The sequence below is a fragment of the Lutra lutra genome, chromosome 6 (genome assembly GCF_902655055.1).
Source record: "Lutra lutra chromosome 6, mLutLut1.2, whole genome shotgun sequence".
In the NCBI taxonomy this organism is placed as follows: Eukaryota; Metazoa; Chordata; class Mammalia; order Carnivora; family Mustelidae; genus Lutra; species Lutra lutra.
In genome coordinates, this window is record NC_062283.1 from 58,997,282 (window position 1) to 59,110,099 (window position 112,818).

The 112,818-nt window shown below is 44.7% G+C and overlaps 1 protein-coding gene across 6 annotated transcripts; it reads left to right on the top strand.

Moving 5' to 3' along the window:
* Nucleotides 1–11,178: 11,178 nt before the first annotated feature.
* ADGRF5 (adhesion G protein-coupled receptor F5) lies at nt 11,179–107,718 on the top strand. 6 transcript variants are annotated; one of them, XM_047732800.1, is made up of 23 exons: nt 39,796–40,150; nt 55,692–55,817; nt 62,359–62,413; nt 72,627–72,797; nt 74,790–74,966; nt 75,131–75,240; nt 76,513–76,571; nt 77,457–77,599; nt 80,811–81,032; nt 82,472–82,675; nt 84,759–84,929; nt 86,700–86,819; nt 86,973–87,182; nt 89,719–89,931; nt 91,839–91,994; nt 93,852–94,060; nt 96,291–96,470; nt 98,273–99,667; nt 100,749–100,790; nt 100,880–100,939; nt 101,535–101,619; nt 103,373–103,439; nt 104,094–107,718. In XM_047732800.1, the coding sequence occupies exons 2-22, from the start codon at nt 55,716–55,718 to the stop codon at nt 103,435–103,437; spliced, it is 4,149 nt and encodes a 1,382-aa protein (XP_047588756.1). In that variant the 5' UTR covers nt 39,796–40,150; nt 55,692–55,715; the 3' UTR covers nt 103,438–103,439; nt 104,094–107,718. The 6 variants fall into 6 exon arrangements, with proteins under 6 accessions (XP_047588754.1, XP_047588756.1, XP_047588752.1 ...); XM_047732798.1 differs by lacking the exons at nt 39,796–40,150; nt 103,373–103,439 and adding an exon at nt 11,179–11,384; XM_047732796.1 differs by lacking the exon at nt 103,373–103,439 and having other exon boundaries at nt 39,798–40,150.
* Nucleotides 107,719–112,818: the final 5,100 nt, after the last annotated feature.

Consider the following 112,818-nt stretch of genomic DNA (forward strand, 5'->3'; position numbering starts at 1 on the left):
ATTTGACAGAGAGAGATCACAAGTAGACAGAAAGGCAGGCAGAGAGAGAGAGAGGGAAGCAGGCTCCCTGCCGAGCAGAGAGCCCGATGCGGGACTCAATCCCAGGACCCTGAGATCATGACCTGAGCCGAAGGCAGTGGCTTAACCCACTGAGCCACCCAGGCGCCCGAAAATCTACATATTTTAAGCTCCTCTCTGACCTCCATCCCATCTAGCTTTCCCCAGGACGTGGGTGAGCCCAGCAGCCAATGCTCCAGAGCTAAGGTTCCTCAGAGGTGAGTGATGAGTGGGCAGCAGATCATCTCGAAAGTTAATTCCATTGCTCACTTGTAAACTAGGTTATGAACAGTTAGGCTCTTCCTGTTCATTCATTACTTTTCAGCTTCTAATACTATTTTGCTTTCCTCTCTACAAATTCTTTTGCAAAGACACTTGAAGAATTGGTCCTTCTCCTTCTTTTGACATCAACAGCCTCAAGCTGAGGACCCTCAGATCACTTGCACTGGAACTGCGAGAGACAAGTAAAGGCTGTTAAAAGCTCCAAGGCCAATCTTTCCCAGGTGTGCAGGACTCGGTGGCTGGGGCTGCAAGCCTGTTCATTGTCTTGCCCACATGCTCTCTTAGTTCAGGTGACTCTCTTGGAACTAGCCAGAACTGGAACTTGGTCAGACCTTTGACCACTCATCAACCTCTATCCTCCTCATCAGTTTTTGAATGCTTGTTAGGCCTACTCTCCAGACCTATGACCTCATGGTTCCTATTTTTTTTCTTTTTATCAAACTGTCAGTCTGTGCCTGCCCTCCCTAGTGCAGTGCCTCCAGCTCCCGAGTTTTGATTCTTCGTGGGCTCCCTGAGGGGTATGGTGAAGGGATTGAAGAAAATGGCAATTGCACTCCTGGGTATTTACCCCAAAGATACAGATGTAGTGAAAAGAAGGGCCATCTGTACCCCAATGTTCTTAGCAGCAATGGCCACAGTCGCCAAATGTGGAAAGACCCAAGATGCCCTTCAACTGATGAATGGATAAGGAAGATGTGGTCCGTATACACTATGGAGTATTATGCCTCCATCAGAAAGGATGAATACCCAACTTTTGTATCAGCATGGATGGGACTGGAGTAGATTATGCTGAGTGAAATAAGTCAAGCAGAGAAAGCCAATTATCGTATCACTTACTTGTGAAACATAAGGAATAACATGGAGGACATTAGGAGAAGGAAAGGAAAAGTGAATTGGGGGAAATCAGAGGGGGAAATGAAGCATGAGAGACTGTGGACTCTGAGAAACAAACTGAGGGCTTTGGAAGAGAAGTGGGCAGGGGGATGGGTGAGCCTGGTGGTGGAGGTTAAGGAGGGCACATATTGCATGGAGCACTGGGTGTTGTACGTAAACAATGAATCTTAGAACTCTACATCAAAAACTAACGATGTATGGTGATAACATAACACAATTTTTAAAAAAGAGTAGGTCAGATAAGCATAATCAGTAACATTAAAGAATTAATATCTCCTCCAAATCCATGTATACCTAAGAAATCATCAGTGCAATTCTTGATAACTTAAAGGAAATTTTGCTTGCCTTTCAGTCAGAATAATACATTTTTTAAAAAATAGTTCTGTCATACTTTTTAAATAATAGAATTATCATTTCAACTACTAATGAATGTATTTGTCTATTTTTTTTGAGCTATAGCAAATATAGCTATATAATATTTTTGGAAATTTCTATACACTTCAAATGAAAGATTACTAAAGATGAGTATTTATGAACATATCGATGTCACTACTGGATGTAGAGGGCTGGGGGAAGTGGGATAGCTGAGAGTTTTGTTCCTATCAGGATTTGATGCAGAGTCTCTAATAATGACAAGGGATCATAAGATATAAAATGTGGAGTCACCGCCCTTGAGTTTCTGCCACCTGCAATTAAGGATGTTTTATTTTGTTCATTGTGACACCTAAAAGAAAATTTGTCATGATGGTAAAATAAAAGTAGTGAAGAGAAATACTAGTAGCAAGGAAACGTAAAGCCAAACTTTCCAAGTAAAATTTAAAGTAACTAGAATTATCTCCTCAAACAGTTCATCTCCCCCTCCTTTATTTGTACCAGTTCCTCTCAAACACCAGACTTCAATGTAAAAATCTGTTTTATCCCAAATTACTGATTTTCTGCACAATTTTATTATTAATATTATAATTATTTTTTTGTGCTTATTTTTCTTTGCATAAAAACAATTACCTAGGTAGTGTGGGTCATTTCAGGAAGCCACTGGTTCACATACCTAGTCATTCTTTGCTTAATTTATTTATTTGATATTTACTATGAGAGCCAAAAAATAAACTACATTTTTAAAGCGCAGCTGAGTGACTGTAAGTTACATAACCTCTCTGAGCTTTAGTTTCCTATCAGAGACGGAAGTCTCCGTACCCATCTTTCAGAGTCGTTATTGGAATTAAGTGAAATATCATTCAACCTAGCATTACCTCTGGTATGTGATAAATATTCAACAAATGACAGCAATTATTTTTGTTGTTATTTTAGGAATTTTGTTTTTTCTTAAAAATACATTCTGCATATCCAAATAAATGATTGTGTTTGGAACAGAACACTTTTTTTGACTTCTAAACTGTCTTACCCACATTTCTATCCTATTTTCATCACATAAGGGACAATGGGGAGGACAACTGAGATAATAGCAAATAGTAATTCTTTCCAGAGTACGTGAAAGTTTGTATTTAGACTCTCAATGAGGTCAACGTTCTGAAGTTCAGGTGTTTCTAAACTTAAATAGTTATGAAATGATTTAATTGCTTCAACTGTGAGCCCCTTGAGTCTTCAGTGCTGGGAACAAAACCTGACATGGAGACTGGAATTGGATTGCCCAGTCTTTGATGGTGTTGACAGATTTTTCTCCCTTAATGTAGCTGGGGATGATTAGGAACAAAGCCTGTTAAATGCATATTCTTTGTGATTCTCAGAGAGTAATAAAGAACACTTTTTTAAAAAAAAATAAATTCCAGTTGATTTGAAGAACTAATAGCTGGGGAATTTATTGTTTCTGTGAAAAGAAATGACAGTTTATTGAGGCAGGGAGAATGGGAGTCATTCCTCTGGGAATGACCTGAATGTTAGGTTTAGGGCCATGTCAGCAACGATAAACCAAAGGAAGTGGTTCAACCTATTGCTGCCCACACCCTGACACGAGGGTTCAGTCCAGGGGGCACCTTGGTGGTGGCTTATTTTTCCTACATTTCTCATTCCAGGAAAAAAAGGGGGTTACTGAGGAAGATTACCTCATGTCATTTTCTAAAATATTCAGTACTCAGAGAATACATTTTGTAATCTAGGCCCAATAAAGAGGCAATGCATTCTGGAAATCACAAGGAACTTTCAAGACCTCACGGAACTCTGTGCCCTATTCTATTTTCCAGCTTTGGGTCATCTGCAACCATGAAAAAGAGGCCTCTATGTTTTTCTGATCTTCAACAGAAATCAATCCTTCCTTCTCTTTATCCATCTTCAAAGGCCCTCTGTCCTTATGCCTTCTATCATTCTCTGTCTTATTTATTTCTTCAATAAGTATGTGACACAATGAAGGATGTGAAGCTGGTGAAAGATACAGTCAAGATGCTTACAATATAGTATAAAAGATAAGCCATGCATATACTAGGAAGATAAGCTAGGCACAGGTGGGAAGAAAAGAAAGTGTTGCTATTTAAATCAATAAAAGTATTGTATCCTTCTAAGGGAGCAGCATAAAGATGGATGCTATTTTATTTTATTTTTTAAAAGTTGTATTTATTTATTTGAAGGGGGAAGGGGCAGAGGGAGAGGAACTGGGCAAGGATCCCGTCATGGGGCTCTATCTCAGGACCCTGAGATCACCATCTGACTCAAAATCAAGAGTCAGATGCTTAACTGATTGCACCATCGAGGCTCCCCAAGATGGACGCTCTCTTAGAAGATATCTTCCTTAGGTCAGTTTGGAAGTGAAAGCTGAACCCCCCCCAGGCATTTGGATGAGTGGGTGCAAAACTAAGAAGAGAGATAAGCTGTTCTCCAACATGGAACGAGAAGAATGAGAAATTTTCACAGCAGTGAGAGGAGAGGACCCAGGGGAAGGAGAAAAGGGAGCTGCCAGGAGGATCCGGAACGGAAGAAGAGTCTGAGCACATGATGTAGATAGAGGTTTCAGGAGAACATCAGCTAGAAAAATTCCCTGTGGGGTGGTGGCAGAGGACCCTGCCTCCAGTCATCAAAGTAAGTTATTTTCTGGGCTTTGATGTACTAACCCTCTCCCTTTCCTCAAATCTTCAAAAAAATCTGACCCAAAGTCTTATGCTGATGGGGTTTTGGGAAATTAAGGACATGGGGTTCAAAGGCAAGAACCAAGAGCAATGTCTTGGCAGCAAATCATTTGGTGTGGTTTCCAGCTCAGCCTCCAGCCAGGATGGCTCAGAAGAACTCAACTGTCCCTCCCACACATCTTCCTTGAAGATCCCAAAGGAATAAGCTGGGCTTTGGTGGATTTCCCACATGACGTGGGAAAGAAAGCCCAGCCATTCTTTTGCTATCATATGGAAAGAGCTGAAATCATCCCACAGAACTGTTTCTTGGGAGAATGAAGTGGGTTAATCTGGCAATATGATAATATGTTCACTTAGCATATAGGAAACACTCAATGAGGTTTTGATATTATTATTTCTATTATTTGAACAGCTCCTTTATGAAATCATAAATGGATAATATATAAGACAAGGAAGAGCTATTACAATGACACAGACAATATGTATTCCAGGATTTTAGTGACGGAAAAGATAACTTCTGGCCTCACTTACCAGAGAAAGTTTTGTGAGGGGACTAGACATCATGATGGGTGTGTGGACTTGTTTGAGACTAAGAGATGGCTTCAGCTGGAAGCCCAGCTCTCTGCAGAAAGGAGAGACAAAGGGGTCTGGAGCCAACACTTATGAGAAAAGTAAAAGTTACACTGGAAAGGCAGAATGTGTATAGACTGGGAGGGTCTGGAATGGCAGTCTACAGAGTAAAGCGTCTTGGAAGGCCGTGTGTGTGTGCTGTGTGCCTACAGGTGTTATGGGAAGAATGGAGTATCAAAATCATTGCTTTAAGGGAATGAACCTGGAAGGAAGGAATCCAAGGAAGGAAAGGCGGAGGATAATTTTTCAGTAACTCAGGCTGGAAAAGGTAAATACAAGCATGGAGAGATGGCAATAGATATGCAAAGAAAGAGACATATGGGAAAGATGTGTCAAGGTAATAATCAACAAGTTCTGGAAACGGACGGGTTCAGGGAAAGGATAGGAGCTAAGAAAAAGAAGGTAGAAGGAAAGCTAATTATCATACCCCAGATTTGAACTTAAAAGATCTGGAAGATTGGTGGTGTGTATGGACAGAAGACAGGGTGTGAAGTACTTGGGGGGAAAGACCCTTACTTAAAGAGGAATGAGGAAAGGCCAGACCAGGAGGGAGGGCATGGGAGGTCCAAGGATACAGCATTCAGGTGGTACAGAGGCAAGGGAAGAAGAGAGAGGAGTTTCAAGAAAGAATTGATCGACATGCTAAAAGTTTCAAGATGGAAAAGATGAGACATAAGAAAAGCCCTCATTAGCCTAAAGACATTGGTGACTTTCAAGAGGGTGCTTTAGAGAGAGAAATGGCTTGTAGAGCTTCACCGAGAGGAAGAGGAGGCTGGGTGATTATCTATTAGTTTGGTCATAAGTTTGGGTGGAAATGGAAGGGAAAAGATAGGATGGTGATTCAAGAGTAGGCAGAGCTAAGTTAAGGTTTGTTACTAAAGTGTTTGTGGAGTAAGAAATATGGATGTATTTCCAGGCACAAGGATTAAGGAGTAAGTACAAAGCAAGAGACTACACGTGCTGGAAGAGGGTATGAGGCAGGACACACCTTAAGAGCACAAGTAGGCTGAGTCTTGCAAATCTTTGCCAAGCAGCTCCGAGGATCCAGCTGTGGCCCATAGTCAGTCACAAAGAGAGCAGAGAAGATGGATATGTCAGTCCGCCCATCCCAGTGCATGATGGGCTGTCACAAAAGAAAAATATGATGGAAAGTAGGCAAAGAAAGCATTTAAATAGCTATCTATGGCCTCTCTCCCACCCTCTCTCTCTCCCTCCTCAAAAAAAAATAAATAAATAAAATGAAAAATAAAAATTTAAAAAGGGGGGGGCGCCTGGGGGTGCTCAGTAGGTTAAGCATCCAACTTTTGATTTAGCCTCAGGATGAAGATCTCAGGGTCATGAGATCAAGCTCCGCACTGGGCTCTGCCCTGGGCAAGGAGGCTACTTAATTAAGATTCTCTCTCTCCTTCTCCCTCTGCTCCTCCTCCCCCCGCCCCGCTCTCTGTCTCTTAAATGAATGAACGAACGAACGGACGAATGAATAAATAAATAAATAAATAAATAGTTATCCATGGCATCTAAGTTTGATAGGAAAGTAAGAGTAATTTGAAACAGGTGGAGGCTAAGGATGGGGGGAGAGGTGTAGAAGAACAGAGGCAGACACCCAGTGGAATGAGGAAGAGGAGGTAAAAGGGTGTGTCATCGTGTCATTCCCCCCCCCCCCCCCACCAATTCAGACTTAGAATCCTGTTTTGAAATCAGAGCAGTTCCAGATGTCAGCAACAGAGGGTGGCAGCTCTTACGGAAACACAGGATAGTTCCTAAGGAGCAGTGAATGTCATTGGCGTTTCCTGTGCAGGAGCTCCCAGGAAAGGAGAGGCCGGGGTCTCGAACGTAAGCGTGCAGAAATCACAGGGACGGCTTGCAGAGTGAAGAGTGTGAGCCAAGTGCCGGCCTTCAAAGCACAGTGGAGGAGCAGCAGTGATGGATGAGCATGGCAGGAGTGAAGGGATAACAGCGAGAGGGGAGGATTTGTGCCTGGGGGGCAGGCATGGTGACCAGGAGGACACCTAGAGCGAGAAGAAAGGGACCTTGAGAAAGGAGGAGGCCTTTAACCCAAGCCAGGGCTGTGGGGAAACCAGACTCAGCGTGCATATGCGGGAAGGCCCGTGTCATCGCCAGGGACTGTGACATCATCACTGTCGTCTCCTGGCCCGCCAGGTGATTTCCTTCATCTTTAACAAGACCTGATCTCTGGCTAGAATTTCTGAAAATTCTGTTACTATTTTTTTTAAAGATTTTGTTTATTTATTTGAGAGAGAGAGAGAGAGAACATGCATGGGGAGGAGAAGCAGACTCCCCCCCTGAGCAGGGAGTCTCACTCGGGGCCCAATCCCAGGACTCTGGGATCATGACCTGAGCTGAAGGCAGACGTTTAACTGCCTGAGCAACCGAGGTGCCCCCTGAAAATACTGTTTTAAAGAACTATCAAATACCTGAAATATACGCCTTTTGCTTATGAAGGTCTTCTCACCTCCAAAGTACTAGTTTCCAAGAGTCCAGACTTTGGCACTTTTACTCTGCCTGGTGAACCTCTGTCCAGCTATGGCTTCGTACAGTCCCACTTGGGGCTTTTCCTATACTTCTGCCCTCGCTGAGATGCTGTACTCTCCTAATTGTTCTGCTGAGGCAGTTCCATTATTTACTTTGACAATCAACATGCTTCATTTATTCCCTGTTTATATTTTACATCGCAGGGAATATATACAACTAAGCAAAATATTGAAGGAAACAGAATTCTGCCACTGCAAATGTCCAATACAACTTACTGTATTCACTGATTGTCACCTGATTCCTGTTAAAAGATCATTTTCCAAAAGGTAAACTCATCACTCTCATATGATATAAAATGAACTTGAGGCGAAGATTTTTTTAACTCATTAATTGATGAAGGGATGGTAAGATGTTAAAACTGGATCAAAGAAAAATCTCAAAAGTAGCTATATTTACAATATAAGCCATCAGGAATGCTAAACTGAATTTTCTAATAAATACAAAAATAATATCCTATAGAGTGCTAAAATGTGATACTTGGGATAATCATTTCTACGGGGTGGAAATCAGTGGTCTTTATTAGAGAAAATTAATTTTCATTTCTCTGACTGAGAATCATTTGCATTACTATGTATCTGTATCTTTCAGAATTATAAAGTAACTGAGCAAAAATAATGAAAAGTATAGACTTTTACAGATTCAGTTCCTCCCAGAGAATCTGATAGATGGCACTTGACATTCTGTGACAGTCATCTTTTCCCACTTTAAATGAAGTCTCTATTTTCTTGATATTTCTTTTTTTCCCCCAAAGATTTTATTTATTTGTGTATTTGAGAGAGCACATGCACAGGGAGAGGGGCAGGGGAAAGGGACAGAGGGAGGGAGAGAGTCCCAAGCTGACTCCCTGCTGAGTGTGAAGCCTGGCTCAGGGCTGGATCCCAGAACCCTGAGATCATGACCTGAGCCTAAACCAGGAACTGGATGCTTACCTGACTGAGTCCCCCAGGTGCCCTGATAATTCTGTTTTTAATGGAAGTAACACTCATCAGTTAGAAACAAAATTGAGGGGCTATGAAGAAAATTCAAACTATTGGTCTGATAAATCTTTCCTTTCTTATAGATACATGTGTATATTAAATTTCAATTAATTGCCCCAAACTAGATATTCAAGATCCAGCATATTTAGGTTATTTTTATAGATGTTAGATTATGGATCTGTTACCATAGTTTGCACTTTATTTTTTTTTTTTAAAGATTTTATTTATTTATTTATTTATTTGACAGACAGAGATCACAAGTAGGCAGAGAGGCAGGCAGAGAGAGAGGAGGAAGCAGGCTCCCCGCTGAGCAGAGAGCCCGATGCGGGGCTCGATCCCAGGACCCTGAGATCATGACCTGAGCCAAAGGCAGAGGCTTAACCCACTGAGCCACCCAGGCGCCCCATAGTTTGCACTTTAATCAGAGGAGATCAACAGGGGCTTCTCAGACAAATGTAGCCCTTAGACATGCATGGAATGTCTAAGGGCTACAGAGGAACCACGAGAAGCAACCAGAATACACACTCGGCCATTCTAGTAGTATGTTCAAAACCATGACTAAAAATGTTTCCAAATCCGAACAAACCTCAGAACTTGATTTGTGTCATAATAGCAACCCTGTGGCATGTCCCTTGTCCCCCTTATGCCTTTTGATTTTTAGAAAACACAGTTTGATCGATGAGGGAGCTGAGAAAGTCACGGGCATTGGGAAGGTAGCGTGGAGCCCGCCTTGGGTGCTCTGCTTCTGGGTGAACTGCCGGCCCACCCTGTTATTTTTCCTGCTGTCCTCCCACCCCCCACATCCATTTTCCAGCCTCTGCTGGATCCCCGTTGTCACGTCACCCGTACTTACTTGCCTCCCTTTCTTGCTCCCACATTCCCCTCCTGTCCCCTCCCTTCTCTCCCTTTTCCCAACCACATCATCTTCTCTCCTTCTCTCTCCTCACCTCCAGCATCTTCCCATTTTCCTTCACCCCAACTAACTTTGCTCCTTCTGGCTGGCTGGTCTAAAGCTTCATTTTTTCGAATAGAGGTCACTTCCTCCCCACAGTACAGCCCAGTGAGAACGGGAGGGACGGCGCATGACAAACTGGCATTTTAATGAAGACTGAGCAAGAGCACTGTGATATCACCTGTGACACTGCTCCATTCTGCCAGGGTTTCAACTATAAAACCCTGATGATGATCTTCTATTTTCCTGAGTCCTCTGTTTTTCCCTTTGCCTAAAGGGAGCCAGCTATCTCCTGCTAACACTAAACTTGCACAAAGCCCACCCTCCTGGGCCCTGGGTCCAGGAGGAAACAGACACAGTCCGTGACTTCGCAAAGTTTACAGCTTAGCTTTGGGCCAGTGACAGTGGGTGGATCTTCATCAGTTTGAGAGAAGCATGGTTTGCTGAGGAAGAAAAGCAAGGGGGACCTGGGAATCAGAAAAAAATGTTACTGGAAAGATAAGAGATTTGAAAGACTGGGGGTCGGGGGGGGGAGGGCATTCTTCATAGAATGATTCCCAGCAGTGGGGAAAGGTGGGGGAGGAGGGAATGAGAAGGGCACAAGGGTGGAGGTGGGCTTTGAGGTGAGGCAGGAGAGGTTGGCCAGCGCCAGGTGCTGAAGGGTCTGGAAGCCTTGCATAAGGTCTTGGCCTTGGATCCTAGGCCACAGAGGGATTTTAAGCACGTGCTTAAAATCCAGTGCAATCATGAGGATTGCGTTTGAGAGAAATTGTTCTGACTCCAGGGAGGAGAACAGATTGGAGGTGAGCCAAATTCTGCAAGAACACCCCTGGTGTGATGTTTGTGGTCGCGCCTGCTCACAGCCCCCACCCAGCATTTTCCACCCCTCCCCCACACCAGCTTTTGGTGCACTGCGTTTGAGGGCTGACTGTCACTTCTCCGGACAAAATGTCAATGGTCCCAGACTCTTGTAACTTAGCTGGACCACGCACCCATAGTTCCAGCCTTCTTCCTAGAGCCTTCTGGATGTGCAAGATGTGGAGTTGCATAGAGGCCATATCAAAAGGGTCCTTGGACTGGATTTCATGTTCTGCTGTCACCAACCTGAAATCCTTAGTTTGTGGGTGAGTGGCCTTGCATTTTCATTTTTTTTGCACTGAGTCCCACAAATTATGGAGAGGGTTCTGCTCCCAGCAATCTGTGGATGGTAGCCTTCAGATCATTCTTTAAACCCTAAGGCCAAATGGCCAGAGAACTCCACCAATTGTCCCAAGATGAGGCACAGAAGGTCACCAGAGTCTTTCCTTCTGATGGCAAACAGACTCTTCAGGCCTGCTCCAACCTTCCTCCCTTCAGTGGCTCTGTAACACAACATCTGGACTGTGGCCAGAAAATGCTTCAGCCCAGTGGGCGAGGACGAGGGCATTCTTGACTTTCGTGGAGTTAAACACTTGGAGAAATTTCAGGAAGAAAGCACTTGGTGAAAGGTAAAAGCTAGCTGGCGGGTCAGCTCCCTGCCTGCTGCTCCGCTCATCTGGATTTTCATGGGTCTTAGCGTGTTTATTCTTGTCTTTCCAGTGGCCAAAGGACAAGTTTAAGTTTCTTATTTCCTCTAGGGAGCCCGGAAAAAGGCAACAGGCACCAAATACAGGAAATCATGTGGAGAGGATCTCTTATTTATTACGGTTCCCTTAGTACTTCCCCTCCCCCAGCCTCCGCCCCCACCTCCAGCCACACTGTGTCTTCCAGATTTTTCCTGCCGCAGAGAACAGAAGCCAGTTCACCTCTGCTCCCTGAGGTCTGTGTGAGCCCTGAGGCTCTGAAGTCTGGTCTTGGAAACCCCACCCTCCTGTGGCTGTGTGACTGAATGGGAGGCCCTTGAGTTTCACCTCACCTAAGAGGTTCTTGGGAAGATCTCCAGGACTGGGTCAAATTTTAGGAGGCTGCAAACCACAGAAGAGAAAGGTAGGTCCCTGAATTATTTTGTTCTGTCTTGCTGTGGATCGAGCTGCTCTGAAGTAGATGTGTGTGTCCATATGGCTTCTCCAGTTGGCTGCGGGGTTTCAACATGTGTGTCTTGCTGAGATTTACTGATACCTGGACTGTGAGAAAAAATTGTGAGCAGGGAGGTGACATTTGGGTTTTTTGAATTTGAACGTCTTTGGATAAAGAAGACTAACTAGCATGGTACGTAAAACATGAAGGTGATTCTTATTTTCTTCCGAGGGCAAATCTCATTAGAAGTTGCATGTTTTGGGCTTCTGCATAAGGGGAAAAAGCTTACCGCCTGACTTTTCTTTTCAAAACAGACCCCTACCATGATTTTTAAAAAAATTTCTTTCTAAGATGAGCTTCTTTTTTTGTTTTTACTTTTATTTAATTTTAATTTTGGGGGGAGTTAAAAATGTACCAGAGTTCACAAAGGATTTCTCACAGGAATAGAAATAGGTGTTTGTTTTAAGATTTTATTTATTTATTTGAGAGAGAGAGAGCATGAGAGAGGGAGAGAGAGATGGATCATCAATAGGGGGGAGGGGTAGAGGGAGAAGCAGACTCCCTGCTGAGCAAGGAGCAGGACATGGGACTCGATCCCAGGACCCTGGGATCATGACCTGAGCCAAAGGCAGATGCTTAACCAACTGAGGCACCCAGGCACCTGAAACAAGTGTTTCTAATTTAGAGTACCTGTAAGTTATAAGTAAATGAACAAGCATTCTGTTCAGGATCTAGTGGACTTCCATGTTAATTTTCCATGTTTGAAAATATGAAACCATTAATCTCTCTCTGCTGTTGCCTGAAATCAGAAGTGCATTGTGACAATGTCTATCGAGTGGTGGCTGGGAGGCTGATTTTATTTATCCTGCTGTGATAGCTGGTTGCCAGGATGGTGCTCACCCCTTGGCTGGTGGCTTTCATTGGTCACTATTGAGAGTCAAGATGATGTGTCAACCGAGACCTGGAGAGGGGTCAAGCTTTATTCAAATAACAGGACATATTTCTCTGGATTATTATTTTGCCTTTCATGTTTCTGTTGCTTCATTTTTGTCTTCACAACTGTGCCTTCTTCTGGAAGCAATATCTTCTGGTGGCGTCACAGAATATTAGCCAATTTATAGTAATTTATTGAATACTGGCTATTCTTCCCAAGCTTATTTAGTTCAGATACTCGTGATTTCTTGCCACTTATGAATTCTACCTTAACACAGTCTCTCTCCATTCCATCCTCCATATCCTACTACAGGGTTCTTGGGAAAATGCAATTCTGATAATGTCATTCTCCTCAGTGAAATATTTCCTCTTCACCCCATTGCTTACATCCTTGCTACCTAAAGGGTAGATCGTCCTGAGAACAGCTGTATCACCCATCACTTGGAACTTGTTAGAGATGCAAATTCTCCATTCCCTCCCCAGACTTAATGAATCTGTATTTTAACCAGGTCCCTGGGAGATTCATATGCACATTAAAGCTTGAGAAACCCCAGCTTAAGAAAAGCAGACAAGACCTTCTAAGTTTGTTCATTTTTACCCCATCCAGCCTTACCTCTCACCACCTGTCTTTCCCGCCATACTGAACACCTTCTCTTTCCCCAGGATGTGAGAGCTCTAATGCCTACCTACACCTTTGTGTGCTGTTCTCCCTGTCCAGGAAGTCACCATTCATCTTCATCTGCAGCCTGCAAGTTCCCCCTCCATCCCCTCACCCAGTCTGCCTCAGACCAAGTGTCTCTCCAGTCCATGCTTTATAGCACTTGATGAAATGCTTCTGTCATAGCCCATAGTATGCTATATTATGACTGCTATGCTTATGTTCATCTGTGAGAGTTATGGGCTTTTATTTTTGAATCTAGAGCTCTTGAAGCAATGTCAAGTATTTACTGAATTCATGAAGAAATGAATGAACAACCGAATGGACATATTGACTGAAGAGCCCAAATTAATTACCAGACTGAGATCTATAGTTTGAAGTTTTCCAAGGAGATTGCCAATCCCCATAATATTTTCCCATGCTGTCTTTTATGACACTTTGTTGGATTTTTTTCACCAAGTATTTTGAGTACCCATGTGTGCCATACCTTTCAGAATCTATTTTTTCTAGAGGGAAAGAGAACACATGTGAGTGGAGGTGGAGGGGGAGAGGGTGGAGGGGGCAGAGGGAGAGGGAGAGAGAAAATCTTGAGCAGACTCCATGCTCAGCATGGAGCCCAATGTGGGCCTTGATCTCATGACCCTGACATTATGACCTGAGCCAAAATCAAGAGCTGGATGCTTAACCAACTGAGCCGCCAAGCATCCCCAGAATCTATTTCTCTATGTCTCTGATCTCTATGTCATTGATCAGCGGATCCATTTGTTTCTCAAATGCTGTTTGTTCCTTGGTGTGCAGCGGTCCCTGTTAGACCTCCCTGGAGGCATAACTGTCATTGAGGCAGAACTGGCAGAACTGGGCCAAAAGTTTGTCAGCCTAACGCATCACAATCAGAAGGTGTTTGGCCCCTACTACACGGAGATCCTAAAAACCCTCATCCCTCCAGCCCAGGCCCTGGAAACCGAGGTGGAGTCTCTGTGACTGCACGGACTCCAAGCCCCGGCCCCTCGGACCCAGGCGAGCGCTCGGCATGCTCCTGGGGTGACCTCACCAGCGACCATCAGAGCAGGAAGCCCTCCTCCCCTCCCGAGGGCAGTCCACCAGGGCTGAAATGAGCAGCATGTCAGCAGCAACTGGCCCAAACTCATTCACCAATAAACTTATGGACTGAAAAAAAAAAAATGGATAGCCTCTGCCATTAGGTGTTTCTCTATCAGTGCCCCTGTTGTCCACCACTCTATGTCAGAGACTTACTCATTTTTCAGCACCTATGTACCGAGCACCTGACACCTACTGGACACTGTGCTGTGTGCTTGGGGTATGATGGCAAATGACACAGATGTGACTACTGCCTCCATGCAGCTCCCCTTACAGAGAGCACATTCTTTTTTTTTTTTTTTAAAGATTTATTTATTTATTTATTTGACAGAGAGAGAGAGAGCACAAGCAGGCAGAGAGGCAGGCAGAAAGAGAGGAGGAAGCAGGCTCCCTGCTGAGCAGAGAGCCCGACGCGGGGCTCGATCCCAGGACCCTGAGATCATGACCTGAGCCGAAGGCAGCGGCTTAACCCACTGAGCCACCCAGGCGCCCCCAGAGAGCACATTCTTGATCATCCTCTACCCCACTTCTCCTTAAAAGATGTTAAGGAAAGCTGAAGTCTGATCTCTAATCCATATTGGCACATCCAGGGAAAGGCATTAGGCACTGGAAGGCAGCGGGATTTAGGAGAAAGAAAGCTGGGTTGTGTTTTGGGGCCCTGATTCAGTCCTGTACCTGGAACTCACTTGCCATGTGAATTACGGTGGGGCCGCACCCATTCTCTGAACTTTGATTTTTCTCTAGTGGTGAGCAAGATACAGAGCCATAAGAAGAGAAGCTCTTGCCTTTAAGGGCACATGGAGAAGATGATGTCCAGGGAGTCTCTGTGCTCACCTTCTCTCCTGCTGCATGATGATTGAAAGCCAACGCTCTGTAGTACTCTGAGTCAAGTGGGCAAAGAAGAGATCTTAAAGGAGTCGTGGCATTGCTCTGCTGTGTGCTCAGCCAGCAAGCACAGTGTGGCAGTGTTTCCTAAGGAGCAGTGCCCTGCAGCTTGAAGAAACCCACTTGACATTAGCTGTTGGGTACAGAGCTGGCTGAAGTAGGGCAGCTAAGGAAAGAGACAGTGTCATCCTCAGGCAATCTCTGTCTTTGGAAAGCAGCCAGAAGGGAAGAATATAGCTCTACCAAGTAGTCCAGGATGAATCTAAGAGTTTTAAGACATCTAGCCAGTCCCTGACCCTCACTGTGGCAGAGCTACAAATATTTCTTTTTTCTTTTTCCACCTAAAGATCTGTGTCTTAAGCAGATGTCACCTAGAACTCAAGGTTGGGCAGGACATAGTGTACGTTGTCCCCATGCTTGGTGCTCCCATGGGGCGCATGGTCACCCTGTCTTTGTTATCCAGACACAACCAGCAGCTTAGTCTATAGCAAACTGCTTGGGCAATCCAGATAATGACTCTTTCAGTCTTCAAGCCCACTTGTGTTGGCTCCCTCATTATCTGGAGCTTCCAAAGGAAATGTCGCTAGACCTCTTGGATTCCTTCTTGCTTCCTGTTACTCATGCATCTCTTTGCCTCCACCTTCCTGCACACCCGCCTTGTCTTTTTTCACCTTTCAGCAGCCAAAGTGTTTTCTGCTGGTCATTTCCTAACCGTTCAAGTTAACATTAATCTCTATTAGTAAGCACAAGTTATAGCAACAAAAGGATGGTCAGCCTGCATAAGAGGTTTCTAATGCCCTCCCACCAATCTCACAATGAACTGGAGATCAACCTTGGCCATACTGGTCAACATTTCTTTTTAAATCAGAGGCAGACCTGGTTTTGAATCCCCCTTCTGTCACTTCCTTTCATAAGTAACTACATCTTGCCAAGTCTTAGTTTCATTTTTGGAAAAGTAGATAATTTCTTGCACACAAGGTCGTAGAGATCAACCAGTTTCAGTACCTAATGTGTTGCCTCAAGGCACACATCAGATCTTAAAAGAGGAGGCTGGCCAACATGGTAAAAATTAGGAAATTGTCATTTGCAGACTCTCTGAAGGAATGAGGTGATATTCGAAGTAAAAAGTTGGTCTCGTCACATGTGGAGGTTGCCTTCAAATATTTAAAGATTGCTCCATGTAGAAAAAGAAGTCAATAGAAGATTGATGAGTGAAAATTATAGGGTAACAGGTTTTAGTTCAACGTGTGGAAGTATTTACCCACCGTCGGGACTGTCTAAAACCGGGTGAGCTCCCTTGTGGCGTGGTGAACGCCCTGTCCCAGGCAGTGTGCCAGCACCCTGTTAGCCCATGGCCGGGGTGTTCCCGAAGGGATGCCCGCACTGGGTGGGGTCCGGGTGATGACCTCTAGGTCCTTCCCGCTCAAAGCTACCAGGACTCTTGTGATGTCAGGTTCCCAACCCAAACCACCAAAGGAGGGTTACCAAAAAAAAAAAAAAAAAAAATTCGTCAGGCTGTAGAGTGATCATAGCTGCATTTTTACTAGCTCACCCAACGTATCTGAAATCATCGTTTCTAAATAGGGTCTTTGCCACAACAATAGAGCTACAATGGACTTCCAGGAAAAGCAAAAAAGAAATGAGAACAATGGAGTGGGAAAAGTTCACCCCAAACCACTCTTCTTGGGTTACTCTTTAACTATATTGTGGGTTCCTCCTTGTGCTGCAAACACATTCTTATTTGATGGAAAATTGCCATATTTTGGTACATTTTCTACCAAACTAGGTTCAGACAAGCAACAGCAAACTCAGAGCTTTGTCTCTGATCTCTGCCATATCCAAGAAACAGAAGCACTACTCTATGGAGATGTATTCTTAGCTGTTCAGAAATCTAATTTTTATTTCTTCTTTTTTTTTTAAGATTTTATTTATTTATTTGACAGAGAGAGAGATAGAGATTGAGAGAGGGAACACAAGATGGAGGAGTGGGAAGGGAAGAAGCAGGTTTCCTGCTGAGCAAGGACCCTAACACTGGGCTTGATCCCAGGACCCTGAGATCATGACCCGAGCCGAAGGTAGACGCTTAACTGACTGAGCTACACAGGTGCCTCCAGAAACCTAATTTTTAAAAGGGCAAAATAAATGGTGCTAGTCTCCTCTAAATGGCAGGGACCATGAGCAGGATACGTGACTCTTGTGGGGGAGAGGAGAGCCGGGCTGTCTGCCTGCTCTAAGTTGAGGTCTTCAGTCATCGTTCCCATCCACCTTTCTTTTCTGCTGAATGAGCCATGTTGATCACAGCCTCTCTGCCAGTTAAGGACCTGGAGACTTAGAGTCGGGAGAAGTTAGCTCAGGTGGGTCCCAGGTGCGTCTTGTATTGCTGAGCTACCCCAGGCTTCTTTGCTAGTACTTTAGCTTCGTGGTCTCCAAAGAACTGGCTGATCAAGTGTTTTTGGAACCTCGCATCTTCTGCAGTCGCTTGGGGAACAAGTCAGTATGCCAAGCTCTCTTCAATCTTGTTTTAGGATCCCAGAGCAAAAGAGCAGTTGTCCTCGCCACAGAAATGGGTATCAGCAAATGCTCCATTCTGTGAAAGCTAACCGAAACAGTGATATATTTTATTCTCCAGGTTTACTTAGGTTTCCTCTCTTAAAAACAAAGTTTAAAAAAAAAACCCTTTGAAATATAAAGAACTGTGCATGGCAAAACCATAGACACCCATGCAGACCAGTGTGTTTATTTTTAGATGCACATCAGCCTGGCCAGCACAGCAAAGCAACTGTCTAATGTCCAAACTATGGCCCTGGGAATTTCCTCTAACAAGGCTGTGTTTCCGTGCATTGTTACAGTACAAAGGGCAGGAGGCCTGAGTGGAAGGCTCATGGTAACCCCGCCCAGCGAGAGATCTGGAACTGTCATTCCCTCAGTCTACATGGTCCTGAGTGCCGGGGTCAACATGGAGGTCGCCCGCCAGCTCTGGGCAGATGCAAATGAGTAGACATGTATGATTATTTCATCTAAAAATAGCCCAGAGACCCATGAGGCCAATTCAAAAATAAAGGCTCAGCTTTCTATCAACAGCCAAGGATCTAATCCTTACCGGGCCATGAAGTAGATTCTGGTCTAGCCCAGAAACAGGGATGTCATTCAAAGGTCCTGTATTTGACCGCAATTAATAAAGGGGTTGTCAAGCATATTGTAGTACAAAAGCATCCGTGCCACATACATCCAGCCACACACACACACACACACACGGAGAGCAGGTATCAGACAGTTATCTGAATCACCCTGATCTTTACTGTTCTCTTAGGCCAGTTTCTGTTCCTTAATTTATCTATCTATGAAATGGGTGCGACAAACCTCATGTCCTATTAGTTTTGGGGAGAAATAAGGTACAATATTGGAAATCAACTGACTCAAACTAGACTTCTGCTAAAAGTTTTACATTTGGGGCCTAATATGCTTTGTGCACCTTACAAGAAATTACTGTCAGAATCTTGACCATCAAGGCTATGGGGGGATTTGGTTGTTGCTGTTTTGAGGGTTGCTTTTTTGTTTTTGTTTGTTTGATCTTCTATTATTATTATTGTTGTTATTATTATTATTATTATTTGCCACTATAAAGAAAGAAACCTAATCTGTGACTTCATTGGCAAACTTTGCTAGTCGAGCTGTCATGGCATTGTCGAGCTGTCATGGCATTTTCAAGCTGTCCCTACTGCTGGGGAAGGTCACTGCATTAGACTCAAGGTCGCAACACTCAGGGTTTTATCTGGGGGTCACTGCGGAAGATGAAGGGGTAGGTCTCAGGTCAGTGTGTAGCGGCCCCTACCCACTCTGTGCAGGGTCTTCGACCTGCATTCCAGCAGCCTGTGTGGGGATGGGGCCCTGGCCCCATCAAAGGCCCGAGGGGCAAGGGGACCGCACTGACACAGGGCAGCCCTGAGCTGGGATTGTAGGGCTCTGTTAGTAGGTGGACGTCCAAATCCCTTCAGGTCTGCAGATGCAGGAAAAGGTGTTGTAGCCCTTTGAAGAAAATGCAAGAATGTTGTTAAAAACGCCTTTATGGATTGTTTTGTTTGCAAGTGTTTATTATCAGACACCCCTCAGGGTTCACAGGGCAGGTTGCGAATGTCCAAAGTGGGGCCTGGGAATTTCCTTCTACAAAGGCCCTGCTTCCTCTCTTTGTTAATCCTCAGAGAACAAGTGGAAGCATTACTAGAGATCCTGACTTAACCCTTTCTCCTGTCCACCGCGCCCGGGTACCCACTTCAAGGAGCAATCAAACCTCCAGCCTGCTGAGGAGCAGAGAGATCTCAGGGTGCGTGGGTGTGCACTTGCAGATGTGTGTGTGTGTGTGTGTGTGTGTGTGTGTGTGTGTGTGTGTTGGTGAGAAATAGATAATAAAGCACAAAGCATAGCATTTTAAAAGCTTTCATTCAGTATCATAACATGCACCCAATCATGGTTTAGACCAGGGAAAATTTCTACTTTCTTTACCATATATGCTTCTCTATGAAAAAGGCTGATCTAGTTCTAGTTCCCTGTGTCTGGAGCATGACCCTTCTAGAATGACAGTTGCTGTTTTCTTTTTGGGATCCACTTACTGCCTAACATGGGACACCACGAATTGAAGATCTTCCAATCAACCCAGTGGTTTATTGGCCTTATGCTAAGACCTAAATTCTACTGGGCACCAAGGGGAAGCAGATGTTCTGCCTGCAAGAAATGTCAAAAATATGTAAATTTTACAGATATATATACAGACCCACATTCAGGTGTTATAAGTGAGGAGGCAAAGAAGCCAGATAACTGTAGAGTCCAAGTTTGGGGCGATCAGAAGAGATACATGAACCCTCACCCAGCTAAGATTCTAAATATCCCCAGAGACATTTTCAGTGTCTCCTTTGCTCACAAATCTCCAAACACCAGCATGACTGAGCGCATGACTACACATAGACACACATATGTGCATTCATACACGCACGCACATATCAGTCCCAGGAGATAGCTTTGCCTTCCCAGAGGAAATAACTCCCTTGCTTTCTCACACCAACTCCACGAAAAGATCAGCTTCAACACCCATCTCTTCCTCCTCCTTTCCTGTCTCAAGAGATGACCTTTCCCACATCCAGAGCTCTGCTCCCCTCCCCCCACCACCGCCAGTGGCCTCACTACTCTCCTCTCTGATTGGTTCTTTCCCATTATCCTCGAATTCTACTCAGGTCCTTCTCATTTCAAAACGATAGGAACAGCAAATCTTCCACAACCCCATACTGCTCCTCCATCTTCCTTTTCTTTTGCCAAATACATTTTTGAAGAATTTTGGATGTGTCCATCTTCATGTCATCACCAAGCACTCAGCCTGCAAACCACAGGGTTCTGCCCCCACACCCGCGCTCCCGGGTACATGCTGGAGAATGCGCTTGCCCAGATTCTCTCTAACCTCCATGTCCCTGAACCGGTCGCAGTTCCTTTTCCACGACACCTGTTGTTGATTACGGCCTCCCCCAGTCTGGTCCCTGCTTGCTGGGACCCCACAGTCTCCCTCCTACTTCTCTCGCTGAGCCCTCCCCGTTTTCTTTGTAGGTCCTTCCCTCCTGCTGTGCCCTCACCTTCCCGATGGCTGTGATCTGGACCACCTTTTCTTCTCCACCTGCACCACCTCCCTGCCACACTCTGTTCCTCTGTCTAAAGTCCTCTTTTCTCCTTTCTCTGCCAAGTAAACATCGGTCCTCCAGACCCCATTTTACTTTTTTATTTTATTTTTTTTTAAAGATTTTATATATTTATTTGACAGACAGAAATCACAAGTAGGCAGAGAGTCAGACAGAGAGAGAGGGGGAAGCAGGCTCCATGCTGAGCAGAGAGCCCGATGCGGGGCTCGATCCCAGGACCCTGAGATGATGACCTGAGCTGAAGGCAGAGGCTTTAACCCACTGAGCCACCCAGGCGCCCCCAGACCCCATTTTAAATGTTACCCAGCGACTTGATTTGTGGGGCCCCCCATCCACGTGCAGAATTCTCCTCTCTTCCAGCTGTTCGTACAGCACTTCCCCAAGCCTCTGCTAGAGGCCTTGTGTATTTGCATTCACAGCGATTGTTCTCCTGCACCTTCTCCCAGGGATGGCAGGGATGCCATCTTATTCGTCTTTTTATTCCTGGCCACACAGCAGGTTTTCAATCAACGTTTGATAGAAAATTGGGAAAGAAGTGTCCTTTCACGGACATTTTGGTATAAGCTTATACCTGAGCTTGAATAACACCTGTACTATTATGCGATGGCTGTATTAAGAAGCTTTGATATTTTAAAAAGATTTATTTGTTTATTTATTTATTTGACAGAGAGAGAGAGATCACAGGTAGGCAGAGCAGCAGGCAGAGAGAGAGAGAGAGGGAGGAAGCAGGCTCCCTGCTGAACAGAGAGGCCAATGCGGGGCTCCTCTCAGGACCCCAAGATCATAACCTGAGCTGAAGGCAGAGGCTTAACCCACTGAGCCACACAGGTGCCCCAAGAAGCTTTGATTTTAATATAATTTTTTAAGAAGATTTATTTATTTATTTGAGAGAGCAAGAGAGGAGGGGAGGGGCCACAGGAGAGGAAGAGAGAGAACCTCCAGCAGGCTCCCCTTTGAGCATGGAACCCGACGAGGGGCTCAATCCCAGGACCCCGAGATCATGACCTGAGCTGAAATCAAGAGTCAAACATCCAACCGACTGAGCCACCCAGGCACCCCTGTTTTTAACGTAATTTTTAAAGCTAAGCTATGCACATTTAAGATACTAACAATACTTCACTTTTTCCCAAAACTGAAATCACAATTCTTAACACTTCTTATTTGAGGTTTCAATCCCTGTTTAAATGACAACTTGGACTTCATGTTGAATTTAAATTTCCCCTTGGGGAGAGTTTCTGAATATGTCATGAATGACTGTATTTTCATGCACCTGAAGTGGGGTGGCCATGTTGGAGCAGGACCAAGAGTTTGCCAAGGTCGCCGCCGCTTCTCTGGGAAGCGGGTGTTATGTAAACTGCACCTGCAGAAGCCAGAGATCAATTTGCACAGTTGTCTGCAGGAGGACTGGGGAGGCCCCGGGAGAATGAGCCTGAGCCGAGTCAGTGCAGAATCCAGCCAACCTTCGGTCTTCCAGGAGCTTGCAGGGCAGGTCAGCGCTTCAAGGGCAGAGCCTGAGGCTCGCCCAGCTCTGCAACCTCCCTGGGGCCAGGAGGAGAGAATAGGTGAACAGTTCTCTATTTTCAAGAATCTCAACCCTTGGGGCGCCTGGGTGGCTCAGTTGGTTGAGCAGCTGCCTTCGGCTCAGGTCATGATCCCAGCGTCCTGGGATCGAGTCCCACATCGGGCTCCTTGTTTGGCGGGGAGCCTGCTTCTCCCTCTGCCTGCCATTCTGTCTGCCTGTGCTCGCTCGCTCTCCTCTCTCTCTGACAAATAAATAAAATCTTAAAAAAAGAAAAAAAAAAAAAGAATCTCAACCCTTTAAAATCTCTGTGTTGAGTTTTTGTGATAATGTGTGTAAAATATTAGCACGAGAGAACTAGCTATCACCTGCAGACAAACGGAAAGGAGCACGGATCACAATGCAGATTGCCGGGCCCCGCCCAGACCTATTCCCACCTGTGTGTGTGTAGGCAGGTGGGAATGGGGTCTGGGAAAGGGGCAGTCTATAGAGTACGGGCTTTCCAAACAGCACATGAGATGATGCTTCCAAGGTCTGATGCACACTGAGCTGTGCATAAGTCACAATATTTAGAAAGTATCTGCCCACTTGTGTTGAGAAAAGTGTTGACGCTGATGGCATAGGGGGCCCCCTCCCTGCATTCCTCTGGTGGGTTAATAGTTTTGTCATCTGGACTCATCTTTGCAGGGACCGTCTTCCTGTCAAAGTTGTAACCCTTCTCTGAGCCGCAAGTTTGGAGGAGAATCCTACACAGCTTTGCACCACTGCTCATACCATCACGTGTTTAACTTTTGGTGTGTTTACGTCTTGGCCGTTTGTTCAGGGTACAATCGAGTGCAGGGACAGGAGCGGGGCTTGGGGTTCAGATTCTGCCTCAAATTCTTCCATTTGTTTGCCCTCAAATCTGTATAGGGTCTTTTTTTTTTTTTTAAGATTTTATTCATTTATTTGACAGAGACAGAGATCACAGGTAGGCAGAGAGGCAGGCAGAGAGAGGGGGGAAGCAGGCTCCCTGCTGAGCAGAGAGCCCGATGCGGGGCTCAATCCCAGGACCCTGTGATTATGACCTGAGCCGAAGGCAGAGGCTTAACCCACTGAGCCACCCAGGTGCCCCTAAATCTGTATAGTTTTTAAACGAGGCTTGGCAAATTGATGGACTGTTCTAAGCCTCCCTCTCTCAGATGGGAATAGCTAAGGAGTTCATAGAGTGTTGTGAAAATTAAATGACATCATGCATGAACCATTTCTTTAAAAGTGCTCAGCCCAGACCCTGTGGTGGAGTTGGTTCTCCCCCAGAGGCAGCGATTAATAATAAAAACAAAAGTATCATCGACCCTGGCAACTGAGGAACAGAGAAATTACATAATTTACCTGAATTTACATAGCTAGTAAGTGGTAGAACTCGAACTTGAACCCAGGTACTCTGGTGCCAGATCCCACGTTCTTGACCTCTTCGAGCACCTCCGATTGTGTGCTCACCAACTGTGAGCACTGGCCTATTCTGTGCCCAATGCTATGCTAGGTGCCAGGCATTCCACAGTAGACAGATGGGGTCCTGCCTTGGGGCTGAGAGTGAGGAAAACAGGGATCACAAATAGACGATGCCAGAGCAGTTCAGTAGGGGCTCTGATGGAGGGCTGTGAGGGGCAGAGGTGTACACATAGCTAGAGGGAGTCAGAGACAGCCTCTTGCACGGAATGACCTTGACTCGGACCTTGAAGGACAATGGGAGTTAGACAAGTGAACATGGAGGAAGGAGGCAGTTCTGGGCAGAGGCTGGAGAACACAGTGGTTGCAGGGCACAGAGGGGCTTCAAGGGGAGAGAAGAAGATGAGGACAAAGTGGCAGAGGGAGGTAAAGCTGGATAGGTAGGCAGAAGCCCTACGGTTAAGGGTTTTAGCTGAAGGTAATTTGTCATTTGGAGAAAAGGAAAGACTCTCCATGAACTAAGCCAGCAGCTCCCCATCTGTCAATGTTTCTCTAAACAAACGTGGAACTTTTGATTCAACAGGCCTCGGCCTGGGGACAGGGCAACAGTATTTTTCTCAAAAAAAAAAAAAAAATCATGTTCTATCTCAGTGCTTTTTAAACTTTTGTGTACCTCAGAGTCACCTCGGAGAGCTTGTTTTAACGCTGATCACTGGGCCTACTCCCCAGGATTTTTGGAACCTGGAGGTCAGGGTGGTCTCAAGAATTGGCATTTCTAACAAATTCCCGAGTGGTGTTTGTGCTACTGGTCTGTGGTCCTGTAGAGCAGAATCTCCAATCATATAGTCAAGAACTTAGGCTTAATTACTTATTTGTGTGATCCTTTTTTGTAAAATTCAATTTCGTTAACATATAGTGTTTCATTAGTTTCGGGATAGAGTTTAATGATTCATTAGTTGCATATAACACGCAGTGCTCATTACATCATGTACCCACCCTAATGTCCGTCACCCAGTTCCCCCATCCCCCCATCCCCACCCCTCCAGCAACCCTCAGTTCCTTCTCTATAATTAAGAGTTTCTTAATGGTTTGCCTTCTTCTGTTTTCATCTTATTTTATTTTTCCTTCCCTTCCTCTATGCTCATCTGTTTTGTGTGATTCTTTTTTTTTTAAAGGAAAGATTTTGTATTGTTTAAAGATTTTATTCATTTATTTGTCAGAGAGAGAGAGCACAAGCAGGGGAGCGGCAGGCAGAGGGAGAAGCAGGCTTTCCACTAAACAAGGAGCCCAAAGCAGGACTTGATTCCAGGACCTTGGGATTGAGGACTGAGCTGAAGGAAGATGCTTAACCAACTGAGCCAGCCAGGCATCTCTATTTTGTGTGATTCTTAAGCTGTATTAAAATTTGAAAATTCCTGCAAGGAAGAATGACTAAATCTTTTACCTTCTTTTCTCTAATGTTTCTTTAATTTTTGAATATTTCTGTAGTTGAAGAAAATTTAATCCAAATATTCCTGAAATTCTGGTTGATTTTGATCTGTAAGTGCTCAAAATATGGTGACTTGTAGGTTTCATTGGAATTTCAAAAATCAACCTTTGAAACTTCTGTTTGCAAAGCAGGAAGTCGATTGTGGCCCAGAGCAAACACTTCAGGTGAAGGGTTTGCCCGTTCGGAGGCCTTTAGAGTCTCAGCTTTTGAGCGTGTTTCTCTACCTTTTAAACAGTGTGATTCTGAGTCTTTACAGAATGGGCTGTAGATGTGGAAATAGGCGATTGGAGTCTTTGAGTGTGGCCAGCTGGCTAAGAGCAACATATATCCCAATGGTTGTTATTTCCTCCTTGATAGATAAAGCAGGAAGAGGCTGGGAAATGCAAAGTCACCCCAGACAAGGGAGGAGTGAAAAGATGGATGGAGAAGAAAGGATCTTGGAAGTTTCATGTTTCTCTTCGCTTACCAAACCAAACCAAACTGAAAAACTTACCTTTTTAAATGCCATAGTCACAAACTAAATTTTCCACACCAAAGATTTAGAAGAAAAAGATAGATGTAAAAAATAGTAAGTGGCCAGATTAACAATGATTAACACGAATGATGGATCCACATGAGAGTCCAGGAGCAGAAACAAATACAAGTCACAAAAACCCAAGTTTCTGTGAGGGTTTGATGACCCATCCAGTAGCTTAAATTCCTCTGTCTATAGTATTAAAATGCAAACACCATTCTGGATATCTGGGAACATCTGGACATCCTCATCCATCCAAAGCAGATTCAATTCCATTAACGGTCTCTGTTGCAGATAGAAGAAATGGGCTAAATGTATATTTTAGGATTTTTTTCGATCCTACCCAATTTTGCTCCTTAGTTTATCGATGAAATAAATTAACTCTGCCTTCCATATCCTCCCAACAAAATTCAACATTTGATGAAAGTCACCTTTGAGTTTTGAAACGATGAGTTCGAGGGGAAGTTACTAAAAATAATTGAAATTAACAGTAATTGTATAAAAAGGAAATAAGCAGAAATGACTTTCATTGAGCCCAAGAAGCAATAAATTTGTACTGATGTGCTCTTTCTCTTCATTTATTTAATTTCTACGTAGGGATTTTAGTTGAAGTCCCCCAGATTTATCAGTGTGGTTGTCTGCTCAGTTGCTCTGAGCTCCCCCCAAGCCCTTGGGGGAGCCAGTGCCCTCCCACTTACTGACGTCCCCACCACACCTTTGTGCTACCTCGGTCCCAACCCCTGCCTGCACTCAACCCAGACAGGTGGACCTTGGCCAGTCAACATGCACAAAAGCAAGACTTCCACCCTTACAGGTAGAAAAATTTCACACACACACATACACATACATGCATACCTTATTGCCATTACTCTGCTTTATGTTGCTACACGGCATTTTTGCACATCCTATATATAACTTATGTTTATTGTGTATATTACTGGCAGAAAAGAAATGGTGGTGTCAAAGTCTAACTGGAAAACCGTAGTCAGTTAAGTCAACAGAGCACGAGCAGACATCATGAAGCCCTCAGTTGCCCCCCACAGGGCACAGAGAGGCAAGGAGGTTGATGCTGGGATGTCAGAGAAGCCTGACAAAACCTGTGGCTGAGGTAGGAGTTCCCCAGAATTAGGCAGAGGGTGGAGGACCGCAGCCTGGCAAAGAAAGTAGGGAGCAAATGCCTGGCTCCCCTTTCTTTCCATCCTGCAGTCTCCTGCTGGGATCTCTCCCCTTCCCGTTCTTCCCATTGCCCTCCAAGATGACAAGGCACTGCAGGATGTGGGGTTGGCCTCCTGGGCACAGAGCAGGGGAGAGAAGGGTAGAGGAGGGATCTGGAAACTTGCCAGCACTCTTGGCCAACTAGATCATAAGCTCCTACAGGACCCCTGTTTTAGTTATGGCTTATCTCTAGCAGGTGAGTCTGGAGCATTGGTTTTCATCAGTATTTGCTGAATGAATGAATGAATGAATGGGTTTAGAAGAAGCAGCATGCGCAAGGAGGATCTGAGTGACATGGAGTGTGTGAGGCGAATCCACGCACCGTTGCTATTACCATATTTAAATCCATCCTTGCTCATAGTGCTTTCCTGGGAAGGGATATTTTGAAGGGCAAGTAAACCTGGAAGAAAAGAATGAGAGGATACCTGGCATCTGATTGCACGCATATTATACTAAGAAGTTATTTGGAAGTTCACTTTATACATTTCAAAAATCTTGCTCGCCGCGCAGCCAGGTTTGACAAATGAGAGATGGCCCCCTGTGCTGTCCATCCAGCAGCACAACAACCATGATCTGAAGGTGATGCTCTGGGATCCACAGACGCTGGAGTCCTGAGTGGGGTTCAGCCCCGGCCAACCCCACCCCAGGCAGGACACGGGGCCTCAGACATGAGGCAGTTCTGTGTTCTATCCTCTCCAAATCAACTCTAAAACAGAGTTTTGTTCTCCCCCCCTTTTTAAAAATATAAATTCAATTAGCAACTTATAGTACATCCTTAGTTTCAGATGTGGTGTTCAGTAATTTACCAGCCGCATAAATACCCAGTGCTTATTATGTCACTTAATACCATCGCTCAGTTAGACCATCCCTCCAACCCCCTGTTATTTGATTCCTGTGGTTAAGAGTCTCTTATGGTTTCTCTCTCTCTCTCTGATTTCTTCCCATTCAGTTTTTCCTCCCTTCCCCCATGATCCTCTGCGCTGTTTCTTAAAATCCCACGTATGAGTGAAAGCATGTGCTAATTGTCTTTTTCTGCTTGGCTTGTTTGGCTCAGCATAATCGCTTCCAGTTCCATCCATGTTGATGTAAATGGCAAGAGTTCATCGTTTTTCGTGGCTGAGTAATATTCCATTGTGTATATGAACCACATGAGATGGAGCTTCTAGTCTGTAACATGGGACAACAATTGCTCCTCCCTCACAGAGTTTTGGGGCTTGCTCAGGGCTTGGCCCTCACTGCCTGACAGGATATAAACAGTAGTAACCAGAAGGATCATTTCTTGTGCAAGATGCAGTCTTTAATCTCAAAAGTGGAAACTGGAAGGCAGGGCAGAGGCTCGGCTTTCTGTGCTGGAGCCATTCCTGTGTGTTCTTGATTAGAGAGGGGGTCAGGAGGTAAGAGGACGGCTGGCCCTGGAGGACAGCTTCACCCCTGGCCCCAAGCAGGGCTTCCTGCTTCCTTCCTTCAAGTCAAGTGAAGTTGAAGCTGGTTTCCCTTCTGACCCCTGGTCAGAGTAGCACACCGCCCTTTTTTTTCAGGTGGTCTGGGGAGGGGGTTGGTGCTCAGAACTGTGCTGAGAAAGAGGAGTGTGTGGCTCTTCCTTCCTATGGCTGGGGAGCAGCCTCCAGATGGAGCTGAAGTGAGCCGCCGGTGAAGACCGCGGGGAAGGGGAAAGGCGAGGTCAGCTTCCCCTGGAGGAGATGGGAAATGCCTTAGTGAGTCCTGGGATTCACATGGGCTTCCTTCTCCGGCTCTCCCCCACTTTTCTTTGCTAGTGGCTTCCACCACCCCCTTTGGAGCCTGTACCTCTGAAAGCACTGCTCCCAGGTCAAACAGATGAAGCTAGTGAATGAAGAGAGAAGGAGCAACCCTCAGATCCCAAGTTCTCCCAGGGTTCTATGAGAACCTTGCAAGAGACCCCCTGAAACTGCGGGCCCCCGAGGGTGGCATGTGGGGAGAGGATCCCCTAGTTGCAGGCAATAAGGTGGTGTGCAATCTGTAGAGAATTTAAAATCGATAATAAAACCAAATAAAAGCCTTTTAAAATATTATCACGCACGGTAGCAATTCAAAACATTGTCAGTGACAAAATACTCTTCCTAGAAAATCTTTTGTTGGTCTAACTTCTAGACAAGGGCTGCCATCACTGGTGAATTTCAGTAATATAAACTCCTGATGATCAGACTTCCATTCCTTATTTTTAAATAAAGATTGTATCCTACAGAGTTAATCTGCTAAGGGCACTTGGGTGGCTCAGTGGATTAAAACCTCTGCCTTCCACTTGGGTCATGATCCCAGAGTCCTGGGATTGAGTCCCGCATCGGGCTCTCTACTCAGCAGGGAGCCTGCTTTCCCCTCTCCCTCTCTGCCTGCCTCTCTGCCTACTTGTGATCTCTGTCTGTCAAATAAATAAATAAAATCTTTAAAAAAAAAAAAAGAAGTTAATCTGCTAAAACCTCAGTCATATAGTGACTCCTAATACAAAGGGTCTCAGCTGCACGTGCTTATTTCCTTTTAAGTGTCTGAGCTTGTTTGAAATGACTCTAGTCCCTGGGCATGACATGTCCCCACATTTGAACAGAGATTAAAAATAAACAAGGTAGGGGCCCCTGTGTGGCTCATTGAGTTAAGCCTCTGCCTTAGGCTCAGGTCATGATCTCAGGGTCCTGGGATCCAGCCCCACATAGGGCTCTCTGCTCAGCAGGGAGCCCACTTCCCCCTTTCTCTCTGCCTGCCTCTCTGCCTTCTTGTGATCTCTCTCTCTGTCAAATAAATAAATAAAATCCTTAAAGAAAGATAAATTAGAATAAGCTTTTTTTAAAAATAAAAAATAAATAAACAAGGTTAGCACGGTGGTTGTATAGACCAAGAAGCGGAACAGAAGCTGATTCAACTTTGTTATTCTTTGGAACCACCTGAAGTTTTTATTTGCATTTAAAATTTTAAACGGTGAAGGGCTTGCCTGGGTGGCTCAGTCAGTTAAGCATTCAACTCTTCATTTCAGCTCAGGGCATGATCTCAGGGTCCTGGAACTGAGTCCCACATTGGGCTCTGAGCTCAGTGAGCAGTCTACTTGGGATTAGCTCCCTCTCCCTACTTAGGTGTGTGCGCTCGCTCTCTCGCTCTCTCTCTCTCGTAATAAGATCTTTAAAATTTTTTAAAAAATAAAAAAATAAAAAGGATTAAAACCATGAAGTAGAATACAGCCCACAAATCACACTCTTTTCATTTGGCAGGTACAAAACTTACCTCCCTCTTACATGTTTTATTGAATTTTAATGTTTTAGAGTGAAATGTTTTCTTTTTTAGCCATTCTAAATCTGAATAATTTCATCAAGAAAATAAGGATTATTACTGAAAATAATGTTCTCATGTACAAGAGGGAGGAGTTAGTAAGAGACCTGGTAAAGATGTCAACTATGCTAGATGCCTCCATGGTCCAGAATTCCCGGCACTGACTGCCACTTTCTTCATTCTGCTTTTGCAAAGGAGAGAAGTAGGGGGGGGGGGGGGAGAGAGAGAGACAGAGTGAGAGTGTGTGTGTGTGTGTTAGCGGGTTTAGGGATCCAAGTCTCTCTTTTCTTGGTTCCTGGAAATTTTCATTTTAAACATAGGTCTCTGCTCAAATATTGTTCCTCTTAGTGCACATAAATAATCCCTGGGCAGGTACCTGATGTAGAAGGTGACTCTAGAACTTGTGAAGGGACAATATCGGAGCACTTCTAACTGACTAGCAAGTGACCCATGGGCCAGAGGTCATTCATAAGAGTGCCCGTATTTAGCAAGAGCTCAGCAGGTTCAAATAAACAGCCCCAGACAGAAGAGCACCTGAAGTGTGTACACGTACTGTCCCGTAAAGCACAAAGCCAGATCTTGATGGCCCGGATGAAAATGGAAAGTTGAATAGTGTTAGAGGAATTCAGGAAAAGACTAAAAATAATACGTGGTTTTTCCCTCTGTTAATGTTCCAGGTCAAATGAGGCAAATTTAAGGGGTGTGGGCCTGGAATAATCATGTAATTGTTGATATGTAGCTGTGTTCTGTGTGCTATGTATCAGGTCTAAAAATAATGTAGTGGTCCCTAGAGGCAGACTTTAATTCGTAGAAGGCAACATAGCTAGGAGAGGTTTTGAACTTGGAAACTTGGACCCCTCGTTGTCTGGGATGGGCCATTGGAGTTGTGGGGGGATGGGCAACTTCCATGAAAAAGGGTGACTGTGTGCCCGACAGTAGGCCATTTTAAAAGGCAGTAGCACCTTTCCCCTAATTTCTTACCCATATCTTCCTGAAAAACTCAAAAAGTACAGGCTAGACTCCAGGGCACCCTGCCTTTGGGTTCACCCAATTCAACTACCAGGCCGACTAGAAGCTTGGACAGACTCTAAGTTTGCCAAAACAGTGTGGGAAATGGGAACAGATCGGTGAGTAAACAGGGTGCCAAAGCGGTGCCGTATCCACGGCTTAGATTTGAGGAGACAGGAAGTCGATAAATCTACACATAAGCCACTCAAAGTGAACAACTAAGGCTTTTCCCCAACATTAAAACAAACAAGTTTTTTGAACAGGAGCCATTTTCCTGAGTAATACACACTATCTGGGAATTATGGGCCCTTAACATTTTCTTTAAAAGTAATTTACCACAGGGGCGTGTGGGTGGCATAGTTGGTTAGGCATCTGACTCTTGATTTCAGCTCAGGTCATGAGCTCGGGGTCCTGGGATGGAGCCCCAATGTTGGGCTCCCTGCTCAGCACTGAGTCTGTTTGTCTCCCTCCCTCTCTGCTCCTCCCCTCGATTACGCTCTCTCTCTCTTCCAAATAAATAAATTAAATCTAAAAAAAAAAAAAAGTAATTCACTACAGGTCATTTAAAATGTGGTATCCTCGGTCTAACAAGACATTGCTAAGTGTGGGGTATTTGGGTTCCCCAAAGCTCAGTCATGAGTTCTGTTGTTTTCTCAGCATTCCACATCTCTGTGCTTTTCAAAGTTACATTCTTCCTTTCCCCAGGGAGTTGAACTTAAGAAGTTTTGATTAATTTTCGTTTGTGCTTCATTTTCCATTCTCACCACTGCTGCCCCCAATTTTATGCTTCTCCTCAGCAGGGCTGAATTTCAGAGGCTTTGTTGTTCTTCATAGACATAGGCGTCAGCCAGTCTTTCTAATTTCTTTCTCAAGCGAACACTGTCATTGTGCCTGGCATATTATGTATTCTTGAAAGGACATTTAAAAAGAATGCATTATTCTTTTGAAGATTTGGGAGAAGTGTTAGTCCAGGGACATAGTTGTTAGATGTGATTTAGAGCCACGAGTGGTGACTGTGGACGAGGTGAGACGTACACTTGTGTGGGGGTCGAGTGTTACCACAAAGTGGCCTTCTGTGGCTGACCAGAGCTGGTATTGTCCTATTAGTGTTACCTCCATATTGCAGGTCTTGGCAATTTTACTGAGCACCGGTTATGTGCCAGGGATTTCCAGCTCTACTTCAGAAATTACTTCCACTCTTAGGCCAAGATGGTGGAGTTCCTTCCCGTCCATGTAGGGGGACGTCTGTAACCCTATTAACAAGCAGGACATCATGCGGGGGGGGGGGCATTATTGTGCACAGTATTAGCAAAACCATGCTGGGACTTTGCTTTTGGAAGTACTAGATTCCCCTGATAGAAGTACTAGATTCCCCTGATGGTGTGTATCTAGACCATCATGGTGCCATTGACTGTACTTTTGGTTCATCTATATTCCAATATGTTAGAAAGAATTGCTTAACTTTCTCCCATGAAAGAGTATAGGTATTGGAAAAATTGGTCTACTTTATGATTTAGGGCATCATTTCAAACACTAATTAAGTTGTGAACCGAGCATGATAAAGAAAAGTCTACAAGTTTAACTCAGGTATAATATTGTCTCTTTCTCTACTCAGAAATCACCACTAATGGCCTACCTGTATGACGCACTTGTCCCAATTTAGTAGTAGGAGGAGAAGGATCTGCACAGTATCCAGTGGGGGTGGGGTGAGGACACGCCCCAGGACAAGTTGGTGAAAGTCCTGCATGGGAAGATAGAAGGTCTAAATTCCAGTTCTGGCTCTGACATTAATGGGTGTTGTGACCTTGGTCACCTCCCAATGTTCCTCTGCCACTAGAGAGTTGGGATGAATGATCAATGGGCCCCCGCAGTATAACATTCTTTGATTCTTACTTTTCTCCTGGCACGTGTGACTCCTCCACTCATATTTCTCTAGTGGTTTTGGCATCATGGCTCTTCACCAGTCAACTTCAGAGGAAGTGCTGTGGCCCTGAAACAGTAGAGAGCGATGGCAAATGGATGGGAGTTGCCCTTATAGGGACAGGGTTTTGCAAGTCCAAACTCAGGGCTGTCACATGTTTGCAGAGGACACTCTCTGCTACCTGAGGTACCTGATATCTGCTGATGCAGATCAGAGACACAAGAAAGGAGCAGAGGTTAGAACAGGAGTGACTGCCCAGTGTGCATGGACAGAAGATGAGCACTGTAGAAGAAATGCAGCTTCCTTCTAAATAGATTTCTGCCAAGACCAAGATAGGAAGGGATACACATGTCCTCAAATAGCCTACTCTTCACCATGATGCCGACAGAAGTGGTGGGCAGTGGGGGGAGGGCTGAAGGAGGAGGAATCCATGATGAATTTAGTCAATCAATGACTGACCTCCTGTCCATCACAGCTGGATGTGTAGATGACGTATGTCATACTGGGGGCATCAGCAAGCACTTCCTGTTATATGAATAGCGTGTCACCTGTGTGAACTGAAGGTGAACCTGAAGGCTGGGGATGACTCCCAGGCCATTCATGTCAACCCTCCCCAAGGAAAGGTCAGTAAAGTTCAAAAGAGAGCTGTTGATGACACCTCTATGGAGCCAGGTCCTGAATCTGCCTCCATTTCCCCATGTGCTGTCCTTCCTTCTTCTGGGAAAATGTAGGAGAGGTAATGCTGGATGTGGAGTCCAAAACAGGGTTCTATACGGGGTGTGCTTTGGATTTCTGAGAGAAGCCAGAGCCATCTCTGGGAGCCTAAGAAGATAGGTACAATGAGGCTGTCAACTGTATCTAATTGGTTCAAAAGATGGAAGTTTGGAATCTTCCATAGCAAAGTAATATAACTCTCTGGAAAATATATGCACAGAGAAGGTGTAATAACTCTGTTTATCTGTCTGTTGGTGGAATGGGCTCAGGAACAGTAAAGTGCAGATTAAACCTGAGAGGCTCTAGCTGAGTGCAAATATGACCAACTCCAATTAACAGAGACTCTGCCAAGATATACACACAAAAGATAAGAATAAGACCATTTGTATACTATAAAACTGCCCGATTATTTGTTGGTTCCTTCCTCGCATAAAGGACAGGTCAGTGCCAGAGGGGAATTTTCCTGGCCTTGATATAGAAACACCAAAAGAGAGCTGACCCTGGGCCACAAGGGGTCAAGAGGGTTACCAACATCTGGTTGTAGATTAAAAAAAAAAACCAGGGCTTATCCTGCCGAGAGGTGGAGGTGGGAGGGTTTTGCAAGTTGAACCGTTGCACACTTTTGTATATAACTCTGCTGTGTATGTGCTAACGCTGTAACATACACAACTTTGTATGTTATACTTTCAGATACTGTTGTTTAGTGAAAAAACTAGGCGTCTCTGTCCTCCAGGAACTTCCATCCCAGTGAAATAGATGGAAGGTGGAAAAAGACAATAAACAAAACAAATAAGTGCATTATAGGGCATGAGAGGTCATATGCGATATGGGAAAAAAATAGGGAAGGAGGATTGGGAAATGTGAAATAGGGCGGTTAGTAAAGGCCTCAGTAAGAAAGCGTTGTTTGGACAAAGGTGAGAATGAGGTGAGGGAGGGAGATGCAAGGATATCTGGGCAAAGAACATTCCAAGTAGAGAGCACAGCAAGTGCAAAGACTCTGAGTTGGAACTGTGCTCGCAAGGAGGCCAGCATGGCTGGAGAGTTGTGAGTGAGGGGACAGAAGTAGGAGAAGAATCAAGGGAAGAAACGGTGGGAGGAGCAGAGGCACAGGGTTGGGGGCAGATGTTGCAGGCCACTGAAGGGCCTTGGACTTGGACTGTGTGAGGTGAGTATAGGTTAACCTCACACAGTGTACCTTTTATGAAGACCATTCTAACCCTGGTCTTGCACAGAGACCAATTAGTAGCCATAATAATAATGCAGCCAAGGGATAATGATGGCTTGATGAGAATGATGGTAATGGAAGGGGTAAGAAATGCCCAGTCATGCACATATTTGGAAGGTAGAGATGATGGGATTTGATGACAGGGAGAGCTCAAGGATGACCCTCAGAGCTGTGGTCTGGGAAACCACTTAGCCCTTTACTAAGATGGGAGAGATGGTTAGAAGAGCTGGTTTGGGAGGACAGATCAGGACCTTAGTTTTGGTCACATTCAATCTGAGATTTTACTGAATATCCAAGCAGGCAGATATCAAGTAGGCAGCTGGATATGGGTCAGGAATTCAGGAGAGAGGTCCATGATAGAGACGTACATTTGGAAGTTATCAGCACAAAGTTTGAAACCATGCTGGAGCTCACCTGGGAAATTAGTAAGAAGAAGAGTTGCAAAGACTGAGCCATGGGACACACCAATATTAAGAGAGGGAACCAGTAATGGATGAGATGGAGCACTTTCATTTTCTTTTTGCTTTTATTGATCACCTACTATATGTCAGCAGGATACTAGTTGCTAAGCATACAATAAATAAGACCAGTCCCTGCCCTCAAGGTGCTTACAGTCAATGCATTAAAATAATCATTTGGATACAGTGTGGTAACTGCAAAAAAGACATGGACCTGGAATTATGGGTCCAGGGAGAAGGAATGCTTGTCCCAGACTGGGAGGGATAGGAAGGTCCTTGGAAGAAATAACACCTATAACTTAAAAGGAGACTAAAAGTTACCAAGGTGAGCAAGAGGGAAGGGCTGGGCAGTGAAACAGCCTGGAACATGCTGGAAATACACGTTAATTTGGTGCCAACATTTCTGCCTGAAAAAACAGCTCTGTGTGGAATGAGGGGATATGCTCAAGTCCTAAGAGACTGGTCGCGCCTACAAACACATATAACATGACTGGTGCATTAGTTCCTCTGAAGGCACTACCGCAGTCTGGTCAAAGAAGCTTGGGTTTGACGTGCCACTGACTCCAACATCTTAGAATTCAGGAGAAGGGCCTCTGACAGAGCCACTGGAAGCCTCAGGCATGACAGGGCAAAGTCTCCCCATCAGCAGCTAATTCTGGGTTACAGCCGAGACCATATGGTGGTTCCATTTTTTATTTGTCTTTGTTTTCATTGTAAAGTGAGTGGGACCAGCACAGAGTGTTCCTAGCAACAAACGGGACTGTGGGTGAGAGAGGAATTGCTCTTCAGGGAAGCGAAGGGACAGCCACCCTGACAACAACCCGTTCCATGTCCAAGAGCCAGCTGCGCCCACAGCCCACCCACAACCCAAACCAAGCACGAAATCTCAGAGCAGTGAGTCCTGGAGCTCACTCTGACCTGAGGTGTTTCTTCAGGCAAGACCTTAGTATTTACAAAAAGAGGAACAAAAAAGACTTGGATATCAAGCTCCCTGACATTGTTACTCTTTTTTAAGTACCAAGATCTGAGGATTTCTCTTTCTCCTCCAGTGCCTTCTAACTGGCCATGGGGCATTTAGTTCTATCCTACAATTACTTTTCCAAAGAGGTTTTCCCCCAAAATTCTTTTAGTGTCCTTTACTACCACATTAATGTCCAGTGACCTCCTGGTTTTTCTTCATTCCTCCCCCACACAGCCGATGTGATTTATCTACATTTATCCTAATCCACGCAAGTTACCCCCAAAGGAACCAATCTCATGCCAAAGACAAGACATATTTCAAAGGCATCTTCAAAGGGCCAATCTCTGCTGAACTAGAGGCAAACCTGGCAGAAAGCAAAGGCGAAGACACGGTCAAATCCATACAGGCAGCCATATTATTACTGCACAAAATTTCCTTTCCACAGAGGTAACAATAACCAACACTTACACCTGCTCCCTAGGTGCCAGGCACTGTTACAAGCATTTTAATCTTCACAGAGATCCTGAGGTAGGTACTATTCTTACTCTAATTCTACCAATGAGGAAACTGAGGCACAGAAAGATTAAGTAACCTGTTGAATTTCCCCGGAGCTAATGGTGGGCAGATTCGGGGTCCATACTCTCAACCCCAGGCTCCTCAAAGTTTTCAAGACTTGGGTGCTTTTCCACTATTTATATTTAATATTGTAGGTTTTTTAAAAAAGATTTTATTTATTTATTTATTTGACAGACAGAGAGAGATCACAAGTAGGCAGAGAGGCAGGCAGAGAGAGAAGGGGAAGCAGGCTCCCTGCTGAGCAGAGAGCCCGATGCAGAGCTCGATCCCAGGACTCTGAGATCATGACCTGAGCCTAAGGCAGAGGCTTAACCCACTGAGCCACCCAGGAGTCCCTAATATTGTATATTTTTTTAAAAGATCTTATTTATTTACTTGAGAGAGAGAGCATGAGAGGGGAGAGGGTCAGAGGGGGAAGCAGACTCCCTGCTGAGCAGGGAGCCCGTTATGGGACTCGATCCCAGGACTCCAGGATCATGACCTGACCTGAAGGCAGTCGCTTAACCAACTGAGCCACCCAGGCACCCCAATATTGTAGATTTTTAATGTAAAAAAGAATCTGGGGTATCTTTGTCCATTTCCTATAGAAAAATAAGTTAATATCTCCAACATCTAGCATGGGAAATTATTTTTGGAGTATTTCAGAATGCGATTTAAGCCATCTGGCTCTGTGTGTATGTGTTTTAATGCTCTTCCTCATATTTTTTTTTAGGCCAAGAGTAGTATTTTATATAGACTCAAAAGATTTATTCTTCATTGTGATTCACCACATTACTATTTTTAGCTTTTAGCTACAAACAACAGAAACCCCAACTGGAACTGGAACATAATAAGGACTTTTACTGTGCTCTGAAAGGTAAATCCGGAGGTAATGAGCAACCACAGTCAGCCTCACGTCCAAGCACAGGCCACTGCCCGGCAAGGAGAAGGAGATCAGCGTGTTTTAGACCAATCACGATGCCCTCAGACCCTAGGGAGCAGGCTGCCTTCCATGGGTTCCCCAGCCAGACTTTGGGCAGGCAGCAAGGAGGAAGTGGGGAGTCAGCGGGGTGGGCAAATACCACATCTCCCGGTGACGATATGGTAGGATTTCTCTGCCTTCAGTGCCCATGGTTCTTGGTCACGCTGCTGTGAAGAAAGAAGAGGCAGACCAGACGAAGAGTGGTGGGAAGCAAAGCAGAGTTCATTGAGTAAGAGCACAAAGCTCCTGGAGAGGAAGGGGGGCCCCAGAGGGTTGCCCCTGGAGTTTCTAAGTTTACGGGTTTTTATGAGCTCTTTTGCAGAACTGTCTTAAGCAATCAGGGCGTGCTGAGTCGTGCCAGTCAGGGCTTTGGCCACGTATCTGTTTAACTGTTAGGTTCCTGTCAACATGCTGATGATCTTTTTTGCTGACAGCTGGTGGCTTAGGTCTTAACTGCCCCAGGCCCGTGATATTGACCAATGCCTTGTGGTTAATTGTCTTATTTTAGGCCATTTTGCAGAAGTCATTTCTGCAAAGGCTGCAAAGCAAAATGCTAGTGCGCTCCTGTCTGAGCTGCAAACAGGTTGTCAGTGCTGTTTGATCTTAGCTGTCCTGGCTCTGTATTTTCTTGCTGGGGACCCTGGCCCTGACTGCCTAACCGTCCACCCAAGTCCTAACCAGGACATGGAATGAACTAGAGAGTGCAGTTGAGAATCAGCCCCAGAAGTTCGAATGACATTGTGAAGTGTCATCCTCTTTTTTGTCAAAATTCTTAACTTTCATCTCAAGCCTGAGTACCACTGGCAGTTGTCAACATGCCTAAGGGTGAGAGTTTTGACCGAATGGAAAGGTGGGCTAAAAGGAGAGAGAGGTGGTGTGAAACAGGACAAGAGTATGAGCTTGTAGTATTAGAGCCCAGGTCCCCAGAGAGTCCCAAAGAGTTCTCGAGCTCCTCCTCTCTGCCAGGATCTCACTGGAACCTGTAAACTCAGCAGGACTGTTATCCACTCTCACACAAAATAAACCAAGTCTCAGGGAAGCGTTGTAATGTATAAAAGGCTGCATAAATAGAAACCCGTGGGGCTACAGTTTGAATCCCCTAGTCTGACACTGGAGTCCTTGCTCTTACGTTTCTCTAAACACAGTCTGGGGACTGCCCGCATCAGACCCACCTGAACCCCTTACTTGCAAGGCAGATTCGTCAACTTCCCCGTGGGGCCAGGGTCCGGAGTAGGAAACCATTTTTCCTTGGATCCAAGTTTCCTGACATGTAAAATGAGGATGGGTAGGTCACCTCCAGCTAAAAATCTCTGATTACAATTCATCTTTAAACCCATCAATCTGATTGCTGTCTGCCAACTGGTCCTTTTCCATGTTTCTTCTTACCTTGAAATATTAGTGTTGTTATTAAGATGATGTTTTAAGCATCACAGCCTTTGAAGCATAAATATCCATAGAGTTTTCCCAGAAATCTGAGAGAACCAGCTATCCCCATCATGTGGCAGATTTGAAGGGCAGCTCTCTCTAAAGCCCAGGGCTAGGACTAATGACAGTTCTAGGTCTTCTCATACTCTGCTGGGGATTTTTTTTTTTTTTTTAATTTTCTGACTTCTTGACACTGCCAGAGACAAGGACTCATCATTGTTTTCCTCCCACTCTGAAAACACAATCCAATTTAGTGAACATCTTTGGAAGGTCTAAACAAGGCATCCTACACCACCCCCTTAGCCCTAACCCATTTGGGGTTTGCTTTGGTTTCATTTTCCTCATTTTTTCTTTGGTGAAAGGAAAGCAAGGACCAGGGGCATTGGCCAAACAAGTCTGGCCACTCAGTGGAGAGGTTTCCAGATAAGAAGGATCTGAAGGACTTCCCATGGGCGTAAGGGAAATCGCACACGCCATCCGGGGAAGAGGACCAGGAAATCACTTCTTGTTTTTCAAACAGCAGTGAGCCTCTCACGGATGGCGCTGTGAGGCTCGGAGGACCACGGCAGGGGAGGCGCGGGAGAGCGGTGAGGTTGAGCTCGGCACGGAGCTGCCAGTCCTGCCTGAGCCCTCACAATGAATCCTGCTCGGCTTTGCCTTCACCGGCTATAGGTTTTCTTGGAGACCGTGGGCAGATGGCCTCATAGGGGAAACCTGGATGGTTTTAGGCGTCTGATCAGAGCAGAAGCCAGCCTGGGGACTGCGGTGGCAGACAGGTAACATGTCTTCTGCTGTGGTTCACCTCCCTCTGTAGCAAGACCTCAGGGGCACCTCAGTCACTTCCACACCTCTTTTAAGACGTTGCCCAGTTCTGATCCTCTTTGCCTGATTTCCTTCTGTGTGGCTGTGACATGGATGTTGCCTGAGTAAAGCATATTTGGTCAAGAGCGTTTGCAGGCTGTTGGCCAAGTTGATGAGACTGTATTTAGGAAGACTGGGTATCCCGTAACCAAATGGCATCTTTTAAGGGTTTCCTCTATAATAAAAAGCTTTCTTTCTCTTTCCTTTTCTTTCTTACTTTCTTTCCTTCTTTTCTTTTCTTTTCCTCTTTCTTTCCTTTCTTTGTTTTTGTTTTTTTTTTGTTCAATGAATTTTCCCATCCCTGAGCCAGAAAATACTATAGACAAGAGAATTCATGAACACTGCCATGAGTGTGTCCATGGCCAGGCAGCCATGTTATGGTTGTGCTGACAAAGCAAGAGGCTACACTGTGAACTCTGTCAGCTCCCAGGCAGTCACCGGGACAAGGGGTGATCTCCAAAGTGTCCAGCAGTCCCTTCTCACCCATGACGGAGGGGAAGAGTTTACGGTCAGTGCTAGGAAGGAAGATAAGAAAAGTGCTGGCTTTGGGAGATGGGCAGACTTGTCTTGAGCATTCTAGAAGGAGGAGAGTCTCTCTGAAGTGTTGCTTGCTTAAACCATGTTTTCTTATGCTTTGTAGAAAGCCAGCCCATGCCACGTCACTGGCACTGTTTTTCCTTTCATGAAGGGCTCGGGTTTTTGGTCTTTCGTGTTTGGATGATACCAGTAGCACATGAATATATTCCTGCTGTAACAATGTCTCATGCTCTCCAGTACCCACTCTTTTCTTCTCCTCCCCTCAAATACCCCATCAATAGTGTGTTTTGCATCTTCCCAGTTATTTCTGTCTTCTCAGCTCTCAGGACAAGCCAGGGCACAGAGTACAATAAATTCCCACTGTCAGATTCACTTACCTGTCTTTAACAGCACCTTCTCTTACTCAAAGATAAAATGACAAAGGGAGGGTGCGAACAGCACTTTCAGCACTTAGACAAGTCCGAAAGAGTTTTACTCATTTTTATTATTATTACTTTTGTGTTGATTTTGGCCTCATCAAGTAATATTAATAATAGTTCCCCCATGGATTAAACTCTAGATTTTCCAACTGGAGGTTTGGCCCTCTCTTGAAGGCCATCAAAGGCAGCCTTGTTTTGGAAATGAAAGATGAAAAAGAAAGGAAAGGAAGGGAAGGGGAGGGGAGGAGAGGAGAGGAAAGGACAAGAGAGGAAAGTGAATTAGATAGATGGATGAATGGATAGCTAGGTAGCTAACTAGAAGCTACTTAGATTAAGTGGTTCATCCAGAGAAGATAGGATAGGGTGGGAGAGATTTCCTTTTTATATAATGGATGATAACTTTTTTTTTAACAGATAAGTTCACTTTCTACCTCTTCTAGCCTTCTGTAAAAAAGGGGTCTTTCATTTTTTTCCCCCATACAATGTTATGAGACAAGTGACGAATTAAAAATCACTATGAACAAGTTGGTATGGGTCATGGAGAGAGAAGGTTTGGAAAGAAGTTACATATAGGCACTGTCAAATCCAAGAGTAATTACAAAATACTTTCAGTTGTTTTTTGGTAATTTCTTGGCCTTCTCAAGGTTTCTCTAACCCCAAACAAGAAGGCCATTTGGCCCTGCCGAATTTGGACATTCTATAGTGCTTCTTAAGCCTCCTGTTAAATTTGTCTGCCGGAATTTCTCTCCCAGGCCTGGCTGATCCAATTAACCTCTTCACTGTATGCCAGGGCACCAGCTCCAGCAGAGACCAGCCCCTTCTTTCACTCCACCACAGGGGAAGCAGATATCCTATCTCGTTTTATGGAACACAAAAATAAAAGGTTCAGAAACCGAGTGGTTTACCCAGCATCACACGATGGATCTTTTGGGGGCACCAAGATAAGGAAAAAACCCAGGTCTCTGGCTTTCCAACCCCATTTTTAGATAGTAATATAAGGATAGGAAGCATGTTTAATAGAGAATTAACTGATTGGCTGGCTCCTGTCAGCTGTGGAGCAGCATGGACTCCCAGGTTTGCTGGAACTCTGTAGGTAGATCAAACTATTGCCTGGGCCAGATTTTTGTGGATTCCAACACTTGCTGTCCATTAGTATCACCCAAGAAATGAACAAGAAAAGTGTAGGCACATCCCTGGAACAATGAAATCAGAATCTCTGGGCATTGTATATATTTTTTAATCTCTGAAGTAATTCTCTCATATAGCTAGATGTAAGAGATAAAGTGGCTAATTGGAGAAACAGGAGCAACCCTTCTTCGTGTGCCGGAAAAGCTGGGGCCGGGAGTGCCCGCGCTGTGAACACGTGAGCAATGCGTATTAGGATTCTGGCTGCTGCTTCCTATGACAGAAGCAGACCCATCTCACACTCACACAGGAGAATGTAGAGTTTTCCAGCTCCCTGAGAAGGGAGATGCCACACCCTTGACTTCACTGCAAATAGACTGGTCCTTGCAGATTTTTCAAAACCCAGATTAAATGTTCTAGGTAAACAGGATGTGCTCGTCTAGTGCCAAATGATTATGGGGCCATCCATTTTATTCCATGTGACTTTAACATGAGTGTCCCAATCCCCAGAAAGAGAAGAAAGACTGAAATACTAATTATCCTTTGTGTGATCCGCCACTTTCTGGACTGATCTACATATGGATAGACAATAAATCAGGGTTGTTTTTAAATCATAAAACGTGCCCCTAGAATCCTCTCTCCTCCCCACCAACATCTCTCAATATAGTTCAAGCTAGTGAGGGTCCTTGCTGTCATGTTTCTGTCCCGTGTAGAGAGTGCTGGGAAGGGCTCTCTCAGCTTAGGTCCATGTCCCCGTTGCCTGTGAGTTTTGGCACATAGTAGATGGTGCAGGAAGGCCTGTTGACCAAAATATCTTCATGGGCTGTAGATACACTATGAATTCACAAGTTATTTACCTCCTCGGCATTTCAACTCACATTGCATGATTCCGGTTCTGAAGGTTCGATAACTGACATCTTGCCTATTTCCTAAAAATCATCCCCTAAGTGAAGACTTCAGAGGCAGAGTTTGGAGGAAACATTTGTGCTGGGTAGACTTGCTAAGTGATAGGGAATTACCGAGGCAGAGAATCCTTTCCTTTAGTTAACATACACGCATTTTTTTTTTTTTTTTGGTTGTTGTTTGTTTGTTTTTTAAGATTTTATTTATTTAAGAGAGAGAGCATGAACTGGGGGGAAAGGCCGAGGTTCAGACTCGCCTGGTAAGCAGAGAGCCCGATGTAGGGCCCCATCCCAGGACCCTGGGATCATGATCCGAGCCAAAGGCAGACTCTTAACCAACTGAGCCACCCAGGTGCCCCAGTTAGCTCACACTCATAACAGGAGGCAACACACAGGCATTGGGAATTTTAATAATAACTGGTAATATTTGCTGAGCACTTACTATGTGCCATGCTGCTTGGTGCTTTACAAAGACTGTTAACTCAGTTAGTTAGTTGTTCAGTAACCTATACAGCAAGTGCTATTATAGTAGCAATCTTACTGATGAAGGGACACGCGGTTGTAAGTCAGTTGCCCGAGACGCGCAAAAGCAGCGACTAGTGTGGTCGAGACTGCAGCTCAGACAGTCTGACCTGAGTCCTGCCTAATGACGATGTTGTGCTATGACACTCACAAGAGCACTGCAGAAGGACCTGCACGGCAGAGACTCGCAGGGCAGTCTGGAGAAAGACGTATCTCTGGAGGAGACGAGAACAGCAACAGTGTGCTCCAGAGATCAAGCAAGAGTTCAGACTCTGGCAACAGAATTACCTATTTTACCGTGTGACCTGGGGTGTGTTATTTAATTTACTCATGCCTCAGTTCCTTCACCTGTAAAGTGGGGACCACGGTAGTTTCACCAGTATAGGATTTGAGGATTAAACGAGCCACGTGCTCGCAGAGTGCTTCGTCTAATGCCTGGCATGTAGCAAGAGCTTGGTAAATGATAGCAACTGTCGCTGTTACTAAGGAAATAGCATGATATGGAAGGAGTAAAGCTCAGAAAAGAGGAATGGGACAGTTCAGTGGCCAAGGATGGCTTGAGAAGCAATCCATTCGACCAACATTTATGGTTAGTATTTATGACGCCTTTTGCAAAAGAAGGCACAATGAAAGCTTGCGAGTGGTCTGTCTGCTCTGTATCCAAGTGTGGTGGAAGAAAAATGTGGCAGAGCTGGGTTCATATTGAGGTTGTGGCGATCATGCTCACCAGGTAAAGGAGCCCAAATATTCCTCGGTCATTTGAGAAAGTTTGAAGAATTTGAATGCGGTAGACAGCAATCTATGGAAAATAGCGTTCCATGCAAATGCATCTGCTGATGGTGTGTTGGGTTACTGAGCAGGTGGAGGAAGGAGTGAGGAAGCCCATCCAGGAGATGGCTGCAATCAGCCAGGTGTGGGGTGATCATGTCCAAACCAGGGTGGTGGCCAGGGGACAGCAGGCAGCAGCAGAGGCAGGGACAGGACTCAGTGGCTGGTTGAGTTGCTGCTTCCTCTCCTGCTCACTACCTGTGGCGTGGTGCATCCAGGAACACGGAGAGTGAGTCCAGCCATTGGCAAATCTGGGAAGAGATAGGTTAGGAGGTAGCAGTGGGAGAGAAGAATGACATTCAGTCTTGGGTGAGCTGAATTTTGACCCAGGTGTGGATAGTACAGTTGGGGAGCCAACTGTAGCAAAGAGATCAGGGTGGAAATAAAGCTTTGGGAATTCTCACATAACTTGATAACTAAGACTACAGAAGTGGGAAAGCCCCCTAAGAGAGAGGGTGTCAAGGAGGGTGAAACAAGGACCCAGGACAGTTTTTGACGGACTAACGGTGGAGCAGTTGCAGATGGGGAGGAGGAGGGAAGGGAGGACAGAGGAGAGAAGGGAACAAAAGCTGGAGTGATAAGAGACTGGGGTGGGGTTGGGGGAGGTGCTGCAAAGGAAGAGGCGCTAAGTGACTTCAGAAACCAAGAACCCAAGGAGGACAGGGACTCATGAAGAATGGCATTGATGAACATCTCACTTCCAGATTAGAGAAATCTTGGAATGTTCATGATTTCTCAGGGTACTGTATTTTGGGGGGAAAAATAATAGTTTTTTCATCTTGAATCATACGTATACTTTATTCTTGAAGTCTAACAGAATCCCTAGAGGGGGAAATGAAAATTTCAGAGAAATGAAATCACTGGCCAAGGACAGCAACGCCTTGTCTCAGGAGTCAGAGGGAGTAGGGGTTCCTGAAAGCAGGAGACACAGAGAGCTAGGGTGGTCCTGCCAATTCTTAAGATGTTGGAATATTTTAAGTTATGTTGTAAATGGCTGCCTTGAGCCCCTGGAATGCCCAGTGTGGTTCCCGCTCACATCCACCTCAGCCACCCAGCCCTCAGACCCTCCCACGGACCTCCCCACTCTCCAGAATGATGGCCTCCAAGCCTCTGCTCCTGCAGAGTGACCAGAGACTGCTCCAATTGGTCCATTATTATCATGAGTAATACTCCAGTATTCTTTTGCATCAACTTGCTGAAGGGTAGAACCACAGAACCAGAAGGCTTGCACCCATACCCAAGCCCTCTGATGCTCTATCCAGCGCAACAGCCAACCACAGGGCTACCCTCCCTCGCCCCTGGAATGCACCCCTGGCATTGTTTTCCCAGGGCTTAGGGAAACCCCTCCACATGGCAAATGAAAGTAGCAAGATAGATGAGATAAGAGCCGAGTTAGGAACTTCATGTTTTCATCAAGATGGCAATCTCTTGCTTAAAGGTTAAAACCCTCCAGGGATTTACAACAAGGGAAGAAGTATAAAAGGTTATCAATGCGGCACACATGTGCAGTGTGTTTTGGAAAACTTGACCCCATTGTGTACAAACAAATGTTCCTCTGTAATCTGAGAGTCCTGAGCCGCCCCAACACAATGCTGCTGCGGGACCTTAGTTCAAGGCAAGGGAAAATTAAATAGAAAAAAAGGTTTCAAGGCAGTCCTTTAATTGGCATTGTGGTTCGTGTTCGTGTTAAATAAATATTTAGCTTCTCATTCTGCATGTGCGAGGGATGAATCATCTAATTAAATAATGTCAGCAAAGATAAGTCTTATCACCTCTGTAGTTGAAAATACAGATCTGCGAGGGCAGCTCTTAAAGTTATACTCGGGGATTTTTAATCTGTATTTCTGCAGTTCGGGACAGAGGTTACTGATGGTACCCTGTGCCTCATGGGATAAGCCAAGAGCGATAATCCCAGAAAAATTTGTGATTCCTCTGAAATTTGGTATTACCATTTTGCACATACCATCAAAAGGAATCTGCTTTGAATTATCCTCCAGTCGTAGAATGGTGTATGTTTATATGTAATTTCAGTCTCTTGCCTACTATTTGATCAGAAGTACATGTTTAAAAGAATAGCTATGTGACTATGTAGTCTGTACCCCAGAACGTGCAAAGCAGGGAAGAGGAAAACACACCAGGGGCTTCTTTCCAAGGGGACAGTAGCTTGTCTAGTTAGCCAATCACAGGCCATGTGTTAGTAGGAGGCATGACTCCCCTTGGTAGAGTCCTCACGTGCAATGCAATTAGCTCCTTTCTTAAAAAGAAAGTCACAACTATAACATCACTACTGTGTGTGACGGGAGAGCCAAGCTGGTTACGTATGGGAAAAATCTCCACTCTGTCTTCCACCTTGCAACCAAATTTCTTAAGGTCTATACACTCACTGACTCTATGCCCTCATCTCCCACTCACTGTACAACTGCCCCCAATATGATTTCCTCCCCACTCACTCCAAGGAGAGCCCCCTTGCTGAGAAGACATCATGTGTCCAAATCCAATAGGCAATCATATCCCTCTTTGTATGCTCCTTTCAGCACCAATGGACGTAATTGACCACACTCTGCTTCTTAAAACCTGACCCTCCCTGGTTCCAGACCTTCTTCTAGTCCTGGTTCCTTCCTGCCTTCTGGTCTCTCATTCCCAAACATCTTGGCTCAATCATTTTCTTTGACAAGGCCTATGGTTGTTGGAATTCTGTGGGCCTCAGTCCTAGGCTCTCATTTCTACTCTCTCTATGGTCTTCCTAATCAATCTTACTACTCTTGTGGTCGCAATTACCCTGCCTTCCCTGGGTTCTGCTCACCTCAGAAGCCTTCCCATAACCATCCCCTGCTTCCTTTTGGTTTTCCAGACACTCTGGCCCATTCGCAGCTCCTTGAATGTGCCATGCATTTTTCTACCTCAGGGCCTTTGCACAAGATCTTCCTTCTGCCTGGAACCCTCATCCTCCTCTCCCTCTGACCTCTCTTTTGTTTTCAGCTAATTCCAACTCACAAGTCAGATTTCAACCTCATTAAATACTTTCTCCAGGATGCTGACCACAGATCTCCATAACTAGGTCAAGTCCCTGTGTTAACAAGCTTTATTAGACATTTGAGCATGGTGGTTAAAAACGGCTCTGCAGTAACCTTTCTCTGGTTCACGTTCTGGCTCTGCCATTTACTACCTGTGTGATTTGGGGCAAAATACTTAACCATTCTGGGGCACAGTTCATTTCATATCATACTGTTCATTAGCTATCATACTAAGCCCCTTGCACTGGAATTGCTGTGAGAATAAAAAGATTTAATATAGTCAATGCTTAGCTTGGTGCCTGGCACATAATAGGTACTCAACAATGGACTAGTGTTCTGATTACTCTCCTTGGTCACACTTTCACGGTCATATTGAAACAATGAATTGTGTCACTGCTTCTACAATGATGCTCATCTCTTCTATTAGACTCTTAGCTCCACAGAGACAGGGAACAGTCCCTTGTTTTCTGTTGCTTCCTCTGCACCTAGCAGGGTGCCTGCACTTAGCAGGGCTTAATCAATGTTTGTGCAGTGAATGAATGAATACAGAAAAGGATACATGAGTAAGGGAATAAATAGAGTTGCTCCATGATATACTTAGAACAATAAATAGAATACAAGGAGGAAGGTTAGGGCCTAGATTAAGAGCAGGTGTTAGGAGGAAGTAGAGACTATTTATAGCTGAAGAGATCAAGGAACCTCCAGCCAGGAGGATAGAATTCGAATATGCAGCGATTTTCCTGAGCTTTAGAGCAAAGAAAGTTGGAAATTACCAAACCAAGTAAATGGCAGGATTATTTTGGTTTTGCCAAACACTGAAAAGTAGTTTAACAGTAAGACCTGCCCCTCCCCACTGCCAGGATTAATTCTCAAAGATCCATTTTTGCATTTCCACTTATGTAAGGACACTGGAAATCCCTTACACTATTTTCAATTATGAAAAATCAGCCCCCTTCAGTGGTGAAAATCTGATCAATGCTTATTAACTGTGCCTGCTCTGGAATATAAAATCCAGGTCCTGGAAGGCCTTGAGCATCAACGAAAGCAATTGCTTCTGGGGAGCTGAACAGGGAACATGCGAGAAGGGCACTTCTGGAAGATTAATCCTGTATCCATGTAGACGATGGAGGGAAAGAACGGAAGCCATTGCAGTGGTGCAGGTGAGGGGCAGTGAAGACCTGAACTGTATCGTAAGTCAGCGGTGGGTGGGATAAATCCGAGAGAGTTATGTTTAGGCTCAGAAGTCTAAGTGAGGTTACCTTGCTTTTGAAATAAACATGAGAAATTTTACACTCTTTGAACAGTAATGGGACCTCAGAGGCCAACTCCCATACCACGGTACAGTCAACTCTCTGTCCTTGCTGATAATGCAGTTGAGACCCTGAAAGATGAAGGGACCTGCCCCAGATCACACAACTGGTTAGTGGCAGAGGGAGACTAGAACTCGTAGTTCCAGTTGCCTGATCCAGTGTCCATACAGAGAAAGTTTTCCATTTATTCCTCTTGATATCCCACCAGGAAGGCCTTGCAACCCAAAGAATGACCTAGTGAGATGGACTGCTTAGCTTATAATTTTGTCACTACTGTGTGTCAACTGTGTGGCCTTGGTGAGTTACTCTTCCTTCTAACTTTCCATTTCTACCTCTGAAAAGTGGAGAGGATTGAGTGGTATCACAGGATCATTGAGAGGGTTACGTGATGTGATCCTTGGAGGGAGCTCAGCGTCATGGCGAACAGAGGAAGCACCTCATAAATTACAAGGACTGACTTACGTACTTCTCAGCATCATCTTTAATGACAATTACTGTTCATAATTGTATCAGAAATGGCTTGTCTGACTCTAGGACACTATTATTGTCTAGAATTTTAAGAATGCTCAGCTGACCTCCTGAGTCCTGACTTTGAGGCTGACAGCCCTTGCAAGGTCTCAGCTTCCTCGTCTGAAAAACTAAGGGGTGTGGGAGGCTGGGGGCAGTGCTGAAAATAGAGATGAACTCTAATTTGTCTCCCATTTTGGACAGTGTGTGTTTATGCTCTGTCCGGATACACCAATAATTCAGTTTTTCAGTTTTCATAAAAACATACTCAGAATAAGTGCTCAATAAATGTTGAGCAGCAGACCAGAGGTCACGCTCACCCTTTCTAAATAAAAAATAGGGGAGTATCATGTTTATTGAATTCTAGTTAGATTTCCAGAGCTGCCATAACCAAGTCCCACAGACTAGACGGTATAAACAACAGAAATTCATTTCCTCACAGACCTGGAGCTTAAACTCGGAGACGAACAGGTCAGCAGGGGTGATCTCTTCAGAGGCCTCCCTCCTGGGCTGGTAGATCGTCCTCACCCTCTGGGATCTTCCCATGCACCTTCCTCTGTATCTGTGTGCTAGTCTCCTCTTCTTATAAGGTCAATGGTCATATAAGATGAGGGCCCACTGTAATGACCCCATTTTAACTTAATTACCTTTTTTAAGACCCTATCTTCAAATCAGGTCACATTCTGAGGTCCTGGGGGTTAGACTTCAGCATAACCAATTTTGGAGGGACACAGTTCAGCCCACAACAAATTACAATGATGACCAGGCTCTTTTGTCCTTCACGGGCATGATCCTCAATGTCCACAGCGAAGCTGCAGTGCGAATGCTTAGATCCTTGTCATTCCTGCCAGAAGACTGGGGCTTTGTGGGGTCAAGTGTCTCACCCATCATTAAGGCTGGAGCTTGAATCAGAACACAAGCCTGTTTCACTTTGAAGTTGATCCTCTTTCCACTCCAGTCTCCTACAGGAAGGAGGGAATCACCCAAGCCCTGATGCCACCAAATTCTCTTTCCAAATCACAGCAGAAATAACTCTGCCTTCTTTGGGGCCAGTCATTGTTTGGGAGAACAATGCCCTCCTGGGGACCATGGCTGGGCCTACGTCACCGTGGTTGGGCAGGCTGCTCAGGGAACTCCCAGGAGGCGCACAGGGGACTGCTAAACCTCACCCTTTGGGCTTTTTTTGTTCCTCTGCTGATGCTGATGTCCTACGCTTGAGGTTCTCTTTCCTTTCTTCATTACACATGAAAGCATCACCCATCCTTCAGAGTCTGGCCACGGACCCTAGGCACTCCCAAACTCACCCCACTTTCCCCCAGTCCTCAGCTCTAGCCATGCTTATCACTTGCATACTGTGGCTCACTTGGGAGACAACTTGGGGACGGATCTGGCTCTGTTCCTTACTAGCTGCGTGTCCTGGGTGAATTCCACTGGGCCCTCGTTTCTCATCTATGAATTAGGATAAAAATACCTACATCATGGGATCATTGTGAGAGGCAGGCGAAGCAAGTTAACCCATTGACTGCACTGAGCACTGTGCCTAGTATACAGCGCATACTCAGTACATAGTGGTTTTTATGTTGATGTTTTTCAGTCTATGTTTGGCACCTTCCCGATGAGACTGAGAGCTTCTTGGGGTCAAGGACCATGACTCGTTTCAGTTTGTGATGGCAGAGCACAATTGGGGGCTGCAGAAAACACTCTGTATTTGTCAGCGCCTAAGTGTGCAACATATTTGATACTAAATGAGACATAAAATACAATCTCAAGTAACAGCCTCCACTATTGGATTGTATCAGAAAGTATTGAGTAGGGAGCACCTGAGGGGCTCAGTCTCTTAAGCGTTTTGATTTTGGTTCAGGTCATGATCTCAGGGTCCTGAGATTGAGCCCCATGTGGGGCTTTTTGCAGAGTGTGGAGCCTGCTTAATATACTCTTTTGTTCTCCCTCTGCCCCTCCTCACTTGAGCTCTCTCTCTCTCTCTCTCTCTCTCTCTCAAAACAAACAAGCAAACAAACAAAATGTTATTAAGAAGATCACCTCATAGCCCACACTTCCATTAATCCATTCATTCACTCACCATTGACTGATTGCTTCCTAAATAAATCCCCTCAAGCTTCTGTTTCTATATGCTTTCTTTAGTAGAGAGAGCTATAGGCTGGTGATGGAAGGTACTAGAATGCAGGGGAATGTAGACTGCTGCATTAGATTGCTGAGGATACAGATCTGCAAACCTCAGACCTCCCTATGCACCAAAACAGCTTGGCTGGATACAGAATTTTGGCTCCCATCCCCCAGACGTTTTAGTTCAATGGGTCTAGGGTGATTTTAAAACAACAACCAAGCAAATGGAAAAAAGAAAAACAAGAAACTCCCCAGGTGATGGTTCTGGAGTGCAGCCAGGGCTAAGAACCACTGGAGGAGGGGAGGCACAAATACCCCAGGGAACTTTTTCCCTCAGGCAATGCTAAGGGGAGGGACGGCATGCCAGGCTGAAGTGGGGAGCAGAGCCCTGGGCTGGAGGCAGGAGGAGGCACCTGCTCAGAGACTGAGCAAGTGTGGATTCACATTGTCGCCTCTCCTTCCTGCTCCCCAGGAGGAGCCAGGAGACTATCCAGGCCAAAGTTCCCAGGCAAGAGGGGCTAAGGATATCAGAGGGCATGAAAAGGCAGAGCTGTGTAGAGCTTAGGAAATAAGTCATTTCCAGAATGAGTCCCACTATTGCCCTACTTAGATGGAGCTGGAAGTCACAACTTGATGATGACATTGGGGCACCAGACCTCCAGACGCGGCCATTGTGTGAACATGCTTCTAACCTTGCAAAGGCACGTGAGCTCATTTGCTCCTCTTCACCACTCAGCATCTCCCCCGCGCCGCCCCCCCCCCCCCCCCCCCCCGCTTCCTTGCCAATAAAGTTTGGGCAGGTCAGGGCTGATGAAGGGTTTCCAGGAGAGCAGTTGATTTGGAGCACTGAAGGTACCTGAGATCTGGGAGAACAGTTCCCTGGGCTGTTTCAGGTCATTTTCACAATGGCGGTTCCCGATGTGTAATCACTCCGCAAGAGAATGTCTTCAAGGAAGCCGAACCCCCACCCTACAAATGTGGTGCTGCTGGGAATCCTGAGGACTTATTCCTGGCATATGACGTCAGGACACTTGATTTCCCTCTCCCTGTCTTCTAACTTCGCAGACAGGAAAATAGGGCTAGAGAAGATGGGAAGTTGCTCATCACCCCGGGGTTTGTACTGAGCATGAGATCATAGTTCCCAGCTTTTACTAAGACACAGCTGGCTCATTCATGTTGGTGAATTTTAGTAGAGACTATCCAGGATTTACAATTTAAAAAGAGAAGGAAATTGAGAACAACGTCAGATCGTTTTCTTTTTTCTTTGCCTGTTTGTCTCTACGCTTCTCGTTTCTCCGAGGTTGTCTGCCATTTAATCCAGGAATGTAGCATGAATAGGAACTTCGAGAGGATTTACAATTAAAGGGACCCTACTGAAGATATATTGTCTTGAATCTGGAGTTCTACTCCCTGCTTTTAATTGGGTGAATTGGGATCTTTTTTTTCACCATTAGCCAAGTTAAACAGTCCATTGGCTCCTGATGGATGAGAACAGCTGTGAGCTGAGGGTTAATGAAAGATTGTTGATATAGCTAAGGGAAGTTTGTCTTCAGATATCTCCCAAAACCTAGGAACCCCAAAAGCTGAGCTGATCTTCAGCTGGTATCACTGTTCTGATTGGCCAGGCCAGTGGTATGACCAAACAAACTGGTTGTCAAGTATTTATAATATCACCTTTCCATCAACATGGTGACATTCTTCTACAAGTGGAGAACTCACCCCTCACCATTACTGTGGAAGCAATCCCTATTCTCCTTCTCCTGCATCCAGAGAACATTCCCTTCCCCATAGTGGGATCTCTATTGACTTGTGCTACATTTCTATTGACTTGTGAGTTTGTTGTCACTAAATAGGTCAACAGAGAGACGAGTGTTAATTTCATCAAAAACTGTCCCTAGGGAAGCTGCGGGAACATGGGGACAGTGGACAGTATTGGCCAGTGGCCTATACAAAAGGACTAGATGTGGCCATCTGGGGACATTATAATTCCTTGCTAATTCTGACCCCAAGGCCACCACTGGGAAATGGTGGAGAGGATTTAGAGTTAGCTCTAGTTCTCTAACACCTGGGTCCCTCCCTGGCTGTCAGAGGTCAAGGGAGGCTCATTAACCCTTCAGTTACTATATCTCATTCCCTCAGTTAACTGCCTCTAGATGGAAGCAGCTAGTTTAGCGCACTAAGGTGGGGCCTGAAAAGGTTAAATTGCCTCCTAAGTATCCAATTCATCCCAGGAGCAGTTGTTATCACCAGGCTGGGTCCGCTCAATACCCACAAAAGCCTGTTCCCTTCTAACAAAGACCCTACAGCAGATGCATCTGGTTGAGATTCATCTATTCTCGTAACCTAAATTGCAAAGCATTTTCCAAAAGCCATTGAGTTGCAGAATTTTAAAAATGTATTTTGATTGCCAGATCTGCAGACTGGGTCAGTTTTCCAGGGCCTTATGCTTCCCCTCTTTTCCACTGGGGAAGAGGAAAAGGAGGCAGCCAGCAGCTGGTGATTGAAATGCAATTCTCCCTGGCCTGTGGAAGTCTCGGCTCCCATCTGTGCGTTATCCTGGCCACTCGCTGCAATGCCTGGGCCAAGGCCTGCCCTTCCTGATGGCTGCCCTCTGGACTTTACCAATGACCAGCGTGAAACCACTGCAGCTTTGCACCCCTGTGGCCCTTCATGGTCTTCAATCATTTGAGCCTCAGGAAAGTCTGTGAGAAAATAAGAGGAGGTAGAACTGTCCCCATTTCGTAGATGGGGAATATTGAACTCGGTGAAGATAAGTGACTTACCCAAGAATATGGAGTTCATTGTGGTCTTAGATCTTAATCTCTATCTTCTGTCTCTTGATTTCCTGCTCTTTTCACAAAAGAACATGGCTGTAAAAAAAAAAAAAACAAAAAACAAAAAAAAAACTCAGCGAGGAAAGAAATCTGTACGAAGTAGATTGTCTGAGTCCCCAGACACGCGAGGGTTGGAATGATGCAACCTGATACTCGACTTTTTTTTTTTTTTTTAAGATTTTATTTATTTATTTGACAGAGAGAGACACAGCAAAGAGAGGGAACACAAGCAGGGGGGGTGGGAGAGGGAGAAGCAGGCTTCCTGCTGAGCAGGGAGCCCGACGCGGGGCTCCATCCCAGGACCCTGGGATCACGACCTGAGCTAAAGGCAGATGCTTAACGACTGAGCCACCCAGGTGCCCCCGATACTCAACTTTTTTTTTTTAATATTTTATTTATTTATTTGTCAGAGAGAGAGAGAGGGAGAGAGAGCGAGTGAGCAGAGGCAGAGTGGCAGGCAGAGGCAGAGGGAGAAGCAGGCTCCCTGCTGAGCAAGGAGCCCGAAGTGGGACTCGATCCCAGGACGCTGGGATCATCACCTGAGCCAAAGGCAGCGACTTAACCCACTGAGCCACCCAGGTGCCCTGATACTCAACTTTTTAAATGCAGTAATAATCAATCTAGTCACCAAAAAATGTCATCTTAATCACCAGCATTATACAGAAGTAACTATCAAAAATCAGTGCATAAGATGGGACACGTGATATGAATATTCTATGTTGTGTACCGTATTACTATAAAAGACTATAAAACACAACTTATATTTTTATGATGAAGTCCAGGATTTTTCATACTAATGAGTCATAGTCCATTAATATGCATCATGAGGTCAATTTTAATGGGTTGCTATCAGAATTTGAAGGAAAAATAGGGTAAGATAAGATAGGATCAAATTGAAAATATCAGAGTGTGAGGCATGTAGCAAAGGTAAGTATTGTACTCTGAGTCCTTTTGTCCAGTTACTGTGTGTACTGGATCACGACATTTGAAGTATTTCTTACTCAGTAGTCTTTCTCTTTTTCCTGCTCTGCCCCCTCCCATCTTTCTCCTTTCTCTTTTATTCCCTTTCTCCTTCTCTATATACATGGAAAAGTACCCAAACATCTGGTACCTTTGTCCTCGGTACACAGCCATCCACAACCCCCATCCTTCCCAACCCGACCGTTTCCTCAGCCCCGGGTCTGGAGCCAGAGGCTGTTTTCTCCAGTTGATACCGTCATGTTCCTTCCATTCTCCTCTTTTCGTCATGTGACCTTTGGAAAGGGGTTTGCTTGTTCTCCCTCTGTTTGATAAACAAATTCTTCTATCTCTAAACTCTCATATTTACATTTCAGGCAAAGCAACTCAATCCTAAAGAAATGAAATCCCCAAGGAGAACCACATTGTGCTTCATGATTGTTGTGATTTATTTTTCCCAAGCTACACTGAACTTGAATTTAGAGTCTATTGTTCATTCCTTGGTGAGTACATCCATGTCTGCTCTATTTTTCCTTGTCAAATTTTTCTGATTTCCTGGGAATGTCACAGATGGAAATTGCTTTAAAAAAAAAAAACTTTTTTTAGGGCCTTTGAGGAAATGTTGCAAATGTGGGGGAGGGAGTGAACTTAAAGGGATGTCAGTGTGTCTACTGGGCTACCACTTAGCACACTCTGACATCAGTGGTACTCGAGGGAATGTCCCCCAGCCTCCCTCCTCAATTAAATGGCCACCTTTAAGCCTGAAAGTTCACTCTGAAACTGACGACAATGACTCTAAGACAGGTTTGAAGGATGTGCAGGACGCACATGTTCAAAGGATTCATTTAAACTTGAGCATCAGACTAGAACACATTTCAGAAGGGGTGTGTGTGTGTGTGTCACAATCACAAACAGATAGAGATGATGGGGCCATGGATGTCATTTAACTTTTTGCTGACAGATTATCCAGGTGGTTTTGTTTGGGCTTTGGGAAGTCCATGGGAGATTAGCTTAATGAGAGAGGGTGATAAATACTCCTTTACTACTTATAGGAATTATTACTTATTCCTTTCTGAGGCCACCTCAGGTCCCAGAGACAGGTCATGTTATGAAATTTTGAGAAACTGATGGAATTCTGTGTCTCCGCTTCTTCACCTGTAGAGTGATGATAATAGTACTGATTTCCCGATTGCTGGGAGAATTAGACCTGTTAATATTTGTGAGATGCCTTAGAACAGGGCCTGGCACATAAGTTTTTTGCTTTTTTTATTTATTTGTCCCACTGTAATGGCATCTTTTGCCACTGATTTTTAGATAAGATATCTAAGTGCTATTTTACTCAGTCTGTCACTATTATTAGAGCTTCACTGGTACTTTTTGGCATTATAGAATGTCACTTTTTGCTTTGCTTTGTACTTTTTAATTTTAATTCTTTGTCATATATTCCAATGACCAATCCTGGTTTTGTTTTTTTTTGTTGTTTTTTTTTTTGTTTGTTTGTTTTGGTAAGGTATTTATCTCTCTCTCTCTCTCTCTCTTTAGAGAGAGCATAAGCAGAGGAGGAATAGAGGGAGAGGGAGAGAGAGCCTCAAGCAGACTCTGCCCTCAGTCCCTACTCAGAGCTCGATTTCATGACCCTGACCGACATCACGACCTGAGCCAAAACGAAGAGTCCGGCGCTCAATGGACTGAGCCACTCAGACACCCCCCAATCCTGTTTTTATATTTATGTTTGCCTGATCTTTGTTCTTTGTTTAGCCTTTAACATCATAGCACTTTGTGTTAATGGTTCTCTTATAAACAACATGTGCTTGAAGTTTTTTTTCTTCTAAACCCAACCTGAGTAAATCTGACTTTGTTTAGGGGAGCACGGATTTATTCACACTTCATACCATGCTATATATAAGATGCTTGATCTTACTTTCAGGATTTTCTTTTCTAACTTTCTATACATCCTTCCTCTTTCCTGCTTTTGTGTCTTTCATTTGACCTTGGTTTTCTTCGTCTTTTTCATTACTTCTCTCATGACTTGGGAGCTAGATATGGTGTGTCTCTCCTCCCAGACTCCTGTGTGGGCTTCCCCTTGTGTGACTGTATGCAGCAGCTGGCTCAGATAAATAGGAGAGAAACCCTTACACGTCCTGTGAACCCACAGGGTGAGTGTAGAGCTCTAGTTACTCAGGTCTGTGTGGGGAAAGCCCAAGCAGTGGGGTCAGCTGTACCTCTGTTCCAGACTTTCCTAGCACTCATGGCCGCAGCTGTGCCCTACCGCTCTGCCAGGTTGGTCCTCACTGTGGTGGCCCTAACAAAGCCCTTCTATCTGCCCTGGGGGCAGAGGCTGGTCAGGGGATAAGCCAGTGACCCCCAAAAGTACTGGTGGAGTTCAGACTCCATCTTCTGGGAAACTCCCACTGCCACTCCAAAGGGCCCCACTTTTCCTCTTTAGATCTGCCTTTGAGATATAATATCTTCGTACAACCCAAAGGCCAAAGACCCCCTCATTAGAGAGATGAACTCCAACCTCCCTCATCAGCTTATCCTCCCCTAAGCTGCCACTCAGTTCCCAAGGCTGACCTTCTACCATTTTAAATGCAACATGTAGTAATGAGCTTTTAAAAACATGTTTGTGGTAAACGTGCACACAATTTACCATCCTAACTGCTTTTAAGTGTATAGTTCAGTAGTCTTAAATAGATCCACATTCCCATGCAACCCATTTGCAGAACTTTTTCACCCTGCAAAACTGAAAATCAGGGTGTCTGGGTGGCTCAATCAGTTGAGCCTCTGCCTTCAGCTCAGGTCATGATCTCAGGGTCCTGGGATCGAGCTCCGCATTGGGCTCTCTGCTCAGCGGGGAACCTGCTTCTCCCTCTCCTCCTTGCTTGTGCTCTCTCTTGCTGTCTCTGTCGCTATCTCTCTCTCTCAAATAAATAAAAATATTTTTAAAAAACCCTGAAAATCACTACCTATTAAACAACAACTTCCCATTTCCCCCTTCCCCCAGCTCCTGGCAACTGCTATCGTACTTCCTCTCTATGACTTCGAGTACTTTAAGTCCCTTGTGTGAGTGGAATCATACAGTATTTGCCCTTATGTGGCTAACTGATTTCACTTAGCAGAATGTCCTAAAAATTTACCTCTCTGGTAATAGGCGTGAGAATTTCCTTCCTTTCTTAAGTCTGAATAATGACCCATTGTACGTATATCCCACATTTTGTTTACCCATTATCCATTCATGGACACTTGGGTTGCTTTCTAGGCTATTCTGAATGATGAGGGGGCTCTGGGTTTGTGCGCACGAATATGGGGTGATGGGCTTTGAAAGTGCGATAATGTAGTTTCTCCAACTTCAGTGTGTGCGTTAACCCATTTACACACCCTATTAAGATGCAGAATTCAACTCAGGAAGTCTGGGGTGGGACCTGGATGTGGCCTTTCTGACAGGTTGCCCTTGATCCTGCTCCCGTGATGGCCCTTTGAGCAGCTGTGGGCCTTCAACCTCAGTATCACAGCTGAGTCTGAAGCCCGGCTCTGTCAGCTTTGGAAATTTCTTCATCCAGTTTCTTCATCTCCCTGAACCTGCCTCCTCTGCACACTGTGAGAGTAAATAGTATCTCTTCACTGGTTTGTCATGAGGATTAGATGTTCTCATACACAAACGTACGCCTGAGCACAGTGACTGGCGCAGAACAAGAACTTCAGACTTGGGGGTCACTTCTACTATGCTAGTACAAATCGACCCATGTTAGTACACCTCTGTGGGGAGACATCCTGCCAAGAGCTTGGCTGAGACAATTATCTAACGAGAGGCAAAGATGGTATACGGGGGATTCCAAGAAAAAGAGGAGCGAGTGACAGGGCCTTGGTGAGAAGGACTGAGATCTGGCCACCTCCAGAGACCTTTTTTGTCATCCTGTTCCCTGGGATAATGTTTTCTACCCATAAAATGCCACCTCTTCATTCCTGACAGATTGTCCACGCCCACTTCAGGCCCCTCTCTCTCCCCTATACACAACTATTTGGAAGTCATCATGTCCAAAAGGTGGGGCATTTCCTGGAATTGGTGACCTTGTGTCTTCCGGCTGAGACTTGGCCATAAGGAAATCCCCTTTGCACAGAGGTGGCCATTGTCTTCAGCTACTCATCCGGGTACCTCTATGTGGACAAGCAGAGGGAGGCCCCCTGGACGTTCTGTTTTCTTGTCTGAAGGAAATACTTCATCTGGCAAGATCTATGCTCCCTGGAGAGTTCTCCTCAGCACCCAGTGTTTAAGAAAAAAGACAAGGGCCAGGGTCACAGATGTCCCTGAACTGGGGTCACATGAGGACTCAGGAGAGCATGGATGGCCCCTGGCAAGCCTCAAGCTGGCTGGACACATGCCACTGCCAGAAACTGTCCAAGCCTCTGGTGTGCCTCAGAACAGAACCTTCCATAACGTAAGACACTGAGCCTTAGAGAAAGTGAATGACTTTTCCAGCTACAAAGGAGAGGAGGTGCTGGGTTTCCAGAGCGGGTGGGACTGTCGCATTTGCCTTTGTTGAAATCCAGGCCCCATGACCGGGCAGCCCCTCTCTTTGTACCTTCTCAAATCTGGGAGGGCCAAGGGTATGCACCATCATCACCACCACTAGGGGACTCCTCAGACACTTGATCACTTTTAGTTTTTTCCTCCATTTTCCCCAAAGACTGCAGGGCTTAAAGTAAGCAAGTAGGTTATTCTCACAAGAAGTTGTGCCTCCTCACTGGACAAAAGTGGCCATAGGTGACGAAGCTGCAGGAGCCCACTTTGCGGAGATGTCCCCTGATGCTTCCAGTTAATCACGCTCAGGATGCGGAGAAAAGCGAAAAAGTAACATTTCTTGAAAGATGGCCTCATGTTCAAAAGGTGGCTTTTGTCACCATACCCCAGCCCTGCTAAACTGGATTGGGGAGTGGAAGGAAGGGATCCTCACAGTTGCAGATTGAAATGCTGTGTACCAGGGAAAGGACTGCACCTTGATTTTTTTTAACCTCAATTCTTTAGTCCCCCCACAGATTGGAGAAATGAAATCAAGACGTTGGCGAGCTTCCCAAAGGTGACCGCCAGTAGTCACCTTCTCCTGGGCTGAGTCCCTCAAACCACAGCCCATGAAGAGTGCACTGAGAGGTCTTCCTGGTGGCTCCCCCCCTCCTTGTCCCCAGGCCCCAGGGAGGATGGACACAGGAATGCAGCGGAAGATCCTTTCCTTCTGCCTGGGCGCAGAGCCAAAGCAGGCTCCAGGGGAAGCTGGACAGGAACCAGCCCTATGCATTGATTTTGCTCCCTCTTGGTTCCTGTGCATTTAAATATGGCTAAAATAAACCCATTGCAAACAAGATAGCAACTGGGCTTTGTAAATTCCAATTGTCATGCATCATTCCTCTCTTTGTTGCTCCAAGCACATTTGTGAACTGTTAGGTATGTGGCCCCTCTACAGATCCTCATGGATGTTAACACTGTCATTGAAAAGCAGAAGGGGATAGGAGGAGGCAACAGAGAAAGAGAAAGGGTGCTGGGTAAGGGACACCGGGGTTCTGAGACAGACCCACAGTTTCCTGGGGTGTCTCCTGATAAGATCACTCATTGCCTGTATGGACAAATGTAGACTCTGGAGCCAGACCAGGTGAGTTGGAGTCCTGGTTCTGCCCTTAAAGTCTGTGTGAGCTTAAGCGACTCATTTGACCTCTGCCACTGTGCTTTCTCATCCATGTATGTGGATAATAATAGTATCAGTGTCTTAGATTGTCATGAGGATTAAATAGCTCAACACACATCAACTTAACAGTGCCTGGCACAGAGGTGTTGGATAAACCTCAAAAATTATTATTTTGGGGGCCCTTGGGTGGCTCAGTCGGTTAAGCGTCTACCTTCGGCTCGGGTCATGATACCCTGGTATCAAGCCCCAAGTCAGGCTTCCTGCTCGGTGGGGAGTCTGCTTCTCCCTCTCCCTCCGTCGCTCCCGCTGGTTTGTGCTCTCTCTCTTTCAAATAAATAAATAAAATCTTTTAAAAAAAGAATTATTATTATCATTGTCATTATGATGAGAGACAACTAGGAACTAATGGTAGACATCACAGATGGTAGAACAAGCTCTGCCCTGAGGGGTGTTCATAGGTATGTGGAATTTGTGGTAAAGGACACACCCCAAAGGGTAGGGGCTATCTGGCTCTTCTATTGAGCCTTGAAGGGAGTTTGTATTAGGAAGCATATCCTAGCAGGGATAAACTAGGAAGCCTAGGTCGGGTCAAGGTGTGGTTACCTGCTGCAGAATTGGCACAGATCCCAATAGCAAAGCCAGTCAAAGTCAGTTCTTAAACAAAGAATCCGCATGACACCAGGAGAAGAGCTTTATAGAGATGAAGTAAATGGCAGTGTGTGTGAAGGGGTCCATGTGAATGGTGCCCCTAGAAGACTGTGATGTGTGGTCCCAGAAGAGCACGTAGGAGGTCTTCCTAATATTCTCAGTGCTTTACATTTGTTAATCATTTGATCCTTATGACAACCTCGTGAGTAGACTGTTCCTTTCCCTATATTATAAATGAGTGCTGAAGCACAGAGAGGTTAAATAACTTGCCCACTGTCACACAGCCATTTTATGGCACAGCTGGGATTTGAACTCAATGTCTGCAGAGTCCTTGCTCTTAATGATTATATTATATGATACAATTCAACTTTATTAGGGGCTAACTATGTGTCACATGGCAGTTCATTTAATTCTCATAAGCGTCCTATGAGTGCACTAATTTTATTATTCTATTTTACTGAAAAGAAAACTAAGGCTCAGAAAGAAGTTCCTCAAGGTCTCAGATATGGTGATTTGGGGTTTGTCTCCTGCGTCTGGAGAGCGGTCTCTAAAATGAACGCCAGCTCACATTACAGAACACCTGCCATTCACAGGACACGAGCTTCTCACTGGGATCCTCAGCCCTCAGCTCAGCTCTGACATTTCAGGCCATGTGAGCAGAAAGCCATGGAGAAAAGATATCTCTGACACTAACTGACGGTTTCCTAAAATGTTCTTTCAGATTCTCCATGAACATGAACCAGCAGGGAAGGACTCACTAAGGCAAAAACGAGCAAGTATGTAACCTCTTTCTTTGCTTGGCAGTTTCTTCTAGTAAGTCTGACCAAATGACATTTACTGTGACTTTCCCAACCCTGTCGTCCACATAATTCAGTCTGCAAGTGCATCATGGTTCAATTTCTAGAAGTCATTAGAAGGGAACTCCATTCCCTACTCTACCTAATGACATTCAGTGGATCTTAGCAACACATTATAAGCCCCTCATTTCCTCCCTCACTGCTCTCCTGAAATCCTGAAGAGTCTGTTTCCAATGGCTCTCTCCTCAGCTCCCAACTTCCTCATGGTAACCTTTCAAAAGCTCCAATCTGATTCCACTATTTTCCTGCACAAAATCTTTGATGAGCTCCCAATTGCCTTGGAGAGAAAATCCAATCACCTGTGAGCCTTGCCAGACATCACGGGACCTTCCCACTTGTTCTCCTTCTGTTTCCTTTCACATGGTCACTGCCCCACCTGCCACCTACTTTGTTGTCTGGGGGACTCCAACCTGAGTCTCCATTCACATGGTCTCCTGCCACGTAAGGCTTTCCACTGATGCCCCAACCAGGGAGGGGCTGTTTCTCTGGGTTCCCACTGCCCTTGTTACATTCCCAGAGCACAAGATCTGTCCCAGGGCATTGTAATTATTTTACTTCCTGTGTGTCATTCCCAGGAGAGACGCATTCTCTTGAGCCCTCTTCATCACTGTAACCTGGCATCGAGCCCAGTTTCTCAGTAACTGAGTTAACAAATGAAGAGAGTGTGTGTCCTTGTCACAGCTGCCCCTTTGTGAGTTGAGGACATGTTCCTATTGCTAAAAGTCCACTGTCTAAATGTCTGTACTAATTCTGGAGAAGGTAGAACTTCTTAACTTTTAGGATTATGACTGATTCAAGTCCACGTGTGCTGTGGCTTGGTCTGTTCAGTCTTGTGGTCCACAAGAGTCAAGAAGCTGCCAAAGAGAGTGGGCTGACCCTGAGGCCGGGATAAAGAACCCTTAGAACCTTCCAGAGCAGGAGCCAGCTCCAACTTTGCTCCATTGCTTGAAATGACAATTTAATCATATTTTATTGAGGTCTCAAAATGTTCACTGGAAGGTCACACCTTCATTTTTTCTTCTTTTGCCTTTCTTTCTTTCTGCTTTAGCTCTGTGTTATATCCACACACCTTTGCTCTCCCAGTCCCCTCCTTCCCTAAAGCGATCTGAAGCACACAGACCACACTTTCCCTGCTTTAAACAAGCAACGGGACATGAACTCCATGTCCCAGGGACATGGACTCCCTGGGTCCCCCTTGCAGCCTGTGACAGCAACAGAGCTGGAGATGTCCCCGTTCGGCATTCGGAAAGACTTTTCTTTTTAAGATCAGACTGTTTGTGGATGAGTTCTAGCCCCAGGCTTCTGCCAGGCTCTTGCGGGCCTCAGGCTGCCAGCTTCCTCGGGGACAGTTGGTGACTGTAGAGTTGTAAAAGGAATGTCTTCCTGTCCTTCCGGCCCGGCTATTTATGACTGTGGTGACATCGTGAGAGGTTAGCCTTTGGGGGAGGAAACCACTTCTACGTCTAAGGATTTTGACATACCAAAATTTTCCAGATGTGCTTTCATTAAAAACAATCATCATGATGATAAATTACCATAAAAACCTGTTTTCCATTTATTGAACATGATCCTCTGTGCTCTTTGGCCTCTGGAGTCATTATGGAAGTGTTAATGGCTCAAGGCATTGTCTGCGGAAGATGAGTTGGCTTTGATACTTTTACAAAATCTCCAAAGAAATGGCCATGGAAAGACCCAGGCATTAGACCACACAGAGCTGGGATGGGAGTTGAAAGAGAGAGCACCGCTGTCCCGGAAAACCATGAAAGAAACCAACAGAAGGATTACAGTTAGCAGATGCCTCACGGAGGTGTCTGTGTTCTACTTGCTGTAGAAGTTCAGTGAGGCGAGAGGATTGAGCTCTGATTTTCAGGGTGATATCCCCTTTCACATATAAACTCATCCTCCCCTTCTGGGACTTAAGGCCAGAAAGGGACAAACAAAGATTCCAAGAGAAAGAGGATCCTTGAAAGGATTGTCCTTTTGAGGCACTGGATCAGATCCTTAGGGTTTGGGATCAAATCATCCTGAAAAGTAGGATCAACACTCCTATTTATGCTCAGAGCCCTTTAGACTGCTTTCTAAGTTACTCTGGTTAGCTATGTAACTTCAGGGTCCCTTGATACACACACATGGGTATATATGTGTATTACGTATATGTCATATACATATTACACACATAAACCCAGACATACGTATGCATACAAATATATATGAATGATTATTTTACAGGGTTGTTGATATTAGATAATATTATGTACTTATTATTTAAATGTTACTAGGGTTATCTAGGGGTTTGCTTGATTTGGGGATTTTTTAAAAATATAAACACAGGGGCTCCTGGGTGGCTCAGATGGTTGGGTTACTGCATTCTGCTCGGGTCATGGTCCCGGGATCCTGGGATCGAGTCCTGCATCAGGCTCCCTGCTCAATGGGAAGCCTGCTTCTCCCTCTCTCCATCTCTCATGAATATATAAATAAAACCTTGAAAAAAAATAAGATAAAAGAAAATTTTTTTAAAAACTAGAAACAGATTTATTTATAAAAATAGTATTGAATCTGAAGGAGCCTGAAATATCCCAGGTACAGAGAAAGTCCCATATAACCACTGAAGGCAGGAGGAGGAATGCTGGGAGATACAAGTTAGTGTTTTTGGAAAAGTATTTCAGAACTCGGTTGGGGAAGAGAAGTCTGCACAAAAACCCGGAGGCCAGAGGCCAGAAGAAGGGTGGACCTGCCAGTTAGAGCAGAGAGGCCTCAGGGGAGCAGAAGGAAATAAGAATGGGACACAGCATCCCATCATGTCCCCACGACACTAGGAGGTATATTCTAGATCAGCTAAACGGGTAGCACAGAGGAGGGACTGATGGAAACCCTCTGAAGTGAAAAGTAGCCAGATGGTTGTGGCTGAATGAATTACATGAAGAAGTCAGCGCTCGGGAGCCCAGCGAGGAGGCTTATCTTCATGGACCATCCCTGGCCCTGGCCCCTCAAGGGAAACAGGAAAGGAGAAAGGGGAACGCTTGTGAAGGATATTATGACAAGTGGATCAAAAGGACTTGGAGACAGCTTTGACGTGGGGTGACGGGTAGCAGCGATCCATGTGACATTCCGGGAGCACATAGACCTGGACATCTGGGGGATGTGGAGACCTGAGGTAGAACCCAGAGTTGGAATGGAGATCTCATCTTGGAGGTTTGTCGTTCAGCTCCCAGTTGAGTCTTACGGGTATTCTTCCTAGGGGAGCGAGAGCAGAAGTTTCTTCTTGGTTAGAAGTAACACAAGTGTGTTCTCTAGGTGCCTTTGTGAAGTTCTCCACGCCAGGTTTCCAAGCTTCGTTGGGAATGTTCTTGCGCCCTGGGCAGAAAAGCCCTAATGGGTTCTTCTTCGGCTTCAAAAGGAATGGCTGACAGCAGACCCATTTTCGAGAAAGGGAGAAAGGGATGTCCTATCCTCATGCTGGAGGTTCTTCATGTTCATACCTGCCTAGTGAGAGAATTGGGGGGTTGGCTTCCAGGGTGGGAATCTCAATTTTTCTGCGGACCTGGCAGCCCACCTGTGCTGGCCCTTCTTCATCTGGGTCCATGAAATGCTGTGCATTTTCCAGGTTAAGGAACACATTTGGGGGGTTCGTGGCCTTCATCTTCCTTAGGGTAGCATGTAGTACTTTGTACACTTATCCCAGAGAAGGATGACAAGGCTAAGAAACCCCCGCCCTCAGTGGTTTTAGGGTTGACCCTCCATGTGCTGGGAATCCTTCTTTCTTTTAATTTCTGATTAGTGTGGTGTGTCTGTTTAACCATCTCAAAGGTGAGACCCGACTAGAACAGCATTAGCTCTTCTTGTCCTACCAGCAGACATCTGCATGTCATATGGCCATCACATTTATTATAATTTATATTCTTACTTCTACCTGCTGTTTCAGACTGGCTACTGTACTAGCCATATAATTGGCTAGGGGTCTCTATACCAACTTCTTAGCATCAATTCTGCAAAGAATATATTACCCCTGTTTGACACATGGCAAAGAGTGGCTCACAGAGGTTTAATGGCCCAGGAAAGAAGATACTTGACCCCATCTCACTCTGACTCCAAAGTCCATGCTCGCAAGGCAGAGTTAAGAGCTTTCAACATGGGTTTCTGGCTCTTGCCCGCGAGATTCCAGGCCATGATTATGAGAGCAGCTTTGTAGGGGAAGGAGGAAGGAGCACTGTCTTCATCTTAGTAGGAAAAGAATTTTACACAGGACTGACTTTGATGTCTCGGGTATATGACAAACTGGGAGAATTGATCACTTTCTCCATTACAGTCCAATGTTCTATGACACACTGTGCTGCCTATGCTCTCCTCCACCGACACCTGCCAGTGAGCCCAGCCTGGGGGTTCTGGTAGTTTTCCCTTGCATGAACAAACCTTTCTAAAGCCTAAAGGGAGGACATGATCCTCGGACTCTCTCCTGACAATGGTACAATAGGATACAGGTGTTCCTGCCAAATTGCTACCTACTAGAACATACTAAGAAAGAAGCAGAAGAACAGGCACCTTTTAATATTTACCCGCTATGAGGCTAAGGGTGAGAACAACAGGGCCAGATCGTCAGTGATAAAGAAGTATTGTCCCTTTGGGTCAAGAGAAAAAAATCACATCAATCTCGTTTCTCTTGTGTGAAGTCAGCAGCCTTCATTCTTTTGCAGGTGGGAGATTAATTTACACATAAACTTAGGCTCCAACTTCTAACAAGCTGTAATTCCCATTAGAGTGGCCAGGCAAAAATAGGGTTGTTTGCTTAAACAGCTGTGATTAAGACCCAGAACTACTTGACACAGTTTGGGGCCAACTTTCCAGAAATGTGTCTTTAAGATAAGTGCTGTGTGGCGGGCAGCGATTTCTGGGAAAGGAGAGGGGAAATCCTGGCTGGTCTGTGTCTCTGGGCCTGCCAATAGGCTCTGTTTGTGACACCGATGACACCTGGAATGTGCTACCTTCACTTGGGGAGCACCGGTGGGTCAGAAAAGTTCAGGCAAACAGCACCAGGCCACAGGAGCCTGAGAAAAAGCAAACATGTTAAACTCTCTGGAATCAGATGCTCCAGGAGGAGGAGCACAGAAGGACCTCTGAAGGACAGGTTCACCCAGAGGTGGGAAAACCATCCTCTGTTCTTCTCGAGTCCCTTAGTAGCCTGGAGCAGGGCCTGGAACATCACTCTCCCCAGCTCTGATGTCCTCAGATTTGGGAGACACCAGGCCAGCGGGATTTGGCATTTTTTTTTTATCCCAAACTATGGGCCTACCTTGGGGGCTGTAAGCGGAGTGTGCCTCTAGGCCCATCCCCGGGGGGGAGGGGGGGTCACGCTGACACCTGAGCAGCTGAGCTACTTTCCTTGAAGTCAGACACTGGCCATGACACCTTACAGGGGCAAGAGGCCCATGTGTCTTGCCCGCGGGGCTGTGACGCTGGAGATCGCCTGGATCGGGAGGGACAGCTTGCTGCTCCTCAGATGAGCTGTGGAAATCACTGTCCCGGGGTTTTTGTGCTTACTTGCGCTTCCCGGGGACATAGTCCCCAAATAGCCCCAAGACAGCTTGTTTTATCTGCGTCTTTGGCCAGCATTTACTGCTCTAGAAAGGTCTTAGCTAACCCTTTTTTTTTTTTTAAAGATTTTATTTATTTATTTATTTATTTATTTATTTATTTATTAAGAGAGAGAGAGAGAAAACACAAGCAGGGGGAGGGAGAAGCAGGCTTCCCTTCGAGCAGGGAACCCTGGGCAGGGCTCGATCCCAGCAGCCTGGGATCAGGACCTGAGCGGAAGGCGGGCGCTTAATGACTGAGGCTTAATGACGGAGCCACCCGGGTGCCCCTTGTCTAAGCATGCTACAAAAAATCCCACTCTGCCCTCATTGTGCCTGCCGCTCTGTTTTCTTACCCTGCTTAATTGTCTCCATGCCCTTCAGAACTGCCCGACCCGGAAGTTTCAACTTACTTTTACCTCCTTTCAGCCTTACTTTTACATGAGTATAGAAGATCCATGGAAGGAGAGCTTGGCCTCTTTTATTTACCCCATGCACCCAGGGCCTGGCACAGTGCCTGGGAAGCAGGCACTCAACAAACAGTAAAGTTACTATGACTCAATATATCAATAAATTAAGGCACAAGTGCATAAACCCAGCAAGACTTCATGTCAAAATTCATGAGTGCCAATGGCAATGAGTCACACTGCCTTCTTCCTCGGTGTGGATTACTAAGACATTTGTGATGCTGAAACAAAAAGAGCAGAGTTTTAGGTAATTCTTCCACTTATTATGAATAGTTTTGCCTTTGAATATGCTGTTAATTTAAAATTCACTTTGAGAATTGTGCACTAGTTCTAAAGACACGTTTAATAATAATGCCTTACTTTTTTTTTTCTTTTTATAGTACAGAGGTTTATAAGGGGTTTACAAAGGGATCACATTCATTATCTTCTTCCATTGGAATTGTGGCAAGGAATGGTTAAAATAAAATGGACTTTAGAGTCAGAAAGATGTGGTTTCAAATCCCAGTTTTTAACGTTTGTTATTCATGGAGCTTCATGAATAACATTAAACCTCAGATTTACCATCTGCAAAATGGGTACTCACGTACTCCCCTCATGACCCCGGAACCTACTGGGTAGTGAATACATGGCAGCTGCTGTTATGATTATTACTTTTATTATGAGTACTTTTGATCCATCTGGTATGACAGAAGAAAGAGGTGAACACATATGCTTGGAGACCGTGTTGTTTTTCCCCATAGAAGCAGCAGCAGGAGGCATCTAGGGAAAAAAAAAAGGCAAAGCAAAAGTAAAAACAAAACGAACAGACAATAAAACACACCCCCACCCCCCACACACAACAGAAACAAGTTTAGGTGCTAATATTGACTCTCCAGGACTACCTTACCTTCTTGGTTTCCTCATTTGGATTAAAACATTAAATCCCAACCTTGTCTGATCACCAGGATCACCAGTGGGAATTGGGGGGGGGGGGGAATTACAGATTTCTGGGCCTCATCCATAAAGATTTTACTTTGGCTCACCTGGCTTGAGGTTCCAAAGTATGCATGTGTGTTGCACTCCCTAGTTGTGCATAATCGTCAGTCAAGTGTGCCAATAACTGAAATAGATGACTTCCAAGGGCAAGCCTGTAGCCTTCTGAGTTACTATGGTGGCATGGAGTCTGTTTTGAAGAACTGACTATTTTCATGCTGAAGACGTCCCTTCTCTAGTGGAGATCCCCATCCTTGCAAGTCTCTAGGGGGCAGTGTCGCTTAGGTGGAAGGTTCGTCTGAAACTACAGAAGTTGAAGATCATAAAAGGTAGCCAAGGGGAAGAGGTTCTTGGAGGCTGCTTCTTTCATTACAATTGCACAAATACCCTAGAAGAGAATTTGCTCAAGTCACAGGGACTGTCCTCTTAGTATGTTAAGCTTTTGGCTAAGCTCCTTGTAGAGTCTCACCGGACGGACCGCCTTGGTTTCCGTGGGGAATGAGGACAGGGGTGAATCACCATGGGCTTTCCAGGCACAGGTTTGTTCTGCGATTACGTCTGAAAAGAATGCCAAGAGGTGGGCTCGTGGATGAGCCGTAGGAATGGCGCTCGGGCAGGGGCTGACGCCATGCTGGGGTCAGACCCTGGGACGCAACCACACAGGTGGTGAAGTGGGGGATGTGGGATTGTTATTGACTTCACTCTTCCAGAAAGCCCTACCATCTCGTATATCCTGTTTACATTCCGGGGAGGAGATAGACTGCCTAGGGCAAAGAGAATCTTGGATCCGGAATCTGCTGCAGAGTAAACATTGCTGCGTTACTTTTCAGGAAAAAGAATGTGCTCCAAGGCAGACCTTGTAAATATGCCACTGCCCCTCCTCGCACATATTCCCAGCAGGCAACATACCGTGTCTGGAGTTAAGATCACATAAATTAAGATTAACGGTTCTTCCAGAAGCTTGTTTTCATCACAGGACCATTGAAGAATCAGAAAGAAAACAGGAAATTTGAGACATGGCCCTGATATCATGACAGACTGTGCTTCTGCACTGGGTTTTAAAAGTCACTTTGTTCTACTTGTAATTACATTTTTGTGAGCAGGAAATATACCTTAAGATATATTCTTTATTCTGAAAAAATTAGCAAAGACTTTTTTTATTTTTTGTATATTTTTGTATTTTTTTAATTTAATTTTATTTTTTCAGTGTTCCAGAATTCATTGTTTATGTATCATACCCAGTGCTCCATGCAATACGTGCCCTCCATAATACCCACTATCAGGCTCACCCATCCCTCCCAACCCCCTCCCCTCCAAAACCCTCAGTTTGTTTCTCAGAGTCCACAATCTCTCGTGCTTTTTCACAGTTTGAGTTAATTACAGCAAGTTGAATGATGCATGTCAAAATGAAATAATTCTCAGAAAGATTGATGAATAAAACCAACCTCTAAGACATAGTTTATCCCTATAAGTAAACAGATATAAGAGCTTTGTACAACAAAAATTTATTCATTGGCATTTCTCATAACAAACTTACTCTATTTTAGTGCTTCTCATCAATATTCCTAGGGAAATTTTTAAAAAATCTGGCAATATTGTGGGAAAATTCTTTGCCCTTTTAGAAAATAGACCTAGAATTTTAATTTATGGCAAAATATACATCACACTTCCAGATTTGACTTAAATTTTAAAGTAATAGTTTTGCAAGTATTCTCTAAACTTTTCCTTACTTTGACTGACAAGAGAGAATAAGCCGCAACTTGTCTTCTCAATTCATCTGTGTAAAAAATTCTCCTAAACTTTGAAGGTTCATCATGAACTATGAAACTAGCCCTTGGCTTCTGCTCCTGTTATGTATTTCAGCCAAGAATGAGCCAAAGATTCTGGCAGGGACAGAGAGGTGAGTGTGTGGCTCTCTCAAGAGGGTCATAATTTTAACAAGAACTGGTTGGGCATACATTTATTACATGGTGAGCTCCATGCCAGATGGAGTAAAGCCAGGAGAACTGAGAGAAATAGTTCCTGCCCTTGAGAAGCTTACAACTAGTGAATCAGTCATGATGTAATACAGGAAACTATGAAAGAACATTCTGATATGTGTATTGTCTGGCTTGCCTGGGGTGGGTTTGTGTTGGACATCAAATGTGTCTAGGATACCAGTCAATCAGCCTGGAGACAATTTGGAAAGGCAATGAAGAGCAGGAGATATCTTTTATTTTACATTCTGACTTGTGAATTTTGCTTTCATTGAGTGCCTATCCTGTTCTGGACACCAGAGATACACAGTAAGAACTAAGAGCCCAGGTTGTTTGCATAGGCAAAGAGCAAAGGGAATTAACCAGATGGCTTTTCCTAGAGGTCTTCAACCCATGCATAGTCCAGGTCTCAAAATGCATGCATGTCAAATAAATGGTGTTGAAAACATGCTGACTCATTCTTCTGAGTCAGGATCATGGCTTTATTGTCTAAACTGTTGCCTAGGTTCCCCTGCTAGATCTCCTTCCTTCTATTCTGGCCATTTCCAGTCAATTTCAACACAGCAATCCTTGACCTTGGACACCAAGGAGGGTGAGAGATTGGAGAGGAAGGACAAGTTCTGAACTTAGCCTGTAAATTTCTCAAATGGCCAGAGACCATTACACTGAAACCAGACAAATCAGTTGCCTTCCTCCAGTAAATAGTAAAGTCATGGGACACCTGAGTGGCGCAGTGGGATAAGCATCTGACTCTTGGTCTCAGCTCAGCTCCTGAGATCAAGGTGGTGAGATTGAGCCCTGAATCGGCTCTGCACTCAGCTCAGAGTCTGCTTAAGACTCTCTCTCTCTCCCTTTCTCTTTACCACCTTCCCCCACCTCCACTTTCTCTCTCTCTCAAATAAATAAATCTTAATAAATAAATAAGTACATAAATATAAAATCATAGAGAGGGAATACCACGAAGGGGATATTTGGTGGTGTAAATTGACAAACTTATTTTTCTCTAGAAAGGTTCATTAGAAATCCCTCAAGGCTGACATGTCCAGCATCTACATAGTCCCATTACTGCCTTTAAATGTTGATCTGTCCACCATGCTCCCTCTTGGCCACCCATGCTGAATTCTCACAGCTTCCTGTGCTTTCCTTTCAGTCACCTCAAGCAGCCCAACAGCTGAAGAGTACACCGTTGATGTGGAGATCAGTTTTGAAAATGCTTCCTTCCTGGAGTCAATCAAAGCTTCCTTGTACAGCCTCAGTTTCCCAATTCAGGGGAACAGCACTGACCAAGCCACCACCATTTTAAGCATTGAGGTGACAACAGGTGAGTCAAAGACCCATTGCTTCAGAACGTAGGGTCAGACATACCAGGAAGAAGGCTGTCTGCACTCCTTACTATTAGAGCAGATTGTACTTCATAGGCAAGTGAGATGACCCAAAAAGGCCTGAGTTATGATTTATGACTCCACAGACTTCCAGAATGAAGCCCCTACTGGCAAACTCTGCAGCCAGTTTCCTTATTTCAAATGGTGGCCAAATGTTTGCTTGGTGGTTTGTGTATCACTTGTCACAAAATATGTCCCAAGATACTGCCAGGTCCTTCATGAAAAACTGCTGGACCCTATTCCTCTGGGTAATCAATGGGTACAGCAAGGACCGGTTCATGTATTAGTAAGTGGCAAGTTCCCTTCATTCTGGCATCATAGATCAGGAAATTGGAACCAGGCACACTCCTGGATGGAAGCAAGACATAATATAGAAACCCCCAGGCTATCGGATTGGACATTCTGATCACTGCCTCCCTTTTGAGGTTACGCTAGGTGTCCTACCTCTCAGGCACCATCACCTGGGAAGCTTCATTAGGGGACTTCCCTTTGTCCTAAACAAAGTTACTGTCTTGTAAGCACTAACAGATGTTGGATTTTATGATTCTAAAATGGAGGCAAGCATAAAATTCTTATTTTTCAAAATTTTTTTGGAATTCTTATATTTCAAATCGTCCATTAATATCATCTATGCATTCCAATTTTTTATTCTTAATATATGCTAGTGGAACCTTAGGGATTGCTTCATAGCTCCCTTTGGGTGCCCCTTCCCACCAATGTTGAAGCACAGAACTGTACCAGTGTTCACAGATTCCTTGGAGTTTGGGTGTCCCTCCTATTTCAGGAACAATGATCTGATGGCTCTCCTTTGGGTAGTCACTCTGTGCCTTTTTCTAGGAGCTGATTCTTAGAATAGACAATTCCCAGTGATACGGCTTTGATTGAATTTCAGAAATAAATTCAAAGTACTCTGTTTTCAGAGCATTTGCCAATGTCCCCACTGGGGTTAGAAACCGTATTGCATGGAGCGCTGGGTGTGGCGCATAAACAATGAATTTTGGAACACTGAAAAAAAATTAAATAAAATAAAATTAAAAAAAAAAGAAACCGTTTTGGTTGTTCACATTGGATTAGAAATATAAAAGGCACAATCGCATTTGTACTTGGTGTTCGTTATCTGTTGCCACTTAACACATTAGCTCAAAACTTAGCATCTTAAAGCAACAAACATGTATTGTATCCTGTAAGTTTCCAAGAGCCAGATTTGGAAGGAGCTTGCCTGGATGGCTCTGGCTTAGGTCGTATGAGAGTATAGTCAAGCTGTCAGCCAGAGGGACAGTCCTCTGAAGGCTTGACCAGGGCTGGAAAATCCACTTTGAAGCCCAGTCCTGTGGTTGTGGCAGGACCCAGCTCCTCTCTAGCTGTTGGCTGGAGGCTCTTGTTCCTCACCATGTCAGCCTCTCCATGACTTGTCCTCATGCAGTGGCAGCTGGCTACCCCCATAGCAAACAATGAAAGAAAGAGAAGGAGAGAGAGAGAGAGAGAGATGACAGAGGAAAGCCACAGTATCTTTTATATCCTAAGCTCAGAGATGATATATCATTACTTCTGCCATATCCTGTTGGTCACACAGACCAAGCCTAGTACACTATGAAAGGGAGTTACAAGAGGGTGTCAGTACTCAGAAACAGGGGTGGAAAGGGACAATGCTGGAAACTGGCTCTCATACACTTCATGTCCAGGAATCTGTTCATCATGGTGTCATTGTAGGCATCCCCTGAGATAGTCAAAGCCATCACCCTTGAGGTGGCCATGCCTGACGGCATGGTGATGCATAATGGGAATTACATGAATCTCATGTAATACTATTGAACTTCCCAGAGGGCCATATGTAGTCAAGTTAGGATTTTCTACAAATATAAATACTTACAGTCTATAAATGTAAAGGTGGTGACCACCTTCTCTCTCCTCGCTGTTCTACATAATGCTAGTCTGCAGACCTACTGGAAATGAAATCTGGTGCTCCTGTGAGACAGGCTACAGGTGGCCTCAGGAACGCTGCCTCCAGAACCTCACTTGTCAAGAGCGTGACAGCGTCCCTGCAGGGCATCAGTGCAGTTGCCTTAAAGGACTACCTCCCAAGGGACCTTTCTGCCAGCTCCAGGGAGGTAAGTAACTATTCATTAAATATTTCTTTGTTGAGTGGCTATTTGATAGAAACTCAAGTTCAAATGTTTCTCTGTCCTGTGTGTATTCAGTTGTTAACATGAGATTTTAAAATATTGCCCTGGTTTTGTTTTTTTTTTTGTTTGTTTGTTTTTTATTTTTTTAGCAGATGTTACCTTGAGAATGTCGGTCAGACTCAATGTGGGCTTTCAAGAAGACCTCAAGAATACTTCCTCTGCTCTCTATAGGTCCTACAAGACTGACTTGGAAACAGCGGTAGGTTTTGGCCCTGGGAACCTCTTAAGCAAAAATTTCTTCAGGCTGAACTGAATCTGTTGCATTTACAGTGATAATTTGCTTAGAGCTGTCAGAATTTATGAATGTGGAGATCAGAATTATTCCTCCAAGTCTGGGATGATGAATTAAGATGTGCTCAAATCAAATAATGTTCATGATGCTTTGACATCATCTTGACCTAGGTGGGACTTTTTCCTAGGGTAGGATTGATTCAGAGGTGATCTGGTGGCATCAGCTCACCAAATCCTAATCAGAGGTCCTAGAACCTGGTCTAGAAGTGCCTGATGGTGCATTTCTGCTTGTCTTCACACACCGCCTAGATGAAGCCCCTAGCATCTTTTGGGCAGATCAACCTAAGGCTGGTACTGGGGGTTTCAAACCATTCTATTTTAGAGGTACCAAGGCATTGTCCCTTATGACAGATTTAAATTTATTCATATAAAAATAGCGAGTATTCCCTGAGTGCTAACTGTGTGCCAAACACTATTCTAAATTCTTTACATTGGATTAATTCATCTGAACCTAAATGCTTTGCTTGAATTAACTCATTTGGAGTAGAGCTTCCCAGTTGGAGGGCTATAAATTATTATAGGTGGGGTGAGATAATGACTTCCCTTCGTCCTCTGGGCAGCCAAGCCCCTGTGTCAGGCCAGGAGCACCTCCGCTTACCCTTCCATATCACAGAAATTATTTTCATTTCCCATGGGCACCATGCTGAAATGCTGGAGAACTCCTGGACATCTGATTTGCATATTTGTCATGTAATATTTCTGCACAGCATGAAAAGCTTCCATACACACACACACACACTGCACACTCAATTACACACGCGTTGGAGGGAAGAGAGAGTGGCATATTCATCTTCAATCCCACCCATCCATGTACCTGGCACAGTGCTTGGCACCCCCCGTGCTTTGTGTGTAACATCTACCTGCAGAGGAGACTTGAATGGAGATGAATCTCCTGTGGGTTGGCATTCAGAGAAATCTCCCCATTTTTTTTGCTAGGCATTTCCTGGAGTAAAAATTTTGCCCATGTAACTGGTGCTTGGTTCTTGGAGAACCCAGCCTGAGAAAGGCAGATAGGAATTATTTCTTCAAAGATCTGCCTGTCCCAGCACTATTAAAATAGATGGGAGAAAGGTTTACCCAGGGTGATAAAGAATATGTGCTTTTTACTTGGCTTTAAATCCTTTGGCTTATCTCTCACTGGACCTTGATATGATGACACTTGTCTTACTTTGTTTTCCAGTTTTGGAAAGGTTACAGCATTTTACCAGGCTTCAAATTGGTGACTGTGACAGGATTCAGGTAAGAAGCTATAATCAGGTCATTTCTAGTGACAGAGACCAATACATTAGCAAAGGAGAAAAAGCCCATTGGGGGGCATCATGTGGGCACACAATGGGAGTACTTTGGTAGAGAGGAATAAAGTGTGGAGTTGCTGTGGCTTGAAGAGGGAGGCAATGCTGAGAACAGAAGCTTGCTCCCTAGAGATGTACCTACTTAGATGGAAAGTGAGCAAAAACCTTGTGTTTATTCTCTGCATGCAAGAATTTTGCAAACAGATACAGGATAAGTTTGCAGTCTGGCGAGTTCCGAGATATAACAATGAAATAATGTCACCCATGATGCCTTTGTTCAAGGAAAGTCGTCCGCCAGCCACAACCACATAGTTGCTGTGTGAATCTTTCCTCCTGGAGTTGGGCACCGTGGCAGCCCTGAGCGGGTTAGTGGGGGGTTTCAAAAAGTCAGTTGCCAATTTTAAAAATAAAGAATGCTCACAGAAGCATTCAGGAATTTGGCTTCACTTGACATTCAGCATATCTGGTATCTGACATTCAGCAGAGGGAGGGTAAATAATGCTACCCCTGGGAGCAGCATGGCTGTGTGACAGGTCTCTGAGTTGTACCTGCCCCCTGCCATGACCAGCTCCTGCGATTTGCTCCACTTGTTCCTATCTGGCTGTTTCATTCATTGATGTCACCTGTCTGCAGACCTATGAGAAGCCTGAGTGTGTGCCTCAGGCTTCCGACTAAAGTTTAATGACAGGTTGATTTGAGTGAACCTTTGAAGACTGAAGTACCCAGGCTGTTCCTGCCATTCTGTTTCTCCCACGCAATGCAAATAAACCGTAAGCATCTAGACTCTTCCAGGTCAGTTACTGCCTTACTGAACCGAGTGGTCTCCATCCAGGCCTGGAAGTGTGGTTGTGACATATGAGGTCCAGACGACAACACCATCACCTGACTTAATGCATAAAGCAAATGAACGAGTAATGCAGAACCTTAATCAGACCTACAAAATGGACTACAGCTCCTTTCAAGCAGTTACTAGCAGTAAGTAGGACATCTCCACATTTCCCCTATACGTGGATTTTGTTTAGATATAGTAAGGGTGTTTATATTATGCTTAAAACTAGGTTTATGTGCCCACCCCTTCCCCCATCTGAGGTGCCGGTGCAGAGCCTCCCAACCAGGCCAATGTCACTGCAGTTGGGAGGGGGATTGCAGGGGAGAGAGATTTGACAGGAGAGTCACAGAGCCATCTGGGTTTATGGATTTTTTAATAAAAAATTAGAAGACCCCAAACATCCCAAAACTGACATTATGGTGGGGATTGGGATATTCATGAAATGCATTGATATTGAACAATCGATACTGTTATTTTGGAGCAGGAGTTCTTAAAGCTGGGCCCCCAGACACAACAACATCAGCACCACCTGGGAACTTGTTAGAAATACAGGGCACCCCAGACTAACCAGGGTGATCGGCATTTCAACAAGCCCTTCAGGTGATTCTGATGCACAGGGAAGTTTGAGAATCCCGGCTCGGGATCACATAGAGCAGGGATAAAATCCTGGAGTGTTAGATGCTCTTCCCCGTTTACAGATGGGTACAGAGTTGTGTTCTGTTGTGTGAGTAGGTAGGTGGGTGGACCTATTGTTCCTTGGGAAATAGAGAGGAGAGCCAGCTGGGCAGAGAATTGGAGGGTAAGAATTTGCTGGCGGAAGTCCTAACTCCGATCCATGGTTCCGGGCTCAAGGTGATTCCTTTTTGGAGGGACAGTGTCTCCCAGTGGGGAGGGCTCTGAAAGGACTGCTGCAGGCACACCTGGGAGAAAGGCACCCCTTCTCAGGGGTTAAGCCATCCTCACAATAGGTTTATAAGTTTTGTCTTTACATTTTCTGATATTGTTAAATGCCAGATCATTTTTAAAAACAAAATATCGAACGATACATATATAATGGTAAGAAGGTGTTACAACATAAACAAGAAAAAAAGCAAAATGAAAGTTCAGAATACATAAGACAGCAACAACACAGGTGGAAACTAGATAATTAAAGGAAGTGGCCTAAAGTATGGGCTCCCACGGAAGGCACCCAGCAATGCCACCCCTTCCTGACCCCTAACACCACCCCCAACTAACCCATGTTTTACCTCCCCAAATTCCTTAAGTTTGTGGTTCTGAGGGCATAGGTGAACATCAGGCTCTGGCCTAGGTAATCCTTGGTTATGATTACTCCCCCCAAATTTCCTTTGTGTTGAGGATAGTCAACCATTTAAAGGAGTCGGTAACCAGCAGTGTTACCGATCAGTGGCTGACTGTCGGTCAGAAACATGGTGCTGACAGTATGGTTCCCCAAAGCGCTTTGGAGATTGTGGCTTATTCTTCCAAAGAGCCATGAAGTCATTGTGAATGGCACTCAGCACCACTTCTGTAGAGCATCTGCAACCATCTCTGCCCTCCTTGGGAGAGCAGAAATAACTCTGTGATATGCACAGTTTCCGAACGATAAACAGGAACGTAGGTCACGTGCATTTCCACAGGAAAGCTCCCCCATCAACCTGCTCTCCATAGCGTTGGTGCTATTTACCTAGAGTATACATATCCAAAAGGTCAAGAGACTGGATTTTGTTTTGTTTTAATTATAATTATATTTGGGGGGGGGGCAGAGGAGGAGAAGAGAATAAGAAAGAAAAAAAGCTGCATGCATGATTTGGTATCAGAAAGTTATTTCAAATCTTTATGAAATACCAAGGGCACAGAATGTTCAGAATATCTCCATTTGTTTGGTCATATATTTATCCTCAGAATAATTAATGTTGGATTAATTAGCAGGGGCTCTTAACCAGGATACCCTTTCTTTAATCACTGCCCACAAATTCATGGTCAATTGCACATAACCCCATGATACCAAGGGTTTTACTAAGCATTATTGTTAGCCACAGTGATGATGAAAAGAGACATATTGTTACTGTATCTTTTCTGTGTTTAGCCTGGCATGTTACACAAATTGTGTCCTTATATATCCTGTGAGATGGGTACTGTTATCTCCACTTTACAGGGGAGGAACTAGAAGCGGAGGGAGGGTGAATAATGTGCCCAAGAACACAGAGGAAGTAACATAAGTCTGTATGACTTCTGAGTCTGGTGGCTACATTAACTATTCCCAGGAGGCCTTGTTTCTTAACTGTTGGGTGTGATATTTTAAAATCTTCTATTCAGGAGCCTAAAAAATGTGATAAATATTTAGATCACTTGACACTTTGACTAGAACATCCTAGCTCCCAAAATTAATTTTATGGTTTTGTGCTCCCGTGATGACAGTATGGAGAGGGACTAGACGGAGCATAAAGCCCGCATAGAGCTTCCTTATCCAGCACCTCTGATCTCTTCAACACATGGAATTCCTGCAAGTTGTAGAATGAGAAACACAGCTTAAAGGGGAAAAAAGCACATGCTGTGTAAACAAAGGACAACAATAAACACACACCCACACCCACAGAAATAGCAAATGTGTTTTATTTCTATCTGTGAAATGACTTGATGCTGTGGTTCTCCAGATTTGTATTATGAAAACAATAATCGCAGCTATTGCCCCAAATCACCTCCCCCGTAGCTCTTACAGCTATTGTTTTCCAGAAAAATGAGCTGAGACTGAGAGGCTGACTAAATTGCCTAGGGCCACACAGCTATATGTGGCACAGAACCGGGATTCAACTCTGGATCTTTGTGTCTATAAAGTTCTCCTTCTTAAGGGACCATGGGTATGAAATCTCTTAAAAAATTCTAAATTCTTAAGAGACTTTATTACAAGAAATTATTTTTCCCCATTTATACTTCATCAAAGCCATACAACAGAGCTTTCAGAAGTATAAGATACCTGTTCTTGGCAAGAGGCAGTTGATATTATTGAGTCAGTAGCAAAGAACCTTGAGGTTTAAATGAGCTGGTGTGGCTTTTGTATAAGCAACTGAGCATTTTCTACCAGACTATGCAAAATATTAAGAATAGCTTTGGAATCCCCATCACCACTGATGAGGCCAATTAAGTATGCACAGATTCCAAACTTGAAACCTTGTCCCCGGTATCTGGCAGGTGGCAACTCTTTGGGCTTCAAAGACCAGCTGTTGGGGGATGGAATGAGGAAGACATGTTGCTTCCTTCTAGAAGCACCATGGCCCCATGTAGTGGTGGTGTCCAGTGGGCAGTCTCAATTCCACTGATTTGCTTTGGGGTCTTAATACCTTTTCTTTGGGTTCCCAGATGAAACGAAGTTCACCGTCATACCAGAAATCATTTTTGAAGGAGACACAGTAAATCTGGTGTGTGAAAACGAAGTTTTGTCCTCTAACGTGTCCTGGCACCATGTTGAAAGGCGCTTTGACATCCAGAACAGCAGTAGATTCTTGGTTTACACCACCGTGCTCAACAACATGACCTCCATATCGCGCCTCACGATTTACAACATCACTCAGGGCGATGCAGGTGGGTTTCTGTCCAAGAACTGGTGCAGAGAAAGGAGCAAAGGGCTTGTAAAGAAGCAAGCCATGGAATATATGTGAATGTGTGTGTGTACATAATTTTATTTTATATATATATAAAATAAATAAAAAATATAAATAAATAAATAATATATATAAATACAATTTATAAAAATTTTTATTAAAATTTATAGAATTTATAAAAATTTATTTAAAAATATATATAAGTAAAATAAAATAAATGAAATATATAAAATAAATAAAATATAAATAAATAAATAAAAATAAATATTATACATGTGTGTATATGTGTGTGTATATATCTATACACACACACACACAGTGTTTTTCTCTTTGAAAAGAAGTCACCAGTCTCAATTTTTCAAAATTAAAAATGAATCCCATGGTAATAAGTAAGAAATACATCCTTGGAGACAAAAACAGATTTCTACATTTATCAAGGCTTATGAGTTGGAAACAGAGACAAAAATATGACTTTTGTTTTTAATCTTCAAAAAATTTTCAACAGGTTTGTTGGGATAGAATTGACATACAATACGCTGTACATATTTAAAGGGTACAGTTTAATATGTTTTGACATATGTGTACACCTGTGAAACTATGCCCCGCCTCAGGAGAGTGAATGTAACCGTTACCCTCTGCCCAGTTTTCTTGGATTCCATTGTAATCTCTCCCATCTCCCACTCTCCTTCCCCAAAACCCCCAGAAGCAGAAGTTTTAAACATGACACTCCAGAATTTAATAACCCCGTTGTAACCCAGATACCAGCAGGGGAATCTCTTTTTCCCTGGCAGAGAAGTTGGGTTGCAAACCACAGGCCCTGTTACATCTTTGTGGTTCTGATTTTGCCACAGAATGAAATAGAATGCCAAAATCATCCACAACCTTCTAATTCTCCGAGGCTTTCCAATTTTTCCTTTCTACCTCTTCCATCCCCACACCTTTTATCTCATCAACAAAGACTGAGATTTCTGCTCCTTCCTTAGAACATCTCTCTGCTCATTAACCTGTAGCATCAGAAGTTATCTGCATTGAACTTCAACACTTCCTGAATGTTTCTTTAGAGTTGTCTAGAGCAAGTCTTGGATGATTTTGAAAACGATGCTTCAGGAAGTACTGTCATGACACATGAGATGAGACTATTGTTCTTCTAAGGAACTCCACATATGTAATAATAAAAAAAGTGATTGTAAGGGGAGCTGGGTGGCACAGTCGGTTGAGCTGGTCGACTCTCAATTTTGGCTCTGGTCATGATCTCGGGGTCTTGAGATGGAGCCCTATGTCAGACTCTGCCCTCAGTGAGGAGTCTGCTGGGAATTCTGTTTCCCTCTCCCTCTGCCCTCTCACCCCACTCGCTTGCACACTCTCTCTCTCAAATAAAAAAATAAATCTTAAAAAAATAAATGTGTGTATTCTATGCAGGTGAATATATTTGTAAGCTGACATTGGATATCTTTGAATATGAGTCCAGAAAAAAAATAGATGTCACGCCCATCCGAATTGTGGCAACTGAAGAAATGAAGGTGACATGCGACAACAATCCTGTATCTTTGAACTGCTGCAGTGAGATTAATGTGAATTGGAGCGCGATAGAATGGAAGCAGGAGGGGAAAATAAACATTCCAGGTGAGAATGTTAGATGCCCTTTTACATATACGTTTTTGCCTCTTGACCAAGTAAAAGTGGGAGATGCACTGGGTGGGAGAGGAAATGTCAGGTGACTGCTTTTTCCCAAACTTCAGACTATGAAAATGGAACTAGGCTTGATGCCAGCTCCAGCTTAGCTATTCTAGAACAACATTCCAAAAATATATGCATACAGAGGTCATGCTTGGGTTGTGGACAAGATACTGGCTGAGAAGACCTGATGACTTTGGTCCACAGTAACTCTTGCCTGTAGAAGAGCTGGTCCCCCACCTTCCCTCCCTCTTCATCTTCAGCAAAGAGCTAAGGATGAGGTCATTGACTTTGCTTTGGAGTCTGGTTCTGAACTTCTCTTGTCTGTGTGTCTTCTCCTGGTGTCTGTCCTTCTCAAGTCTCTGCCTCTGTCCCACATCTTTCTGTATTACCTAACTCTGTGTCTTTGTGTTTTTTTTTTCCACTTCTCTGTATAGACCCGTTTGTCTCTCAATTGTTCCATGTCAATTTCTGATCCTACTTGGCTTCCTTTCAGATCTGAGATATTACTGGAAGTTCTCCACCCTCCCGTTTATACTCATGAATGATAATAATAATAAATTAAAAGAGCAACTCTGACCCTGTTTTGTAACAGTTTATGATTAATCAATGTTTTAAAATATGTTATCACTTTTGATCATATTTAACCCTGATCACAAGTTTGAAGCTGGTATTTTTTTGCCTCCAATTTGAAGATAAGGAAATTGAGGGCGACACAGACTTATCCAAGGTTGTCAGAAAGGAAAAGACTCACCTCAGGTCTGATTTCCCAAGACCAGTGTTTGCCTTGGCAAAAGTATGTTAGCCATGCCTGAGGAACCAGGGCTGGGGCGGGCTGATCTGGAAGAGTTTGCTCTGGAGCAGGAGACTTTTTTGTCTGGAGACTTTACATAACAAGACCCAATCCTTCCCTTAAGAAATGACAGCTTTATGTGTTCATCTTTACACAAAAAAAAATCATTTAAGTAAAATGTGGCTTTACTCGTGAAATTCATCAGTGCTGTAAAGTTTTACAGTACAGACTCTTTGCTATCAGACTATATTGTTATAAAAAAATAAAATAATGATTAATTTACACGCAAATCATCCTGAGCCCATCTATTTGCAAAGCGCATTTCACCTGCTGCTTCTGTATTTTACTTTAAATCCCCCATGAAGGGGGAAAGCATCTGGTTACTGTTGAAAATGTTGACACAGGAGATGGTTAGTCACTTCCTTGATTTTTCAGGAAGAGGAGGTTGTAGGCACCCTGGAGGAGCGGCCAGATGGGAGAAAGACCTTGCAAAGTTCCCTCGGTACTGACTTTATACACTTACAGCCCGAGAGGTGAAAGCCTCGCCCTCTGGCAGAGGAACCAGGAAGTTTCCAGTACAAATGGTCAGGGACCTCTCCGTGGTCACCACTGTTTCAGACATTCCTAATGCCCAGTGTGGGAGACAGAACAATGGATTTCCTGCCATGGGGCTGGCCACCTGGGGACCCGCACTGTCCATTCTCTGATGAACTTAGCCTTTGCCCTCGGCACCTGGCCTTCTTCCTCCCCTCGTAGCCTCCACTCTGAAGTGCGTGCTCTCGCGCGCTCTCTCTCTCTGTCTCCAAATTCCACGAGCTCTTTAGCACCCATTCTTCCAGGTCAATAGGAGACAATCTAGCAAAATAACTCACTCCAAAGCACGAGGAACTGAATGACCTACCTCATTTCAAAAACGGGTGCATTTCATTTTCAAAATACAAGGGATAAGACAGAAGGAAGGTAATCAGCAGTGGCAGAATTTCTAACATGAAAAGGGTAGTCTTTTTTGAATGGGGGGGTGCTTCCTGGAGTTTTTCAACTCATCAGGTAGCAACTAATAATATAAATGGTAATGGTACAGAAGTAATAGTATCAGTAGTAGTAATAGTAGAAGTGGAAATAGTTACTATCATTGGTGCAGCATCTTGCCTGCCTAGTGTAGTACTAGCTAGCCTCTTTGCTCCTAAATGGAAGAGTCAGCCAACTGTGACAGTGATGGAACTGCTTCTGTATCTGCAGGCAACCCAGAAACTGACCTAGAGTCTGGCTGCAGCAGATACACCTTCAGGGCGGATGGGACTCAGTGTCCCAGCGGGTCCACTGGAACGACAGTCATCTATGCATGCGAGTTCGTCAGCATGCACGGAGCCAGAGGCAGTAAGAACATAGAAGTGACATTCACTTCCGTGGGTAAGGACTCCTTCGCCTCCAGCCAAGGGCTATCAACCCCCTGGGAATATCTCTGAGCTAGCTGGAGTGTGGTTGGGGTAAATCACAAGCGGGAGAAAGAGGGGGGTGTCCCTCCCCAGGTCTGCCTGGCACTGAGAAAGCAGGAAGGGACTGGAAAGGAGAGTTTCACACTCGGATTAGTTCTGTTTAAGTCATTGAGTTCATGACGAAGGTGGTGTCCCAAATTTTCCCTTTTCCTTCCGTGAGCCCATCCTCCTTCCCTAGCCAGGCTCATGGCCCACCACCAGCAGGTGAAGACACATTCTGTTCTGTCCTCCCTCCCTTCCCACTCTACCTATTCCAGACAGAACCTTGCAGGAAGCTTTAATAATTTGAGACTTTATGATCGTTTTACAGTTGTCCTGAATGTTTTTTAGTCTTTGACTAAAGGCTTTCAACTGAGTTAGTCTTTTTTTTAAAAGTGTCATTTATTCTCCTCATGTATTCTAACTTCACCCCTGTCTGCAAAAATGGGGCAGTCACACTTGTTTTTCTCCCCATTTTACAAAACCTGAACCACTTAGATCAATCACCAGATCACTTTGAACAATTTGGAGGAAGGACTAACACCAACACTACTGATTACCCTCGTTCACCCTTGCTACTCTTGTGACTTAGGGTTTTTTACAAAGATCCAGATGGCGCTTATCTGAAAACATTAATACCATAGAAGAGTTCGTGGGTCTTCTGAGCAATTTGCAGCTTTCTGTAGTGAGAGCAGGTGGACGCTTCAAGTTTCAACTCAGAGTTGTATTGATTAGATGGGATTTTGGTTGTCACAGAAACATACTTAGCTTTCACTGAAAACCACTGGTCTGGTAGTTTGGACGTTTTCTGAGAATCGAGAGAACCAGATTCATGGTTCCATGAGCCTCTCCCTTTTCACTCTCAGAAGCCGCTGAGCCGTAGAAAGGCATCTCCACACCAGATCCCGACAGCCAGTGAGGCCCATGGGAGGGACACGGCAATCCATGCTTATGTGATTGGGGGACTCTATCTGCACATTGGGATCCCAGCCTCTAAGGGGCACTGTGGGCAGGTCTGATTTCTTTTTATTGTGACAAAGGGCAAGATTCTACACTGGTGGGAAAAGCTGGCTGGCATCAGTGGGTTCCAGGCATGAAACCGTTCACTTCCAGGAGATAAAAGTGAACGGCATTTTGAAATGTCAATGACATGCTCAAAGAGGGGTGAAAGGTAGAAGCAGAGGCCCAAAAAAGTGGACTGTCCATATAAGCCCTTACCTTTGTAAGGGTCTTGTTAACATTTTTGAGGAATAATTCCTCATGAATTTATGAGGACATTCTCATAAGGAGGAGTAAATGTAGAGAGACTTAGAGTTAAGGTGTCTCTCCCTACCAGTTTGCCTGAGACTGTCGTGGTATAATTATTTGGGCAATACATTCTAGGATGCCTGCACCTCAAATGTTGTTCCAGAAATTACTCTTTGACTTAGTAAGTGTTGGATGTGTACTATAGTCAGTGGTAAGCCCTGGGAAATGCAAAGACATAGAAAAGAGAGCCCTGCTCTTAAGGGGTTCACACTTTTATGAAGAAGAGATACAGAAAGAGAAATTAAAATACAACACGGTGTTATTTATAACATGTTTTAAAAGGGTAGAGAATGGCGTTGTTACAAGAACAGAGCCATTGGGCATGGAAAAGGTTGAGGGGAGCTTGGGTTATGTCAACAGCCCTAAGTTTGCAACCTTTTGCCCTGCCGATCATCAGGAGATAATTCCAGCCACAACAGGGAAGTGCACCAGCTCCCAAGGCAGGAGATGGAAATGAGTACAGTTGAGAGCACCACCGGGAACAGCCTAGAAACAAAGAAAGCCCAGGACCCACAAGGTACCCATCCTGCAATGACACCAGTGGAGTCAGGACGGCCCATGCTCTCTGCCTCTGTCTTAAATTTCACTCGTGTGTCGATGTCACCAGAAAGACTAAATCTTGTGCTTGTTGTTGGTTTTTCTTTTGTCCGTTCTGTGTGCGTTCTTTCAGCCAACCTAACAATAACCCCGGACCCAATTTCTGTTTCTGAGGGACAAAACTTTTCCATAAAGTGCATCAGCGATGTGAGTAACTATGATGAGGTATACTGGAACACTTCTGCTGGGATTAAAATATACCAAAAGTTTTATACCGCCAGGAGGTCTGCTGCTGGAGCAGAGTCGGTGCTGACCGTGAAGACGGCGACCCGGGAGTGGAACGGTGGGTGCAAGACCCCAGACCCTTTCTGTTGCCATGCTGCCCAGGGCCCCTGGGAACACCCTGAAAGAGGGACCAGACCTGGAGGGGCTGTCCCAGGATGTGCCTGCGCCACTGCACTCCATGCAAGAGCTTTGTAGGGGAAGATGTCCCAAATCTTCATTGTATTCATGTGGAAACAGAGGCTCAGAGAGAATAACACATGCGCCTGGGCTCCTCCTTCTCACGGTGCAGTCTCAGGACTGGAACTGGGATCTCCAATTCAGGAGCTTGCACTGCCGCCATGAAATTAAGAGGATTGTTTCGCTGCTTATGTTTAAAGATGTGTTTGTTTATTTTAGGGAGAAAGGGAGTACCTGCGGGAGGGGCGGGGAAAGGGAGAGAGAATCCCAAGCAGATTCCCTGCTGAGTGCGGAGCCCCGTGCTGGGTTCAATGTCATGACCTGAGCCGAAACGGAGTCAGATGCTTAACTGACTGAGGCGCCCAGGTGCCCCAAGAAGATTGTTTTTAACAGTGGTTTTACCAGAATTTTAGGAGTTTTTCACCCAATCGTGATTAAAAAAAAAAAAATCTAGGTCAAGTATTTATATGCCTGGTTCCAAAGAAAGGAATATCTGCATTTCGTATTTATCTCTACATGTTATTCATGTTGGAAAGAAATGCAGAGATTTGGAGGGTGGAGAATTATTTGCTATAATTGCTGCAATAAAAGTTGATATGTATTGAGCCCTTCGTATGTGATAGGCACTGTGCTAAGTGTTTGAGTGGATTAGTTCATTTACAACATAAACCTAGAGGATGCCTGTGTGGCTCTGTTGATTAAGAATCTGCCTTTGGCTCAGGTCATTCTCCCAGGATCCTGGGATCTAGTCCCACATCGGGGGTCCTTGCTTAGTGGAGAACCCTGCTTCTCCCTCTGTAAGTCACTCTCCCTACTTCTGCTCTCTCTCTTTCTCTGAAAATAAATAAAAATAAATTTTTAAAAACCCCAATAAACCTAGAGGACAGTGTTATTAGTATCCCCATTTTACAGATGAAGAAACTGAGGCCCAGTGAGGCTAAGTAAAATATCTGAGGTTATACATCTGGAAAATGGCAGAGCAAGGGTGAAATGGAGACTGTCTGGCCAACCCAGGACCACTCCCCTCTGAAGGCTTTCATTAGTTATAAGTTTAATCAGTCCAGGTCCTACAAGTCCCGGGTCTTTATTTGCTTGTGTAAGGCCTAGGTATCATTGTAGAAATAACTGGTCACTGTGGTCGGCCTTGGTAGAATACAGTCAGGACACAGAGTAGTGTTCCCCCATGCTGAGCTTAACCTATACTGTCCAATTGCTCTTCCCCTTGTGGAGTCATAACTGAGGAGGAGACATGGCTTTTCCAGGAACATAAACTATTTGACTATCCCATACTCGGGACAGTCAAAATCCCGTTCTCATCTAAATTAACTATACTTTTATTTCATATCGAATTTACATTTCCCTCCCTCCCAGCAAAAACAGAAGGGGGTTTGTTCTCTGTCCTTGTTCTCCCTGTTTTCCCTCTGGCTATGTCATGGCTCTAGTTCCTCCAGAGTTTGGGCAAAGAGAAAGAATGTTAAGAAAGTAAAAGGGTCTTACTCAACTGTAGGTGCTGTTACCATCTTCCTGCCCTGTCCCCATGATGGCTGTTCAGGTCATGGCTCATCTTGTGACGGACCCTGGTATAAAGACCACTGGGATAAGGTTCTCTCTAGAAGCTCAACCCAAGGATCAGGCTCAGCCCCCTCTGCCTCACCAAGCACAGGCTGCACAGCCTACTTTTGCTGTAGCCTTCCCTCAATCCTCCAGAAAGACCTCTCGTCCTTAGACTTTCCTAGAATGGAGTCAGACATCAGACATCTAACTCTAGGGTCCACAGGGGAAGCTCCCTCAAGAATTTCAGCCTAACCCCTTCCACACACTTTGATGGTATCATGGTGCTGGCATGCCCACTCACTCACAGATGGGACGAGAGGACACCATGCCACCACAGAGCTCTAGCTGGCTGACAACTGTCTTTGAAGAACTCCTCAGCCCTGCACACACCCAAATTCCCAAGATTCTCCCTGAGTTAAGTAAAGAGACTTGGAGTAGGTAATGGGAGCTTGGTTTGAATTCCAAGGGCATCTGGCTCGCTCAGTTGGTAGAGCATGCAACAATTGATCTCGGAGTCCCAAGTTCGACCTCCACATAGGGTGCAGAGATTACTTAAATAAATAAATCTTTTTAAAAAAGAAAAAGAAAAATGCGATTCCACACCTAATAGGCTGTATAACTTTAGATAAGCCACTTAATTTTATTTAAAAGTAAATGACTATTTCGCAATGGGTTAATCCTTCAAATACATAGAGAACCCAGGAGGAGAGTTGATCAAACCTTTTCTCGTCCAGTGTCTAGGAAGGTGTGACGTGCTCTTGCCCATGCCTGACAGGAAAAACTAAACTTCATCTTAACCTTCCCAGCCAATGTTTTTTGGAGCAGTAATCACATTCCATCTCATTTTGCTTCCTTCCACACAGGAACCTATCACTGCATATTTAGATACAAGAAATCATACAGTGTCGCGACAAAAGATGTGAGGGTTCACCCACTGCCTCTAGAGCCGGACATCATGGTGGACCCTCTGGAGGCTACGGTTCCGTGCAAAGGTTCCCGTCACTTCAGGTGCTGCATTGAGGAGGACGAAGACTACAAAGTAACTTTCCAAGTGGACTTCTTATACTTTCTTGCAGGTAAGACACGCATTGCTGCATTGTGGGATCTCAAACTTTCCTCTGAAAATAGAGGTAAAGAGACATGAGGATTGCCTCAGAGACAGAATGTAACAGAGGGTACCTCATGAACTTTATTACCTTCTGTTGTGCTGTGTGGCCCATGGCTTGTTGGTTTTTGGCATAATTTGAGGGTGTGTGAGGGTGGAGCCCATGGGTTTTAGTGGAGGCTATTGAAGACAGTGTTAAGACACCTTCACAGGCCTTCTGCTTCCTCAGTATATCCAGTATTCTGGTGGTCCCTCTCTCCATGCTATGCATCAGCGTGTTATAAAAGCACCACAGAAATCCTTTCAGATGCACAGCTGAGCATCCAAGAAAGTGAGAGAAATAACCAAGGGCTAAAAACATAGAGAAAAAGAAAAATAGAAATGCTTTAGCTTCTGGTGGGGCTTCTCTGAGGATATCAGTCAGTATGAGAAACCCAGAAACTTGGGGTAGTTTTTCCTAAAGATTTTATTTATTTATTTATTTGAAAGAGAGAGAGAGCACACAAGCAGGGGTGGGTCAGAGGGAGAGGGAGAAGCAGACTCAGTTGAGCAGGGAGTGTGACATGGGGCTCAATCCCAGGACCCTGAGATCATGACCTGAGCAAAAGTCAGATGTTTAACCGACTGAGCCACTCAGGTGTCCCAGAACCTTGGGTTTGAAGGCTCTGAAGGGCATGGAAGAAAGGTTCTGCTCCCTATGCAATGACTAAAGGGCCCAATGTCACCAGAACAATGTCAAGACTCTCAAAGGGTGACATGTTCACTCAGAAGAGGATAAGCAAAAAAACAAAATTTATCCGCCAGAGTTAAGAGCTTGGCCTCATTTCTGGGTGGGCACCATTTTCCCCTGAGAATTACAACCATCCTGCTCTCAAGCTGCAGAGTAATTAATGTATAGTGGTCCATGGGTAGCACCCAATGGTACCTGGCGTGCACACACACACACACACACACACACACACACACACACACAAATCAAATCCTTTAAGATAGAAGGTACCCTCAATCCAGAGACCTCAGGGTTCCTACAGATTAAGGTGAACCTAGTATGAGCTCGCAACCCCAAATCTCACAACAGAGACACCTTCATGAGGGATTTGCAAGCTCATTCATTCTTTGAACAACTATTCGTGGTGACATGCTCAATGCAAAACACCATAGGAAGCAATGAAAAGGGGATGTGAGAGTTGGGGCACATGTGTTACTAACTAGCTGGAAGGGTTCTTGTCCTAAAGGAAGATCCATATAATGATAAATTTCCAAAATGAACACTGCAGATCAAAAGAACCCCGATGTTCAGAAAAGCAGGACCCAGTAGAGACAAGGATTTAGAGAAGGTATGTGATAGGAGGCTATAGACTCCCTCTGGGTACTGGAGTACTGAAGCATTTCACCATCCTGTGTTTAACATACATGTATTCAGTGCTCTCTAGGGGCCAAATACTGAGCTAGGCCCTGGGAGATGCAATGATAAATAAGACCAGGTACCTTCTCTCCAAGACTTTATCAATGTAAAGGAGGAGATAGACCCATAAAGAAGGGACGCTAAACCAACGTGGAAAGGCAGGACAGGAGAAATGCACAGGGCATGACAGGATGTGGAAGAAAGGGATGCTGAGAGGCATTCTGATTGTCCAAACTGTACAGGCACAGATTTGGAGTCATGAATGGTGGAGGTAGGGGTTAGGGGAGCACCATGTAGGGGTGGGCTGACTTACTTACTTATAGACTAGGGGCATTTTAAAAACCACATCAGAAATAAATGTGGCACATGCCTTGGAAAAGTTTGGACATATTATCCATATTGGATCATTTCAACAAAATATGTGCTTTGGAGACTCATCTTGTGACTTGATTCTTCCAATAATTCTATCTCAGAAAAAGAAGTTAATGGAAAGCAAGTGTGTTACAAACACAGTTTCTCGGCAAGCTTAGTTTCCTGGTGTCCAAAGAAGCTGGACATTTTTTGTCACTTTACCAATGCTGCTAACAATTCCGTCCGGAGCTCAGCTATGAAGATTAACCTGGTTCCAAGTAAGAGCATTTGAAATTTTTTAAAAATGTGGTAGTCATGAGCAGGGATTCATTTATTCATTTGCTCCCTCATTCATCCATTCAATAAATGGATATTGTACACCTTCGTGTGGCAAGCCTTGGGCTAAGGGTGGAGGGTCTAGAAGAAACAACCACAACCACAGCAACAACTAAGCCATGGGGACTAACCTCAGGTGTAGGGGAAAGATGTGTGTGATGACATCTAATGTGGTGAGGGCTGAACTAGAGATCACGCAGGAGACCAAAGAGGCTGCCAGGTTTCATTCTACTGGTGAGAGTCAGGAGGAAGTGATCAAGAAGGTCTTGTGTATGAAGCTCTATTTCAGCAGAGTCTGGGAGGCAAAGCACTGGACTGGGCGGTGCCTAGTGTCTTTGCGGGACTGACACCCCTTTGAGGTTTCAGCAAAGGAAGGAAGGGTGTCACCACTAGACAGGGCTACATGAAAATATCAATCTAAAAAATAGGCAATCATCTTTCCCATCCTTCGTCATCACCAAGCTTATATCCCCCCCTGCATAGTATTTTCAAGGTAGAAGGTCATGGTTTATGGCCATTTCTATAATAGCCCATGACCAAGAACTCTCCTCAAGAGCATCAAAGAGGCAAGTGAATAAAGCATGGTCCAGGGCTTCCACTAAAAACAATCCTCTTCCCCAGAAATCTTGTCTGTACCAGGACCTCTGATATCCAAAACATTCATGACTCTATCACCAGGCATGTTTGGTTTACTGAGTGATCTGTGGTAATTCTCATGTATTGGTAACTGAGCTCTGGACACCAAAGTGGGAAGCAATTTAGAGTTCCCTATCTCCCTGAGTCACTGTTCCCTGACCCTACCAAGCACACCTCTTTCAGGGGCAGCCAAGACCTCTTCTTCACCGCCCCCCATGCCGCCATCTTCACCCAGGCACAGACATGTTTTATTCATTTATGTTTGTTCTTCTCTTTCCTCATACCAGATCTGATTCCTCTTCCTTTTCCCAGTAGAAATTACTTACATATTTCAAGATTTTATACAATGACTGAGAACTCAGTTGATGTTAAATTTGTAAGTTGGTGAGAAAGGGATCTTATCATCAGAGAATCAAAGTCCCTTGGAGATCAGAGATTCTGCAACAAATGTCATTTTCTCATTCCAATCTGGTCTTGAGTTGACATGAAGTAGAGTCAACTCTAAGGGCAGTCAGAAGGAACAAATGTTTACAAATATTGCTTAGAATATTCAGGTCATGGGTACCTGGAATTTCCACTATTAATTATATATGTGAATTAAGGCAGTGCTTCTCAACCTTGGCTGCATGCTAGAATCACGGGGGAAAGTTAGAAAATAGCCAATGCTTAAATCTCAGCCCCAAGGGGTTCTTATCTATTTGGGCTGAGTGAACCAGGACATTGGTATTTTCCTAGCTCCCCAGGTGATTCGAATATGCCAGAGTTGAGAATCCCTTGGATTAAGGCATATTGTCCCTGAGATTCCTGGTAACCTGATTATCTCTTATCAGGATGAGCACACATTAAGCTCTCATGATTTTTCCATGGCTTAGATTTAACAGACAGCAGAGAGAAGATTCCCAGGGATCAGAGGCAGGGATGAGGCATACAGAAAATAAATTGTTAGAAAAGCAAATGCATGTGAAAGATTTGTGTCAAAAGCACTAAAAGGGGCTTTGGAAGATCAGGAGCAAAATAAAGAAAGTGGGTAACTCCGAAAAGGTTGCAGAAAACTAAAGAGAAAAATGAATTCAAACAGCAACATTCTAGCTAGCCCTGACCCTCTTTTGACTATCCTTTTTCCTCCTTTCAAACTGTCCTTTTTATTTCCGTTTCCAATGCAGGAGAGAAGATCATGTGCCGAGATCCCACAATAGGTGTTGGGGAACCTGGGAAAGTCATCCAGAAACTATGCCAGTTCTCAGATGTACCCAGCAGCCCTGCAGGCCCCACCGGCGGGACAGTGACTTACAAATGTGTAGGCTCCCACTGGGAGGTGAAGAAAAATGACTGCATCTCTGCCCCAATACATAGTCTGCTCCAGCTGGCCAAGGTGATCTTTATACCTCTTTGACTTTGAGCTCTTGGTGGGGAGATCCATCTAGCTTATCATATTTCTTAGCAAATGGGCCTTGGCCTGGTTGGTGTTGCTCCCAAAGCTACTTTTATTTGTTTATTTCCAAAGAAGAGGCAATCCTAGAAATGCTTTATGTTTTTCTTAAGTACAAATATGGAGACCACAAAATATGTATTCTGCTCTGGGACCAGCTGTGTACCTTCACCTTGACTTCTCAGTGCCTTGTTTCTATTACCTCTGAAGTTCAGGTAGAATTATCTTCTCCTGCTACTCTCCTTTGAATAATCTTGATTACCAAGTAAGTAGCTCTCATCTTTTCAGAAGGAGGAGATACATTAAAAAAATAAGGTTCATCTGTGTAAAAAAAAAAAATATATATATATATATATATATGCTTGGGCTTTCTGCTTTTATAGGTCTGAGATTTCTTCCACCCTTAGAGGTAACCTTCAGTTATGAAAGATGGAACTAAACTGCCTCTCTTACCTAGAAGAGAGGTTCCTGCCACGTGGTAGGGGAAAATTTCTCCTTTCATCAGAATAAATAAATGTTACCTCATACTGAAGTTGTCAAGAGTAGAGACCTCTAAAATGCCATGAGTCACACTAAACAAATACTGACAAGGCCACTAGTGGAGTTCTAGTGAATGATATTGTTAGACAAGCCGTTCCAAACACTCTCACTGTTGGAAGAAGAATTAAGGAAAAGGAGTGGCACTGATTTGTGTCTCATCTAATTATCTTCTGTCTCTCCTCTTGTCTTGTACTAAATTCATTAAAATACCTACTAGGTGCGAAGCATTATTGCAGGTGCTCTCAGGGTAAGGCCACAAAACCAGAATTCTGTCTCTGATTTGCTAGAGGATGTAATCCTGTTGGGTAGTTCAATACACATTAATTTTGCTTAGGATAATCAGGAAGCTCTGCTTGAAGAACTTGGCCTCTGAGTTGGACCTGATGAGGATGCACCAGTGATATGAATTTCCCTAATTGAGAAAGATGGGAATATTTAATTTGAATTCAATGTTGGGCCCTGGTCCCAATTCTAGATACTTAGATGCATTTTCAATGGAAAGGTTGGCCTGTTAGCCTATCAGATCTATCCATTCAATGTATATTTATTGAATACCTATTATGTGCCAATTTATGACTTATACTGTATCAGGCATTATAGCATATCGGATGGAATATAACATGTTTCAAATTGCTAAGGAGCTTGTAATTTAATTGGAGAGATATTGAAAGTCAAACACAAGATGACATTGGTAGAAATGTCACAAATGTAAAAGTAGGTTAAATATGTTAAGTATGTTAAATAACACTTACGGGGGCATCTGGGTGTTGTAGTCCATTAAGCATCTGACTCTTGGTTTTGGTTCAGACCCTGATCTCAGGGTCGTGAGATTGAGCCTCACATTGGGCTCCATGCTGAGCACGGAGTCTGCTTGAGATTCTCTCCCTCCCTCTTCCCCTCCCGCTCATGCTCTCTCTCTAAGATAAATAAATAAATCTTTTTTTAAAAATTAACAAAGACTTAGGAAGTCAAAGGAGGAAACTCCCCTGGGTTGGAATACTCATCAAAGTTCTTTATGGATGAGGTCGAATTGGAGTTCATCCTTTAATTGTAAGTAAGGGCTTAGGAAGTAATAGGGTAAGTAATTAGGAAACAGAGGTGGGGATGGCCGTATAATTTACCATCCAAACCAGGACACATTTTGAAAATAAAAGAGAGTGCTAGTAATAATTACACTGGGTCAGCAGATATAAAGCAGAACTGTCCCAGGAAAATTGGGATGGAGAGTCACCCCCCCAATGGTCAGCAAAGTACCCCTAATGGTCAGCAAAGTAAGTGACAAGAAAAAGCAGAGTAGCAAATGTGTTTCCATACAGACCATCAAGGGATAATTTTACTCCATTTTAATCTAACTCTCTAGGAATCAGATCCCCTTTCCTTTTTCTTTAACTAGTAGTCATCGGGTTGACATGTGTTTTACTCTTCCCCTTCTATGGGTGAGGTCTCATTCTATTCTGAATAGCACACAGATTAAGAGAGAAATTATTTTATAGGGTATATTTATAGGAATGGAGAAAAAAAAGAAATCCTGAATGTAAGAGATTTTCATCATGGGTAGATCAGCAGGATTTGTTGACAGGACTGACTGGCAAGGTTTTTGAGTGTCTGTTTGTGTTGGCTTTTGTTTTACTAGGCTTTGATCAAGAGTCCCTGTCAGGATACAAAGCTCCCAGCATACCTGAAGGATCTTTCTGTCAGCACAGGCAAGGTGAAACATGAAGTCAGCTCATTTCCCGGGAGCCTGGGAGCCATCATTAACATCCTCGATCTGCTCTCAACAGTTCCAACCCAAGTGAACTCAGAAATGATGACGGTGAGTTGGTTGAGACCTTACAGGAGTTTTGGGTCCCCTCTTTTCACCCCTTGGGACTTCTGGTCAAGAAACGTAACTTGTCGCCATTATAGCTCCTTCTTTGTCTTCTCCAGAACAATACTCTGGATTTTAGAGTCACAGAGTATGCTTTGTGCTTTGTCAGCTATGGTTTTTAGGGTGTGTGGTGGGGGGGTGTTTCTAGTATTCATTTGGAGATCAAAAGATTTCTAGTATATTCATTTGGAGATCAAAAGAATCTCCATCTCAGTTTCCTCATTAAAATAGAATGGATACTTATCTGCTTTCTAAGAAAACCAGGAGGGAAAGGTTTTCAGAATATTGTACAATGGAATGGATGGAATGTATGGACTTCTCAGTGATCTAGAACTAAACATGAACTTGAGGCAATCAGGGTTCTGAGAGGAGTCAACCAGAATTCAAATGAAGAGCTCAAATGATGAGACTTTAACGAAAGGATACTTTCAGAGGTCAATCCAGGGATTAAAAAAAAAAAAATAGAAGCCAGTACTACCCTGAGGCCTAAAGGGGAGAGGATAGTGCACCTAAAGTGGAGGGAGAACAAAACCTTGGAGGAAGGATCACTAGCGGGAGCAACAGAACTATCACCAAAGATGTGCAGAAGACAGTATGTGTGTAGAGGGGAGAGGGGGTGACTACGGTGGGTCGTAGGAAAATATATTTCAACTTCTTCCTTCTCCCACCTTCCCATCTCCTGCCAATGCTTCCCAGTGGCCAAACACAGCCAGAGGTACCTGGCAAGAGCTTGGGGAGCAAGGGTCCAAGGAGGTTATGTGGACCTCCTATGGTGAGGGTAAGGGAGTGCCACCCACTGGGTGGCTTACCATGACAGGAACTTATTCTGTCATAGTTCTCAAAGCTAGAAGTCTGAAATGAAGGTGTCTGCCAGGCCATGTTCCTTCCCAAGTCTCCAGGAAAGACTTTCTCTGTCTCTTCCAGTTCTGTGTAGCTCCAGCACTCTTTGGCTTGTAGCTGCCTCAGTCCATCCTCTCTGTCTTCATGGGACCTCCTCGTTTCCATTTATCTTCTCCTCTTCTGTCCCTCATAAGAATTCTTGACATTGGAATTAGAGCCCACCTAGGTAATCTGGGATGATTTCCTCTCAAGATCCTTAATTTAATCACATCTACAAAAACCCTTTCCCCAAATAAGGTCACATCCACAGGGTCTGGGTATTAAGACATGTTCTTTTGGGCACCAACATTCAACAAACTACAAGGCTCATAGTTTCAGATTGAACAGAACAAGGCAAAGGAGGGCAAAGAAATTATATTGAGAGATTGAGAGAAAGCCCAAATGGAAAATGACAAACCCAAGTTTATGGGAGAAAAGATAAAAATATTTAGAAAAAAAAAAAGAATGACGCCTTTGCCAGCAGTTTGGCATTCAGCTTTGGAGAGGGTCTTTTGAAACAACTTCACCCTTATTGAGAAAATATCACTCTCTACAGGCTTGAGATTTTAGATAATATAATACAGTGAATACATATCTCTACCAGTCTGCTGAATTGGCCTTAGTGGGTAATGGGGGGTGGTACTTGGTAAATGATTAAAGAGGTCTCCCAGCCCTGGGGATGCATCCTCTGCTAATTCCCTGCCGTAAGAAGGAGGGACACAGAGCCCCATTGCCTGCGATGCCTCATTTTTCTCTTATCTTTTCCTCTTACCTGTTATCACACAACCAGCTTCTAGGGAGATGTTATTTTTTCTCTTTTATGATTGAAAGAATTTGGTTGGTTTGACCCCATGTCATGTCAATTACAGAACATTCTCTCTACGGTTAACACCCTCCTCAGCAAGCCCATGTTGAGTACCTGGAAGGTGTCCCAACAGCAACCGACCAACCAGAGCTCACAGCTTCTAGATTCAGTAGAAAGATTTTCCCGAGCATTATGGTCTGAAGATGGCACTTTTTTGTCCATCAACCAAACGAATGTGCAGATGAGGAGCATGATAATAAAACCTGGCCATCCAAAACCCTACAAACAGAGCTTTGTTTTCTCAGACTCAGACCTCTGGGGCAACGTGGCCATTGAAAAGTGTGAGCTGGGAAGCCTGCCGTGGGGCTCGTCTATTGTCACTGTGGCTTTCCCAACTCTCAAAACCATCCTCACCCAGGACAGTCAAGGAAAGAATGTTGCAAACAGCTTAGTGATGACAACTACTGTTAACCACAATATAACCATGCCATTCCAGATTTCAATGACTTTTAAGAACATCAACCCTTCAGGTGGGGAACCACAATGTGTCTTCTGGAATTTCAGCCTTGCCAACCACACAGGGGGGTGGGATAGTAGTGGGTGTGAAGTGAGACGAGTTGACGGGGACAGTGTCTCCTGCATCTGTGACCACCTGACATCATTCTCCATCCTTATGTCCCCCGACTCTCCATACCCTGGTTCCCTCCTGGAAATACTACTGGATATCATCTCCTACATTGGGTTGTGCTTTTCCATCTTGAGCTTAGCAGCATGTCTAGTGGTGGAAGCTGTGGTGTGGAAATCAGTGACCAAGAATCGGACATCCTATATGCGCCACATCTGCATCGTGAACATTGCTGCCTCCCTTCTGGTGGCTGACATCTGGTTCATTGTGGCCGCTGCCATCCACGACCATTTTTATCCTCTCAACAACACAGCCTGTGTGGCCGCCACCTTCTTCATCCATTTCTTCTACCTCAGTGTCTTTTTCTGGATGCTGACTCTGGGCCTCATGCTCTTCTACCGCCTGGTTTTCATCCTGCATGACACGAGCAAGTCCATTCAGAAGACTATTGCATTTTCTCTTGGCTATGGCTGCCCTCTTGTCATCTCAGTCATCACGGTGGGGGCCACCCAGCCCCAAGAAGTCTACACCAGGAAGAATGCCTGCTGGCTCAACTGGGAGGATACCAAGGCCCTGCTGGCCTTCGTCATCCCAGCGCTGATCATCGTGGTAGTGAACATGACCATCACAGTTGTGGTCATCTCCAAAATCCTGAGACCTTCCATTGGAGACAAGCCAAGCAAGCAGGAGAAGAGTAGCCTGTTTCAGATCAGCAAGAGCATTGGGGTCCTCACACCACTCTTGGGGCTCACCTGGGGTTTTGGTCTTGCCACTGTGTTCCAAGGAAGCAATGCTGTGTTCCATATTATATTTACACTCCTCAATGCCTTTCAGGTAAGTTCTGCAGGGCAGGGCTCTCAGGAAGTATCTGAACTGGTGGGACAAATTAATGATAGAAACACAAACAGGGGTAGGAATGGGGAAGGATTTTAGTCCAGAGGAGGCCCTAGCCCTAAAGAGGGGGAATTACAAGAACCCAGTGAGATAGAAGGGACCCATTCCTCTGCTCCCATGGAACCTTATACCTCTTATCACCTGCATTATAATTTAGCTGTATGCATGACTTACTTTGAAAAGCCCTAATAATACAAGTAGGAGGAACGTCCCTTCCCTACACAGGATTTTTCTATTTACCCAACATTATCACGATGCCACTTACTATCTCCTAAATGAAAATGCCACTATTAAACCAAGTCATTTCTCCACTTAATTTCTACAAGCATTAAATGAGCACTATCTTTGTGAAGTCAGGGATAGCATCTGTCTTCCTTATCACTTTATCCCTATATTACCTAGTGGTACAGTGTAGGTGCTCGATAACCGTCCGGCAAATAAAATGAATGTCATGTGCCACATAGTATGTTCGCTAGAAACATTTGCTGAAGAATGAGAGAACGAATGCCCCATGTAGGGTAGACGTTCTGCTCTATTATACTAAAATGAAAAAGACACACCCTTTGCTCTCTTGCAGTACATAACAAACTATATATAAGCCACGTTGTTAGAAGAGCTTTAGCAAAGGTACAGGCAGCAAGGAAGGAATGCTTAACTCTGATTCAACCAGCAGGTGGGGGGTAAGCATGGGCTCCCATGAGCTGATGAGGAGGCGAAACAGACACGGTCCCGGATGCTCTTGCCAAAGCCGCACAAGACCTAACCTCTGCTCCTAGGTCTGGCTTCAAACTATAAGGCTCATGTCTAATGAAGTGTACAGCATGGCCTGACTAGAAGGGACCGGTCATTTCACCTGAGGCCCCAGGTCCGCATCACAATGACGTGAACACTACTGCAAATAGAAGAGGTGTATTCAGCTGCCCAACAGCTGGCAATGCCAGGCTAACAATACTTCCTATTTTGCTGGACAATAGACTATGATTAAAATATCCTTCTTCCCAATTCTTTTTTTTTCCCCCAGGGATTATTCATTTTACTCTTTGGATGCCTCTGGGATCAGAAGGTAAGAACTATAACCGTTTCATGCTTCTAGAAAAGTCAAAGTGCTTGTGGCATATTGAACTCATGATGGCTTCTTTTAAACAATGGTAGGTCCAGGAAACCTTGTTAAAGAAGTTTTCACTGTCAAGATGGTCTTCACAGCACTCAAAGGTCAGTCTTTCCTTTTAGAGACTTTTGAAAACCTCTCTCTCCACACCCAGGTTTAGCATATTATTTCGCTGTTTTTGCTTTGGACTTGATTCTGCCTATTAAGGTCAGCCACAGAACTACCATTAAGATGCTGTCCCACATCTTTTAGTAGGAATCGGATAGCACAGATAATACCAATTGGAGGTCGAAAATCAAAATTCACTGAGAAATAAGAAACTTCTGGGGAAATTTAAGGCACTAGAGAACACAACGTAAAGAATAACGACGAGTATATTTTCCATAATTCATTTTGGAAAGTAAGCATTGCACTCAAACGTATTTGACTGTCGTCACATGTCAGAAGATACCAAACCCTATCAAACAGCAAAACATGCATTTGAAAGTTATTTTCCTAAATCTGATGAGAGTCCAGTATTTCCAAGTGGCTTTCCTGCTTGATTTGTTTGAAGCAGAAATTCACGCTCGTCCAGGCTTTTTCATGGGAATGAGAGATGCAGACAATGACCACTAGTGGGCAGCAAATGAAACATCCTAGAGATAAAACAGAGCTTTGGTTTAACATTTGCTTTGTAACTGTCTTTCTTCTCTTTTTCAGTCAACATCCCTAGGTTCATCGACACCAGTATTTTCTATGAGTTCTCCCATATCAAGAAGATTTAACAATTTGTTTGGTAAAACAGGTATGTAGTGACCTCTAGGTCACTCCCTAGAGCACTTACTTACTTTGGGTTGACTCAAACAAATTTGCCCTGATGGGGAATCTCACACCCCTACCTTCCCACTCCCCGATTTACAACAATCACTGACAATGGCCTCATTTGGGCACAGAGGTTAAATACAGGAACTTGCTTACATTTTCCCAAACCACCAGGAGGCTGGTACAGAGGGCAGCTAATAATAACTTAAGGATAACTTCAGTGGGCAGCTAATAATAACTTGAGGATAAAATTTGGAGAATCTTGACAAGCCTGTGGAGAGCTGTCTGTCAAAACTCTATCAACTACAAAAAAGAGAACTGTGAATTGCTGGCCTTGTCAAACATGGAGTTCTTTGCTATTCATGCCTTTTTTTTTTTTTAAGATTTTATTTATTTATTTATTTATTTGCAAGAGACAGAGAGAAAAAGAAAGAGAGTGTACAAGAAGGGGGGGAGGCGGAGGCAGGGAGGGGTTGGTGCAGAGGGAGAGAAGCAGGCTTCCCACTGAACAGGGAGCCAGATGCAGGACCCTGGGATCATGCCCCAAGCCAAAGGCAGACGCTTAACCGACTGAGCCACCCAGGTGCCCTCTTTGCTATTCATGTTAAATAGAAATAGGAAGGTCATGTTTATGGGCTCAGGTGTAGCAAAAAATAGATTTAAAAAGGTCTACTATAGGATCACATGCTGTGGGCTCCTTTCCCCTTTTTATTTTTCTTTCCTTTTTCTTTCTTCTTCTTCTTCTTTTTTTTTTTTGGATTGTGCTTGTTGTACACATTGATGTTTACAAAACTGTGCATAAATGTAGGAGGAATCACCCAAGTTGTAGTCACTCCTATTCTATTAGGAATCAATCCCTACCTTGGAGGTATAAAATCAATAATGTTAATGACTTTGGGCAATGGGTCTCAGCTATGCTGGGAAATTGAAACCTCTGTCCACCATTCCCCTACCTCCAGGAAACCAATTACCAGAATTGCTTCCAGCTTCTTGAAAATGAACCGGTCTCATAAAGGCAGGACCTAGAAATGTGTCAGTATTCCAGACTAAGGCTTTTCCTGTAAAATCAAATTCGGGGGCACCCGGTTGGCTCAGTGGGTTAATAAGCCTCTGCCTTTAGCTCAGGTCATGATTTTAGGGTCCTGGGATTGAGCCCTGCATCGGGCTCTCTGTTCGGCAGGGAGCCTGCTTCCCCCTCTCTCTCTGCCTGCCTGTCCACCTACTTGTGATCTCTCTCTCTGTCAAATAAATGCATAAAATCTTTAAAAAAAAATCAAATTCAGAGAATGCCTATTAATTGCTAGAACTCCAGAGGACTTGGTGTTTGGGGCTTCGATTTGATGCATTACTTATGAGAGTGGAGAGGCTTTCCTTTTGACGTTGAACGTCAGTGATTGGGCCTGCTGTGAAATGATCCAACCTTCAAGGGTAGAGGACCACCATGGCACTTGGCCGACACTGTCACTGGAACATGCCAACCATTTGCATCCAAGTGAAAACCCTACAGAATGGGTTTACTGAATCAGAATTACGCAATCTGAAGCCAAAAAAAATGTGTTCTTTTTTTTTCTGAATCGGGCTGATCAAAGTTGGAGTTCAGGCTGTGTTCCTGAGGTCCCAGGGCCTGAGATTCCCAGTCACTGCCATTGGACGTCCTCTCCAGGGTCATTTTTACGGCTCCGTGTTGGCCTGCTTGAGGATCCCATAATCACTGTAACTTTGGTTTATGTTGTCAGCAGCCCCAAGGGGCCCTCCAGGCAGTGATGGAAACCTTGTTAGCAGTGGCAGCTCACCAATCTGATGGTAGGGTGGGCACCGTGTCCCTTCCTCACCCAGCACCCCAACCCCACTTGCCCATGCTCAGTCCCTGCCTCCTGCTGATGCCAGCCCATGTGTGACTGCTCCATGGCTGCCCCCACCACCCCGCTGCACTTTTGTTAGCAGCCCCTGACCTCCACTTCTTTCCTGGTCCTGCTTTTTCTTCTCCTTTAATTTGCTACTTTCTTTCCTTTTCTGCCTTTCCTCCCCTCCCCTCCTCTTCCCCTCGCCTTCCAGCTCAGCCCTTGGACCCCTCCCAGGAGCCTCCCCAAGTCATGCCCACCCAAGGGGACCAGGGAGCTTCCCTCACGCAATGTCCCCAGGCCCATGCATGTGGTGGCATGTGGAGGGCTGCCCATGTTCACATTCTCCCTGTCCTGTAGAAACCTGGCTGCTGGTTTGATGGGAAGTAGTTAGTGCTTGTCTTGTCGGCTGCCACGCATGCTTGAGAACGACGGCTGTTTGTTCTCTGGCCCTTCTGGGTCCTGGGAAGGGGGTGGACATGGGTTTGTTTCCAGGTATGGCAGAGCCTACCTGGCTCTCAAGCGAGAGCTCCCCTCGGGCCACATCGGGAAAGGTGCATGCCACCGTGATCATGAATTCTTGCACTTAAGCCTGAGCTGCTGCTCTGTTTTTCAGGAACATACAATGTTTCCACCCCAGAGACAAGCAGCTCATCCCTGGAAAACACATCCAGTGCTTACTCCTTGCTCAACTAAGAACAGGAAAATCGACCCGTGTGTGACTTCTTTAAAGGACAGTGGATATGCTCAGGAAAAAAAAAAAAAAAATATTTTCAAAGCCATGGGTAAAATGTTTCCTCCCCAGGCTTTCTGGAGCAGATGCTGAAGAGACTCTCTCATTAGGGAAAAGAAGCTTTCTTTCCTAAAGACAGACTAAATGTAATTGTTAAGTTTATTTGCTGCCCCACCCCCACTACTTGTGTGATACTAGATGTGTACAGTATTTAAGTGAGACTCAAAACCCCTAAGGCCCAACTTCCCTGTTTGTAAAATAGAATTTCAAAGAGACATTTTTCCTTGTCATATGTTGGGCACAAAAATAAGCTTTCATTCAAATAATAAACACAAGGCTAGTACCTAGGAAATACTTCAGTGAACTCTCAGAAGGAAAGAAGGAAGGACACAGGAAAAAAGAAAAAAATAGAGAAAAAGAATAAGAACCACATTTTTAAAATTTCCATGTTAACATAATCATTCTGATACTGCAACATGGAGAAGACAAAAGTGGCTCAAAAATAGAAACTGAAATAAATCATGGAGAAAGTTTGGTATTTTCTTGGTATTTTCTTAGCTACATGAGAAAAAAAAATTTTTAAAGACAGTGGGAAGAGATTGGGAGGAAATTGTAACATCAGCATGCTTGCAAGTGGATAATAATATTTACAAGAAATGCATGGAAGAAGATGTAATTTTCCTGATGTTAAACGCACACAGACATATGCTGGTGCACGTGAAGGTTGGAGCTCAGGGCAGGGAGCAGGCAGAGGAAATGGGATAGCCACGCTTCACCAGATCCAAGCAGATCCAACTGCTAGTTACATTTTCTACCATTTATCAGAAAAGCCTTACCTTTTGGTTTGTTCCACTTTCTGAAGGCAAAAAATATATATATTTTTATATCCATCACTTGCCAAATGTGACATATGGTGATCTAAATGTGATATATTGCACTGGAAACAGATCGCAACTGTTGTATATTGCATTTAACAGCTTTAACCAGGTACTTCTCTGTGCATCATAGGATAGATTTTCATAATCTTATGGCATTGTTTATCATTGTTGTTGCTACTGTGGATTTAGAGGCCCTTGGTGTGTGGTCTAGCTCCCCATGTATTAGCTCTTTCAGTCCTTAAGTTTCAAGACCAATATACAGTAAGAGTTTTGTATTGTCTAATTTGTGTTCATTCCAACCACTTGGAAATCCTCTGAAATGAAATGTTACAGTTGGCTACTCTAGGCTCCCAATGACACTTGACCTTGATGAGTAGATGGTGGAGCTTTCCCTGAGGATTTGGCTGTCTGTGAATTACGTGCATGTGTGTGTGTGTTGCTTGTGGTGTGTGCATTTCATAAAAATATAAATATTTATTAAAATTGTACCCATATTAAAGTTAAGCATGTGCTGTAGCCACACAACCATACATTCCAAATTCAAGTCTGATCCCAGAGACACAGTGAAACGGAATAAAAATATGGGGCTACTCGGGGAATGTGGGCAGTGTGGTCTTCATAAGGACTGAGAACCAGCAGGGATCCAACCAACAGGAAGGTGGACAGAAGAGGCTGCGATGTAGCAACCTTTTGTTCATTGAGTTTTGAACGGGTTTTCTTGTAACATTTTAACTCTTTAACATTTCTTCTTTTTATTTTTTATTTTAAATTCTACTTCTGCCTCTCTTTTCCTCAGGGAGAGAAGCAGGTGGGGCAGATAGAAGTCTTAATAGTGTTTCAAGTAAATGAGCTGCTCGTTTCAACACATTCACCAATGATGTAGACATCTACTCCCACGTTTGCCTGGAAATTGTCACAAAGGAAATGATGAAGCTATAAAATTCTCCAGGGATGGTCAGCTTGGGGCAGAAATCAGTACCGAGGTGACAGAGCCGGAGGCTAGGTTGGAGGATCAATGGGATGAGAATTAGAGGTTCGAGAGAGAATGGCTTTGATCGATATGGTTCCTGGAGTGATCTCAAGGATAATGGAGGCAAGGTTATATAGTACAGTGTGTGAGACTGGCCATCGTGACATGATCGGCCAAAGAAAGTGAAGCCTTCAGGAGGAGCTCCAAGATGACAATGGGACAAGAAGCACTGACCTTCCAGCCACGACAGTAGGGATCCTTTGGGAATCATTGTGTTGTGAAGGAACCTCTATAATGGCAGGAACCTTCGTAGCATTCATAGGATGTGGGTTTGGCCCTTTGCCCACGTCCATTTACTGAGGCACGTTTCCTTACCCCCAACACACACGTGCGTGCACACACACACACACATATGAGCTCATGGTTTCAAGCCACCACACCAGATTGAAATTCCAGAAAACCTATGAAAACAAAAACTTAGAGATGTACTTGCTCAACTGCAAGATAGTTTAACCACTGCTGTTTGCCAAGAATATCCTAAAAAAAAAAAAAAAAAAAAAAAAAAAAAAAAAAAAAAAAAAAAAAAACAATAGAATTCAATATTGTAAAAAGAGAGCCATCCGTGAGTCTGTGAGGTCCGTGAAAGCAGGAGCCCTGCCTGGTCCTGTGTTCACAAGTTCTCCATCAACAATGACTGCAAGGATTTTAGCAGCAGATTTCTGAGGAAGAGGAGGAAGGAATGACAGCTCTGATGGTGGTACAAAGTGAGATATATAGTCTGCCCTGCTTGCAAAGTGCTCACTGCTTCCCCATGTGCCTGACCTGTCAGTGGCCAAAACTTAATTTGCATTAAAGGGTCTTCTATTAAGTCAGTTCCTTGCAAAGGGATCTGTACTAATGCTTCAGAGGTTGTGAGGTGAGAGCATTCACAAAGAAGCAACTAATCTGAGCTACAGAAATATTCTCTGGGAATATTAAGTCCAGTGTGACACATCATGTCTTGAAGGAGTCGTGTTTGCCATCCTCCTCCCCATTTCTTAGAGATGGAAAAAGAGATAAATAAGACCCATGGGGTTTTCAGAATATAAGTTGCTAAGGCCAGAAATTAAGAAACACTGGAAAATTCTAGTCTTTTGTCATTTGTGTAGAGAACTTCAGAAAGATCAGTGTAAGGAAGGTTAAAAAAAAAAGTGACATGGGGATGAGAAAGAGCATAGCAACTGTCAGTGTAGATGCAGGGGAGGGAGTTATTCTGAGGTAAGAGGAGAAGAAAGTCACAACCATTGGAGAAGACAAAAGGAAATAAGTATGGTCCCAGAAATCCCGTGTAGATGGAAAGCATTTGATCTGTGGCACATGAAGGTCAGACAGAAATTGTGCACCCCAAAGAGAGCCATGACCCAAGCCAATGGAAGTCTGTTTCCCTGAGTGCCCAAAATAAAGGAGGGGCTTACAATGGATGTTATCTTTCTTATGTATTTTTTTTTAAATGTCTATGAAAATAGTGTCTCATCATTTGACAGATGTTAGCTTTGGAATGAGAGGCTATAGATTTCTAAAAGTGTGAATTGGGATATGAAATCATGTCATCATAGTACGCCAGTGTACAGCTATGTGTCCTGTCCATGCTTATAACAATAAAATATCTAGTGAGATCTCATGAAGCTTTCTTTATATAAATTGTCTTCTCTTTTGTAACTAGGCCAGTGCTGCTGTTTCAGGCTTCCCTACCAGAAATCCAACCAGCATTTAACAGCATTCTTTAAACAGTGAATGGCTGCGCTGCTTCCGTTCTCCAGGCATAGTGGGCGGGGGGGGGGGGGGGGGGGGGGGGGGCAGGGGAACCAGAAGCTTCCAGCTGAGCTCCCTTGGTTGACAGCGCCAACATCTTTCCTCCCGCCCTCCACACTCCCATGCACCATGTGAAGCCTGGAAGGTTACAGAGGGTTGAAAGGAGGGACCTTGAAGCAACACTTTCAGGACCTAACTGTCCGGGAAACAAATAAACAGATATGTGTTCTAACATTTGTGTATGGCTTGGTTGGAATTTTCATGGACGGCTGAAAACAGAGCACTGTGAGCTCTGCTAACCACAGATTCTTCCTGCAACGTGGGTCCATATTTCCTGTTTTCATATTCTATTGCTGCGTAACATGTTTCCACAAAACTTAGAGGCTTAAAACAGCACCCATTTATGATTGCATGGTTTCTGGGGGGTCAGAAGTCTGTGCATGGCTTCACTGGGTCCTCTGCTCAGGGTCTGGTGAGGTGGAACTCAGGCTGGCAGCTGTGGATTCATCTGAAACCTGAGATCCCCATCCAAGCTCCTTGGTTGTTGGGCAAAAGTCCATTCTTTGGAGGTAGAGGACAGAGGAGCTCAGCATCTAGAGGCCATCCCCTGCCATGTAGCCTACTTTACAATGTAGTTCTTTGCTTTTTTAGATTCAGCAGCAGAAATTCTGTGCTGCTTTGAATCTCTGACTTCTTCAGTTTCTGATCCTAAACTTTCTTTTAAAGGACTCACCTGATTAGGTCAGGCCCACCCAGGGTAATCACCCTGGATAATTCAGGTGATTCAGGGGCCTTGATTACATCAGCAGATTCCTTCACCTTTGCCATATAATATATTCTAGTCCTGGGAGTGACGTGGTTGCAGGTCCTGTCCACAGTGAATCGGAGAGGATTATACAGGATATTTCATCAGATTGTTTAAATAAACAACATTAAGGACACAATGCTGCTCTGCAGATTCTGTCTGAGATGTTTGCTGTGACTTTGTAACCTGTAAACATTTCTTTATCCACAGCACTAATCACACGGAGAAGGGGCTCTCCGGCTGTACCACGAATAAACCCCGTGTGATGCAAATACTATAGCCTTGAGTCTGTCTACTGACTATGCAAATGGGAAAGAAGTCACCTTTCTGAAGGGACGGCATCCAGCTCTGTGGGGATTCGGGGAAATGGTACTGTTTGGAGAAACCTAATTTGTTCAGCTGAAAAGAGGCCCCCCAACGCCAGGGCTGAGGACCTTGCCCAGCCGTGGTGTGTGTCTGGGCTGCAGGTGTAGTCAGTCCAGGAGCTGATGTTCCTTGGATGTTCAGGCCAACAGATCAGAGACTGAAGCAGACAGGTGCCAGCCAGTCCTCTATACATTGTACCTCTGACCGCCCCCTCCTTAAAAATAAAGTCAAAATGCTGGCTTCCCATGAAATGCTGCCACCGGCAGCCCAGGGGTCATGCCCAGTGCTGGGAAGGCTCCTCCCTAACAGACCCACACACCCCTCCTATGCTCACCAGGGTCGCAGGTCCAGTCCTTGTCTGGACTTTTCTGCTATTTTGTGCTGTTTTTTTTTTTTTTTCTTTGTAAGATAACATATACATCATTCAGAAGGAAGAGGTTTATTTTTGTATTTTGAAGACTTCCCCCTACCCAGGCTTTATGAAGTGTATACTTTCTTCATATAAACAGGAAGAAAAGCGTGCTTCCCATGAATACTTTCTGTAACATGCATGCAGCTTTCTTTGAACTGGTCAGTGACTCCGTAGAAGCTGCATGGTCTAAAGGAACAAGAACGTGGGTCACAAGCTTTTAAATTTTGAGTTAGCCACATTAAAAAAAAGTAAATTGGTAAAACCAATTGCAATAATAATTCTATGTAACCAAGTATATCCAAAATATTACCATTTCCAGATGTAACTAACGTAAGCTTGCTAAAGAGACATTGTACACTCCTTCCATTTTTTTTTTGTACTAAGGGTTGGAATTCCAGTGTGTAGTTTACACAGACCAGACACCTCCATTGTCCAGCCACATTTCAAATGTTCAATAGCCACAGTTATCTAAAGGCTACTGCATTGCACAACAGAGCTTTAAAGATTGTATTTATTTTTTTGTTGGAGAGAGAGAGCACAAAAGGAGAGTGGCAGGCAGAGGGATAAGCAGGCTCCCCACTGAGCAAGGAACCGGATTCGGGACTCGATCCCTGGATCCTGGGGTCATGCCCCGAGCGGAAGGCAGACGCTTAACTGACTGAGGCACCCCCGGGTGCTGCCCATCAGAGCTTTAAAGTAACCATCAGGGGGAAATGCCTTCTACCATTCTGCCTTCTGTGTACTGACAGCAGCGTTGGAGAATGAATTTAAAACAAGGCCTGTACCACTCCATCCTAGCTGGTCTGTGCAGAGACATACTGGGGGGTGGGGGAGAGGGAGTTGTGGGTAGAAATCCATAAGGCCCCAAATACCTCTCTTCCATATGACCCCCCGCCAGCGCCGACCCCCCCAAGCTGGCCTGAAAGCCACACTGTTCAAAACTCTGAGATTTCTGACAAGCATGGGGCATTTGCCCCCCAGAAATCACAGTCCCACATCTTCTCGAGGAAGGAGGAAGTGTCTGAAATCACCGTTAGCCTTCTTTCTTGGAGAATGAGCTTACAGTCTCATCAGAGCGGTATGGCAGAAAGAACATGGCTCCTGGAACAGAAAGAAACGTTTCCTCACTCACCTGAGCCTTTCCCTACACACTCTGGTCTTTGCTCACCTAAAGAATAGGGATCATTCAAATTCCCACTCAAGGCAGTTGTCAGGCTCAAAAGGCACAGTTTACATCAATGGGTTTCTCACACTGTCACGTATTATGCAAACAAAAGACTATTTCCAATCTCTCTTTGAAAGGCAGATAGAGGCTGACCACAGAGACCCGTGAGGGGCATTAAGCTCTGGTGACTCCAGTGGGATTCCAGGGGTCTTGTAAAACCCTGGGCATCGAGGTGGTCATCAGGAGGACCCTGGATCAGGAAGGGGAGGACACAGTTCATCAGGCATCTATGAGGAAATGGAGCAGTCCCGAACAACTTACCGACCCTGCGGATGTCCTTCAAGCCAATCTTGTGTGTAACAATATGATTTCTTTTACCAGGCCCCAAGCACATCTGCAGACAGGCCTCCACATAGACCCTTTGTGCTTCCTGCAACAGTCCAACCCTCAGAATCTGGGTCACAGGTCACGACTCAGCCCCTCACGCACACAGCCCAGAGGGGGCACAGGGGATCCCTGCTGTCGCATGAGTATAGGAAGGCCTAGACCAGTTCCAGAACCCCAGGGGCCTTCAGAAGCCCTCAAGGGCAGGGGCGCCCCTGCAGGTCAACTTCCGGCTGCAAAGCCTTCCAGGCCCTTTGAGCTGCAGCCTGGAGACCAGATGGTCCTGGAGGATGACAGTTTGGGGAAGCAGAAAAATTTCGCAAGTGTGATTAGAGCATTCCCAGGGGAGCCCTGCTCTGAGGAAGGCTTTCCTGGCATCACAGGGGTCTGCGTGGCAGAGTTCCAGGTGTCCCTTTCTTTGCAGTGGCACCTGGACACAGCTCTGCCCCTGCAGACACTCAGGGGAAAGTACCCCTCGTGACAGCAGGTGCCAAGCCAGTGGGCCTTGAGAGAGTGGACCCAGCCCCCTGGGCCAGGCCTGTCATGTACCCACCCCCTCTCTCCGTTCCCTTCAGTCATTCTGCAGGGGTGCGGCAGTCAGAAAGCTCCTGATTAGTTCCCATTTACCAACCTCAGGGCTCCATCCGCTCCCCCCGCCACACCCCACACACACCATCCTTCTGTCCTGATAGATGGATACTGAAGTTTATCCCCTAGCACATTCTAAAGAGGGAAGGAAACACTTTTCCTAAATTTTCTGGGCTCAGTGACTATGAGCTCACAGTACAAGAAGGGAGAGGAGGTGGATGATCACTGATCACTGAGACGTGTCCTGTGCCAGATCCCTGTTCTTTCTCTGCAAATACCATTTTCCTGTGGGAGACCACGACTCAGCTGAAGTCACCTTGCTGCTTTCTAGGCACTTCTTCCTAAACTATTCCCTTTAAACTTTGAGGGGAGGAGTCACAAGGTCCCCCGCGTTCCCTCTGCACACATGGGCCATGGGTCTGGGAGACGTGCAACCCTTCACACCCCGCGGTTTTCCTTCTTTCATGCAGAGCCAAGTCCCAAGGAGGAGGTATGCTGGCGACTGTTACAAACTAAACAGAAGCAACCCAGGAGCCCGGGGCGGGGGGGAAAAAAAGGCTTTTTCTTAGCATGAAAAGCAACAGGAACTGATTGGGCAAGTCGTGGGAAGACGGCTGTTGCAGCCCACTTCCTTCGCAGGGCAGCGCGATCCAAGAGCGACTGTGGGCCCTGCCTCCTGGGAAGCGATGGTAATTGGTCCCATCTTGTGTCCTCCATCCTGCCGGCCAGCCTCGCCCGCCCCCGGGTGCGGTGGAAGGAGGTGTTCGATTTGGAATCCCCGGGGAAGAATCGCACATCCACTCACTGTTTTCCTGGAACAGCGAGCAGTTCCCAGGCCCCGTGGAGCTCTGTCGAAGCTGTACAGCCCAGTCAAAGCGGAACCGACAGGAATCTCCAGCTGGGCCCCTGAGCGACCGCGGGCGGCCCGCGCGGGGCTTTCCTCGCCCTGCCCGCCGGCTTCTCCTGAGGCTCGATCGCCACCTTGTGGTCATCGCGGGGAGCGCCGCCTCCGGGTCCCACCTTCAAGGAGGCAGGTGCTGACAGGCCGCTGATGTGCCTGGAGGGCGACGTGCAGGGAAGTAATTTGGTGCGAGGTGGGATGGAGGCCTGCTAGATGACAGACACCAGGAATGGAAGGATCACCCTCACTCCCTACCTCCTCACACGTTTTAGGCTATGGTCCTTGCAGGAGACGAGGAAGCCAGAAAGCTTTGAGGAGGTACAGGGAGAGGGGACATGGCAGTCACAG

Excerpts from the sequence above, each read along its gene's own strand:
- ADGRF5 (XM_047732798.1), top strand. The coding sequence starts at position 55,716 with ATGAAATCCCCAAGGAGAACCACATTGTGCTTCATGATTGTTGTGATT. Across the intron at positions 82,676-84,758 it reads GGGGAAAATAAACATTCCAG|GCAACCCAGAAACTGACCTA; the intron begins GTGAGAATGTTA and ends CTGTATCTGCAG. Across the intron at positions 96,471-98,272 it reads TGAACTCAGAAATGATGACG|AACATTCTCTCTACGGTTAA; the intron begins GTGAGTTGGTTG and ends TGTCAATTACAG.